General features: G+C 40.6%; 1 protein-coding gene and 1 long non-coding RNA gene across 2 annotated transcripts; one reads left to right on the forward strand and one right to left on the reverse strand.

The window, feature by feature from the left end:
• Positions 1 to 28,161: 28,161 nt before the first annotated feature.
• On the reverse strand, positions 28,162 to 99,033 carry efnb1 (ephrin-B1). Its single transcript, XM_018746622.2, has 5 exons — positions 97,732 to 99,033; positions 63,439 to 63,716; positions 38,436 to 38,528; positions 32,404 to 32,538; positions 28,162 to 29,444 (listed from the first exon to the last, which is right to left on the reverse strand). Exons 1-5 carry the CDS (start codon positions 97,848 to 97,850, stop codon positions 29,062 to 29,064), a joined length of 1,008 nt encoding a protein of 335 aa, XP_018602138.1. The 5' UTR covers positions 97,851 to 99,033; the 3' UTR covers positions 28,162 to 29,061.
• A 2,692-nt stretch (positions 99,034 to 101,725) lies between these two features.
• LOC108931034 (uncharacterized) lies at positions 101,726 to 119,821 on the forward strand. Its single transcript, XR_001965880.1, has 3 exons — positions 101,726 to 101,805; positions 107,906 to 107,988; positions 119,626 to 119,821. It is a non-coding gene; the product is annotated as an uncharacterized LOC108931034 (long non-coding RNA).
• Positions 119,822 to 144,179: the final 24,358 nt, after the last annotated feature.

The raw sequence follows: 144,179 nt of genomic DNA on the forward strand, positions 1-144,179 counted from the left end.
GGCTGGCGATTAGAGGGATTTGAGTATGGAAGACGTGAGCATCTTTTGGCTGGGGGACTTGGTTCAACATAAAGAGGATGCAATATGTTTTTCTCTTTTCCCCTTGTAAGGGCGGCTTGTGAAATATAACCCTTTGCATGCCTTTCCATTGTCTTCCTCTGCTGTGTCCTTTCCTTGTCTCTGGAAAAAGGGAAGGCTGACAAAAAATGCTTCTAAACCTTTCCATTGAGGAACATCCTAATGCACATCCAGCTGACAGTGTTTCTCCCATTTGGTTGTTAGAAGAGAATTTCTGCGCTTAAGTCAGAGGAGATCTCCTTCGCAGCCGGGACTGAACTTATCGCCATGAGGAGACTACAGTAGGAAGGGGGAAGCTTCCAGAAAAACATACTATACAGTCCCCTTTTTGTTTCACACTCACAAGTGTGTGTGTTTGGTTAAAGGTGGTGCTGTGTCATTTGATGAGTTCAATATGGCTCCCCTGAGATATACCTATAACAATTTATTGCCTTTTGTAATGCACTTTTGTTAGCGATATCAAGTGGTTTGCTTTGTCATGGTGCCAAGTGGTGCATTTTAAAGAAGTCTCTTCATACACCATCATACAGAAACCCTGTGATTTCATCATATCCTCACCTGTCAGCTGTAAATTTTGACTTAAGACTGTTTTTGTTATCTTTTATGATTGATTGTAAATAACTAATGTAGTAAGACTATATCCATGCATTGTCATCTACTACTTGTCTAAGGCAAGGTCATAGTGGTCCTGAGCCTATCCTGGAAACATAAGGTGTGAGGCAGGGTACATCTTAGGTGGAATACTAGCCAGCTGCAGGGAAATCACACACATTCATTCACATACACACACTGAGGGTAGTTTAGTGTCACCAATTCACACAGAGAGAACATGCAAACTCAAGTTGAACTGAGCTGGTCATCCAAGCCCATAGTTCAGGAGCTGTGAGGCATCGGTACTACCTGCTGCATCAATCTGTCATCTTGTATTGAGGTTCATTTGTGAGAACGAGTGCACTTGGATTGCACCATTAGCTGGTGAGAGATGCTGGATACCGGATGCTGCAGTGCTTTGTCTCCAAAGAGTTTCCTTGTGCTTTTGTTGCACTGTGCAGTTGTTGTGTTTTGCCCTTAATTTCCACATCAGTTACTCTGGATAAGACTACCTGCTAAATTAACTTAATTAAATAAGTTTTATCCAGTTGCTCAGTCTGCAGTCTTCGATTTCACAGCAGCCTGAGGTCAATTAGACCGTTGCCAGTAGCTTATTGCCGCCAATGAAAAGTCTGCTGCTCAAGTGCCAGGTAAAGTTATCTAGTTTCTCACGCAGCATAAGGGCTTCACTTCGGCTATGAAAATTCAGCAGGCAAAAAGCATTGAGTGACATTTAAAGTGGACAGCAGGGCACCAGTCCTTGCAGCTGAAACTCAGAGTAGTGTTCCTGCTTTGGGAGTAATGGACAATGTTTAACTTCCAACAACATCCTTTCAGTCTCAGGTGGAATATGAAGCATACTGAGATATTTTCCTCAGACAAAAATGATCTATAGAATGACAGATTCCCCCCATTTCAGTCATTTAACATAATTCTCTTTAAAACCATCACATATCATTCCGTGTTTAACTGATTGCCTATTAAAATATAAATATGTCAATCAATAACAAAATATGCCAAAACAACAAAATGCAGCAGTTGGTAGTACAGTAGTTAAAGCTGCTCTCTCAGGATCCAAAGGTCACAAGTTTGAATCCCACATTCTGCTTTAGTGTCCTTGAGCAAGGATTTTACACTGAATTGCTCCAACACAATTACTCAGCTGTTCAAATGATTCAATAATTGTAAGTTGCTTTGGAGAAAAGAGTCACCTAAATGAATGAATGTAAAGCAACATGTTTTCTTTCTTTTTTTACTTTTACAGATTAGTTTCTACATGCTGCAGTAGTCATTATAAGTGTTCAAGTGTTGTTTTTAGCAGCCTGAAATAATGTCATACTTCTGTGTTGTTTTGGATGTGAATGTTGGTGGGTAGCTGTGGCACATGTTCATTAATTTTACATTCTCCTGACATTTTTATACCATTTCTACTTTCATTCCGTGAAATTCATTAAGTTGGTGCCTTATTTTAAAAATCCATCTGTTATTTCAAACATAAAAGCTGTCCTGAGGACGCTGATGGAGCTGTGGAATTTAAATATATATAATTATTATTTATTCATTTAGCTAATGCTTTTCTCCAATGCAGCTTGGAATACTTTCTTCCACTTATAATTGTTCAGTCATTTATTGAGCTGCATAACTGTTATTGTATCAGTTCATGGTAAACACCATGATCTAGGTTAAGACAGGAGCTCCATCCAGTACACTGCCTAGTTACCTACATACCAACAAAAATGCTTCCTTTCTTGATTTATATACACACACACACAAGCGCACATACATATAAACACACATACATCTACTTATCAGTAGACAGATAGATAGATAGATAGATAGATAGATAGATAGATAGATAGATAGATAGATAGATGTGTGTGTGTGTGTGTGTGTGCTGTTAACCAGTTCAGATGTTATCTGTGGTTTTAAGCACATCTGCACATGTGTGGCCTGCTAAAGCCATCATATATGTGATATGTGATATCACTTAATCTCAGCCACATGTGTTTTTTAATTCCAGCTCATAGTTTGTGTCACGGGCCTGGGAGGCTAGGCTCCATGGCCCAGTTGTGTGTGCCAGAACCGCTCCTTTTAAATGGTACACAAGGGACTGGGAGAGTCATAATTTTATTGCACAGAGATTCATTAAAATGTTGAGGATGGTATTTTACTAATCTGAACCTCTAAACTTGAACGATTCCATGGAACAATAAAATCATTTTAGATTAAAGCTCCTGATTGTATCTGATTTATTCAAGCATATTACCTTCTCAAATATTTTTCATTATTCATTGTCATCCATTTTTGGAATGAAATAGGGAATGCTACCAGTGATTTATTTTTTATATCTATATTATACATGTTTTTGCTTTTCAGATCTTTGTAAGTGTAATAACATAATAACTTTAGCAACTAAATTAACTGTCTCTCATATTTTGTGTGTATGTTAACTATCATAGCAACATGTAAGTACAGTATCATAGCTTCATTCTTCATAAAATGTTTGAATGCACAATGGAAGAAATATGTGCATGGTAGGTTTTTCAGTAATACTTTGTGTAAAACCAGTTTAATTCAGCCAAATATGACATTAAAGACTGAGGTTATTAATGAATCTGTCTATTGTCTATTTTTCTATTTTCATTAATTGCAGCTGTGTGATAATTTTTGGAAGTTTTTTCTTTTTCTTTTTTTTTTAATTAAGCACATGCAGCGGCACACAGCGGAATTTGGAATAGGTCATGTGTCAGGACCTGCTGCTGAGCCAAAGATCACCTGCAGGATTTTAATGGGGTGCTTCACCAGTGGGTCTCATTATACCCCCACTGAGGTGTCGTCTGATTGTTTTCCATCAGCATTTGTGATAAGGTCAGAGTAGAAGTGTCCAAAGCCTGTGCCTCACATGAAGAACAATGAAAGCAGTGTTTTTTTCAGTTTTCCAAGAAATGAAAATCTTTCATTTTCAATGCTTCTTTTAAATATTGCAGTCATATGGAGGCCATGAATGCATTACTTCTACCTGTAGCATCTAAAAACCTCATTTTAACATCAAGGCACCCATCTGTCCATTTATTCATCGGTAACTGCTTATCCAGTGAAAGGTTAGAGCAGTTCAGCATTGATCCAGGGGGTCTACAGCACCTTGGGTAGGATGCCAGTTCATCATAGGGGAATCACACAAACCCATTCACTGATTTATAGAAACATTAATGAGTCATTTAGTTACCAAACACAGAGAGAGCTTACAAACTCCATACAGACTAAGCTGCACACCAATTCTAATTCAAACCCACAGCCCAGAACCATGGAGGTATCAGCATTATCTGAAGCACCACTAAGTCATCATTAAATAAAACCTAAATATAAAAAATTTTTAGCTAACATAAATCTCACTACTGAAACACATGACCAATTTAGGCAAAGGAGTATTAAACTACACTTAAAAAAAGAAAAGGAAAAAATGTTTAAAAAAAAAAAGTATTTTCATTCTTAGAATTGCAGTTTTACACCCGGTTCTTAAACTCAGTAACTATCCTAATGAAATCTGAAAACACAGTGAAAACAAAGTAAATGCAAAGCTTGCATTTACTGTAAAACTCTTTGCTTTTCACTAGTGATCTCAAATGCTTTACAAAATGCGTTATTGTTTGCCCCAGAAAAATTGTGGAACCGTTTTTTGAGTCGATTATCTTTTGCATGCTTGAAAGTAATACTTAAAATGCAGATGTATTTGACTGCTATTAAGTAATTAACAATGAAACAACTTTCCACGCAGATAAATGCCAATGCCTTCCTGGAAAGGTCGAATTAGAAAAATATGCAGATTTAAATGTACTCAAATTTCCAGCTGTTCCTAGCTTAGAAGCACCACATCGGTTAGATTTATATTATCGCTGGGAGGAACTGTTCTTCTGGCTTTTGGCAAGCTACTCCAAGCTGCCATTTTGGAGGTTAATTGGATTAAGCTGTAAGTACATTAAAGTAAACCAAAGAGGTGTCTCACAGGAACTCTAACCGTGGATTTTACAAATCAATACTTATTTAAGGTGCCATAGTAAAAATAAATTATATTAGAATAGGATCTTTTGTAACAGGTGGGTAACGTAATGTTGATTTACTCTACCACGTCAGTTTGGAGGGAATACCAGGATACAAAGCGTTCCTTATATTAAAACAGGAATGAAAATGAACAGATTCAAAACATTTTTGCTGTGTGTTTTCCTGTTCTCAGAAACATTATTCTGTTTATATCTGACAGTAAATACAGAAAGTTTTGTTCGTTTGTTTGTATGTTATTCTTAATAACTTGGTAGTATTTTGTAGGTGTGACATATACTCATATTCCTCTTTATATTTTGAGGATTTTACTGAAGAATTCTCTTTTTTACAGTTGTTTCCAGCATTACCCTATGTTGTTGCGTTTGTCGCCACCACTGTTAGACAGTGTTGTTTTTGCAGTTGTTACAATAAAAATATATATTTTTTTTATTTTTTTAATTATAACCTTTTAAAACAGTAACATTTTACCCAAGATTTTAGTCAAACATGGAATAATGCCATACAATTTGTGCAGAAGGACATATCATAGAAGCAAGTTCTTATTAAGACAAATTCAAAGGTACAACAGACAAAGCCCTCCTGAGACTTGAACTAGAAACCTTTTGGCCATAAGATCAGCTCCTTAACTACTCCTGCCTGCTGCCCATAAAGTAGTGGTCGTTTAAGAGTTCTTTCATTTCAATAGAACTGGGGACAGAAGTTTTTCTCCCTGGTTTGCATAGACTGCTCAACCCTCCTAGTGACCTGCTAACATTAAGACATCCAGAAGTCTTTGAAGGTCCATATGGACTGCACAACATGAAGAGCTGCGAAGGAGGGATATGATAGAACAACATGTCGAGGATTCCCGCTGCTGCCTCACTTTTGCACTGCCTTAGGCTAGCACTCCACAAAATCGCCCTTGACCGTGATGTGCAGCAAGACTGTCCATTCAATTACCTTATACACATACACTTATTCATTGCTTATAAATACAGGCATTTTTGAACTGTAACAACATGTGTTTATTTTAATGGCAATAAAACAAACTGGAGCTCCTACAGAGTTTTTGTTGTTTACGGTTGAGTTGCATACTATGCAGAAATTTTCACATTCCTAAATTATTGTCTGCGGTCCTTCGGCTTTGTCTAAACAGCAGGTGGGTTTTAACATATAAATTTCCATCAAACTGCTGATGAAACATTGAGGATTCTTCTGTTTTGTTCTCATGTATTAGAGCATTTGATGAACATCATATGGTGATATGACAGCATTTATTAACAAAATGCTTTATATTCTTTGCCATTTTCCTGTGTTTATTTTAACAGAAACCATGTGGTCCTCAAGAGAGTTTAGAAAGAACTGTAAAGTTTTCTATAAAAGCTGTTTCCTTTGAGAAGGTCAAGACAGAGCCAAGCTGTTGTGGTATTTTTCAGGGCCAAAACTGATTCTTTGAAAAATGCTGTGCGTGCCAAACACCCTTTGCAATCATATATATATATATATATATATATATATATATACACACACACACATATATATATACACATATATATATATACACACATATATATGTGTGTGTGTGTGTGTGTGTGTGTGTGTGTGTGTGTGTGTGTGTGTGTGTGTGTGTGTGTGTGTGTGTATGTGTGTGTGTGTGTATATAGAGAGAGAGCAGGGGGTGCAGTGGCGCAGTGGCACAGTGGGTTGGACCGGGTGTCCTGCTCTCCAGTGGGTCTGGGGTTCAAGTCCCACTTGGGGTGCCTTGCGATGGACTGGCATCCCGTCCTGGGTGTGTCCCCTCCCCCTCCGGCCTTACACCTTTTGTTGCTGGGTTTTGGCTCCGGCTCCCCGTGACCCCGTATGGGACAAGCGGTTCTGAAAGTGTGTGTGTGTGTGTCTATTTCTCTGTTGTTCAAAATATAAATGTATAAAACTTGACCAGAAAATAGTAATAAGAAAAAGTTTCTTTTTCTTTCAATTTCAATTCTGTCTAGTTAAAATATCAAGTTAAATACTTGGTTCAGATGATCTTAAAAGGTGGATTATTGATTATTACATTTAATAGGACTTTATAGCTCTAAACCAGCAACTGTTAGTTGAAAGCCCCCTTGTTACTGGTTATTAATAATATAATAGGGAAAAACTGAATGAAGGGAAGGAAGTAAACCAACGGCACTTTACTGGCATTGTTGTTGAGTGCCACATTCCAAGGCTCTAGACACCCCCATATACACACACACACACACACACACACACACACACTCACTCTCTCTCTCAGTAACTTGATGGAAGGACTCAGTCGGATAAAAGCTGTTAAGATTATGGGAGAATCCAACCTATTGATTGAACGCTTAGAAGAAAGGCATTACAGTGTTGTGGTTATACTTGTTCCTTATTTTTTTCACCATGTTTGTTTTCCTCGCCTCGGCCTGCCATTTTTGAAAAGCCTTCTGACAGACACTCAGGTTATTTGTCTTGAACTGAGGCTATTTGGCTCCTGTCAGGTGTGGGAAGTCGTAATGAAAACTGACATTGCCCAACTTCTTTCTGCCATAGTCCTCTGTTGGCAATTTTTCTGTCTTCTCACTTTTCTCTACGTGTGTGTGAACATGCTTCGGTAACCTTGCAGGGACATTTTAGAGGAAATAATAAACCCTGAAAAATAGACTTCATGGGGACATCCCTGAGGGGAAATTTCTTTCTTCAAGGCGATTGGTTTTAAAAACTAAAAGTGCATTAGCTTTCAGTTTTGTGGTCTGTTTAAAATTATATACAGCATTGAAAAATCAGTTTGACATCCCTTATGTGATTGCATGTGTGGCTGTGTGTGTGAGTGAGACAGAACGATAGAAGTGGGGAAGAGATCTTGAAGATTTGTCCTTTTACAAACTGAAAAGTGAGGGTGCAGAGAGCAGACATGCCCAAAAAATGCTTTCAAAAGGAGAAGACACTCATGCGATCAGTCGACCAGATTGGATTTTTTTTTTCCTTGGCAAGTTGAAACACTTCATGTTACTGTAGTCAATTACACCCTGGAGCCATAGTGATTTAAGTGTGTCAGATCATCAGATGGGTGGGAGGTGGAGTGGGCCAAAATTAGGGGATGTCCTTGAGGGGGAAATTGGATGCCATGGGGAGTTAAGTTGATGGCTTCATTAGAGACCCTGGAGTCAGAGCTGAGCTCATTTTGCTGTTCTCAGGTGTGTTGATCCTTTGTCCTGTCAGCGGGGCACGAACCAACACCGTTGTATGGACTCTCAAAGGCTTCATCAGTGGAAGCCTTTATGTCAGGGAAGTCCTGCCTGCTGCTTGTGAGACCCATGTCAGCTGGAGAGTCACATCCGTGCGGGTGGGACCTCAATGGCCCTGAGTGTGATGTAAATGCTGTCTGTGTCACTGCTATTTATTTAGTCGCTTTCATCTGAAGTGACTGTTAGACCAGCAGATTTCCACATTCTGCCTTTTGACCAAAGTGCTTACTGTTTACGTGAGAAAATTAAGGTTAAGTATCTTGCTCCTGGGCATTGATCACAATCTGTCAGTCTTTGCAGCCATATTGAATACTTGTGGCTTCTTCTGACTGGGTGGTAGTACTGTGGTGGTAGAACATAATTTTCATTTTTAGCACCAAGGAATGGGTCATAACCTCACAGGAAGTCTGGGCGTACCAGCTGGTGTGCACCTTGGACTTTGCGTTCCTGTTGCCGATCAGTCGCCCTCTCAACTAGAAACATGAAGTCCTTCCAGTCACTGCAGCTGTAGCTGTGCCATATCATAATTTATAATAATTTCATATGATCCACTGTGATAAAAATAAGAAGGCAAAGCAGGTTGCTTACTGGAACACAGTGAACTTGAGATTTTTTTTTTTTAACAAATGTGTAAGATTTTGCGGGGGGGCGCGGTGGTGCAGTGGGTTGGACCGGGTCCTGCTCTCCGGTGGGTCTGGGGTTCGAGTCCCGCTTGGGGTGCCTTGCGGTGGACTGGCGTCCCGTCCTGGGTGTGTCCCCTCCCCCTTCTGACCTTACGCCCTGAGTTGCTGGGTAGCCTCCTGTTCCCTGTGACCCCGTATGGGACAAACAGTTCAGAAAGTGTGTGTGTGTGTGTGTGTGTGTGTGTGTGTGTGTGTGTGTGTGTGTGTGTGTGTGTGTGTGTGTGTGCAAGATTTTTAACAGGTCTCACAAAAAACCTGCATTTTCACTACACATTTTATGCCCCTGCATCCTTACCAAAAAAAATCCATGTTTGCTTATTTATATATTTATTGGTTTTAAAGTTGTTTTCAACTGTTACATAAATCGCTGCCCTGTCATTATTAATTTACTTATTAATGAGAACTTACAACATGATGTTTGTGTATTAAGATACTTAGATAAATTCACCTATTTTCTCAGAAGGGTAATTTTTACTGTAATTCAGGGTAAGTACCTTTATCAAGGGTACACAGCAGGCACAGGGATTCAATCCCACCCTCCTGGGTGATGGCTGTAATCTGTAATCTTCTAGCCGCTAAGATGTAAGACACCCTGGTAAGATAATAAAAAAGGCTAGTAAGAGATAAATTAAATTCAGAACCAGCAGTGTTTGCCTGTATGTTCAGTTTTAAATCACTGTGTCATTTGCATTTTATAGCCCTGGATACCTTTAAAGCAGAGTCAAAGTCAAAACATCACCAAGTCATTGAAACCATCTTAAAGTTAACATTTTGGCAAAGTTTTACTTAGTTTTATCTATTCAAGGACAAATGGTACCCTGCCAGAACTTCTAATGATCTATGGATAAAATATAATGTTAAAAAATAATATCTCTAACCATGATGAGACAATATTTATTTTGGATATGGAAGGGATCCTCACATGTATTTTAATTTGTGCTCCCAGATAAATCAGCTTTAATGACTAACTAATTATACATGCTTTGCTCCAGTGAGGGATTGACTCACAAGACACGATCAGTGAACAAATAGCATTATGCCAGACTCATTGAGTGGGCTACATCGAGGGCCTGGGAATAAAAAGGTCAAAGCTAATTGTCTGAAGATCCATATTAATTTGCCACATTCATATCTATTAACAATACAGACACCATCTTCTTGTAATATTTGTTAAAATAATGAGGGGGAAACTTTTTACGTAAAAATATGCTAATTTACATGACAAAGTAGCAAATATCAGTATGGATGTTGAAAGTTAAGACATTTGTTAAATTTGTTGTTTTCAAGAAAACTACAAACTTTCCATTTGAAGCTTTTAGGCTGAAAAAGATTGTGCACTTTTTAGTTAATTGTAAAAACAGGAAAATCTGTAGCATAATTTGATAAATGTATGTACTGGAAAGGGGGTGCAGTGGCGCAGTAGATTGGACCACAGTCCTGCCCCCCGGTGGGTTTGGGGTTCAAGTCCCGCTTGGGGTGCCTTGCGGTGGACTGGCGTCCCGTCCTGGGTGTGTCCCCTCCCCCTCTGGCCTTACGCCCTGTGTTACTGGGTAGGCTCCGGTTCCCCGCGACCCCATATGGGACAAGCGGTTTTGAAAATGTGTGTGTGTGTGTGTGTGTGTGTGTGTGTGTGTGTGTGTGTGTGTGTGTGTGTGTGTGTGTGTGTGTGTGTGTGCGTGCGTGCGTGCGTGCATGCTGGAAGTAGAGGGTGTGGTGCCGCAGTGGGTTGGACTGGGTCCTGCTCTCCGGTAGGTCTGGGGCTCAAGTCCTGCTTGGGGTGCCTTGCGACAGACTGGCGTACTGTCCTGGGTGTGTCCGTTCCCCCTCCAGCCTTACGCCCTGTGTTGCCAGGTTAGGCTTTGGTTCCCCGCGACCCTGTATGGGACAAGTGGTTCAGATGGTGTGTGTGTGTGTGTGTGTATGTATGTATACTAGAAGTAAAAGAATGAGCTGGAATCAAGAAAACATCTTAAATGCTGTAAACAAAATAAATACATTTTATTGTTGCTGCCATACCTTTTATGATTCAGATATTTCATTGGGTCTTCCTATTAATAAATAAGCTTTGGCAGGTGCTAGAACTGCAGGTAGTCTAGCAGTTAGGGCCATGGCCTTACAGTCTCATAGTCCAGGGTTCTAATCTCACTCCTGTTGTAGTACCCTTGTGTAAAATACTTTCCTTGAACTGTTCCAGTAGAGATTTCCTAACTGGATAAAAAAGAATAGGTAGGTTTACATACAAACCTAAAAAAAAATCATCCTCTAAATTAAAAAAAATACTGCAATGTTGTAAATAAAGACTTAAATCAGAAATAATTTCCAATAAGTGCACTTGTATATTTTCATTGTTCTGTACAATTACATGGAACAGTGTGTGTTGAATCTCCTTAAAAATGCTGAAGACTTGAAGTAAAGCTACCACATTGTAAACATGCACCCTGGATACTTGCTTAGTGCATCAACAGATGAAGGTCAGGTAAGTGTTGTTACATTGGATTAAATGATTTTTTGTCAGGTGTCCACATTTATAAAATGTAAATTCATAATGTTTTAGTAAAATATCTCCCAAGCTGCACTTTATATGAGAATATGCCCTGCATAGCAGTGCAGCCAATACTGTTTAAACTGTATTCTTGATGCACATGGATGAAGACAACATGTAGTAAAAGAGGGTGTCAGGAACAAACAAAATCCATCTGCCAGAAATATATACTCTACTATTCTGAGCTGAAATACAGGTGGAATGATGACAGATTGAGTTCCCGTGATGACTGGTTGCCATGGCGACCCTTTTACCCTAAATCTGTGCCAGTTATAGGGAGAGCAAGAGAAGTACTTATATCAGGTAAGTTGGATGGTCAACTGCTTACTGACCTAAACAATGATTGCTACTGTATTTACTTTTTTTATATTTTATTCTTTTCCTAAAGCTTAAGGGAATTTAACTGCTTAGCCTTTTCCACACCCTTCCAAAAAGAAAATCCAAATAAATGATACCAGTCGTAAAGCGTCTCCTCAGAGTAGATTTCAGTTTAGATAACAATATATTACATTTCTATTTAGATAAGAATATATTAAATTCAGCTGAGGCTTCTCATCCAAAAGACATTGGGCCAAGTGTCACTGTATCCACAATTCCAAAAGCTTTCAGTAAGAGCAATGAAGAACCTTCTCAACTGGGGCATTGTTTTAGAATAAAAGTAAATGTTTCCTGTTTTAGACTTGTAGATTTTCTTTGTTGCTATGAAAACATTTGTGAGAAACAGACAAGGAAGTATCTAGATATCTTTGTCTGTCCTTGGTTTTTGGGTTTTAAGGTATTGCCGTTGGATGTCACCAGCTAGCTCCTTGATCCTTTACTGGGAAGTGCCGAAAGGCAACAGCATCCCCTTCTTCCTGGACATACCGCACGGTCATGCGAGCGGAGAGAACAGTCCGCCTTCTGCCATCGGCTCTCTTTCCCCCACGCTTGTGGCCTGGGATTTGGGTCACACCGATCCGCGCAGCAAGGACTGTAGCTGGAAACAGCAGGAACATTCCAGATTTATAAATGTGCCAGAAACATTTAAGGATCCCGAATCTGTGATCCCTATCTGATCATGTCAACTTTGCACGGGCATGTCCACCCCACCTGACAATTTTAAAAATATATGTAATTTTGTTAATCATGTTGACAAACTAGACTAGATTGATGTGCTTGCCCGGGAGTGAACATCCCAGAAATGAAAATGGAATAAAGTTTTACTTTATCTAAAGCCATTGTTTCTTGGCCTAGAGCAAATGGCACAGCCGGAGTGCTGATTAGTCAGTGGATGATTATTTTACATTATAGCAGTCATTTTGACATATTATATATTTTTTTTTCATTATGCTTATTACTTTGCTACAGGGGCTGTTGTATTATTTATGTCATAATGAAAAAACAGTTTATGTGATTTTTGGTTTTTCTTCATTTTCCAAAAGAAAAAAATGTAATAACAATGAAGAAAGCACAATCAACCAGACCTCATCTCCCGAAAACTGTCTCACCCCCAGACATGCGCAGCAAATATTTGCATGTTACGTAACCTCTTCAAAAAACATTTTTATGGGCTGCAGCATTATTTCTCACCTCATATGCACAGTGATGTGAGAAAATACATTATATACACATACTACACACACACCGGTAAGGTTGGCCAACAGAAACTGCAGGTTAAATAGTGACTCTCGGGGGAGCAGGATTCTCTTGGAAGAGGCCGTTATTTCATCAAACACTGCACGGCCTTTGCTTTTGTTCTTGCGTCAGCGCCTCGATAAACACCCCACAAGGTGGGGGGAATAAGGATGTGACTGCTGCAGGGAGCAGGGTGGCTGAAGATGGGTAATGCTCCATGACAGGCCCCCAGGCCGGATCAGAGTCACAGTAGTCTTACCATGTGCCTGTCTGCGTGGAATACAAACAGGGCCCCGGATAGTGATTGCTGCAAATCCAGTTAAGACTCCTTCTTTGGGAATCAGATTAACAGCATCAGAGGTGGTAGTGGGACCTTTTCAAGGGCTAATCTCGTCAATAGCTTCTAAATGCCCCTACTAATGTAGTAACTTTACTTAAGATCGCTTCTTAAATAAGGGTACATGACTGTAGACAATAAGTATCTATCCACAGAGAAGAAGCATATTTCAAAATATCATTTTGGAAAAAACAGAATACCAGTCAAATGTTTGAGTACACCTCGACAGGTTGGGAAACATCTGTATTAGAAGAACTGGACAGAAGACACACATCCTACTCTATTGGGAACTGCTACAGAAGACCTGGAAAGATTTGTTGGCTCATTTTTGGTCAAACTTGTCATTTTTTGTCTCATTTCCTAGTCTAATGCCTCGTTAATCAAAAAAACTAGCTTTTCCTAGGTGTATGCACACTTTTGACTGGCACTGCATAAAAATGAAAATGGACCAAGAGCTGAGCTGTTAGGTGTTTTTTTTTTGTTTTTTTTTGCAATGTATTTCACTTCGGTATGCAATTTCAGCTTCCTTTTGCACTCATTTATTCTTTTTCCTTCACATTTATGATTATTTTATTACACACCCCCTGGCATTCTTGCCCTACCTGCCCAATGAGAACAATAATCTCAGTCATTGTGCAACATTCATACCCAAGCTCCACAGAGAACATAGTGGTTTCTCCTCCGCCCTACTATAAAGAAATCCGTAGTTATGCACCTGTTAGCTCATGTCAGGCTGAATTGCTTCAATAAGGGTTCATCTGTATAAAGGAATAAATCTGAAAGGCTGGTTGCCTTGGATAAAAATTGTCTGCTTAGCAAATAAATATTGAAGGACGGTGTGGATAAAACTGTCAAGGAAATGTAATGATGTCAACATAAAACGTTGTCAGGCATTCACCTCTGAATGTACAGTACATGAGCATGGGAGAGAGGGTACGTTCCCCAGGCAACTTGTACGCATCAAACTGGGCATTAGCGAGACTCGTCATGTACAGCGTGCCAGGGATCTCCATCAGTTTCCATGATGTTCTCCCCTGATAAGAGCAGCTCCCCGGCAGGCTGATTCCACTGATCTGCGACATCCTCTTCTTGTCTGCTTGCTCTGTTCCTCCATGCATTTCCTTTTGTAACTCTTTGTTTTCTCTTAATCATTTACTCATGCAGATGAACAAATAGCCCTGTGTCGTTTTATATATTTATGTAATGGGTGTTATTTATTTATTTTTTTGCACATATCGTTTAGTGTTGCTGGCACAGCACTGTTTTTTTTTTCTTTTGTGTTTTTTTTCCAAAACCACCAAATTGTGTGTTGTCTAAATAAAGTGTGGCCTTGGGGAACCAGGGACTGCTGGAGATGCACACCATGAAAAGGCAGATTTCAATTTAAATGGCACATTGAAGGGAAAAAAGAAAACATCTGCTGACACAATGGCTTCAGCAGCGTAAAACACAGCAGTAGGTCTTCAGTAAAATATAGTTCAGTCTTTGATGAAGCGTCAGCTTGAAGTTCATGAAATTCAGAAGATCATAAACTGATCATAAAAAGCAATGTTTGATTTTTCTTCTAAGGGATTATTGTAATGGTAGACATGGTGGTGCAGCAGGTTCCACCGCTGCATCATAGTGCCTCGGCTGTTCAAGACATTCATGGATTTCAATTCAGCTCAGTCAGTGTGGAGTTTGTATGTCTGCCCCGTTCCGTTTGGCTCCCTCCGGGTGGTTTGGTTTCCTCCCACAGTCTAAACACACGTTTTTTTTTTTTTTTTATTGATTGGTCAATGTGTGTTTCTACCCTGCAAAAGACTACCCCTCTTCCAGAATACAGAGTATAGAGACTGTTAACAAGAATGAGTGTAAAAATATCATCATAATATATATAATATATTTCTTTAAAATCATTTTAAGAAATAACATCTTTGTAACACTTTAATGCCCTTGGAGCAAAGATGAAAGAGAGTATGTGCTGCTGGCCTTGGAGAATTTCCAGTCACCATATAATAAGGTTCCGAACTCAGATGTGGAAAAATTACAAACTGACCAGTCCTTTTAACATTTACAGAAAACTACAAATATTACTTGCACCTTTTCAGTTAAGAACAGTTCAGAACAATACATATAATTTTAATTACTTAAATAATTTTATCACATTTACAGTAATTGATTTATGCTTTTCTCTAAAGTGACATTTAGTCATAACTTTAGAATTTAGCTGTTACCCTTATCCAAGGTTACTTACACTGTTAGACACAATCCAGTAAACTACTTATAGTCATTCATCCATCTAGACACCACAGCAATGAAACACACATATATACATACGTAGACACTGGGAAATTGAGAGTCACTAGTCCACCTGAAACACATGTCTTGGCACTGTGGGTGGAAACTGACATGAACTCAGGGAGAACATAGAGATGCCACACATACTGAGCAGGGATCAGACCCATGCCTAGTTTCATAGCCTGGGCACTGTGAGACCCCAGCGCTATCCGCTGCACTACTATGGCATCAATGTTATAATCTGTTGTGCGATTTTCCTGCCAAAGGGCTGTTATATGGTTTTTCATCCAACCTTTATTGCTATTCAGGTCAAATTCCTCAAATCAGACTGTCTGGAATCAACTATGATGGTCTTTTTATTCAAAAGCTGACATCTGCATTCTGCGGAGGTTCCCCTGCTGTGATTCATTGCTTTACATTTCTTTTCTAAAAAGATATGGGCAGGATCTTGAGCTGCCTTCTCTTGTACCTCTGAAAAAAACAGCTGGGAGAGATTTTATTCTGGCATCAGAAAAGATACGAGTTCATGCAAGTGTGAAAACGATTGCTATCATACTCTGGCATTTTTACGATGATTCTGATTAAGTCGTTTGATGATTATTTGGATCATTTGATCCTATAATATGTTATTTGGGTTGGGTCAGCTTGGACCACCACTGTTTGTTGGCGAATAAACAAGTGCCATGTACACTTTGACAATATGAAGTCCTAAAAAGGAAAAAAATATTAATAATTATAATAATTATCCTGTTTGTGATTATGATAACCCACTATCTATATTGTAATTATAAGTTCTTAAGAAAAAAAAGTTATAACCAATCATTTTAAAGTGATATAGGGGCAGCAGGTATTGTAGTGGTTACAACTGCCACCTTGGATTTAGAGGTTGTAAGTTCAAAGCCCAACTCTTGCTGTAATACCCTTGAGCAAAGAAATTGTCTAAATTACTTCAGTATTTATTGCCAAGCTGTATAAAGGGGTAAATAATTGTTGACAGCTTAACACTGTATGTCTCTTTGGTGAAAAACATCAGCTAAATGAGTAAATACAAAGTCCCCCCCCAGCTCTTTACCATTCCCATCCAGTGTACTGAATGCTTAAATATACCTCACGCTGTCTTCAGCTTCATTTTTGTAAACTAATATTGTAATAATATTTAAATATTGTCTATGGTTTGCAGCAGGCAGAAGCCGAGCCGAGCCGAGCCGAGCCTAGCCGAGCCTAGCCTAGCCGAGCCGAGCCGAGCCGAGCCCACTTCCTGCCTGACCTAAAAGCCACACCTGGAATGAACTCTTTATTAAGGAATAAGCTACAGGTGTAGCCAATTAGACAAAACAAGGGGCTCTTTTAAAGTTGGAGTCTGGCAAGAGCTAGAGAAGGATCCTGGGGTGAAAGTAGTTGCTGAAAAGCTGTACTCTTGGAGTTGCTCTTTAGAGCATGTAAAGCTTGTGTTACTCAAGTAGCAAATCAGATTTGGTTTTGTCTGAAGAATTCCTAGCCTTTGGCAAATACTTGGTAGCTTGGGGTTTTGATGTGACTGTGAGGACACTTCATAGTTGTTTTATTTAAAAAAATTCTGTAACTAATAACTATGAGAAAGAGAAATAAATCTTCCTACAAATCCACCCACCACTGTTCCCCATCTGGTCACAACCTAAACTCAGAATGGCCTGGTTATTTTAAAAATACAATATAAATGTAAACAGTTTTCAAACTTTACCCATCATGGCACTTTAAGAAAAGAGGTAGCACATTCCTTGTGAGCTCAAGACAGTTTCATTATCAGATATTGTCTATTTTGCTCATTACAAGCATCGTACTTTGGACTTGTAAAGTGGCGCAAGATTCAGCTTGCATTTACAGTTACTCATTTAGCAGACACTTTTCTCTAAAGGTGATTCTTGTAACAAGTAAATGATTCTTGAGTACAGTCAATTTGTCAAAAACCACAGTATAAACCAGAATATATTACACAAGTAGCTGCATATAGGTTTTTATAATTATTAAGCAGATAATATAGTACACATTTATCAAGCACGTAGGAGATCAGAGCAGAAATTAATCCAAAACACATGAGACCTGAGACCCTGATTATTGCAACCTGTGAAGAGCAGGACTTGCCCAACTTACTGTGTCCCCCCTAGTAGCCAAAAATAGCAGATCAGCAGGTATGTAACATTCAGAAATATGTGTGACATAAGCTGTATTCTCAGCAGTGATAATGCATTGTTGAGCCAGAGGAGTGTGCAGAGTGCTGATCCAGTCACACTGCACACACTCCCCATGTAACACCAAGTGTGTGGGTAAGCACCCTTTCTGATGTTCCACAAGGTTTCACACAGTCTGGTGGATTCTATTCAGCACAACTCAGAGCTTGGCAGTGTCCATGGCACTAAGGAGCCTGTTCCGTAAGTAGCAGAGCAGAGCAAAGCAGATCACAGCGAGGAGATGATGCTTTGAATCTGATACCGTGTGGGGCTTGACGTCGTGGAGATGGAGAAGAAGGGCCCCACCAAGATGTTGACATTCCTCTGAGCCTCCATAATAGCAGGGAATCAAAATGTGACCCTTTTGCTAGTTACAGAAGACTTAAAGTAGGGCGCCATCAATTTACACTGCTCAAAGAGCCCAGTCAGGAGTGCAAAACAATGTATTTCAAATTTATGAAGTCTTTCAAGGACGAAATTTTAAGTAGATTTTCGGGATGTTATTAGATCAAAGCCAGCAGCGTTGATGTGAATGCAATACGACAATAAACTGTGGAGCACAGATGCGAGAAAGTGCTGCTCCCTAATTCCCCAAAAAATCGCGATGAATGTGAATTCAAAAGTATATTTTGATTGAAAGAGTAATGAAAGAGAAGCAGTTAATTGTTTAACATTAAGAGAGTAATTAATGGAAAGTGGCTGAAGAAAACAATATGTTTGTAACAAAGCAAAGTCCCAGCATATAAATGATGGAGGAGCATCATCTGGGAGTACAGGTCATGAATTAGTCCTTGTGGCCCAGGCAGCCATGGATGTGGTTTATTTTTCATTCGAGGTGCAGTCTAAACATTTGTGATGCACATGGGAATTTGCTGTGATTCGAGAAGATCAAACACTCTCTCTCTCTTTCTCACACACACGCACACACACACACACACACACACACACACACACACACACACACACAGAGGAGCTGCTCTGTCGTTTTGCGCTCCCAACATTATAATGCAGCACAGTACGTGGGCAACATAAACTCAACCAAGAAAAGTAATTTCACCGTGAATTTAAGCACCAGCTTGACAGCACATTCCAGATAACCGGAATTTGTGAACGGGTTTTAATCTCTGCGGACAGTTTCAGGAAAAGCTACTGTTGGAAATTGCAAGCAGTAATAGATTAGTTACCTCCAGTCATTTGTGAAGTAATTTTTTAAACACAGATTAGATGTGTGTGTTTGTGTGTATGCGGGCATGTGTATGTGTGTGTGAGTATGTCCCTGAGCAACAGTAACCTTATGCCAGAGTAAATGAAATTTGAAAATGACTAAATCACTCAATAATAATACACTAAAGTAATAGCGAAACCTTTCAAAATATGTTTTCAAAATTTAGATTTTTAAAACAGTGTGATGTATGTGTTTGTTTTTATATGAAAAAAAGCTTTTGTGTTTAGCTTCATAGACTACCATACATCTCATGTGTCATCCAGGATTTTTACTTTTAGGCATATTTAATTATTAAGATTTTCTTACAGTGCTTTATCAATAAAGGAACAGCAGATGAACTGCAGTTTATCTACAAATGTCTCCTGGGGCTACAGCAGGGTAAGGTGTTTACAGGTACAGTACAACAAGATCTTTAGCTTCACGTGTTTTCCTAATTTTGCCACGGCTGACAGAATAGCGACAATAAAAAAACAGCCGAGCAGCTGCATCTTAAAAAACTTTACTGCAAATTCAGCTTTGAAGCCGGACTTGCAGGAGCTTGAATTATTACGGATTGGCCATATGTGTTAACAGGGTTCTTCAAATTCCTGCTGGTAAATCACTCCGATTCGTGACTGATTAACGGTGCCTTAGATCTCTGGGAGAAAAAGCGAAAAACAAGTGTTATCTCAGCTACCAGACGCATCTGGGCCCATTGCAGGAGTGGGCCTGCACATCTTTTATGCAGGAGCCAGAAACAGGCGCATTACGAATCATTTCCGACATTAATATTCAGCGTCTTTGTGCCATACCTTCCCCTCCGGAGTGCGACCCGCTTGAAAGTCTGAGCATTCCTTTGCATAAGTCATTCAACATTCCTGTTTTCGACACAAGTGTCACCTCACACATATCCTGGGAGTTCCATGATGGAAAAAGAGTTCTGACTTTGAAAGGTAAAGGAGATTCTTTTAACTGACGGAACTTGGACTCCCCAAAACTAGTGGGGTTAAACAGTTTTTTTTTTTTTTTTTTTTTTTCTTTCGGTTGAGGGACCAGAAAGAAAGTTGGCAAACTTAGCCGGACTGCAATTCTTTTGTCTCTTGAGAGACTCTCAGGGATTTTTTTTTTTTTTTTTGTGCTTCTTCAGAACAGGTGAATCTTTTAGGAACCACAAGGAGTGTTCTCTGTTTTAATATTTATAGCCCACCATTCAGTGTCCCTTGTTATGCGCCTTTAAAATAAAATAAATAAATAAATAAATAGAAATAAAAAAAACAGACATTTGAAACTTTTTGAATCTTTTTCAAGGCCCAGAAAAAACTTTGGTGAAATATGCACTGATTGTTTACAAAACCAGAAACTGATGGAGGGAGAGAGGAACTCGGAGAGCAGCACAACGCTTTTGTTCTCGCCCCATCTCTGCCCCATTAAAGAGAGAAAATGACCTAAATGTGCATCATTAACAGTCTTCAAAGGACCACACTTACTTTGAAAGGCAGCTGCTTAGCCTTGTGAAGTCTGACGTGGCTTTAGGTTCGTTAGGTTAAAGAGAGAAAGAGGAAAAAAAAAAAATCCAAGGACATTTCAACTTTTCCAACTTTTTGAAAATAAAATCTGAATATGAATTCCAATGAAGCCTGTCGCACTACAGAGGCTTTTTGAAGTTAGCTAAATTTCAGTGCAAGGGGATGATAATTTTGATGTTGGATTGTTTCGCTGATTAAATGACCTCCATATATTGGTGATTATGATATCATTCTAATGTTTCTTTAATCTTATAATCTACTTAAAACTTGCTGTCTCTAACCAAAAATTGTGTACTTTTGCTTGTGCTTTCGTCTGGAGGCAGAGGAGTGCATTGTACTTGAGAAAAAAATCTTTTTGGAAAAACATTTTTTGGAAAATGTTTTGTTTATAGTGTAACAAAAACAGAGGAAAAGCTGACCAGTATAGAATTGCCTGTGTTTGTTCCACAATAGCTTGAATTAATTCAATGCCAAAGTAATTTTTTTAAGATTTCTAGTTTGTATGGTGTTTTCAGCCTTTAACCCCTCTGCCAACAGAGGAAAGTGGCCTTCGCTGTTGAGCATTTACTTCGCAATTAACATTTAACTTGGAACATGTTGGCTGACCAACAAATTACTCTTGAAATCAACTATTTTCACAAATGTTGGTGCTCGTTCCACTTAGTTCATGCTTGAACTTGAAGAAATGTGCCTTTTGTCACACTGTGTGGAAGCACACATGTTGAGTTACATTAGCGAAAGAAACACAGAATGAAACACGACAGTTATAAACAGATACACTGCACTGAAACTAGAAAAACACAAGTATTCATTTTGACATTTTTTTTTTTTTTTTAAATCAGACGGCATCGGTCTTATTGGACTGTTGAAGCTGGGTTTGAGGGAAATGGAGAACAATGGATTATACATTAAACAGCCACAGAAAGTTTATCTACTGTTTGCTCATTTTGAAAATATGCTTTGTTCTGTATTCATTCTCCGAGGACCCTTTGAACAAATAGTCACCATAAATCATCCCCAGGTAAATTCCCTGTATCCAGAGTAAATGGATATAGTGTGATTTTTTTTTTTCTCTGCTGGAAGAGGTTTAATGGTTCGTTTATAGGCGCCAGCAACTAACACAATAAAGAATGTGTGACAAATGTGCCCATCATTTCAGTGTTTCCAATAACCTGTGTGGACCCTGGGCAGGAATGCGACTATGCAAACAGGAGAGAAACGCCTTTAGTAGGTTCTGATCTTGCAGGATGACTTCTTCCCCTATGCTGCAATGGCAACCTGTACAAACAAATGATTGCAACACCAACCCAGAATCAAGTTCAACGACCGAATTAGCCAAAATGGAATGTATGCCACTGTGTGTGCGCATGCGTACAGGCACATTCATGCTTTCTGAACTACTGCACATCAACACACAAATCCCCCACCATCCTTCAACACTCAGGCACAAGCCCATCATGAGGCCCCACTTCAGTAATTCATGTCATCCATGGCTAAGGAGATGGACAGGAAGAGATAGAGGTTAATTTCTGCTGTATTTAGGGTCAATTACCTTGCTCTCAGCTTTCATCAGTACTTTTATCGAACTCTGGATCTGGCAGCTCCTGCTACAGGGGAAATTTTCAGGCCTTTTTAACAGTTGTGCTGTGTAGAAGAACAACTGTCTGCCTACATGCCTGAAAATTAACCATCCTTCCATGCTGAAAACCAGGTGTCTTGCTCCCTGGAAACTGTCTCACCTAGCTCATTGGTATGGCTAACCAGAAAGTTAAAATTAAACCATACACAGTGGTGTAGACAATGACTTCAATTTTCCCATTGCATGGCTTACAAGGAATTACATTTTCATGAGGCAGCACATTTGCCTTCTTTCTCTGCAATGTCACTCGTAAAATCATGATCATGTTCAGAAACGATAGAGAAAGGAATAGCAAACAATGTATGAATATATTTCCAAATGAAACAACACCTCCTCACACCCTACCTCCCGCTACCCCACTAGTACAACAGCAATTCATCATGAGTTCTACGTAATAAGGTCTCAGCCGTTCAGAGCGAGGGCATAACCATGCCGCTAAGGGAAGGGAAGATTGTAATGAACCCTGTGGTAGCTTCTCACTCAGGGGGGTTTAATGGTGACTAAGAAAGCTAGATGAGCTTATCTTCCCTCAGGCGCTTGCTTATATTGCATTTTGTTTTTGTTTTTTTTCTTTTTTGTTTCTTTTTTCCATTCTCAGATAGCAGCTGGGAATCAGATTACAGGGGCGCATTCGCAGTCCACACGGCTTCTGGCTGTCTACAGTTATTCACCAAATGTTTTATCAACTAGATTGGTTTCCAGAAACAGACAATCGCCCTTTCTCAACGCAGTCATCAAACTGCAGCATTCAGTCTGCCTGACTTTATTTCAAACCTGGGATCCCGTTGGAATTTAAAGGGAGAAGAGGAAAAGAACAGATGAAGTGAAGCCTAAACGTTGTTTTATTCTGTATACAAGCATGGTTTATGTGATTTGTTAGGAGGTTTGACACTGAGTTTCCATGTTCTGTTTTCACCCTTGCGTCTCAACTGTTATGCCATTTTGTAGCTTGTCAGAACGTACATGAGGTACCAGTGATTCCAGGGGACACCAACTGGGTTTGGTGTTTACGAACACTGTTGTTCTACAAGACGAAATTGAAATCCTCCTAAACGTTGAAACTGGATGACAGAAGTATTAAGGTACTGTCGTGTGAACAGCATTAGCTAAGATTGTTGCATTTCCACAAATGCTTAACACTCAGCAAAATGTTTCCGATCACAGTCTAAAGGAAAATCCTGCATGCAAATATTTGCTAATGAAGAAACCAATTAACCAATCAATTTAATTAATCAATGAAAGCTTAACCCCAAAACATTAAGCTAAACTGACCTTGGATGTGCAGCTTCAAGCTGCAAGCTTATCGATTCTTTGTGATTCTCTCTGGGAATCCTTTTCAGTCTCACGTGGAGTATGTGACATCCCAGTGCATTTCATCTTGGTGGATGTGGGCCTCTGGGTGGTCTGGCTGTTGGAAACCCTCCAACTCTGAACTCTGGGCAACCTCATCCGCCCCAGTCTGGATTGCCAGTTTAAGTCCAGACCCTGTCACAGGCCAAGCCAAACTGCCGGTTCCTGGGAAGAAGTGCAGAGGCTGGGTGGGGTGCTTTTGGCCCAGTACTGTCCTGCTGCTGGACTCCTGCAAGGCCTGAACTGAGCCGGATGCCTGATTGAGCGTTCTTTGTTAGGGTGCTGCTGTCGTCTTTGGACTGAAATTTGTTTTCAGATATCATCTTTTGAAAGGACTCTTTTGTATGTGTGTGGGATGTGATTCCATCAGATCCAGCATTGCTCTGCATTGTTCATCCCAGTGGAACTCACCACAAGAATGATAGTTTACTTCTTACTTTGTTCCGATTAATTCTATTAGTATAGTATATATTTAAACATATACTACACCCCATATTTTTTTGTTCATGTATATAAGGTTTTGTTTATATATTACTATATGTAAAACATTATATATAAGGTTTTTGTAATATAATATAATATAATATAATATAATATAATATAATATAATTGTACTGTAACTTGTTTAAAACCACATAAAAAACCAGTAAATAAATCTGTATGCACTGCCAGCATTTGGAATAAATGGAAGAAAAATTAGTTGAGCATTACATCCCTTCATCCATCATATTCAGTTATTGATTTTCCAGTGTTATACTAATATATCACAGATTAGATTTAGTATTGGTACATTACTAAGAATTTTTAACTTTAAGCATAAGAAATTAAAGGAAATGAAGAAGTAATATTCAACTGTTAATATTAAAGACATATACACAAACATCTTCTGAAGCTGCTTATCCCATATGGGGTCGCGGGGTGCCGGAGCCTAACCTGGCAGCGCAGGGCGCAGGGCTGGAGGGGGGAGACGCCAGTCTGTCGCAAGGCACCCCTAGCGGGACTCGGGCCCCAGGCCCACCGGATAGCAGGACCTGGTCAAACCCACTGCGCCACCACACCCCCCCAATATTAAACACTCAAATATAATTTTTTAAGTGTGACTACTTCAGTGCTTGATTTTATACTACAAGTAGTTTTAAACAGCAAACAAGGGTAACGATTTACAGCTTTCCAGTGCAGAACAAAACATCTTAAATGAACAATGCATATTTAAAAAGAGAACTATTCAACACAAAATTCCATAGGAAAAAAATTTATTTATCAATATGCAATATCAGGTTTTCAAAGTTGGCTCATGGAATAATTATTCCATTATAACTGGTTATGTTGTGTCGGGTAAAAGCTGCAACGTGAAAGGCAAAATATATGAACAGACATTTCATGGAGCAAATACAAAGGTACACAGATTCACTGGGTTTGCATACATGTCTGCTGAACATAATACTTTGTCATTAACAGGAACGTACAGAGTGTTTCTGAGGTCAGGAAGAGCGAGCAACCAGGGATGCAGAGCAAACTGTGTCTGAACTAGATGGAAACAATTTTCGGTAACCATAATTGCACTGATCCTATCATATCGCCTCACCAACTATTCTGTGCAAGTAGGGACAGGGTAATCCGTCCGTCTGTCGATGAAGTTCGCACGCAGCTGTCATTTTCAGTCCAAAAACCTTTTTGAAAGGGTCACCGAAGGTCACATGCATGTAGGATTCAGGGACGGGCTTGCCGAGTCTATGGAAAAAGTAGTAATTATAAAGAGGTCGAAACAATACTAAATGAAATACTATATAGTACATGGAATGGAAAAAATTTGTGTCTCCATAAAGCTAGACCGCTGCTCCCGCTGTGTTACAGGATGACAGCACACAATCCTTTAGCGTCTTGGCAGTAAAAGTAATATATTTTGAAATACATATATATCCAATTATATGTCAAAGAAAAAGCAGACTCCGTTCTCACTGGAGCTCATTTGGTCATGAGTGCAAGGCAACAGGTGAGTTCCACTGGTTGTTCACTTAACCTGATAGGTCACTAATGATAAATGTTACCGGGGGGGGTAAGTGGGTCACAGAAAGCATTTCAACTGAATTTCATATACAGGAAAAAGTGGAGTACATTTGCGGCAAAATTTTTCTCCATCGTGTACCTCAGCAAAGCAAATGATGATGTCGAGGACAAAAGCAAACAATCTCCTAAGCAGTGCACCTTGTTGAATGTTGTTTATGGCAAAACCTGGATTTTTACACCCGTTCTAAGAAATTCTGTGTATCTTTTCTTTTACTAACAAAAAGAGATCAAGAAAATAATTCAAAAGTTTATACAAAATGTCTTTTAGAAAAGACAACTATTTACAAAAAGTTTGTATTAAAAAACCTAATTAGATATTTTTCATAAATGGGGCTCTAATAAATTTAACATTTCAATTTAAGTTTATTTTTTTCACATATTTACATTATTTTAATGTTCTGTGCCAGACTGTAAATATATGTCTTTACAATACTGGCGCTTCAACTAAAATTATAGGAAATATGAGAAATAATTAAAAACATAAGATCAAACCAAAACACACTTTAAAGCGATCCTAAAATGGTATTCTAAAATATTTTAGATGATAACATGTTTATCTGGTGTTTTATTAAACATCAGGCCTCTGTCTTTTAAGTATGAAAAAGCATGTATGAACAAAGAAATGTTAATATATGTTAAGGTTTCAAATAAAAATAAGGAATCTGAAATGTTCTGCAACTGATGCCATGTATTACAAATACATAAATTTTCCACTTTCATTCAAGAAATTTTGTGTATATTTACTGATGAGTTTTCAAAATAACAGGTGAAAGTGGAAAAAAGTTAATATATCTGTAAAATGACATATTTAAAATATATATATATATATATATATATATTCATTATGGATTTTTAACAAACCCCATTTGGGTAAGAGGTGGCACTCACTGAACACATGTCGGTGAAAGAGTAGTGAAGTGTATTTTCCAATGAAACTCCCATGTGCTTTAGACACGACATCTAAAAAAATACATTTTGGAATACATTTTATTCCACAAAATTGAATTGGTGAGAATACAATTCAGTACTTTTGAGTCAATTAATTCACAGTTCCAGTAGAACATTCTGCCCTGCTGTAGTCTTCTGAAGACATACATTCATTCACAGTCAAGTCAGGCAGTTTACTCAAGTGGCAAATACGCTACACTCCCATATTCTTTATTTATTATTTTTTTCTCTCCCGCTAAAGTGTATCCTAACCTCACTGCTACTGTACGGTTTGGCTTTTTATAATTCAACATAAGCAGGCTGTCTTTTTAACGGGACTCAGAGGCTCGCTGTGGTTCCTACGTCGGCAATCCTGTCAGTTTCTTAACAAATGACTAAAATCTTAACCAGTGAGAATCACCTCATTACATGAACCCGAGAAATAGAAAACAGACACCAGAAATGTTTGACGCTGAAGTACATTTGAGGACATTTTCCAAGGCTGCTCAGTGAACTGCTACTGAGAAAATAAGGGTCATTTTTCCCCTAAATCACCAGATGGTCTTGTTAATGATAATCTAAAACAGAACAGGTGTTAACAAAGAAAAGTTCATTAGCGCAATCCTTCCTATAACAGAAAAAAAAGAAGGTATAAATATTTTATTAAAAAAGAATTCCCATATGAAGGATGATAAAATGTGTTTGTAAACAAACCTGAAGTAAAAAAATACTCATGCTTACATGTGCAGCTAGTTTTGTAATTTAAGATACCTTTGCTTATCAAAATACTTAAGAGTGTAAGACAAATGGCAATTTGATCATTGTAATTTACCCCATATCTGCAGCTCTGCCTTGTGATCCTAAAATGTGGTATAAAATAAAATAAATAATTTAAAAATTGTTAATGACTGATATGTTTTTTGGATAGAATTATAATTATGAATGCTAAAGACCTATGCTAGGTAATCCAAACAAAAATTTTAATCTGATCTCAGCTGGGTGTAGCGTTAAAAAAGGTCTGCTGTCTGGGTTAAACAGCAGTAAACGCACAGGTCTGTGCTGGAAATGGCCTGCCGGTAGATTTACCGGAGAGTCATGCAGACTCGTTCAGCTGATAAGTCTACTGGTATCGGCTGAAATGTCCACTGGAGAGAAGGTTCAAACGGAGGGAACCATGTTCCTGCCAGCGGAATCCTTTTGGAAATCGGAGAAGGTACCGAGGAAGGCCTTTTCCAAGGAGCTGAAGATTTAAACTGGAACAGGGCCATAAAACTATTTTCATTATCACTTCTCTTTTTTTCCCATGATGCACCCAACACATGTTTCGCATTTCCTGCGACCTCCTCCCAGCTGTGCACATACTGTAGCGCGCCAGATCTGTGCAGCGGGAGCCAACCATTCGGTCACCGAGCCCCGTGTCGAAGCCGGCTGAGTCAGCCCAACACCCTGGCAGTTGTCCGCACCCCTCAGTCGAGAGCAAAGTGAATCGGGGCGAGAGGAAAACGATGCGTTACCGAATTAACACGTTCCTGTCAACCCTCCCCTCTCCTCCAACAGCACAGATGTGACCACATTAAAAGTTATGAATGAAATCAAATCTTCCTTCCTGATAGCACCTAATATTTTCCATCCGTTTTTATGTGTTCCTTTCCAATACCTTGAAATCCTTTCACCTCAAAAAGAACTTGAGCCAGCCTCAAAAAGAACATTAGCATTAAATCTCCGATAAAAAGCAAGACATAGCTCATGAAAATAATTTTTTTTTGGTGTTTGGGTGTCAGGACCTTTTATCATTTCCGTTTTAATTAACAGCACCCAGCAACTTGGTAAGAACAGTTTGCCTTTTATTAATTCATCTTGAGGAAGCAGTGAGCACACTGCAGACCTGGTAACAAATTCCCTAGACAGACATGTTTATAAAAGCCCAGGAATTGTCCGCAGCAGCACACAGAGCATGTACTGACCAAACGATCTGACCGTCTGTTAAGTGCATTCATTTCTCGATACACATGGGTAATCTCCAGACTTGTTATGAGCAAGGATGCTGCACTACTGGGGGAAACAAAAAAGCACTGCTGACATGGAGAAATTAAATATTTACCATTATATAGATTAACTAAAGATAATAAAACCAAAAAAAGATGCTAAACAAGCAAGCAATCGTGTAGAAGGAGCACAAGGTGAAACGTAGTAAAGGTAAACATTGCGATGCGAAAGAAATGGTATCATCGTGCTGCGCCCCGTTCCCTGAGCAACCTGAAGGCTTCACCTCAGTTATGAAGTCCATTACAGACAGCCCATTTATTGCAGGGTATTATTCTTTCAAAATACCCTGTTTCACACATCTAGTCTCCATATGGGCATCAACGAAGGCTACTTAGTTTCAAAGGCTTAACCATTCCGGAATCCCATCTCTTCCTTTTGGATACATAGAACAGCCAAAAAAAAAAAAAAAAACTTAGATGATATATTTTAGTGAGGAAAAGGAGGAGAATAGGATACGGAGGCACAAACAGCCTGTCTCCGGCCTACAGGGTAAAACAAAAATGTCTTGACTACTGTATCCGTCTAGACCTTCCTTTTCATCTTTAAATTCTTTGCCTATCTCTCCCTTCTTCTCGGGTTGCTGTCTTAAACATCAAACGCATCTGTCCATATCAGAAGGTCTAGGTAGTAAAGGGTAGGCCAGAGTTCTCTAACAGCAAAGTGTCCCATTGCTCATCATCCTCAGACTTTGTAGTAGATGTTGGCAGGGCTCTGCGGGGGCATCTCCTGGACTATGTAGACCGGGTGGCCGTAGTCCCCGCTCACCTTCTCATAGTGCGGGCAGTAGTTGTTCTCTGTAGTCCGTAACGGGATGATGATGTCGCTGGGCTCCGAGCCGGCGTTGCCCGAGCACTTGGGGCTGGCCAGCGTGCTGAGCGAAAGGGCGGCCGTACGCTGCTGCGTGTGCTTCCGAGCCCTTTTCCGGATCTTGATCAGCAAGATGATCAAGACGATGATGATGAGGAGGAAGATGACACAGCCCGCCCCGATGGCAGCGAAAAGAGCAGGTTTGGAGCTGAAGATTCCCTCGGCTGGGTTGGACTTGTTCTCCTGGTTGTATTCATCTGTGTGCGGGATTGGGGCAGCACAGTCAGCACGGGAGGAAAGCATTTCAAACAACCAAGAATTAATCTTCTCAAACATGCAAAAAAGCTTTTCTTCCATAACCGAGAGAAAACCATACAAGCCTTTGGACCAGCAGTCACAGCTCTTGGACACATTAACATAGTTCAAGAAACTTCCTAACGGCAAGGAAGGTCGTGTGTGGCTTTTGCAAGCATGTGGTGAGTGTTTGTCAGATGATACCTAATTTTTCCTTGACATGTATCCTTAGTAGAGATTAAACTGTATATACTCAGCCATATGTTAAACATGCCTGTAAGGAGTGTTCATGTAAGAGAAGCTGTCAGGGAATAGAAAACAGCAGTCGCTTGTTAGACACGCAGACTGTCTGCTTCCATTCCAATTAAAGGGACACGCCCATTCAAGGCGTCTCTTTCAATATGTCTTTAAACTGTAATCGCAGGGACAGCGCTTACTGCCTCATGGTTTACAGCCTAATCAAAAACGCCAAAGCCCCCACTGTCAATGACCGGAATAAAATTCCTAAGTAATCCCAAAAGGGAACTTAATCACAGATACAATTCAGCTGTGTACTTTTTAAAGGGACAAAATGGCAATAGTAACTGAACAGAAAAAAAAAAAAAAAAAATTAACATCTCATTGCAGACAGATGAAGAAGCGTGGACTATTGATCTTGTTGCTATGTGAGAGTATAAATTTGAATTTGTGTTGAAAGCACTGAAGCTTAGCTGTTTTGGTCTTTTTTTTTTTCTGGTTGTCAAAACAAGCCAGATGAAGGGAAGACGGGACAAAAGTGACCACATTATCTTTTTTTTTTTTTTTTTGGTTCTCCAACACCGGAATCAAAGCACCTGCAGGTTAATGAGCTGCAGGACACGATCGAACCATGGCACATTAAGTTCTACCCGTCATTACACCTTTGTGCGCTCCCCGCGTCGTGATACCGTTTGAACAGCACATTCCGGCATCCTGCGCCACCCCGCGATGCTGTTTTTGCTATCTGATACACGCTCAAACTGATGCCTGGGCCTGTTTTTAATTTACAGAGTCTAGTTTTGCTTGCTCGGCCACAGAAACCATGGCTCTTACTCTCTAGCTATGCGCCGGGGTCTGCGTTTCCTCCATTAGAGATATCTCCTTGTTGTCGCACGTCCCGATGACTAATTGAGCCTGCCTGGAAGCGGACCGATCTTGCCACATATTCATGACAGGCAAACTAACAAAAGGCCCTCGCATATGCATTTCACAGTAACCCGCATGTCATGATGGACACACACAAAAAAAATCACTTTTCTCTAGGCTCGTTCAAACGCATGCCTGTGACTAAAATGAACATGTCGGACATGCTGGCAACAATCCCACGCACAAAATGTCCAAAATGAAAAGCGTGAAGGTTTTCGATTCTGGCTCAGCATGGTGGAATTACCTCCTTCTTTCACTCAGAACTGCTGAATCTCTCTCGACATTTCAGAAGGGTCTCAGAACACACCTCTGCCAGACTTGCTTCTCCCCCGATCTTCTGTAAGCTCGATAAAGGTGTACTGTAACCTGTTTAATCGTTTTTGAAAAACCCTATATGCAGCTACTCATGCGATGTTCACTGGTTCATACGATGTAATGTGATAACTTGACTGTATTCTACTGTACTCTAATCACGTGCCTGCATCCAAATCTCTCTGTTGGTGAAACGCACTGTTGTCTAGAGGCGTACGTCGCTTTGAAGAAGTGTCTACTCAATGAATTAATGTAAATGTAAATGAATAGTTTCTTTGCCCAGCTCTCTGAATAGTTATCGACCAGCTACAGCTTCATGTGCATTTGGCTGCTTTTCAGCTGCGGAGCTGTGCGGACAGGCATGGTGAACTGTATGCTTTTATTACATTCTTCTGTGCCCCGGGCAAGTTCTACCTTACAGGTTGCTGCAGCCGTGCCTGATTCCTCTTAAAGCGACAGGACATGAATCGATGGTCAAAACACATTGAGCGTCAAGAAAAAATGACTGCCAAGGCCTTGAATTGAAAGAAAACTGTGCTCAGAGAGTCTTGGCAGAAGCCCAAGGGGGAAGGGAAGGCACTTCTTTACACATCTGATTTTGTTTTGTCTCTCAGCAAAGGGAGAGCTCAGAGGGAAAAATTACTCTCTAAACCTTCATAAAATTCAAAATTTTTCTGCTTAGCCAGACAAAAAAGTCCTGCTCTGCTCTAGCAACTGACACTTGAGCAAAATATACATGAAAAAAAATGTCTGGGACATGGGCGGCAGAAATACCCCTCTTATTGTTAGCCCTTAGTCCTGGCAACTAGTTTCACAGGGGCCGATAATCTAATCCGCGACTCGATCTTCCCGCCGCAGATATGAGTTTTAATTTTTCATTACTGCACTTGAGTAGCATGTCTATCTAGATAACCACTCAGCCTAATTACAAAAATGGGAGCATTACAACTACTTGTACCCAGGAAACGATATGAAGTTTTTAAAAGAAAAAAGAGAAAAATGAAGCCAAAAAAAAATTTTACATGATTATGTACTTCGTGTGCATATCACAATCAAATCAAAGAATTCTGAAATTACACTGATGTGATTGATGGATCTGGATGATGAAACCTAGATGAAAACTTGCCTCCGAAGCACTCTGCAACTGTTCCAAATCAGATAAAGGAAGCTGTTCCAGAGATACTGAGTTCTTCAACAAAATGTTGCTTTTCTTTAGTACAGAACAGATTAAGTTAATGCAGCTACATTTAATGTTTCAGTATGAGCATGATTGACCATGTATTATGCTCATTGTTGCTTATTCTTTGCATTGTCCGCATGATTTGCTTCTGTACACCAATGCATTTGGCATAGTATTAAACCTTTATATACACAGAGAGTCTGCGAGACATGGACGGACAGACAGACAGACAGACAGAGTGACCCTGAAAACCGAGCCCAACTCACCTTTGTGGTCTTGCTCAGACGCCGAGTCCCTGTCCTTCTTCCTGGTGGGACTTGTGGTGGAGAACTTGGCCGCATTCTCCTGCTCTTTGCTGGGCTTGTCTGTAATTACTGGGCCCGGGATGACCGTGTTGGGGTCTGCAATGAGGACAGCGATGGTTATTAGTGCCAGCATGTTCGGTGTCTGTATGAACTCTTTCACATTCTATACGGAACTTTTCTTCCAGTACAGCACAGTGAAATGTTCTATTTGACCATCCATTAACAAGACAGCCATTTACAGTCTAAAAAAGTAGATATTTTTCACTTCAGTAGATATAATTAAAGCAACAGCACTGGTAAACATAAACTGAAAATATGAGCAGAATCCCTTTATCAAACAGTGCAATTTATCATTATAACTGCAAATTGTTAAATATTAGTATTGCTATGCTTCATTTCTTGAATGCTCAATACAAGCTCATGGCAAATTTATTATCTGCATAAAAGACATTAATAAATGAGAATGTGAGGAATAATTACACCGACAAGCAATTACTGTAGATACTTTGTTTCCCTTTTACATCTCCGGAAAAGCCTTAAAACCTGATAGGAATAAGTTTTTTTTTTTAAATAAAATATATAATAGAAAGCTTGTATATTTCTTCAAATATGTACTTCCATATCTGTTTCAACAGCAATTATGGCATTTAACAGCACCAAAAATAATTTTCCATTCAGCTTTTTTAATAAAATTATGATATGCTACGGTGAATTTGGCTGTATCGTAGATTAATTTTCAGTTTCAGGAACCTCTGTTACAATGATTGCCAGAACTCAAAAAGCAGTCTGCTGGAGGCACAAAATGTTATAGAGTCCAGATGTTTCCATTTAGATACTCGGGCTGTTAATATACACATATCTGAGTGTAGAAATCATTTACAGAGAAAATGCTTTTATTTGTGATATTTTTTCCAAAAACAAAAATAAGCACCTGAAATTTATTTATAAATTGTTTTCATAAGGTTTACTTTAATATTTTATTAAAATTTTCTTAATGCACTTACAGTGAATAACTATAAAAAGCCTTTTTTCCTTTAGTCTCTCTCCAGGAAAGTACTTTCAACACTTGACGATAACAATCATTCATGAAGAAATAATGTTCCAGCTTATATTTTTTCAATAAGCCAAATATATTATTATTATTATTATTATTATTATTATTATTATTATGTTTCCTGATTTTTTTTTGTCAAAAATAAGACGTTTCTGACTGATATTATTGATATTACCCTGATACTTAGGGTTAAAGGGCCACAGAAAGCTATTTTAGAATTAATCTTACCTTTTCGTAATAGATTCAGAAGGGTAGGATTAAAAGTGGCCTGTTGTAAACACTGAGCTCAAAAGTTGAAGAAATGCACCTCTGAGTTGCGGCCAGTTTTGAATTGCAAATGTCTTCCTCAGAGCTGGAGTGTGGCGAAGGAAACTGTCCACAGGGTGAGCAGGGTACCCGTGTGTCAGTTCCGCCGTTTCCACAGAAAAAAATATCACGTTTCACAATGAGCGAGACTGATCTGCCCGGGAGTCCGCAGTTTGGATGTGTGAAAATGTGCAAATATGGTCCCATTCCAGCTTCACCCCATACTTTCCTATCAGGACTGCTGTTGTGCTAAAACATGTCACACAAACACTTAGATACTCATCCAAAAATATTTTTTTTTAAATTAACAAAAATTAAAAATGAGTTCTTTAAACCCAACAATTGTGTTAAAATGAAAGAAACCTGATTTTTAACACTATGAAGAAAAGGGTCGCGGTAACACAGTTCCTCTACTGAGTTTTGAGAAAACAATATGTGCAAAAAGAAAAAAAAAACAGCTATCGTAAAAACCGAAACTGAGATTTATCCTGGGACCCAAGAGTTGCTTTCCGACAAAGCTGCCCCCTCCCTCGAGGCCAAAACGTGCTTCATTTCATACATCACCCCCACAGCACCACAAACAACAAGTGTGTGCATTCTGTGTTGTTTAATTTATAACTTGTTGTTGATTTTTATTATGTGCTCTTCATAGCTGTTACTCGGCACAGTGAATAACTAACTTACTAAAAAAAGCCGTCTGGATGTTTACAGGCAGGAAGTGTCCCGCCCTGTAGGTGCCTGCAGGAAACTCAACGCTAGTTAACCGTGCCAAGGCTCCATTTTATATCACTCCGAGGCCACAGCTTTTGATGACAGATCCAATAACATGTACACTTAAAAAATAAAAACAGAAACTAGTTCAGTGTGTAAGTATGTATCCGCAGCAAACGCTAAAGCAGTTAAAACTGTAATCAATTGATGACCCTCTGCTTTTTTCCCCAGAATAAATATAAAGTGTGAATAAATAACATTCTTGTTTTGCTGCGGTATTTATGCTGCCCAGTTCCATCCACAAAAAAGAAGGAAATCAAAGACAAACAGTAAATTATTTGCTCAGTGTGATGATATGATACACTACTGCAAAACATAAAATCATGTAGTAAAAAAATTTTTAAATAAAAAACAGCACGCCAAACTATTTGAAAAAGACTGAAGGCCATCCGGAGATGATTGTTTTCGAGAACTGCAAAACTGTCAAGATGCCAATAAAACATGAAAACTCCTGTTGTACTTTGTAAGCAACTCACTATTAGATGATAATCTGCAAGTCATAAAATTTACTGTATCTTTAAGTAAGAAGCTTGGTGTGCAAACCCATCATTGTAAGGTGTCAATTAAACAGCAATTAATCATCATTAAGAATAATTAAGAATAGCAGGCCAATGTTGGCTATATCACAGTTTTTGGCAGTTCAGGCATTTTTGTCATCTGTAACAGCCCTGGATCCCTACCTTTGTCCTAGAAACTGCTATTATTTCATGATAAAACACTTAGGAACCTATACATCTCTACGGACATGCTACTGCATCAACGTTTTAATCAATAATACAGCACGAGCATTCTTCTTCACAAATTCATTTCAAGCTAGGATGTACCATCTGATTTGATCCAGATTTTCACAATGCTCTAAAGAAGTCTTGAACAGCATGTAGATGGCATCATCCATTTAAAAAAAATGCAAATGTGTTGGTTATTTGTCATGCGACATACAACCAGAACAATCAAAAACAAGTTCACAAATTACAGCAGAGTTTACAAAACTACTGAAGGGGATTTAAAATGTTAGACCGGCAACTTTCACAGTGATTTACCCATTTATACAGCTGGGTAATCTTTACTTGAGGAATTTAGAGAAAGTACCTTGATCAAGGGTACTACAGCAGGAGGGGGGATCTTCAGACTGCAAGGTGACGACTCAAAATACTACGCCACCTGCTGCTAATAATTAACAGCTTCATATCCACTGGATCACAGTGTATAAATTTTCTAATGCGCATGAGCTTTTGAAACTTTGACTGCACGTTTTCCTGCGGTCTTGCTCTCATGTATCTGTTGCCTTCATATGGCACCTGGACTGCTTAGCTTTTATGTAAATTTATATTTACATTTATGTATGTGGCAGATGCTCCTTCCCAAAGTGACGTACAACTCAAAGTAAGCAAAAGTACATTCCATAACTTTTGAAAGAAATACATCCGTCCAGATCAATGAGAGTTTTTAAGATCTGAGTTCTGCTTATCAGCTGCCCAAAACCAAGATTGACTGTTGAAAATATTTTTTTACATATATCTTCAGGGGACAAACGTCAGACTCTCAGTGAATTGACCCATTTTATATTCTTTCTCTGTTGCCCTCCTCAAAAGCAAACATACAGCAGGATATGCTTTAAGCCCAGCGACTGAGCCATCAATACTGCCATACTAAGACGCACATCAACAGTTGCAAGAATGGCTGTGGCTGAAGTGATATGTAATTTTCTCATAATTCACACTTAGCTTTTTTCCCCCAGCATGGGTTGAATATTGCTGAGAGGAACAATTTTTTGCCACTTTGGACAAAGATGAATAGTTCAGCAAATGTGCAAATATTACAAAATACACTTACCGTTTATCTCCTACAAGACCATTGCAACTATTATATCTGAGGCTTCAGAGCCAAAATATTTCTGACTATGATAATAGCTGTGGCGGCGCTGGTGCAGCAGGTAGTACTTACGTTTCACAGCTCCTCGCCTGTGGTTTTGGACATGGGTTCAAATCCAGCTCTTCTGCTACTTAATACTTATTGCTGCTACACTAAAAAACGGTTTACAGTTTACATCCCACGTCCTGTGTATCTAGTGTATATTTATTGTACTCCACACATCTCACACTTTTCTGTGTTGCACCATGGTTCCAGAGAAGCGACATTTCGTTCCATTGTATACAAGCTATATAGAGGAATGACAATAAAAACCCACTTGACTTGACTTGAAGTTTGCATATTCTCCTTGCGTTCATGCGGGTTTCCTCCCACAGTCCAAAACCCATGTTCTAAATGAATCGGTGACTTCTACCTTTCCCTTTGTGTGTATGTGTGAGGGAATGCCCTGTTGAGGGACTGGCATCTCATCCAGGGTGTAGCCTGACTTGTACCTTATGCTTCCCAGATAGGCTGTGGACCTTAAATTATACAAGTGGTTATTAAAAAGTAATAAAAGAAAAATAAAGGTGACTGTCTAAAGTGAGATGGGGAAAAATATAATCCACCAGCCCACTGTGCTTTTTTCGTTTATTGTCCATTTGTCCAGTTATCCATAAAGACATGGCAAGCAAGGGCGGAAGGAGGGACCTCGCGCTGACCCTGAAACACTAATTTTTTTCCAAGCTTGGCCTTCGGGGATCGACTACTGTGCAAAGGGCAGACGAAGGACACTGAGTGACAGTACCTACCAACGAGTGTGTCCTTTTCCACGGGCCCACACGCAGAGTAGAGACACGTTTTCACGCTCACCGACAAGTGACACATTTTTGCCAGTACTCCCTCCCCACTCTATCTATGCGCACTATGCAAACCACTGTGACCTTTCCTTGTTTCCAATTTTGCATAATTACTAGGGTTGGTGGAATGTAAGGTGCTGCAGATGGATTCACTACACAAATCATAGCGAAGCTGCAATATAAGAAGTTTCCATCAAACGCCGGGCTGAACACTTATTGCCAGGTCTTGACAGACTCCTTGCTGAGTTCTGATATACCGACTTTGTATTTATGAAAGCATAGCAGTGTTCATAAAAATCATCATACCATGCATCGCTCTGGAATATATCTCCATATCTCGCAGTGTGCCAAAAAGTGTGGTCTTTCACTATTGTGAAACAACAGCGTTGACTCCAGGTAAAGAAAGAATTTTTGGGTAATTACATAAATGAGACAAAATAAACACAAAACCCTTATTTTAGTGTTTGCAGAAACATTATAGTTGTGGAAGCAAATTTATTACCAGTCTGCAGACTCAAAACATAAGAGAAACAGTCCTGCTGTGCCCTGGAGCAATAGATGACTTGTCACATGGGGCTCTGCTGGCCGTCGCTACAAAACTCCTCAAAAAAATCTGCACTTACTGTTAAACTTTGCCTGCAAATTTACTAGACCCACAGCTGGAGCACTCTTTTCCACGTTTCAAACCTTTCAAGCAACTAATATGTCCTCCTGGATAGATAGAGCGTTGGCCTGCAGCTGTGGGACACCACTGCATGGTTTTTTACAGATCTTTTAATATCAAATAAAAAACTCAGTAAAAAAACACGCACATAAAAATCGAGACTTCTAGGTCTCCAAGAGTATACGTGTCATGTTGTTTTCAAAACAAACTGGAGATATATCAGTGCGTTTCCAGTAGTTGTCCAAACCTACCCTTGCGCAATTTGCGTGGTGCTTATGGAGGTGCTGCGGACCACTTATTCACATACACTAATGAAACAGCAATTCATTTCAACGTCCCGCATAACACCCACTAAATGAACCGCACAGCAGGTCGCACCCCATTTGCAAATAACCGTTATATCGAACATGCAGCCCTAACTAAATATGGCTGTCAACAGCTATACTGACCATTACATCTCAGCAATTGCCGAGAGGGAAGGGTGGCTTACCTTGTCCGACTTTCATGATGATCTTCATGGAGCGGGTGCTGCAAACCCCCCCTTCGCGATTCTCCAGCCCTTCTAGAGTCCCGTTGGATGTGGCTGGAGGGAATAATAAGACCACTGTTAGTGGCATGCTCCAAAAAACGTAATCGCTGCCATGGATCAGCCAGGCTGCAGGTAAAAGTATGCATTCTGCTCGGCACCCCACCGCAGGCAAAGAGACAGAAGAAATGTATTGACGGATAGTTTGGAGCAGAGCAGAGATCCTGAAATAACATGGCCCGTTTGAATACATGCTTCACCGCGTATAATTCAGTGTGGGTTTTGCCGACGACTCGGAGGAAGCATTAATTTAATAAGTGAAATGTGCCTTCTGCATGCTTACAGGTGGATTTCATAAAGTCGGGCTGCCCCGCTAAGAGGCAGTGAAACAAAAAGGCCCTATACATTATACTTCAATGTGTTTATATCTACACATGTATACGTAGGGGAGAAGGGGGTGGATGGGAGTCAGGGGAGGGCCTGTCTCCTCTAACTGAGATATTGCTTTTGATTGTAATCTTACCCCATGGGAATGTGCCGGCTTTCAGGACACTGTTGAAATCGGCCTTTTGGGGAGGGAGGTGTACAAGCTGCACAATTTGTCATTTCATGTGCAGTAATCACAGTTTTTTTTTTTTTTTTTTTATTCTTTTGCTCTCTGTCTCTCTCTCTCTCTTTCTCTCCTCCTTACACTTCTACTGGGGTTTTTTGTTCTTTCTCCACACTATAGTAACGTACCCAGCATTTGGCCAGGCAAGCGATGCCAGCAGCAATTATAGTGAGCTGCAAATGCCAGGGGCTTAGCTTTCCCTTTCTACATGCCCTGTAATTAGCGACTGGGTGGCACGATGGGCTAAAACCCTTATCTCGGTGGGCTTTCCTTCAAATCAGACCCCACTGAGGAGGCAGCGGGGGCCTGCTTCTGAGCTCTAAGCCCTGCCTTGGTTAAAGAGGAGAGAAAAAAATGTGAGGCGAAGACAATGAGGCGCAAACGGTTCTCTTATCCAGCAGGAGGGAAAAACAGCAAAGAGTGAATGCACGTTGAGCTCTCCATGACGTGTTCATACCCGAGTTGTGTGTGCTTATGGGGGTGCTTTCTGGGACGGTCTAGTACGGTCCTTTTCACTATAACTTTGTGGGGTATTGTCGCTGCCCTCAGTCCCTCGATTTTCTCAAACACCCCCGCCACCCCAGCACCCAAGCCCTACCATTTCAGGGCTGACTGCCTTATTAACTTGTCCCGATTCCACCCTCATTAAGCATTGTAAATGAGCACTTATTTAAGAAAGTGTTCGGCTAATAAGATCCTGCTCCATGAGAATCAAAGACCCTTCCGAGCAGCTGTGGCACAATGGCAGGCGACGATGAGAACAAGTCTTCTCCGGGGCAGTCGCATCACACCAGACAAGTGGCGACGATCACCACCTCCATGGCGCACAGAATGGGAGGCTTGTTAACCTCATGTTTCTCCTCTCCCCTTTTTTTCCCCCTTTTTTCATTCTGACCAACTCCCAGCATTCCACACTCTGGGTTTTTTTTATGCTCTGTGAGGATTATACAAAACAGGGCCTTTGAAGATCAAGTGCTTTCTCCATGCGTTCGCTCATAGAAAGAGGAAGAATAGAGTGCATTTGGGTCTTTGCGACTAGACAAACTAGAGAGGTTATGGCAGACTGTCATTAAAAACATGAGAAATTGTGGATTATTTTCTCTCAGAAGAAAAAGAGCTGAACCTTCTTTATTTATCATTATGTTTTTGGATGATGCTGGACTGTTGACTGAAAGAATTATTTCCTGGAACAAAAACTTGTGTTATATATAATAGCGACCGCATGCACGTACGACCTTATTAAAAATATTATTCATTTTGATTCTCCGGCACCTTTGATGTCTGGAAACAAAAATTTGTATTTCGTCTGAAAATGAATACTGCCATCAGCCCTTACGTTCCTCACTTGTGATCCAAGGACTCTGGAACAAGATGATGACAAGCGGTTTTAAAGCCACCTCCAGCCTCTCCTGCACCAGAAACCTACTTAAATGTTATCTGATGGGAAGGAGGGCTACATGTGGGCTGATTATATGGGTGGCTCAGTTGCAGAAAGCACATCTGTGGGGGCATTTTTGAAGTGTTTCGGAAACAGGAAGCCAGGCAAGGGAGAACCTCCTGTGTATTCAATAGAGAATATGACACAAGGGGGCCAAGAGAAAGGCAAAAAATGATGGTATTCGAAGGACATCATCTGCACATCCCCTTTATCTTTTACTCCAGGGTGTGCAGCAACAGCACACCAACAGAGCAATAGTCCCTGCTGAGAAAACTTAAGTCCTTAACAGGCGAATACCGAGCTCAACCGTGCGCAGGCCCACAGGCCACAATGTGCAGCCTCCAGAGGGAGGGAAAATTACTGATGACTCATGATGGGGGCGATGAATCTGTGAGGAACAATCACCCGGGTGACCTGCTTTTTTTTCCTTTCCTCAGACAGGAGTAAATACAGACCACGATTTGGCTAGTGACCTGGCCAACTCAACCGCATCTCAGACAGGATGTTCCTAAAGGGTAGCTCCCTTCCTCTCCTTTTAGCTGTACTCCCTACCCCAGCCAGTGGAGGCACTACTGAGCTAACATTATGGGTAAAATATAGCAGTGAGGATTTGTGGGGACAGAGCAGAAGTTAAATCAGAGATAGCATCCACGAGCCTCTTCAGATCACTTATTTAGTACAATCCCATTTTGGCATTCCCCAAAACCAGATCTTTGGTCATCCTCGAACACAACCACGTACGCCTCTCCGTGTAAACTCTCCCATTTCGTCAGCCCTAATGGGAACGCAGAGGACCTGGGTGTCCATCTCCTCCCATTCTTATCGGTTTAAGGCACAGGAGAAAAAAAAAATGGGGAACAAATAAGCACAATCAATAGCCAACAGCAATTACCCAGAGAACAAATTGTGTTTTAGTTCCCCGAATGGATCTTTAACGGTCTATTAGCAGACAGGCGGGTGTTGAGCAGGAGTGGGTGTGCGGCCCGAGTGATGTCACCACGGTTAAGATGCATGGTTCTGGGAAAGGTGCCAGAATGTGAGTTGCCATGCACAAAGCAGAGGTGGGGGGGGTGCATAGTGCTATTGAGCGGCGAGACGATTCGAGGCGGCTCCGCTGAAACAAGCTGTGGTTGCACTCTTACGGCAGAATCATAGATGAAATACAGACGGAGGACATAGTTCAATAAAACGATCGCAGTATAATTTCAAGCGGGTTAGGTTCATTCAGGGCGGCGAGGCAGAGCACCTACATGCTGGTTCTACCTGGGCTTAGGTGCCCAGCTCCAGCTGTACAAAAAGCACCTTCTGAACTGGTTTGCTTCTTGGACACAGGATATGAAACAGGTCGCAGGGAGAAGGTGGACGGCATCCCATCTGTCCACACCCACAGTGAGCCCCGGCCCAGCATTGGAGATCCCGTTTCAAAAAGCAACAGGAGGGGGGTGCAACCTGGGAGATAGCCATGTGGCCTGCCTCTCAACACTGGGCCCCTTTGTGAACGTCTCCTAGGGTCTGGATAAGGGCCGTCACCGACATACCTAAGCGCGTGGATGGCGCTGCTGAGGACAGGGGTCCACAGGTCTCACACGGGCCATTATTTCCGGCAGCACCCCTGAGGGTCAAGCCCGGACCCCCTACTACCCCAAACACGTGAAGGAGCGCGCAAACAGGGTCTCGCCGCAGACTAGCAGATGTGGGAACACTCTTTTCCAATTAGGCTGCACAACGCCATCTGCGCCATTCATGTGCGAAGCTGAAAAAAGGGTGTTAAACACAGTATCAAGGCTGCATTGTTGTCACTATCCTGTAAAAATGACCACGTTAAAAACATATTTCAGCGACTGTGGCAAGGGAGCAACGCGCACAGGAGTCCCCTTGATGTAAAATCAGTGGCAGCCGCTCCGTTCTCAGAAAGCACTAATCCGTTTTACGGGCACCAGAGAAAATATACACTTTTACTTTGTTTCTTTATGGTTGATATAACTCTGAAAACACATGTAAGATATGAAATATGGTTTTAGTGCCTTTAACCTGTGTATGTTTCCATAGGAACTGGAAAAAGATTTTTTGGGTGCATTTCGACCTTGTTACAAAACCTCGAAAATGGATTATGGTTTTCAGTCCCCGCTGCCCTCCCCTCCCATCCCCTGGCTGTTCGTTTCAGCTTCTACTGTGGTTCTCTTTTCCCCAGTCCAAAAGCACAGTGACTCGGGGGATCGGTCCTGTGCGTGTGCCATTTTACCAGTCCAGCATGAACGACAGAAACAAAATTTCCGGCGGGAAAAAAAAAGAGCATACTCCTTGACAGGCACTGAACTCGTTTCAGTCACACGCCCCACAAGACGCCAGCCAGAATGGCACTTCTGAGCGAAGCTGACGAGCGTGGGCCGACAAGAAGGTGAGGGGGAAGAGTTTTCTGGACGCCTTTGTGCATTTCCCAGGGTGCCCTGTTCACACGGCGGCCCCTCGGATTGTGCGAGCTTCAGACGCTCAGTCGACAGCTTGCTGAGCCTCAGCCCACCAAACAGGAACACAGATGACACCTCTGAGGAAAGCAGCAAGCAGACTGTAAAACCAAGGGCCCAGTGTTCCTAGAGACCCAACTGGGACATTTACACACTGACAACACATTTGCTTCATGTTATATTATTTATCTAACATTTTTGTCCAAGGCAACTTAGTGTAATAAGCCTCTTAGCCATTCATACAGGTAGGCCATTTTTAGTGTAAAAATGAGAAATACAGCATACGCACCTTTATCAAGAGTACTACACCAGGAGATTGAGTTCAAACCCAGGTCTTTTAACCGCTAGGTGACAGCTCTAACTACACCACCAGCTGCCCCATACCCAACAAAGAGGAATGTAGACATTGCAGAATTATAGAAGGGCAACATTTGTTTGCTTGACATTTTAAAGTAAGGAGTTTGCATCACAGAAGACCCATCAACCTCATGGTTATGAGTCCAGGAGACTGCTGCTGCACAATGTGTTTTACAGTATATAAAAGATAAAATAAAGATTATATGCCTATAAGGATATGTAGAGATTTGTGGCAAGGTTAAACTATGGGGCTCCAACCTAATGCAGAAATGCAAGGGTAAATTACCATGATAAAAGGCAGGGTTGCGAGGCTAGCAATTAAGGAAAACATCATTAAAGACACCAGATTTTTTTTTTTTCTTTTTAAAGGATTAGAGGACCGTTGTTTCCCATTCTTCCATGGGGGGGTCAAGATGGTATTTGCATGTAATTAATAAATGCACAGCTAGCATAACAGACGACGGGAGGATTTTTCTTTCTCATTACATTTCAAAACCAAATATGCTGCACTTCTCCATTTCTACCTCTTAGTCACTTTAATTAAGAGAAATCATGTTCACTCTTGTTCCGTCTCTTTTTTTTTCATGAGGCACATAGTTCCAAACAAACAGGCTCGGTCCTGCCAATGAAAAAGATTCACACTCCAGCAAAGAAAAAATTATCTCGCCTTTCAAAAATAAAATAATTCCATTTGAATAAAAGTCGTGCGAATTCCAACCATTCATTTATTCCACAAAAAGCATCCTAGATAACAATCAAGTCAGAAATTTTCAATTTAGACAATTCTGAACAATAAAATAGTGTTTAATACTGCCAACGATATAATCTCTGGTTTTAAGCAACTTGCCAGCAAGGGAAACATAGCAGCTTCAGAGTTATTAATGTCATTTCAGGGTTCTCTTTCTGTCTGCCTGTTGCACAAACCCCAACAGAAAATATATAACTGGATATTTCTGAGACTGAGAACAAGATACCAGCATTCTTTCAACTTCTGAAAGCAAAGCTAGTCATGAAAACAACTACCTTTTACAGAGATTTCCTTGTATTACTGTCTGACTAGAATGAATGCACTTAAAGGCAGCAAAATTGCATTTAATGATAGTTTTTTCTTTTTGCTTTTAGACCTTAAATGTCACTAATAACTGATTTAAAGATACCTTTTAAAAGAGTAATTGCTATTTGATTCCTAAAACCAGAAGACAGTAGTAATAAATTGCTTCATCCTGTGCATATTTTTAAATGAGGCTAAGGCTAAATAATACTTTTAATTGAACTTCAGTAAAAGTGGATTAAGTGCAGAACTAACTCTTAAGATTAACAACATTCAAAGTGTTATATAATTTATTTTTAATCTTAATTTATGCCTCCAGTGGCAGACTTTTGAGAAGTTAGTTATTGCAGGTTTTAACTTCAGCACTTCACTAAGAAACACACAACACAGCAATGAAAGGTAAATATAATTTAGAAAAGAAAATAAGCTAAAGGTGATAAATGAAATGATTATGCAATTAATGTTTGTATTTTATTTTTCAAATTACATGCTTTTTAGGCACAGAATGCTGCATTTTGAAAATCTCAGTGTCTGTGGAACCCAACTGTAAATCAGAACTATTGATTTCTTATGGACAACCAACAACTGCTATCCAATTACTGGTTGCCTTCATAGGCTGGAATTCCGGTTCCTGGTAAGGAGAACCATACAGGGTTTGCCTTAGTGACTGAACCGGCAATGACCTTTCACTCAGACCTACAAACAAGTCTTGGGCCGAGCGAGTGAAACAAGATCAAGTAAACACAGCAGAAAAAGGCCCTAATTAACGACAGGCTTAAGAGGACAAAATACTTCATTGTACAGCAAGACAAGGCCCAAAAACAAGCGTGTGCCAAGGTCAACAGTATTTCTTTTTCCTTGGAAAAGTCTGTGAGATCCCAAACAAAAGTGGAACTGCTTTTCTTCGATCCTCTCCTTTTACAAACAAGAGGAAAGCAACAGGCTGTCTATTGATCGTTCTGTCACTGTGCCTTGCGCACATTTCGAAAGCAGCTTGGAAACAGCGGTTAGACATTAAAAAGCCATACGGAGCTTGGGTGCCTTATTTGTTAAAAGAATGTATGTTAAAACATGGGTGTGGTGCATGTTCAGAGCTGTCTGGAAGATGAACCTTGTAGTTTCCATGAGGTATCTGTGTGCCGTACGTGCGTCTGTGCGTCCATATCGGCAGCAATACTTCCTCTTTCTGGCAGCACAGTGAGTAGCGCAGGTGTCTTAAAGATCCTTAAAGACATGCAAGTTTCAGATGGACAGGTGACTCTACATTACTCCTATTGTGAGTGTGTGCGTGTGTTTTAAATTGCTCTGTTGTGTCGATAGGTCGAGCATAATTAAGCGTTGTAATTAAATCCGTAATCTTAAATGTAAACCATTGTAAACTGACATTGTAAATAAACAGCTGGTAGAATAGTGGTTGCAGCCTTCTGATCTAAAGGTCACAGGTTCGATCCCTGCCTCCAGCTGTAGTACCCTTGAGTAAGGTACTTTGCCTAAAAATTGCTCTAGCAAAATTCCCCAGCTGTATAAATGGGGTAAATAATTGAAAGCTTGTGATAATTGTTACCTTAACATTGTAAGTCATTTTGGGGAAAAGTATCAGCTAAATAAATAAATGTAAATTCTCTTGAACAGAGGCATCCAGCAAATACGAGTTAATATAATTCCTCTCTGCAGCCTTGTATCGTACCATGTGTGCTGTTTCCCAAGGAGCTCCAGCATGTGTCAACATGCAAGGGAAGAAGAGAACAGAGCAGGTCCAAACAGCTGAGCCATGATGCTTTTCAACAGGTGAGTCTACTGGGTAGAGAACGAGCAAAACACCTGTGGAAAAGCTCTGTGTGTGTGTGTGTGTGTGTGTGTGTGTGTGTGTGTGTGTGTGTGTGTGTGTGTATCAGGGGGCTAGGGGCTATGTGGTGTTGTGAGGAATGCTAAAAATGAATGAATCATTTTAATGGAATGTTAGTCTAGACATGCCGGCACTGAAAAACATTTACGACGGTAGCAAAGATTACAGCGGGTTTACTAATTTACTCAATTTAAGGATTTCCCTTGTCTCAGGTGTAAATGTTGTGCAACAGCTGCTGCCCTGGTCCAGGTGTTTAGAAGGCAAACACACTTTAATTTTAAAATAAATTATCATAAACTATAAATTTCATGGCACATAGAAAACATTAAACGGTAAAAGCAAATCCAGACGTGTTTGTCTTAAAAGCGAATATTTGTTTGTTTAACGGTTAATATTATAGTAGAACGTGTTAAAAGTTCCACGTCATGCGCTCTCGCTGAAAGTTGGCTTTGAACTCATATCTCGGCAATATTAAGGGTGTTCGAAAGGGCCAAAGAACAATATGCTAATCTAATCACGGGACTGAAGCATTTTCGATTGCTGCTGCTTAGTGGTGCTTGCGGAGGGGTTACGCGGAAAATCCTCGGTTTCAGTGAGTGCGGGGGGGTGTTGTCTCAAAGCCCTGAAGGCTGCCTCATAAGATCAGACACAGTTGTCCAGCGCACTGCCAAGCTGGGCCAGGGAGTTTGGAGCAGAGATTTCCAAGCTGCCACGGGATTAGAGAGGGCTTCGGCTTTGCTGGCGATATTAAGGGTGACCTTTAAATCCCAGAGGCCAGCTGCCCCTCGGGAGCCAGGAGCCACAAAGCAACGGGCGGCGCCACTCGGCCCCAAATCGGCCTGTCCTCCTCGCACCAGAAAGTACGCGTGGGCCGTGACGGAAATCTGGGAGGACAGCTTCTAAACGCTCAAGGAGACCTCGACAAATGCTTCGTTCTGAGTAATCTACAGGCACGCAAAAGGGATCATCCGTCTAAAAAGCAATTAAGCAAGCGTTATCCCTCAAACACACAGAGTAAACTCATTGGCAATTTTCTAATGTAGCAAAAGTCTGAGATTATCTCAATTCCCACAGACCATTGGCCTTGGCATCGTGAACTGATGGAAGTGTAAACAAGTCCTCCGTTAACACGGCTGCTATCGCTAGGAGAGTTTGAGCCTCAGTTATTAATTTTCCTTCGGATTTAATACACCAGGTCTACTTGTGGTTCAAATGATGAAAGATATCTTGCAAAACCTCAAATCATAATTCTTTTTTTTTCAAATCCAATTGCATCATTTTTAGGAAATCCAAATACCTTCAGCATGACGATTCTGAAAACCTCATAACATATGAGTACTGGATTTTGATCCATTCCCTGTTTTTTATCTTTGAGTCTGCGTTGAATCAACATGTTCTCCTGCACATTGACTTAGATTCCCTTGGATACATATCCCCCACACCCCAAAGACATGTGGGTGTGTGCATCACAGCCCAGAATCTTGTTGCAGAAAGAGTCCTGCATGGGCTTTAGATTTTGGCAATTAAGTGGCAAATACTCGATGTAGAATATGCTTGACCCAAATAGCATACTGGGAAAAAAATAATTTTTCCTGTAATTGACATTTAAAGACGATGCACTAGCTAACTGTGCAGATCCTGAGAGACAAATACCTTGGACTGACTTCATCCTGAGCCACTCCAGCACGTGTGGAAACAAAGCGCGTGTCGGAGGAGCCCCGAACGTTGACTTTGGCTGACTCCCCTCCACTCTTGACTGGAACAAAAGCAGCTCTTAAGGAGAACGACACGAGAGACACTGCACTTCTCCTGCAGACCTCTTCTGGGATCTTAACGCAGGCCCGGGGTATTTCATTTCTCTTCGAGTAAACTTTGCTGAGAACATGCAAGCATACCAGAGGAAGCAGAGAGATTTTACTGGCAAACGGGACTGTGCGAGGGGGAAAAAAGATAATTATAGTTGCACTAAACACTGCCCCACCATGCTGAACATTCGGTTTCTTCCTGAGAGTCTGCCAGCTGACTTTGGTTCCGAACTATGAGCTCATTTTAAAGTCAACTCATTTAACATCATGAAAAAAGGTGCTGCCTTTCTTTTCGCTCGGTGTAAAAAGTACACTCGGTGCAAGAGATGAATAAGTATTTTCAGCATGGGTTGCATAAATATTGCTACATCAGTTCAAAAAAGACAAAAAACTGAACTTAATATTTGTACATAGCTTGTTTCACGTGTAGGCTATATGTCTTGGTCCTCTACTAAAAATACTATGGTCTAACTTATTAATAAACATATTCCATGATTGCAAAACATACATACTCTATATATTTATTAACAAGGCTGACAAATTTCTCCATGGTGCCTAACAACATTAGCTTTGCATACTGAGCGATTTACAATTATTTATGTATTTATACAGCATGTTAATTTTCACTGGACTAATTCAATGTAAATACTTTGATCAAGGCTACATCAGCAGAAGCCAGGACTTCACCCCAGGTTTTTTGACTGCAATATGGTGGCTCTAGCTGCTACATCACCTACGGCTCCATATAAAATTACCAGAGTAATTTTAAGCAAGTACCGTAGTAATGAGTAACAATGATTGCTGAATAACTTCTGCTTTCCAGTCTGGTTATTCCTTACAGTATATCCAGACTTCAGGTAATAGATCAGATATACATTTTCAACTAATGATTCAAACACAGGGCAAGTGGATCTGTAGTTAAATAGACGACATTCAGGTGTTCACACAAATTAAGCAATCATTCTAACCAGCAACATACTGCTCCTGTTTTCTCTGCTGCCAATATTCCCACATTATGAGTGCAACACTCTGCCACAGAGATCATTTTCAAGAGATGTCTACATTTATTTACTGCCCAGGCAAACCCAGCCCATAAACACAAGTGGCTGGTTCTAAAGCTTAAATATATATTCCAAGTGAATGTATTTTCCTCCCCAGTGGAGACTGCTCTCGATTCGGCCGATGCTGCAATGTTCAGCCTCATCCACAGCTGCGGTGACCAGTTTCCCTCTCATTGCGCCACATGCCGCCGTGTCCTGCATGTCCACAACCACAAGAAAACAGAAAATGGCTGACGATGGAAAGACGAGGGGTTAACAGCATGGGCTTTGGAAGCCGTGGCTCAAATAAATAAAACGTAGAATTTTTTCAGTAGATCTTTTTCCCCCTGCACAATGTGGGGAGATATAAACAGGGGAAGGGAGTGCCGAAATGACCAATTACAGTTCATTGTCAAGGCTCGGTAGAAATCCAATCAACAATGAAATAATTGGAGCAGAAAAGGCAGGGCATAGTGCACAGGAGATGGGCAGCAGGGAAAATAAATTAATAATAATAATTAAAAAAAACCTGATTTTGCTCCCGTTTTGGACTATTAAAATAAACACAGCAGAAAGGCTAAGTATTCGCTGTCAAGTACACTCTATTTAGTGGGTAAATGGCGGCATATTGATTGTCCCGAAATCGAGTGTCACAAAATGTTTTATTATTTATTATCCTAGGGTTTATCTGGGGTGTTGTTTGGCAGCTTTTCCATGTCCCTGTCCTTTCGAGTAAACAAAAACACCGTCAGAAGACTGAAAGATCACACAGAAGCACACGAAAACGCACTTGTGCACGCGGTCGCTCCCACGCAGACTCAAACACACGTATGCACATAAGCTTGTGGCGGCGCGGCCAAACAACGTTTTGCCGCCATGTTGCTTCTGGAAACATCTGCATTCTATTTGGAGAGTGTGTAATCTGATATTTCAATTGGGGCTAAATTGTCTATGATGGCGAGCACATAAAAGTGTCACGTTGAGGCCTGGGCCCAGCGTGAGGCTCATTTCACTAAAAGACTTCATTAATGTCCTCAGACAAATCACAGCCTTGCAGCGCCGGCCTCTCGCCACGCAGCCCCACGTATTATTCACGTAAAACCCGGTGGATATTTAACAGTGAAAACCAGCAGGTTAACTTGCACCTTGTTAAGACGTAACATCCACTCACTACCTGACTGACGACATGGGAACCATAAAAACAAACAAAAAAATATACACTGATGCCAGAGGCAATCATAAGTTGGACGAAATTGCACAGTGAGAAAGAAGCGATGATGATAAGCAGAGATTCCAAACTCCATTGTAAAAAGAAGAAGAGTATGAAAAATAAGATACACACGTGTTCTAACTCATAACTGAAATTATAATTCAATTGTTTATGCGGAGAGAGGAAAAGGAAACCAGTCCTTTATGATGCTAAAGCCATAAACCAATGCATTTGTTTTGTTCAAAATGCAAGTGATTAAAAGTTCAGATGAACAACCTTCAAAATTCTGCGCACGTTCCCTTTGGTCCTGGAGAAAATGTGCACAAAGAGGTTTTTCCCATGTGCGGGAGCACAATGAATGAATGAAGTGCACCCATACGCAGCCTGTGAGTTTTCCCATAAAAACCCCTGTTTGGATCCAAAGCGTGATGAAGTGGCACTCCATATAGAGTTTAATATAGTCGTTTAAACCACCATCAAGCGTTCGGCGTGACAGATAACCCAAGAGGTGAGCTTTGTCAAGAGTCCGGGCAACATGGAAATGTGCAATGAAGCTTACGGCACCTTCACAATTACCTTGCATTATTCTCAACTCAGTGACCCTTTGGTGTTTCAGTAAACAAATTTCAGCCGTCTCCCATGTGTGATCGTTGGCTCCGCGGGGCAATTACATCACATGGGCTACTAAACACTAAAGTCATTTTATTAAAGGAGATGATCCAAGTAAAAGTAAAAAAGGATCGCTGCAAGCTGCAATTACAGCAGCCAGGTAAACTGGAAAGAACATTTATTGAACACAGCTTAAGCATGTGATTATCATACATGAGGCATATATGATCAAAATACAATGGGTAGTGCTGGTGCCTCACAGTTCCCTGGGCTGTGGCTTTGGACGTTGGTTCGGCTTCCTGAGATTGCGTGGGTTTCCATTGGGAGCTCTTTTTTTCTCCCACAGTCCCAGTTACATTTACCAGGTGAACTGGTAAATATAAGTATATGAATAGAAATATAACATATATTACAATACGTGTAAGGGTGTTACAGTCTGCTGCTGTACAAATGATAAATTACTAGAGAGATCCGCTGTCCCTCAGAGCTGCAGAATCCCCAACAGCATTCAAGAAGTGTCTGAAAAGTCGTGTGGTTTATAATAATAATAATAATAATAATAATAATAATAATAATAATAATGTGCTCAGCGCTATTATTCCCATATTTATTCTGCGATGCTGATCCAGACAGCCTATTCTCTGACATGATGCTCTGATCGCTTAACTGATTTGCTGCCTGCTGTAAGTCAACTCTGAGTTTTGTAAAAATGTGGATCTGTGAAATACATGTCAAAAAGAATGTCTCTTCAGATGGACATCTGCAGACTAAATGTTTACTGTAATAATGCCTGCATCCAGAAAAATAAAGGCGATGTTTTCTTACGCTCCCATCATTATGATTCCAATTTATTTTAATTATAAATAATCGAAAGCAACTGCAGACTTAATTTATGCGGCGATTTAAATCCAGATTAAATTATAATTAGAATGGCATGGTCCCCATGTAATGTAGCACACAGTTGGTTGCGTTCAATGAGAAAAAACGTCAGTTTTAAACAAGCGCAGTATAGAAGCAGTGTAATCGTAGATTAGTTCAGAGCTCCTGACCTCCAGAATGAAAGATTTTTAGTTGTCTCCTTTTTTCACGCTGTTTAATTGCAAATTATTATTTTTTATTCATGTAGCTGACACCTTTCCCTGAATCAGTTTACACTGTTAGGGCAGTACACTAAACTAATTACACCGATTTACCCATTTACACAGCTGGGTAATTTTACTGTAGCAAACTAAGGGTAAGTACCTTGATCAAGAGAACAAGCAGCAAAAGCAGGGATTTGAAAGCAGGTCCTTTGAATGAAAGGCAATGGCTCCAACCACCACATCACCTGCTGCTTCATTATGATGAAATGTAATAAATGTGAGAAAAGAAAAAGGTTAGGGGTCTTGGTCTCAGTCCTCATTGCAGTTAAGGTTATGATGACGTGCACCATCAGAGACAGGGACTGAAAACGCTCAGCGGCCTCAGGCTGTTCATTTAGCCGTTTGTGTATCAGTCCTGTGCTAGCCGGGACAAGAAAGCATGCGCCCATCACATTGCATCAGGAAAGCCATCACTCCGTCCCATCATACTCCGCAGGGACTGCCACAGCTGGTCCCCACGGTCCAGGAGGTTACCGCCCAGGGGTTTGCCCCACATGGGCCGTATCATTGCATGGCCATCACTCCGTCAATCATAAAATTCTCAGGAAAGCCCACAATTATATATAGGGCTGAGGTCACTCACTAGCTAGGATTTAACCCTTTCCATACTGCCACTGTCTAGCAGGTCTGACCAGTCCCACCTAACAGAAATATACACCTATGCCAATTTCCGTAACTCTTATTCTCAATATTGACATCAGCAGACTTTCAAAAGGTCTGTGTTTCTCAAGAAAAACGGCAATAAAATTGTGTTTTAGAGCACTTTTAAATAATCCAGCATTCAGTCAAAAAGCATAAAAGTTTCAGATTTTCCATTACACTCATTATAGTGCTGTTTTATTTCATTAAACTTTCTGGGGTAATAATTTCAGCACTTTATTTTGTCAGCAATATTCAAGTCGAGACTGTTCCGACTATCAAAGGTGCCAGACTTAAAACACAGCCTTTTTTTAAACAATGATTTGCTTATTGATTTATTTCTGCTGGAATAAAATCAAATGTTCAGCCCTGGGCTCAGTTGCTCTCCTGCTGGGTTCTCCTCAGCTCCCGCGGGCGGCATAATTTCCTACAACTCCTGAGAAGAGAAGCACTCACTGAAGGGGGGGGGACTGCACTTTTCCTTGTCCCGTCCTTCATCCCAGGAGAGCTACTCCACTGACACGGAACTGCTGCCGAAAATGTTCTGCTGACTTGGCTCTTGCTACTCTGAGCCTCCAAATTCAGGTTACTTAAATAAAAAGACATAAAAGGAGATACTCAGACAAAACTTTAAATACACACACATATACAATATCTACAGTATATATGTTTTCGTGAATTTATTTATATATAAATATAACGCCAGTTTACCCACTGAAGCAGGAGACACTATCACATTAAGTTTACTTTATGAAAACATTTTTTAAATTTACTTCGTACTGTACATTGTGTTCTTATTAATTGTTATTTAGTCTGTTGTAATGTGTTACACAACTTTTGGTTTCTGATGATAGGCATCACATTACGGTGAACTTAGAAACAAATAGGAATAAGGGAATTTCCGTATCTGGTTTTTCGATATTTCAATTTTGTTTCAGTAGGAAGTAATCAGATAAAGACCAGATAACAGTGGATAAATGTGTGTAAATACATAAATGCATACGTAAACAAATAAACAAATAGACAAATAAATATATGTACATTTCCCCAGTTTTATTAAAAATTAAAACGCATGCGTTATCCAGACTATGAGAAGACACAAGGTCCTTGTTTTTTGGAGCACAAAAAATAAATGTGTTTCTTGTAACCAGAACGCCCATTGCTGGAATGCCGCTGGAGTAAACAACCCGCTGACAGGACGGGACGAGTGCAGGCGTAAACACTTCCAGCGTTGCTCCAACATGTGTCGACACATAGAAGCTGTAGGGCCTCTACGGCAAACTCCTGCAACCCTAAAGCGCTGTGTGCAACAGTCCCTTTTGTCGTCCGCTTTGGAGTGTACTAACGGGGAGTGCTGCCCAGGTAACGCCGAACCAAACCTGGTACCACTAATCGAGCTGACTGGATCCCCACTGATTTTGCCTGCTCTACTCTTACATGTGATTTAAGTTATAAAACTTAAAGCTATTTTTATTACAACTTTAGAATTATTGTTACTCATTTGTTATCCATAGAATTGTTATTCAAAAGCAGCTTACAGTCACACCCTAAGCGACTCATGATTAAGTAGTCATTTATAGAAGTGGATCATTTTTACTGTATTAGCTCAGGTAAGTACCTTGGTCATTGGAAGTGAAACAGAAATGGGGATTCAAACCCAGGTCCTTCAATTGCAGCATGATGGCTCTTACCCCTACGCCACTGACTGCCTCATGCAAAGCAATAACATTTTATGGCACTTTATGATTGTGTGTCACACGAGCGCTTACCAAGCATTTCTAGCATAAATATAAATCTAATGAACCACGAATGATGAGAACTATGCCTCTTGTGGGAAGTAATAAACCGATAAAAGATGGGATGTGGTTCAAGTGGGATCAGTCACAACCGAATTGGACACCACCATTAAGACCGAGAACAAAACAGGACAAATACATCAAATTCACCACAAACTGTGGTAAACAGTCCAATCTTGTGAATATCAACTTGCTGCTTGCCTAGTGGTGGGAGTCATCACCTTGTAACGAAGGTGGTGGATGCAAATCCCGCTCCAGCTGCAGCACCCTGGAGCAAAGTACTTACCCTGAAGTGATATGGTGAAAGTGACCAAGCTGTATAAACGGGTAAATGGTTGTAAGTAGTTTAGCATACAGACTAAACATTGAAGAAAGGTGTCAGCCAAGCGTATAAATAATAGATGTAATTTTCCATGCCTGATTATAATAAACTTGCAATCAGTTTTAAAAAGCAGTAGTCAAAACAGTCATGTTGGTGTCAAATCTGTTAATGCATCAGAATGTTTCTTAAAAACAATATAATATAATTTAATATAAGCATAATCTAATACAATTTGATATACTATACATTTTGAATTAATCATTAATTTTATATCATATATATATATATATATATATATATATATATATATATATACCATATATATTTTTTTTTTTTTACTGTGTGTTTTCTAAACTCAATATTTAAATCGACAGAGCTAGCTCTCCACCTTGAACCGAATGTTATTTAAATAGGTACAGTGGCAGAAATTCAATCACTTTGTTGCAATCTGCCAACAACCATGGACCTTTTGCCTCGAGGAACATGTGTCTAGACATCTCAGAGCAATAAAGGCCTATTTTAGAATTTGTATGTTTAGCAGCAGTGCCCACAAATTAGCATTTGTGTTTTGTGTAACCGCTCAATAAGGTTTATCTTATGGGACATGAGCTGAATTGTAATGTGTTCTTTTCTCATTTTTGTGGCTATAGGAAATCACATAAATCATCAGGGAATGCTTCAAGGGGGCTCAGAGTCCTTGATGCTAGATACACGCAATTTTCCATCTGTGCCCTTGATGCAACACAGGGGAAATCGGGCCGCGACAGCGGTTATGAGCACCACTGCCCGACCGCGCCACGCTCGCAACCTGAACGCTGTGTGCAAACGCAGGATCCTCCAGTCAGCAAGTTCTCACTGTTGTTGAGATGCTGCTTTGCTCTGAGGCCTTGATGCTGGACTCCATTTGTTTCGGGCTCGTATTTGCTCGGAAGCCCCCCTCGTCATTGTCACACAGGCAATGTGTTTAAAAACCTGTAAAATCACTGACATACCCTGTCCAGCAGGCAGGAGAGAAAACCAAAGCTGACAAATATTATTTATTCATATTTTTAAGGTAACTTAAACATATGAGGTTTGTACACCATGCTAGCTATAATTATTTACCCATTGATGCATTTGGGTAATTTTTGCTGGAAAAATTTAGGGTAAGTACCTCACTCAATAATACTTTACCAGTAGGTGGAATCTGAACCCTTCAAAGGTTCAGTTCGAGTCCTTCAAATGCTAGGTGATGACTACTACCACCACACTACCAGCTCCCTTGTGAGTACTATATACTCCATCCATGAGGAGTTCACCATTACAAAACCATTGCAAAGCCAGTTAAATTATACACCCTTGCGTGGCCTTTTACCAGTTGTACACTTTGTACTGAAAATGAGCAGTTTTTCTGTCTTCACCAGTACTTTTCTCCCAGGCAACTTAAAATGTTAAGCTATATAAAGTGATTTATGTATTTATACAGCTGAGAATGGTCTTTTCCTGTATCCCTTCAGGGTAGGTATGTTGCTCAAAGGGACAATAACATGAAGTGGGATTCTAACCTATGTCCTCCGATTGCACGGGAATGCACCTAACCACTGCGCCACCTGCAGCCCGTATAGGAAGAAAAACAATAACGCCCAACAATTCAAGGCAACTTTTTACATCTAAAATATAAATCACATACAGATTACATAAAATGCAAAACCTCAGCAGAGTCTGACAAATGAGAAATGAGAAAATATATTTATGGTTTCACTGCAAAGGCAAGCTGGCTATTTAGGCATTAATCTGATTTAACAGCGATGGATTGTGCATCGGCCAACCAAGGAACAGTTTAACAACCACAATTATTCCCACTGTAGGCTGCTATGACTCATGTTTCATTCATTTCTTTGCATATTCTGTTTAATCATGGAACTGTCGGGCAATCTCACGTCACTGGAGCTCTGCTCACGGCCTGCCCAAATTGTCCATAGAAAACTCCAGCTAACAACTTGGCTCTATTTTTATTTTTTTAGGTCTACCCAAGCAAAACAGGCACCCCACTGAAAGGAAAGTCCCGGTCCCCCTGACTTGGGGGTTAGGTGGGGGGGTTTGCTGTCAGAGAAAAACAAAACCCACCACTTCAGGTTCTCATCAGTGGTGTGCCGAAGGCTGAGGTCCCCCAGCAACCTGGTAACTCGAACCCAAAGATTGGTGTAGGATGAAACAGGCTTCTCAAGGTTGTGCTCACCTCAAGGACAGCAGATGCAAGGGGTCTCAGCCCACCCAAGGACTCACACCCCAAGGTGAAACTACATGCAAAATCACCATTGCTCAAGATGACTTCATTTCCTGTGATTAATAGGTTAATTTGGGAATCAGATCATAGAAGCAACATACCATTTTCACATTTGTTATTTCTTAGAAGTGAAACTAGGCAGCAGGTGATATAGTGTTTAAAGCAGCCCTAGCTCTCAAAGGATCCTGGTTCAAATCCCATGTCCTGCTGCAACACCCCTGATAAAGGTACTTACCCTGAATTAACACAATAGAAATTACCCTGCTGCATAAATGGGTCATAAATCAGTGTAAGTAGCTTAATGTTTTAATTCGCTATATTAATCTAAATTGTCGCAACACCATTCCTTCCTTTTTGATTCAGCATTGTAGCCAACAAACTTAAAAAAAAACTTCAAGAAGTATATTTTTAAGAACAGACCAACAGTAATATAATTGAAAACAAATTACAGAATAATCGATAGTACAGAATATCTGTCTCTAAGATTAACTTCACAGAGCAATGAAGGCCACGAGATTTTTGTACAACTTTTGCCCTTCACAGGCTGACACGTGGGTATGGAGATACTGAATCTGTCTGTGTCTTCCATCTAAGTACAAGTAATGGACGTGTCAGTGGAATGCATAAAAGACACGGATGATGTCTAAGACGCGGATGATGTCGTGCTGCGTCGGATACAAGAAGCATCGCCACTGATGACATCCGAAATTTCAACCGGGTTCCGTGGAGATTAGACTCAGCTGTTCGGAAGCCCCCCCCCATCATGCGGCACCTGCTCCCCCCAAGACATGCTGTGTTTGGGGTGAAAAACCGTGGCATCCTCCTTACACGTGTGACCGGCATCTTTACTGCTTCTTTTCCAACTTCCTGATTAATGCAAAACATCACAGGCCTCCAGAAAGGAGTCTTTTCAGTGTGTAGCACAGCGGCCTTATCAATCAGAACCGCAGGAGGGACACCAAGTGAGAAAACATCTCCGCTGCCGCTTGTCGGGACACAAGAGGAGCTGCCGCACAGCTGTTTAGCTCATATTCTGTCTCACATCTGTCTAATGTGTGCTGCCAGTCATGGAACCCATTGAGTCGGGTGTACTAGTTGCTGCTCCAGCTGCGCATTGGACCCCGTTCCTGTCTGCATCATTACACGTTCCCTCTGGTGTGCGATATAGTCTTTTCTTTAAGCACATTGGAAACCTGTCCACAGGGACATAGCTGCGGCACCGTGAGGTGATGATATCATCGCCGAAACACGGCGATCGCAATTTTAATTGCAAGCAGGCCCGGAATTCCGCACCATCGAAGATGCATAAAATTTAGAAGGTATCAAAAAAAATGCACAAATGAAATACTTTGAATGATTACAGGAAGGCCTCATGACTTGTGGTGGGAGCCAACAGTAAAGCAGCAGTATTCTCGGCAATGATGGGATGTTCTCCGTATTCCGCTGTGTTGGCGGGAAATGACATACGATGCAGCAAATCAAATTGGTCACAACAGGGCTACATTTGTGTTCACTGGAGATTATTACGGAGGAAAATTAAGTCCAGAAGCATCAAGGGCACGGTGCAATAAAATGTCCTAACAATGACATTCAGCTGTTTGCCTCAGAATCGTCACTAAACGTTGCCTGCGACTTCAGGAAAACGTGAGATGAGACATTTTAGTTAAATGTGAGCCAGGAACACGTCTCAAAAAGGCATAGCAATTATACAGCACTTAAGGATTTTAAGGGCATTTCTGAGCATTTGAATCGCAGAACAGCTCTGACAGACGGTCTCCTGTTTGTTGACGAGCCCTCCTGTGGAAATCAAATGGAAATGACTTTGGATGGCAACCCACGCGGTTCGAGCTTTGGCCGGTGATTAAAGGCGCCTGCAATGTCTTTTGGCGTAGCGGAGGGCTCCGTGGCCAGGGCCAGGGGAGTGGACAGAAGGCCAGAGCGGCGCTGGGCATCGTTGTGTTCCCGCCAGGCCAGGGCTCAGCATCTGGGCTGCTCGCTGTTTGGGGCCCTGCGGCCCCACTGCCAACCCCCCCCCGCTGGCTGAGCGGCAACATTTCATTCTGCGTGGGGGGCCGTGCTGCTGGAGCCTGTATACACTTCAGTTGAGGAGGCCGAGAGGAAATAACTGTGTCGTGTGTTGATATACCTGTGCGTGCGCGTGTGTGTGTTTGTGTGTGTGTATGTGAACATGTTTTCCTAACCTTGTGGGGACAATTTTGATAAAAAGGTCCCAGTAAGGATAGTAAACATTATAAGATAGACATGTTGGGGATTTTCCCCAAAGATAAAATGCACTTGAAAAAACAGAATAAGCTCATTTCCTTTTTTTTTTTTTTTTTTTATGTTCACACATTTTTGAGATTTGGAGTGAAGCGATGGGAGTTCAGGTGAAGTACCCATCAAAAGAACAAGTGTGTTTCTGCATGTAGCGTGGAGTCCTCCAAGGCCATTCTCCCTAAAATTTATTTTGAAAGCATCAAAAGCCGAAAAAAGAACTAATATCGTGTTTAGTAGCATTTCAGGCTTTGAATTTGCTGAGAATTTCTGTAGATCTAAAAAAAAACGGACAATTGGAAAGCTACGCATTATATAAATTGTGCCAGTGATGAATAAAATAGTTTATGGCCTAAGTTCCCCCTGGATTCCTGACCGCACATGGGCCTACAAAATAAAGAAAAATTCCTGAAAAATACGTTTCAACTTCAACTGTCTCGGAGGAGATTTAATTGCCAGCTTGACTCGCATTTACAAACACGCCCTGCGTTTCTGAAGGACTGCAAAAATACAGAGGAGACGGTCAGCAGCATGAAACGGTACCTCGAGGTAAATCATCTTTCTTTCAGAAACGTATGCATCCGCAGAGCTATTACTGTCAAAAAGAGCTATCAACACGGACAAAAAAGCATTTATTTATAAATATGGCCACGTTTAAGCAAACACACGTGCTCGTCGCTCAAGCACCCGCACATACGTGTCATCGTCACTGCGTGTACTTCCCTGCCGCCTCTGATTAAGAGCCCGGCGGATCATCTGACCTCCTTTTTTAGAGGGGGTTTAACCTCAACCTCTCATTCCCCTTCCTCTCTGCCCTCCTCTGTCATCCTGGCGGCCGCCACTCCACCGCCGCCGCTGCCGCTGCAACCCCCCCGTCTGCCTGCCCGCCCCCACGCCTCCCCCCCCACCATGTGCATCTGGGGCTGAGTGCAAATCGGCTCTGTTCCCGGAGCAATGAGGTGAGCGCGACTCTAGCTGCACGGCTGGAGCGGCAGCTGTCGGCCAGCATCATCCTTATCCGATGCAGGCCTACAGGAAATCGATGTGCAGCTGACGGCTCTGAGTGTTGGACCGGCTTGCTGGTCCTAGGGTGTCTAGATTAACCAGAGCCTTGACATTAAGATTTTTTTTTATTCCGTTCCATTTTCTTTTTTTGAACCTGTTTCAAACACATAAATAAACAAACAAACAAACGAGGGGGAAAAAGAACCAACAACCGGTTTTTAAATAAACCGAAAGAGAACTGGAGGACAGGCTGGGAACACCCACGGAAGGCTGGGAGCGGGGATGGATTTGGGGAGCATAATTGCTTCAATATGCCTCCTCCTACAGTCGGACTGACTTTTGTGGCTCGGCAACGAGATTCCGTGATTCTGTGGCCTCATACCCACAAACCAGTGGCCGGGCTGGAATTCAGATCGGTTGCTCCCTGGTTAAGGTCAGCTGACCTTAGGCTCGGGCCACGCTGGAACAGGTACAGAGTGTTGGGAATATCAAATCAGGGGATCGAAGCAGCATTCCTTTTTTCTTCTAGCTTCCACATTCCACGTTATCACAAATGACGGCCCCTGCACAGGAAACTTGCAGTAAAGGGTTTGACACAGCATAATCTGTCTTTAACTTGATGCCGATACGTAATCAGTGCAGATAATCTATCCCTACATAAATAACACTTGGCTATGCGCCAACGAGCAATCCCATAAAGACAGTTAACAATGGGCTTGGGAACGCTACCATCACCTACTAATTTTTCAACTCACTGGAGTTCATTACATGCATTATCTCTGATCTGATGATGTTTACACAGCTGTACAGAACAGTACCAGTAAGAAGTTTCAGTACCACTTAAAAACATGAGTACACTTGCTGGAAGCTAGCTTTTTTCCACATTTGGTTACAGAAGACATTTGGTTAACAAGTTTGATCGGGAAATAAGCCAGTATGTCTTCCCAACTCTTTTGTAGAAATTTCGAGATATGTAGGATACTGCTGGGTTGCTTTACTTTCACTCTTCTGTCCGGTTTGTCCCATACAAATATTAGTCAGATTACCAAGCGAACTCAAAATTTTGAATGGGACAGTAGAGGCAGGGAACTTTGCTGTTGTATACCAAGATGATATTATGTGGATATATGATTATATTAATTCAGTATGTAATCAACGGCTTTATTATTCTTTTTGACCTTTGTTAACACCAAAATTCCAGCATTAGTTGTGTTAACTTGAAGGTACACTGCATGAACATTGAGGCCAGACACCCTTGCCTGCTGAAAAACCGAACTTTACAGTGAATTTAAAAACCAATGTCATGATGCCGTCTAAGCTGATCTACCTTATCACAGCCAGCCTTATCCGTCCAGTTTTTCAGGCCCAAGTGGTTGGTAACAATAGACACCCAAGAAAAGCTTCATGCACAGATAATTAAACAAGAGTTTACACATTTCTGAATGTTCGGTGGTTCACAGGGGAGCACGGGACCATGTTCATTATTCTGAAAGAACACTCGATATCTGCACTTTTATCCAACAAATAAAGAAAAGTGGATTCATTCCATTATGCTGCATTTGATATGTGCACTTGATGCAGATACTGAGTGCCTGAGCCCTTTCAGTCCTCAGGTCTGAGAGGGTAACGCACACAGGGCAGGACGGATGTGCAAAACTGTGAACCCTGCTTTGATTTTCCAAAACACATGAATTAGAACCTCCATTTGCATCTAAATTGCATTATAAGTACATTGTACTGACATCACAGGCTTGATGTTCTAATTAAGTTCAGAAAAACGCATTAGCAGGTCCGCTTTTTTGAAAGGAAAGATAACATCAAAAAACACACTTCTTCCATGCGCCCCACTATTTAACTAGCCCTGTTACACCAAAAAAGTATATGTGATAAAACTGGCAGCAATCAAACACACACTCCAGCATTGCCTCGAGTCACTGCTAAACATCTGGAAACATGTTCTTGACATGTATTCGACAGGAGCAGCTGCCAGCCTAGGCCTGATGGTGGCCCGCATGAGCAGGAATGTGGTGATTACGAGGTGGAGAAAGGTGGTCCTGCAGGCAGGGGAATGGACTGGTACTGCAGTTCACAGTGGCAGCACCAGCCAAAGGGTCCAGCCTTGAGGACAAATAATTCGCCAAAGGAGATCATTTAATTAGCTGGGCAGCTAGCTAGCTACTTTTTTGTCTGTGAAGTTAAGTGGCTAAGCACAACTGCCTGCTTGTGGCAAAAGTGGTACAGAAAACCTAAATTCTAAACCACGTACAGCACTCAAGTAAAAGTACATATAGCTTTCAAACAGACATACAGTATAGAGTCCCTAATTGCAGATGTGCATGCTCGAGCTTGAAACATGAATATCCTCAATGTAGTAGCATGTAGTCTCACAAGTTCAAGAGACATGGATGTCCGCAATGTAGAAACATATAGAGCCTCTATGTAGAGACACGCAGAGCCTCAAGCTCAGGAGCCATGGATACCATAGATGAAGAAACAGTCACTGCATCCATGTAGATGTACAGTCTTAAAGCTTGGGGAAATGGATAGCCTTAGTGTATAAAATGTAGATTGTCCATTTATAGACATGTATATCATTCATTTAAAGACTTGTATACCCTTGAAATGGAGAGACTTGTATAGCTGCCATGAAGAGGCACCCTTGCATCTTTCAATTAGAATCATCAAGGCATATCAAAGGAAATAATGTGGTAGATAGGAGATTCAGAGTGATGCAGCTACTGTAGCCTTGCTGGAAAGAAAATCATGCTTGCACCAAATATAGCTGCTCTGTTGCTGCGTAGGGAAACCTTTAATCCCAAAGCAAAGTAAATTAAATACTGTTGTGCTGTGATATCCTGTTTTAAGCTTTTGATTCAGGGAACAAACCCTCACTGTATTTGAGAAACCCCACGACTAACAGCATTTTTATTGTACTCCATGGCTATTTGTGAGTACTTAATCTCTGTAAAGCTCACATTCATGTCTAGATAAACAGGCTGCTAGACAGCAGAAGCCTCGTGCACACCCTTCTTGAGGGAGAACCTCCAGGTGCACAAATGACACGTGCTGGAGAAGCATATGAGAGGACTTACACGTAATGTAGTAGTCAACGTTCTTTTTAAACTCCAGGCCCATGTAATTAGGGCTGAATTCTTGGAACTTGATGGTGAACTTGATGTCCTTTTCCGGCTTGTTGCAATTGACCAGCACATTAGGGTCCAACACGGTGCTGCAGGAGTCCACCTGGTGTTTCTTCACCAGGTAAAGTTTGTAGTACTCATACGGTCGCCCAACATCAGCCCTGGGGCAAATGATGTCGAGCTTATCCCCGATTTCAGGGTAAATCACTAGACCCTTCCCTGGCTGGAACCTGAAACACACAAACAGAGGCAAATGGTTAGGGAATCTACAATAAAATTAACAAAATGCACGAAAACCAGTCCTGAAACCCAGTACATTCCAAGGAAGGATGCCCTCAAAACATTTAATATTCCAAGCAACGTGTGATGCAATCTATTTTGATGAGTGCAGCAGGCTGACTCTTCAGAAGTGGATATTTTCGGTTAAGTCCTCCAATCCAACTAGGCGTTATTTTGAGTTCTCTTAGCATAACTTGTCGAGTGTGCATAAATCGCCGCACCCCAAATTGCTTTAAATGTAACTTAAATGCACGTCCTTCCAACTTCTAAGCGTCTGCTTCCAAGATGCAATACCAAAGAGGACTGCCAGCGGTAACCGCTACAGGATGCTGGTGTTTTGGAAGTCAGGCTATGATGGATGAATGAAATTAAGAGCGACAATTTACCCACTACTTATACCAAGGGATTAATACACACTTTTTAAAATAAGAGGCCATGAATTTCCCTTTCGTTAGGAAATCTGCAAGCAGATGTAGGATTGCAAACAACTTGTGTGAAATAAAATGCTTGGCAGGGCAAAAAAAAAAAAGAAAAACTATTACGGATCTATCTCAAATTTTCTTGGAACACATTTCGACTGACTGTGAGAGGTAATTAGCTTATTAAAAAACAAGGACATGGAAATCCAATCCTATCCATTTAAGCTCATCAGTGCAATACCACAAGGAACACACAAAGAAAATTAAATCTTGTCTTAGATGTGAAACAAAAATGACAAAAAAAAAAATTACAAAAAGTTTCTGGCTTTTATTAATCTGCACTCCCACAGAACAAAGCCGCCAAGATACTTGCAAAACCATTAGAGCTTGCATTTCTAGTTCATGTTTTAGCTGATTTAGCTTTTCTGCGGTAGACCTAACAATACGATAGCAATTTGCAAAACACTGTTCTGCATTCAAGACTTTTCTGATTAAATATGCAACTGAGCATACATAAATATATTTCAGTAAACATTCCAACAAGGATGACATTAGTGAAATGTGAAAAAAGGTGCTCCCTTCCCCCTCATTCTGCATTGTCCTTCTCCTAGGAGGACATCAGAACACTCATCATGTTGCAACTTTAATAGCATTTCATTCCATTGCTGTAAACAAAAAAGGAGGGAAAAAATCAGATCACAACTTTATCTTTTCAAACAAACCATACTCCCGGAGATGTTAATAAGAAAAAACAGCCCCTGTAGGAAGACATTTGATTTGCTCCTGATTGCATTTAATCTGCATTTATTAAGAAGAAATGGATGATAAAAATGTCCTGATGGACATATGGCTCCCCTTCGCCTCATCTTTAAAATTCTCTTTTGATGTCCCTCATTCTCTATCTCTGAGCAGCATGCTCTGCTTCATTCCAATTAAGGTTTTTAAATCACTGTTTACCTTTACTGCTTCACAATATTTTTTTAGGTAATTGAACTCTTTGGAGTCTTTCATCAGCTACAGAAAGACTGATGTTGGCTGTTTTGATCTGGTGGAGGCACTGTGGATCTACATTATGGATTTTTGCACAGCCTAAAATGTCAGGCCAGTTCGGCAATGATGACCTGGTTACCTGGGTGATTAGCTCAGAAGTTCTAGTGGAGTTCTCCATTGTTTCTGAGCTCTAAGAATGTACGAGATCAACTTTAATGTAGACATATTCCAGGACGTGGCTTCTGTTGGATGGGCAGCATCTGTGACTCACTGATTGTTTCAACAATACCAGCATCCACATGGGAGGGAGGGAGCTGGAGTTTGCGTCTTTGCCACAAGTGATCTCACAGGACGGCACATAACCACATCTCGGAAAAACAGCCCTACTTTCCGGCCTCAAGATTCTGCTGCCTTTCTCATCAACAGTCACCAAGTACAATAGCAAACTGACTTTAGGCAGCCTCGGAAAGCATCTCTGTTCCTTTAGGAATCACATCTGGTTGATTGTTCTCGCACCCACGTCCTCTGGGTGAGAGCAGGGAGCCTCAGAGACCATGGAGGCACGGAGGAAAGCCCACGTGCTGCATGCCACATTCTGTGGCAGAGCAGTTGTGACCACCGCCCTTCCAGGGAGTTCCACAAGAACAACATTGTTGTTACGCCCTTGCCACCAAAGTCAAAAAGCATGCCTCATTTCTGCCACGATAGCTAACATATGTAACGGTAATCAGAAGTACGCCTTCGGTTTCCTCTTTTGTGTAGAATAGCAAGGGGGTTTAATAATTGGTAATCAGACCGGCACGTTAAGCTGTAAAATCTAATTTACCGCCCACCTTTTTCCATCAGTCTGTGTCTTGGGCAGCAAAAGTCCTGTTTCACAATGGTTCTGATTGCTGATGATTGACTAAAGGGAGAACTGGGTATATCCATGACCCAGAATGCCCAGAGCCTGAAAAAAAGAGGTCACTCACCCATCCAGGTTAAACGCAACAAGGACCGCACTCAAAGCTTAAATGTTTCATCAAGTGTTCACATCTAGGCCTATACAATAAGATGTTCCACCAGTCTCTTGCTTGCTCGATGCACCAAGTTCCCTGCACACCGTGGTGTTAGAGGAAAAAGTCAGGCGATGAAAGCCTGCTGCGTGTGCACCCATGCAGCTTTTGTATGTCCTCCATGCAGCAAGTCAAAAGGGAGGTATAATGCAGGGGCAATAGAAATAAAGTATTTACCGTAAATGAAAACTAGGGCTAGTTGTGGTTGGGCCTCAGTGGTTTTATTTATTAAGTCTGAGACTTTTACAGAAAGTGTATGCATTAGATTTTCATTGAAACCCACAGCGGAAACCAACTGCTACCACTACTGCTAATATCAAAACAAAAAAAATAAAAAATAATAAAAATAAAATAATAAAGAGGATTTTTTCCCTACTTCAGCTTGTCCCCATAAACCTTTATCTACCCAAATGAATCACTTTGATTCATTAGAAACAGTTTTTCATTAGCCTTGCAATTTAATTAAAACGCAGAATTGGAGGGAAAAAAGCACACAGTCTTCGTGGAGCTGAAGGAGAGGGCAGTTGTATGCTGAAGGTCATGTCATCAAACACGATCAAGGCTGTGACCTTCACCAAAATGTTCCCTGGTGCCAGAACTGGCTTGACACAACACCCGCCTGTGCCAAGAACAAAACTCTCACATTCAAAGCAGGCTCAAACGAGACCTGACAGCGTTGGAGCATCACACTGACTTGCTGAGATTAACAGTTCAGGAGGAAGTTTAATGGAATTGAGATTTTATGCATCTGATTTTGTGTTAGACCCTACTGCTGGTGTCAAGAGGAAATGGTGAGGCCCGGTCAGCATAGTGAGCGCACCTATGGGTTCACTGTGGTTTTTCTTTGTCTCGGTGACACAGCCTCCTCTGTCTGCTTTTTCAAAGCCATTTGCTTTGCTAAGCTCTTATCCCCAGGTTCCTCCTAAGTGCTATCAGATGACAGCATTTAGTTTCTTTTTATTGTTTTCCTTACGTGTTCTTAATGGGAAAGAGGAGAGAGGGCAATCGAAACGTACTAATCTCAGTTGGCAAACAACACGGGTCTGTTTTCAGACTCTTTAGTACGTAGAAATTTGTTGTGAAGATAGTTTCACATTGATGTTTAAAAAAGTACGCAAAAAATAAGCATATGACCACAATCATGAAGAAGGATGGAGCAAAGCAGGATGTTTCATTTGGGGACAGCTGGTAGTGTAGTGGTTAGAGCTGCTGCTGTTGGGTGCAGGTTCAGATCCCACCTGCAGCTGAAATACCCTGGAGCAAGGTACTTGCCCTAAATTGCTCCAGTAAAATTATTCACCTGTATACATGGGTAAATAATTGTACTTAGCTCAACACTGTAAGTCACGTTGGAGAAAAGCATCAGCTAAATGAGAAAATGTAAACAGTAGTCTGTGGACAAAAGAACTCAAGCAACCTGCACTCACACGGTAAACACCTTTTGAGCAAATTTAACTGCCAGTTCAAACAAATGTGGCGACTGTTTTGAGTTATGAACCAGCTTCACGTTCCTTGGCTGCCACTCTGCAACGCGGAGCCATCACGCTTTTGCTCACCATCTCCCTCTAGTGCAGATACGGTGGCACTGCAGTTAAAGCGGACTATAAAAAAGACCTTCGGAGGAAGCGAAAATCATATACTCAGAGGAACAAACAAAAGCATTTCTAAAGATAAGACTGATCATTCAGAAATCATTAAAAATTCACTACTACTAAAGTATGCATGAACACACCATTCTGATTATTGGAAGCAAAGAAAACACTTCAAGTTGTGTGGACAGACATGATTTGATTGGAATTCCTCTTATCAAATAGAAACGGCCAGCCCCTCTGCCCACAATTACACCTGTTGCGATTATAATAATAACAGCTTTATCTATGGGAGGCTCAACTATTCAATGGAAGCCTATCGAAAAATCACTAACTCTGCTAAGAGGACCCACATGCATGGCTGTTCAATAGGCTGAATAAACAGAGCACCCCGGAGAACTCAGACTACCTAAAGTGGGGGTGTTAAGAGTCTCACTTCCATAAAGACACAAATGCAGTAGATGAGAGGTCATCCTCACTATTAGCCCGGACGGTGACAACCCTCAGTAACTGTCCCCGGGAAATGTGCTTCAGGAGTGACAGTTTGACACAGCGCTTCATTGCCATGATTTTTAGGAAAAAAATCAGTAGACACAGTAGGGTATTATGTGTGTTTTGGAAAGTAATGAATATTAATAAGTTGGATTAGCATATCCATCAAGCATACTCGACTGTAGCCATCTCATTCATTTTGCCATCTAACAAATCCTTTCATGTCTTTTCAATGGCAATTTCTCCTTCGTGGAAGAATGTGATTATTACAGCTTTATCTACTGGCGTCGGGCTTTTAAATTGGTTTTATTGTCTGTGCATGCAGCATGCACACTTGGGTCGTTGCTCATCAATGGTTCAGGTATATGAAATTTGACCAGTATATTAGGTAAATATACAGATTACAGATTTAAAATAGTTTTTAATTCATAATAGTGTTTGCATATATATTACGGGCAGCAGGTAGTATAGTGGTTAGGGCTGTTGCAGTCAACTCAAGGGGCACAGATTCAAATCACCCCCTCCTGCTGCAAGATCCTTTCCCTAAACTGATGCAGTAAAAATTACCCAGCTGTATAAACAGGTAAATCATTGTGAGTTACTTAATGTTCAAATCTCACACTGAGTTGCTTTAGAGAAGGTGTCAGCTAAAAGAATCAGTAATATTACAGTTTTTTATCTGTAAAATACATACTCTATGTTATGTGTTCATATATAGCATACTGTGGAACCACTGCTATAAAATATTTAACACACAAGTACCTGATAAATAGAAGAATACAAGAACTAAAAAGTGCATATGCACTGCTACATTAAGTGAAGGTGAATGCCAGTGCAACTCAAATCCAACTGACGAAATGTGAGGAAATCTTGCGACAGTCCGCTGCTCAAGAGCCCCATATAATCTCTGAGACAGAAAGCGGCTGTGCACTGACTGATGAAGACATCTAGAGACACATGTCTCCTGCTGTCGACACGGAGCAAAGACCGACTTCACCAGGCTATGCAACCAACTGTCATTCTGACCACAGCAAATTGCCCTTTAAGATTGTAGAAAAAATATTTTTTAAGTATTTTTGACATCGCTGGTTCATCTCCTGGCATAAAAAGGATGAAGTCCTGCTAACCACGTTGGTAAATCATTTATTTAATATATAGAATTGGTTTTGCAGTTAACGTTTTTAAATTTTATTCAGATTCATATATATGTGTCTATATGAATGTGTGTGTTTATTGTGCGTACTGGTCTGTTCATAGTTAATAAAATATGTACATGCAATAATGGCATCTTTGTGAAATTATGAAAGTTTTCTACATACCTTTCAAATTACCGTCAATATTTTTATAGTTGAGCAGTTTTTTGTCAAGTGTGTTTGAATGTTGATTTAGCTCTCATCAAAGTGAATAAGCAAGCACTTAAACTTCTCAGAAGTGAAATTGTGGAATTATTTTTAGGTTATGCAAAGCAACAAAACCAACAAAAAGTGGATAATTACTTTGGCTAACTTGGCAGGAATAGTGATTTTCAAGGCAAGGCATCTGCAAACAAAAGAAAAAAAGAATGGAAAAGTACATTTGTTTTAGTGGAAGGAAAAACCTTCCCTTTACTTCCCAGGATCCCTTTCGTGATGTTAATAGTGTGAGCCTGAAGCTCACAGCCCTTGGGATTTTGTTTTGCATAATAAAGTACTTGGGGCTACACCTTATCTTTGCCATACATGCAACTACATAATCGCACGGGTCTGACTTCAATCCCGGCGACAAGGTGTTTATAGCTCCCGGTCTAAGACTCATATCTATTAATGTAACACCTCTATCTGCAGTAAAACCTTACAAAAATGATAATTATTAAACTCTGAGCTATGCATTTCAGAAATACTGGGAGTTTAAACTTAAGCCATACAAACACACTTGAACACAAACACATTCACCCACGATACACACACGCAGACCGGCTAACACAATTGGTGGGCAATAACATTGTCAAGCGAATGTTTTATTTGACAGTACATTATGAATAAACCAGCTTTTCTGTGTTCGACAGATTTGCATAACAATTTACTTGGAATTAAGACCTTTGACAGGCTTTATCTTTCTTTTAAGCCTGGAAAATGACATGACAAAGCCGAACTCCAGGCACTCTTTTCGATTGCGGTCAGAGACGTTAATGCAGGAGAACCCCTGCCGAAGCTAAAGTTTGTTTGAACATCGGCGTGTCGATCAAATCAAAAAATGCAAATGTTCATATGTTGTCCCCTTGACCAAAGCATTTGATTTAATTACGCAAAACTTTACCAGGTGCTCTGCAGAGCCGTTACAATGTGGGTAAACCAGTCTTTCGGGGTATGCCCGGAGCAATTGTGTGGGGTTAACGGGCCCCATTAATAAACTCAGAGATAAGAAAAACTCGAGGCCTTTTGTGCCCACTACCTCACTCATTAGGGCCTCCAACACACTTTAAGCCTGTTATTTCTCTTGCAAACCCTTTCAGGCCTCAAGGAAGACAAGGCCTCATTCTCCCTCCAATTGGATTTACAAGATTCACCAGTGGAGCATAAACAAGTTGCCATGGAAACAGGGGTTTTGTTGCCATTGCTCTCTCTCTCTCTCACTCTTTCTCCAAACTGCTTTGATTATGACGTGTTTGTCTTTGCAGCTGTTCATAGAGTTATGGGTGCGCCACACACTTTCACACATATTTATGTACAAAAATTGTGCTATATTGTGCTGCCTTCAATATCTCTTGGTTATCACTATGCAGGGCGGTGAAAGATAGGTAGTATGCCTTTTTCTCATAGCTCATTTTTGTAGTCAGGGTGTGTATGGGGGTACTTAAATTTACAAGTATCCATTTAGAAGATGATTTTCTACAAATCAGCATCAATTACCAGTGGTCCTCGACTTAACGTAATATCCAACTCATGATAACCCGGGCTTACAGCAGCCAACCCATTAACCTTATACTACAGTCAAATCCCAACATTTGGTTGTAATGTCTAACGGTACCCACTCCATCTGTTGTACAATAACATCGGCTGGCTGCTCTGCTGCAAAGCACAAATATCTGTTACTGTTTGGGCCTTGGTCAGTGTTTGGTTGTCTAGCAATGTTTGCATTTGGTTTACACAACTTTGTTTAATCACAACTTTGTGATTCCCTTCAAGTTACTTTTGAATTAAAGTGAAAAAGTTAGTGTTCTGGTGTGCTAAAAAGCAAAAGGCCATATATTTAGACATGGGAGTGAAAATAATAGTGAAGCAAGAAAATATAAATATAATACTGCACTGCATTTATATTATTATTCTATATAAGTATTATTTTAACATGAATAATGTGTAAAATTAGTGAAAAAATATACCCAACATTCACACATGCTAATTGTTTATATATCCTTATGGTCATATAGTACAGAGGATATAAGAGGATTTTCAACTTATAACAAAGTCAACCACAGAATGAAAACCTGTTGTAAGTCAAGGGTCACCTGTACTATTAACCAATATTAAGCTGTAACCTTATTCATTTATAATGATTTATAATGTTGGATACACTGCACAAAACTCGATACAATCATTCACCCTTTTATACAGTAGAGCAATGTAACACACACACACACACACACACACACACACACACACACACACACTCCAAGCAATTTAAAGTCACAGATTCACCTGAAACTCACGTCTGTGGACTGCTGAAGGAAGCTCCTGATGGTACACTGGGAGGAGACTGACACAAACGTGATCAGAACACGCAAACTCTACGCAGACTGAGTGGAGATGAAATCTAAGTCCATCTGTGCAGCCCAGGTGCTGGGCGGCACTCGCTGGTCATAATTCCACCGGCTTTGTTTAGTTCCTCTCTTCTACTTTTGACACTTCTAGGTTGTCTATATCACAATTTAGTTCACAGCGTACTTAACTTTACGGTGGTCTCTGTTGTGCTGGGTTCACCGGACTGTCCGTCATGTAAGTTACAATTCACAATGGTAGCTATTTCGAAAACTACCTTTCAGCTAGCGAGCCACGTCTGATCGATGGTCTCCTTCACAACATGCAATAAATCTAAAACTATGTTTTGCTGAGACAGTTGAAGCCGCACGCTGTCATGGTGAAGCTTCTTGAGAGAGCGTAATCCCACTGAGATCGACCTGGGCTCAGGTGTTTATACTGCAATGACTGATATATTGTGACAGTGTACTTTGTTTGCACCAGCAACTAGAAAACTTGATGTTGTTTCCATTTTTCGTTTCCTTAACACTGATAGTAGCCGACTGACTTTACTTTGCTTGGCTTCTTAATGTTTACATGATTAAACGCACGCACTTTAACATTTTTTGAGGCAACTAAAGCTAACAAATATAATTTTTTTGTCCTAAACATTGCTATGTCATTCCTTGATTTTCTTATTAAGAAACATTGGATTTGACCCTCGGTCCTTTGTTTGCAAGGCAGTGAGCCTAACCACTATGCCACTTGCTGCTCCATGTATGTATTCCAGAAGTATGTCACCTCTAGTAGTAATGTACACCTTTGCCAATCACTTCAGATAAAAATATAATTAGTCAAGTGACCTAAAAGTGTCCTTGTCTGTCCCACTGTAGTTAAATGGCTCTCGTCATTCTGAACCAGTTCTGGTAAAATTCACAGAGAATCATGACTCTTACCATAAATCAATGGCGAAAAAAGGGGGGTAATGCTGCACTTCCCTTACAGCCCCTCTTACCCCCACCACAGAATCCAGACTGAACTGAATGCAGCCAATTAAACTGTGCATTTTATTCATGAATCCGGCCATGCAAATGCAGCTCATTCACGTTTTTTTCCCCTTTTCCGAGACCCAACAATGAGTCTCGAGTCCACCTCCCCCCGGCCCCCTAGCTGAATGTAGCTCTCACGATGGGGCGCTCGGCACTCACATCGGACCGGCCCGCCCTCTCCGAGCACATTCCAAGGAAGTATATACTGTAAGCACATGACTTGGCATCCCCCTGTGGGCCCAAAGTGGCCCAAGCTGGAAGAAGGACACAATGGAGTGGCAGGGGCGCGCTGGCCAGCAGCAGTGCCAGCCTCGGCTGCACTGGCCCCTTCAACTGCCTCCATTCATATCTCCCTCAATGGGCCTCACGCTAGCTATGAGGTAAGGCTATCTTGAAAAGGCTGTTTTGTGAACCGAGGACATCCCCTGACAAGTGCACACACTGCCGCTGAATAAAACGAGCCTGTATGGGGTAAATAGTGAAAAATTGATTTCTGCGACCAGAACGCAGCACGGAGGGACCGTTTCTCAGCTGATATTAATAAAGTCCTTCCGACTGACAACCTAATTTATCCGCCGTACGTAAACACACCCACTGGCAAGGCGATGAAAAGTAGGTACTCTGTTCTCCTTTATTTCTGGAAATAATTAGACAGCTCTGAGGACGGGCCAGCTCACCAGGAAAATTTCAGACTATGCCATGTTCTTGGAGCCATTGTGCAAGGAAAATAGGCTAAATACAACCTAAACGCAAGCAAAATTGCCCACCCTTCATATTTCATACTTTGGCCTTATGGTCCCAACTTCACAAGACACTTAAAATGTACTTGCTGTGGGATTGAAAACCGTTTTCTCATTAACATCTAAAGTTAAATGAGGGCTATTGTGCTTGTAAACACAGCTTGGCCGCCATCAGTGGCTAGCACCACCAAACAAGCCCAAGCACAGGACTCTCAGAGTACCTTAAACATGCAGCAAAAGTGCAGTGTTGTTGCATTACTGAACATGAGAATAAAATATCTAAATTAATGACTTGACTGAAGAATTTTACCACAGTCAAAAATAGCTGAAATGAATATCCTACTCCCAAATCATACCTTTGCATGCTACCACTTAAGATCATATAAGTACACATTGTTCTGCCACACTCCTGGGAATAATGGCTTTTGTAATCTTTGCTGAATAAAAGTGATGATCATTCGATCAACTAAAGCAATTTCTTAAATGTAGCTGCACCACAGCAGGTTTATATGTCATAGTAAAGGAGGTGAATACTTATGCTCTTGGTTATTTTGTGTTAACTTGATAAATTCTGAATTGATTTGTAGAAATGTTTTCACTTTGACATTAAAGAGAATTTTTCTGTTGGTCAGTGTCAAAAAATAAAAACTGAGTCCTCTGTGTTTCATTCAAACATTAAAAACATGAAAAAGTCCAAGAGGTGAGTACTTCTATGGGTTTAAGGAGCTTGGATATTTCTAAGAATTCAGCCAGCATAGCCCAAGTGAGCTGAGCCATCCAGATGAGAGTTAGGTGGCGCCTTATTGGTAAGCAGGCCAGCTCTGGGCCAGGTCCATCAGAATGAGGGCCAACCTCGACGGCTTAAACCCATTACATCTGCCCTGCTTTGACTTCTATTCTCGTCCCTAATGCGAGCGCGGAGATTACGAGGGATGCAATAATTGCAACATGGCTCAGACTCTTCAAGATCAAGGACCTGGTTTTAAGTGGCAGCTCTCATGGGTCTGAACGTGAAGCCAAGGGCTGGCTGTATGAAATGTCTAAAGATCCCAATTACCTTCACACGGTCTCAACGTTCTCAAGGAACCCAACACAGGCAACAAAAGGAGAGATGGCAGAATAGATGGTGTCTCGCAGTGTCCAGCCACTCAAGTCACCAGCAGATCCAGGGGAGCGCGTTTTTAAGACTGTGGCACGTTTCTTAGATTCTCTCCCAACATTTACTGATATAATCATCATGTCTGTATTCTTCATCAACCCACAGAGGAATAAAATGCAATATTACACAATTTGAAAAACCACACATTTGGTTAGGCATAAATTCATACATTTCAATACTTAAGGCAAGTTCAAACACTGTATTAAAGAGATGCCAATTTTTACTTCACAAAACAAAGTTTCAGATTTTTTTTCCTCTTTTCATGGAATAAACATGAAATGCAGGAAATAATAAACAAGGTTGAAAATATCAGACAAATTGAAGTAGCTAGAGCAAGAAAGACTGAAAAACATGCTTTAAAATATGTACATACACACTAACATACAGTAAAATGCAAAACTTGTGATGTCTGTGTCACACATGAATCAATGCAGAGAAAACGGCATTGTGCATGACTAATCTGGACCCTCCCTAACTGACAGCCCTCTGTGTATCTCCACCACAATGAGCACATTTGCAGCTGCCTGCACTACATAAGACAAATGACGATTACAGCTGACTTTCCAGAAATTGCTGAAATCCAATTTCCACCAAGAAATCCGAGGAAGAATTGCGAGAGGGACCAAAAAGGGACAGCATACTCAGCAGGGCATTTACCATACAAACTGACATGGTGTGAAGCTGTTTGTTTTAGCCGGCTCCAAGAGTTTTTTGTAGACAAAATGCATGGGATGAGGTGGAGCTGGAAGAACCTGGACCAGGATTTTAAGGCAGGATCTGATACCAAGCTAGGCTGTCCAGTACTGATAGAAAATGCGCCATTATCTGGCACAGAGACAACGAGTCTGACCTAGACGAAAAAGTTAACTCCAAAACACTTTCCTAGTGGGTCTCTAGGAGGGTGGAGGAAGTCCATTAGAGTCAAATCTGCCAGATGCCAATGGACCTTCTGGGAGACCATCTATCCTGGGCTTCCTTCTGCTGAAATATGTTGTGTATATTTTGTATGATATGACATCATGGACAAAGGAAAGAAATTATTAAACATTATTTCAATATACTGTGGATCACCAGCTCTGCTGGTTTCTGGGATTGAGGAAGCACCGGGTGGATTTATGGAGTGTTCTGTGGTATTAAAAGTGCAAAACAAATAGTGCAACAGATATATTGAAAACCACAAAATAGAAGCTTTCTGCAGCAACCACATTTACAAGAACCCTAAATTCACAGTGCCACAATTGCTGTACCTCGTGAGCCCATTAAATATTTTGGTCACACCTGATCCTTACCTCTCAATAATAATGTGTGGCTGATAATCAAGCAGGTGAGTGATGCTGCTACTTGTCACAAATGTATTAGGTTTTTCCATCCATCTTCATGAACCACTTGTTCTGATCAGGGCCACAGGGGTCCAGAGAATATCTGGAATCAGTGGGCACAAGACAAAGGGAGGGTACACCCTGGATGGTATACCAATCCATCAAAGGGTAGCCACACACACTTACTAACCCATTCATACGCCACATGCAATTTACCATCAGCAGTCCACCTGAAATGCATCCGCTGTTTTTTGGACTGTGAGAGGAGGCCCCCATAGACACGGGGAGAACAGACAAACTCCACACAGTGTGAACCAGATTAAAACCCATGCCTGAATAGCTCAGGCGAGGCGGCAGCGCTACTCACTGCTCATTTTAAATGTGTAATGTGTTACTTCAGTGAATTTATACTAAATTAACTATATATTACCATTTCCCAACTATTTAAAACAGTAACCATTCGAAGACCTCAGAGGTCAGCCATGTCCAGCAATCCTGTGCTACTTCTATGTACAAGGTAACGGTTCTAATCACTATTCTTCCTGCTGCCTTGTCGTTCCTTCATTAATGCTAACTGAGTTATTTATTACATTTATTTTAACGTGTATGTGCAGTAGGTGTGCATGGCTGCTGTGCTAGTTGGAAAGCAATTCTTTCAACAGAGTTTAAACATTCCTTTCACATGATGACTCTAAGAAACTCAAACACCAATTTAGTGATTCAGCAGATTTCACCATTTGGTTTGAAACTATTTCACACAGCTAACTGTTGTCCTTTTGCGGCCTGAAAAGGAGTTAGCTACCATCCACAAAAGGCGAGACTTGTTTTCAGAGAGGCCTATCTTCTAAGATGCCCCATTTCTCCGTTTCCCAGTTTCGAGTGCTGCCCATTCATGTGGCCACTGCCTCTATTCATATGCTAATCATGACCATGCTGTCCCCACTAAGTAGGGATAGTGATAGGCTCTGAGTGATTTAACTTAAATTTTTTGTTATCAAACAATACGAGAAAAACATGTTTAACAACGTGAGACCCTTTCCTTCATTAGCTGAAGGAATTATTAATATGACGGCAGGTTCCCTTCCAGCCCAAGGGACCAAATCACGCCTGAATAGTGACCTCAATTTTATGCTTACAGTAGCGAAGCAGTCCCCAATTTCATATTTCTTGCCCTGTTAAAAAAAAAAAAAAAAAAAACAGCAATTTTGCCTAAATTTGGGTTAATACATATAATACCAGGAAAACATTTAGACAATCATGCGTTTCAGGGAATAATCCCCTTATCCAGTGTATAAGCAGCATAAGCAGTTTATACAAAAGCAATATAAATGAAATTTACATTTATTCATTTGGCAGACACTTTTATCCAAAGTGATGTACAACTCAGAGTAAATAAAAGTGTATTATACTCTTGGAAGAGCGATTATTGGTGCATAAAGCCTATGGAATTCAGTTTCTGAACATTTTTAACTCTGGCAAAATACCTTTAAAAAACTCTATAACCTCTGAACATGAAATATTTGTAGTTATATTTAAGAAATAAAGAGTCTATGGGACATTGCTCAGATTAAGAATAAAATTTGACTTGTACCGTTTTTGCCATCAATTAACCTCCTCTGGGCCAGAACAGTGTTCGTAATTACGTGAATGTGATATTAATTAATGAGTGTCACGTATCATATACCACGTAATGTCACCTTTCTTTCTCGCGTTACCGACGTGGCCTTACATACACTGACTGCAGTCACAGCGCATCCTTTCAGTGTTCTCTCTGTGACATCTGGAGAACAAATCCTTTGTTCCAACCCACAGCCGAAGCCTCCAGCTCTGGAACCACATCATCTTCCACCTGGGGTACTGAACCTGGCTTCTGGGTTACACCTTTTTTGCACTTTGTTGTTTACCCTATTTAATTTCCAAACAAATGCTGATACACCTGGAAGCAAATGAATTTATGTCGTTTAAGAAACACTGAAGACTTATATTTGTTTAACTCTTCATCGATATTCAAAAGGTAATATTTTATGGGAAGAACTGTTAGCTAGCCAGAAAATAAAAGAATACTTTGATAAGCAAACAGAAATTGCTGCACAGCAGCAGAGGTTAACAAAATTATAAGATTCCAGGGCCCCAAACACTGAAACACTTTTTTTCTTATTAACGTGTAACAAAGTGAGAGGAATATAATACTCTAATATTTGCCTTGTATCATTTCTGCCAGCTGCTGTTCTTTCTCCTGGCTACAATTATCATTCCTATTGTCAAAAGTTAATAAGCATGACTGATGGTGCTCGTTTCTTGGAACTCCCAGGCTTCAACAAGTTTTGGCCGCTCCCCCATCCGAGTGCCCCTTCAGTCGTCCAACCACCCTTTCCCTCACTCCCAAAGACACCAGACGTAGGGAGGCGGTCTCGGCGGTGCACATGTGTTGGCTGAGTCAACACCAGGCGAGATTGCTTCTGTCACCCTCCCATATTCACTCGCTCGTCCCTCACAGCACGGGGGGAATATAAAGCAGCCGGGGAGACAGTCGGGATTCATTTTTTTATCCGTACCCCATATGCGTCATGGTGCGGACTTGGAGATCTCTCGGTAACAGGAGGGTGCTATGCAGTCTCCAAGTAAAACAGAAAGAAATTCTCATTGTAAGAAGCAGAACAGTCAGGCCCTGAGAAAAAAAAGCAAAATATGAAAAATAACCAATTACAATCTAAAAATTATTTATATTATTACTGGTGATTGTGGTTATTACTATTATTATGAAAAGGTTAACAAAAATTCAGAGTAAATCCCAGTAAGGTGGATTGAGTGGCACACCCTTGACAGAATGCCAGTGCATTCTATATTTATTTTTGTTCATGATTACTGGTGGCATTTTTAAAATATATTTGCATGGATCTCTGATGGAAGCAGGCCTCATATGATTTGTTCCCTTCCAATCAAGAGAACGCACAGCGAAACACTTTTTTTTTCAGTAACTGACATTAACATATCTACACAGTTCAGTGGACCATGGCTATAAGGAAGCAGAGATTTGGGTGTTGAATGTATTACACTTGAATCACATCTTTGGAGGCCCTGTAAACTCAAATTCATAACCCTCAATAAGTCTGCGAAAGGTTTAACCACCAGTAATAAAACCACACGTGTACAGAGCCGTAGGTCCAGATTACATAACATTTTAAAACAAAAGCAAATGATGTTTGAATAAAGTTTCAGATGTTTGTTATTTTGGTTTCATTAACATGCTTTTCGTCTCAAGAAGTTGACAGTGAGCTTCACGTTTCTGATTCCAACTCCAGTGTACATGTGAGGCAGACACAACCAGCGCCAACTCGCCGCTCTACCTGTCACCTTCAGTTCAGACTCCTGCGTCTGGAGAATGTGATTAGCTGGTTCCACACTCGCGCTGCCAAACAATTTGTCTTTCTCATGCCTGGAAGCCTGTAAGCAAGTCCGAGTGGATAATGGCTTGCAAGAAAACACTTGGCCCTCGGGTTACTCCCACAGCAAAAGCAAAGCCTTGTTAGCCAAAGACAAGATAGACCCCCAGAACAGTGTGTTTTATTTATTCCAACTGAACAAACTACAGTACAAGGAAAGGAAGAAGAGCCGCATTTATTTTCTCTCATCCTACCCAGCACAGTTAAATATTTGTCTTTCTTTGCTTTTAGGTGAACGGTCACAAATCATTGTCTTCAGCCCACCCTTGGACAAGGACAGCATTCCTAGTGCGTGTTCCCTCAGATACGTCTACCTAGTACTCGCTCTTCCAGCCAGACTTGCGAAAACAGGCCATAAGTCAATAAAATAAGACAAAGAGTGCAGATCTTTATTTTTTTTTTCCTGCCTAAACCCTAGCAGCTATGTGTGGTAGCCAGCTGGCCCTGTGTCAAGACTCCAAATAGAATGCTTTACTTTACACATTCAGACATTAGCCAAATGCATTAAAATATATGCATTTTTCCTCTGCTCGCAAGGGTGCTTGCCTTCTCATACATACATCTGTCTCATGCCATAACAATAGCATACTCAGTGCTATTCAAGAGATAATCTTACATCTAAAAACTTACGGTACATCACAGGGACCTGTATCAGATGTGAGATAAAACTAATCCCATCACAGCGAAGCGAAATAATGGCATAATATAATAAATAAACTTTTAATGAGCTGCTAAGTGGATATTCAAATTAGAATAAGTGAAACAATTTTACGAAAAACAGAATTCATTCAGTTTGGAGCAGTTCATTTGTGTAATTGATTAGAAATGGCTACTTTTATTCATGCAAGGCTTATTTTGGTTGCCAAGCAACATCTGCTCCAAACTTCATTAAGATGAAGTTTTGTGTATTTGGAATATTCACTTCATGAATATTCAATGGATAAGGCATGCTGGTCATGCTGATGATACTCAAAAAGAACATCTGGTTGAAAAACTAAAAAAAAAACCCATAGACACACACGGCTGCTTCCATGTTGCATTATTCTGTTTTGTTTTTATTCTAGCCATTCAATGGAATGTGTCACTGTTGATGCTCATTAAGTCCAAATCTTGACTCACTGCCTAATAACAAAGTTTGACCAATCTGACCCTATCAGATACAAATCATTATTATTTTTGACATACTAGTGTAACCTTAAGACTCAAAAAGATACCTGGATGTTTTTGTGCATGGGTATTTTATGTGATACAGGGCAATTTAACTACATAAGGCTATGCATTCAAATAGCATTAACAGATCATCTGCAAATGGGAAGGCATATACGAGAGGCGTTTACATCATGCTCTCTATTACTGGGATAGACGCTGGATCACTGCAACCCTGCGATGGACAGGCAGTTATCGAGAATAAATTTCTGAATCACTGTACAGCTGTATATTCTGATTTGTTTGTCTTTCAGTGATTATACACTTCATAATGATTGCCTAAGTGGCATTTTTAAAACTCAAGGTGACTATGAGTCTCCTATATTGGTGGAAAGGTCCTAGATTGTGCTGCCCATGTGGACCAACTGGTTTTTTGGAGGAACCCTGCAGTCACATGTTCCTACTGTACAGTCATAACAGAAATAACCCCACAGCTACCAAGACCGATAAACAGGTGTTACTTAGTTAAGCTATGACTAAGCCCAGGCTGCCTCAGCAGCGGACTTCATAGAATCACTATCACCATTGTTATTGCTTTGATTTGCTTAGTCTTTTCAATATTATCCAAACAATAACAGCAAAACTGGCTTTGAGCCAAATGGCGATTTCTAATCTTCCCGTCGTCCCTTTGCCCATCAAGTTTGAAACAGTAAACGCCTCCAAGTAAACACGGTCCACTGGGACGGTGAGTGACTGATGGGAAAATAATGGCACACAATCATTGTCATGGATACTGTTTAATATCCCAGAAGAAAAAAGTCCAGATGATATTAATGAACAGGCACAGAAGACAGAATTAATTAGTCTGGAGATACGAGCTGATAAGATAGCAACGTGTCCTTCAGTTTTGTCAGATCAGTTAATGGCACTTAAGACACAAGATGATTTTTCCATGAGTTCTTTCCAAAAATATCACAAGCGTTATATGTTGGATTATTAACAAGTTGCTGCAGTTCAGGTTTGAAAACTGATTCTGATGTGGACATTTATACTCACAAAAGACAAAAAAAAAAATCTCTTTGAGAGGCTACAAGATTTTTTTAATGCACGCACAGTTGTGCACTGCAAAGAACACATTTTTCGGTTTACTCAAAGTGCCACTAGGACTAGGAGCTATAAAAGCGATATTAGGTGTCATGGTGGTTTTAGTGTCATTTCATAGTGCAAGGATGCAGGTTCAATCCCTCAGTCATGACACTTACCCAGAACCGCTTCGGTAAAAATTACCAAGCTATATGAAAGGGCAAATAATTCTAAGTAACTTAGTGTAGAGCCACCATACTGTACATCTGTGGACAAAGAAGTCGGCTACACAATGGTAAGTAATTATAAAAGGGCGTTTATAATATAAAGAGTCCACATTAAAAAATAAGCACAGAAAATACTGAAATGTATTTCATCCAAATATCTGACTTGCAAATGTTTCTCCCTCTCCATGAAACAGGAAAATTTGCCATTCTTTTCGTGAGTTCTCTGGCACAGTGACACGTTGCGGAGCAGACGTGCATGAATGTTGAGCCCGAGCCATGAGGCGCTGACTAAATGAAAGGCCATATGATTTGCTCCTTATGAACACCCATTCAGATGAGAAGAAAAGCATGGGAAAAGGGCCGTGGGAGAACAATGAGCACTCAATGACAGCCTGTCACTTCCACAGACAACTTTATCATTCTCCCAGGACCTGACAATAATCCTTTGCAACAATTACTACACCAGTGATTACTATTTACACTGATTCCTCTTTTTTTTATTTATTGCGTCTTTTTTGGCCAGGAGATTTTGGTTATAGTTAATTTTGTTTTTAAACCGTTTTGAGCTTTTAATTTCCTTTACTTTGTTGTCTTGTTGGAAGAGAATGTAAAACCAACAGGCCTCTCCTTTCAATAAGAGCTAATAGGACTCAGCTCCTTCAATCTAAATGCTAATATAATCTCCACCCTCCAAATAAACAAGTTATGTGGACACCATATGCAAAACTCAAAAGACTCCTTGGATATGCTGATCTGTTTAACGGTCAATAATTGTCTGGAAGGGCGACAGCTCGCAAAAGAGACAAAGGTTAAACGAAAGGCTAAATGAGGATGAAACCGGAAGATCCAGCAGTTTAAACTTTCATTCAGCCTTTTACATATGTACCCAAAGCTGACATCGGGGTTTGCTAGGGGCACTATACACAGTCAGGAGAAACCAGGGTGAAATGGCAGAAAAAAAATAGTTCTGGTTGAAAGCATAAATGTTATATTTCCATACCTGTAGAGATTTTTGGGCACCGCATAAAGACCAAACCATGGCCCCTTGCAGCAACTGCATTTAGTAGCCCACACATACACATAGCATTCATATAAGTAATTACGCCTGACTTTCAGCTCCTGTGCCTCAATGACAAAAAAGGTTTTGTGTTTAAATATTTACTAGAAGCAATTGCTGTAAGTTAAATAAAAATGCATTTGCAAGCTTGGACTGGTTTGAAATGGGAAGCAAGATTGCTGGTGAGCGTCTCCTTGGTGTTCATCGTCGTCCAGGTGCTCTGGTCTAATATTATACGGTTGTTATGTACTAGCTTAATATTTACATTCAGATACATTAAGTTGGTCTTCTGTACTCACATATATAAATGTTATATGTACATTTTTTTTCAATGGAGACATTGTAGAAAGTCACTGTAATCAGTATACTGTACTCTTCTTAATCACTAAACACTGTCATCATTCCTGAACTCATTCAGAATTAATTCACTGAACCATTATGATAACTGTCAACAGGCTACATACCAAGACAAAGGCTGCTTTTCATGAAATGCTAAAAACTTTTTTTTAACATTTTCCATTGAGCTCTAGGGCTGACAGAAAGTTACTCGTCTGGTTCTTCTACAGTTTGTCCAGATTCTTGGCTTTTTCTTTCGTCGCACACTGTTAAGCCTCAGCGACAGCAAAGCTGTTTTTCCTCATGACCCACAGCTGCTGAACGTGTTTAGAAAAGCAGAGGACAAGCTGCACGGGAAGCTGGATTATTGCCGATAGCTCCATACATGGTTTTAGACGCGACGCTATGGTCGGAGTCCACGGAAACCGTCACGTCGCACCATGCCACTTTCCTTACAACATGGTCTTCCCAACCACTCGACAGTGTGGTCACCTGCAACTTCTGAATCCAAAAGTGGCAGCATTAATCACTATGCCATCTGCTGCCCTACACCTCACCGAAAGCTGCATCTCGAGAATCTTAACAGTTCCAGCCGACTGGTGGAATCCGAACTGACAGTTTTGTATCAGGTGGTAAAAGGTAGTCAATTCCAATTATTTCTCAGCTCTACTGTTTTCTTCCAACAATGCAGAAAGTGCATCATTTATTCGTCCGCAATGTTGGCAACAGTGTCTGCTTGGAACCACAAGCAGTTTGATACTTGAAGCCGTGCCCTTAGTTGGGGGGAAGGAAAATCAAAGTAGTGTTCAAGTGCACTAGGGAAGTTTGTATTTACCGTTGGGTCTGGAAGTTAAACAAGAAAATACTCTGCTTTCTTGGGGTGGTCTGCCACATCCAGAAAATCCATCACTTTGCACGTTAAATGCTGCGAAGCAAATGTCACATCTGCATGAATTTCACAGTATCCTTGGCATTGACCCACATGTAAACACAGTGAGCTGTCAATACCATAAAACAGCTGAGTGAAGGAAACTTTGTACAACTCATTGCAAACCAGTAACCTAGGCAATACGTATAGATATTTTTTCTCCGTTTAAGCATATATGTTTTGAAACAAGAAACTTTCAATTATGCACAAAGTACACATATTTAATTTTTATTTTATGTATTTCCACAAACATATATAAATGCATAAAATGTTGTGAATTAGGAAAAAATCTGTACTCAGACTTTTGACTTGTACCACAAAGTCATGTACACTGCTGAACAGTAGTTTGTGTTGTGAAGCCTTGGTACTCAGTGGTGTATATATGTAGCCTTTTTTTCCTCAAATTCAGCTGTGCAATGGAAACTGCTGATGTATAGTAATAGACTTCACAAAGTCTCTAGCATCACTAATGGCAACAAATTGCATTAGAGACTTTGGTTTTGTGAGGCACCCGACCCCCACCACACCACCAGCACTGCCGTTGTAAACAAATTACTCAGTTGGACTCCAGTTAGAAATATGGGCATCATTTGCAAAATGGATTTGACGGTTCGAGCCTATTTTATTTCATTTTCTCGGAAATGATGCCCTTTGCAGAATATTTTCAACTTATCTCACTGAAGAGGAAATGAAGGAGAAACAAGGGCACTTATTGACTATGGAGCACCTGTACATCAATAAGGAGATGTGGCAAAACACATGCAAGAAAAGCAGAAAAAAAGGCAGAAAAGAAAAACATTTTCACTAGTCAATTAATTTACTGTTTATTTATTTATCTAACATCTCCAAAGCAACTTACAATGTTACGATGCCTACAATTACTTATCCATTCATGTAGCTTGGTCATTTTTACTGGAGTAATCTTACGATAAGTACCTCAGGCATATTAGAGCAGTAGGTGAGACTCGAACCTGCAACCTTCAGATCCAAAGGCATCAATACACTAGATGGTTTAGAAGGCCTATGCTTATTGAATTTAAAAGGCACTTCATGTAGTCCAATTTAAGTTTTATCTCTGTGTACTGATGTTCACACGAAATATATGTGACAGGAGAGTCGTCCTCCATCGAAACCCAGAAAGACGTCACTGTGGTCCACAAACAAGCCCAGTCAGCTGAGACTTTAACAAAACAGCCTTTTGTATGGGACGGCTCGTGTTAGTGGAAAACTCTTTTTAGCCTGCCGACTCTACAGATGCTGACCAAATGTGACGGTGCTGCGGACATAACTGTCTGAGGAGCGCACAGTTAACCCCACGTTTAACCAGCATTCATTTGCGCAACTCGTAATCCAAAAAACAGCAACGAGGCTAAATGAATATGCAGTAATCACTTCCATGAACTCAAGCTTGCTTGATTTTTTTTTCCCCATGTACGACCAGCATGAAAATGTTAGTCGTGGTCATACAGACCGCCGTCTTTCGTAAGTCTGTGCATTTCGCTTGGGATATAAACACCTCCATTAAAGTGTGGTTATTGAAGGAGTAGTTTAAAATACCTCTTTTCAGCTATCCAGCACAGCAGGTTCAGGGACCGAGGGCAAAATCTGCGTCTCTGCCTCGGGTTAAGGCAGAGATCAGGAGCACAAACTGCTCACAGAGGAATCAAATTACAGGCCGTATAACAGCAGCCAACATGTATGACAGATGAATCAGACAGTAATGAGCATAAGCTGAAAAAACTTCTATTACAAAGATGAATAGTCTATACTTTCTAAGACCCTAATGAGGCCACTAATCTAATGAGCAAATGGGCAAAATGCTGGAGAACTTGTGCATCCGTGTGTATTGTGTACTTACATACAGATATGATTATTTAAATTATTTAACCACCAAAAACATTACATTATTGACCGTGTTTCTTACACTGAGTATAAACAGCATTTACAGAGAGGCTCGTTTACTGGCTGTTCATGTTACAAAGTAAAGTCATGAATTTTCAAAGATAAAAACATTTACCAAGTTTTATGTTTAATGCATTTTCTTCTTCATGTCTCTATTTCCTTAAAGTTGACCTTTTAGAAAGCGATCTTTACTTACATTACCTGCCTACAGATGTCAGTAACGTGCACCCATACTGAGAAGAAACGTGAGACTGGTTCATTCAGCCCACTTCCACTGTGTTTATAACTCATGTCTGGCGTAACTAGGGCTAGTAATCAATAACAAGATGACGAGCATTACAAGTTTACTAAATGAATTAGTCAAGTCAGCTTTGTTTGTGGCGACAGAGCATTCTCACTTTGTCATTCTAAAGTTTTCAATTTACAGTTTTATTTTTCAACGTAAAGTTAAAATTATTCAAAGCTTCACAGTCTTTTTCTTTATTATAGCTGTGTATACAAAACCTAACCCGTAAATAAACTGATGTATGTCTATATTATTTAGCTTTTACTGATTGTGACTTACGTGGGTCAGGGGTTCAAGTCTTGCTTGGGTTGCTTGGGGTGCTTGGGGTGCTTGGGGTGGACTGGCATCCCATCCGGGGTGTGTCCCGTCCCGCTCCAGCATTGCGCCCTGTGTTGCCGGGTTAGGCTGCGGTTTGCCGCGACCCCGCTTGGGACAAGCGGTTGCAGACATTGTGTGTCTGTGATTGGGACTTACTGGTTAATGTGATGTTGGGACTTTTAAATAAATCAAGTTAGAAACACACTTCCCGTTCTTATTGTGTTTGCAAGGAGAGGTGTCAGAGTAATGTGTATTTTAGCAAGGAACACTCTTCGTGTGTGGGGAGTTTACAATGTGGTAAGCCCAGGTTTGTTTCCACCCTAGCTGTAGCTCAAGTTAATAATAAAGAGGTCATGGTGTTCTCAAGATGACAGACCCCACTGATTCGAAGTTGCACATTATGTGCGGTGCAGAGGGCTTTACTGTGTTTGGCAGGTGTTCCAAGACGAGAGTGACAAGAAAGCAGCAGGAACCCAGCTGAGCGCAAACAAGGTCAGAAGGATTGTCTGACTCGAACACGCAGCCATACTAGTCCCCGTAGGTTCTGCTCTCCACGAGTCACTTCATAATTCCCTCTTACATCAGCAGAGCTGAATCTGACCTCATAACGAAACCATAAACTATTTATGTTTTTGCAGCATTAAACAGCATATATTATTTATGTGGCCACAGGTACCAGCCAAATTATTGCTGATTACCGAGCCAATAAACACTCTTTACAGGCATGTGGCTTTCAGACAGCTGCTGTAAGGGCTTAACCATAGCAAATGTACAGTATTTATATACATTTATATAAGATTTTACTGTGGAAAGTAGTTTACATTTTACAGTGCAGAATTAGTGCTCCTCGTGAGACCAGGCTGATTGCTTTGTTGTACTAATATAAAAGTTACAGTCAACATAATAAAGATAATTAGTTTCCATGCATGATGTTCCATATTGACATTGTTGACTGTTTTACGGATTCGTATTTCACTCTTGAAGAAATCCCATATATCTCGGTGCATGTAGTCGTCTAATTTCTTTATAATGCCGTTAAAAAGTCGGAAGAGCGATGGTAATGTGTGTGAGGCAGATATCCGTCTCCAGCCGGGTATGATCGTTACAAGTCAAGCACCTTTTCTAGACAAGGTTTACTGCGACACCTCTCCGCCCGACCGCCGGGAGGCCATTCTTCAGACTTCCTTGAAGGATACTGTTTCTTCGGGGCTGTCGGGTTTAATGACGAAAAAGTTCAGCGGGATGAAACTCAAGATGGCCCCTGCAGGAACGTGAGCTCGCACCTTTTCCTGAAACCCCATCCTGGTGGCTTACCACCCCTAAAAGAAGCATGTTTGTTGCCAAGACCGATCCTCGAGAAGCGGCGTTCTATTGTCTGTGACGGGATCTCAAACGATCCTGTCAAAGAAAAGAATTGCCCAGAGACAAAATAAGTATAGAATCCAGTGCACATCTGACTCCATCAATCACGCAGACAATCAAAATAATTCAATTATCGGACACTAAATCCTTTACTCCTTTGTCCGCGTCTATGTGCCTGCAGATAAATGGACTATGATGAAACAACGTCACCTATTTCCCATGACTGTTTTTTTCCCTGTAGGGGAGATCCACACCAACTACTTTTTATGGAGCACAGGGCAGTAATTCATCGCATTCTATTATGCTAGGGAAAAACGTAATGACAGATTTAAAAAAAATCAGTTTTTGAATTTTTACCTAATCTATGTGAAATTACTTGTTGAATCAAGAATTTCCAGACGGTGGAGGGCAGAACTATGTGTATGATTCAAGTTTGTACATAGTTTGAAAGTAAGAGAAAATGTATATCACATTAAAAATTCTTTTGTCAAACAGCAGTTCTTCATTATTTCCATATTATTCAGAAAATATTGTAACAAAAATCTGATACTGATTTGTGATATATAAAACTGATCTCACCACAGCTGAGTTGGAGCAACCTAATACATGAATATATTTAAATATGTTTAAATGCACATAAATGTCAATCAAAAAGAATCCAGAATAATGTAACTTTTTAAAATTTGTCATTATTGTGGATATTTTTTTTGAAATACACTTTATTTGTGAGTGTCTATTTTTTTATGACGTTTGCTTAAGTGCTTTAAGGCATTGAGGGAGTCCGCTGGGAAGGAAGAAAACGGGGAGCTTCTAGGTGTGAGACTAGCGGCTTTGGGGACCTGTAAAGGGAGAAATAAAGCAGTCGGCTCAGTGGCGGTGTCCTGCCACTGCGCTCACTGGGCAAAGCCTGCTGGGTAAAGCTTGCCAGGCCTAGCAGGGTGACTTTTAATCCGGTCCTTCTCCACTCCACGACCCCCCCACCCCAAAACACTGGGGCACCTTTCACGGCGGACACTGTCATAGCAACAAGCGACAGACAGCCACAGAGCCCCGGGGAGAAGGGGTTAAAGGCGGAGAGAGGAAACCCCCAGCTTATGGGCACGCGGGAGCGGCAGCTTTTGTGATGTCAGACCTGCTTACTGGGCTAGCTGGTGGGGGTGTGGGATTGGTGGTGGGAGGCCGCCTGCAAGGCACGGCAGGACGGAGGACAGAAAGAAAGCCTGGGCCATAAATCAAACCCCATTCCCACCTGACGTGTACACTTCAAAGAGGACAAATCCCTCCACCCCCCCGAAAAAAGATGAATGGGCAAATTTCCCCATCCCGCTAACAGGTAATAATTCCCAGGGACCCAGACGCTGCGGCCCATGCACTCAAGACGCTTCGGCTTCCTCTCGTATTTATGGACTAATGGATTAGGCCTGTTTCATATTTAATAACAAGGGCTGTGCGAGCAGGAGTCCATCTGGTATGACGGCACACTTTGCAGAGATGGTGCCTGAAGTGTGTGTGAAGACGAGTGTGAGGGGTGTCCGTTTTTAATTTTTTTTTAATAAGATCAGTCATCTGTGCCGCCGTTGCCCTATCGCAAGTGTGAAGAGGGTTGACGTGCTTGTCTTAACGGGGCTCCTGCTCCACACACACCTTGCCATTTCACACCTGCCCTTCAGGACGCATTATGGTCTGCGCCGCTCAAACTATCATCGAACCCACAGGAGCAGGAGTCACCCGTAGACCAGAACTACTTAATGTGACTGGTACTAGTCCCGCGGGCCTCAGGGTTCGGGTGGAGATGGGCTCTGAATGGGACCGCAGCTGGGTCTATTTTAGTCCTTCAGCAATTTCGCCCTCAACCAAAACGCATTACAAGGACCTGGGTCTTCGTTCGACATGAGATCCAACAGACTTTTTTTCTTTTTTTTTTCCTTTAATGTAAAACAGCATGCTTGCCACAAAGCAAAACAAATTATGCTAGCGAAAAAGTGCACAGTAAAATGAAACAGGAGTGGACCGCTCCCTTGACAGTGAGCAGATCATGAGTTTGTCACCATTCTGTAGTATAAAATGTAAAACGAATATTACCCTACTGGTGCCATGTTATCACACGAGAGGCAGGAATATTTGAAGTATTCCACGAGTTTGGCACACCGGTCTGTATCCGAATTTGTGTCAAAAAATATCTTACACGATAGGTCACTAGGTACAGTGCTTAATTTCCCAAGCGTTCAGATGTCCTTAAAAGGGAATAACCTCTATAAGCACTTGGTTTTAAACTACACACACTACTTTGAAAACACGTGAAAAAGTGGGTTCTGACACAACACTCATTGCACTGTTTGTCTGATGAGAAACATGTTTTCCAAGTTCCCAATAAAAAAAGACATAAAGAGGCGCACTGCATATTCCCAGTAGAAAAGGATGTATAATAAATGAAGAGATTTGTCTTAATTCTCCTGATATTGTCAGTGCCTCAAGGTAAGACTAATTAGACTTTTTAGACGGTAAATCCTCCAGACAACAATTACTAAAATTCTGTATACCATCAGCTTTGTGGTTTATGCGCTGTTAGCTTAATGTCTTTATTGAGACAAATAATTAGTTTAGCATTTCAGTTTAGGCTACACGGCAAAAAAAAATAATAATAATAATCTGGTAACAAAGCCTAAATTTCAAAATTTGAACAGAACTCACAAGCCTGGTTTAAAAATCTATTTTGGAGAACTGTAAAACAAAAAAATGTCTAAAACACATTGTAAAAAAATTCAACATGCTTATTTGTATCTCAACGCATGCAGGCAAGGAAACTGTAGATGATAAATTACTACTGTTTTTAGGACTTGCTGGAAAAATATCTCCCACTAAAGCCAACAAAGACCAGTGGAAAACTATAGTTTTTAAACAACTTTTCTGGCACATGTTGGACTGGAAAGTTGAATCGCTCCATAATAACTTTGTTTATTTAAAACCTTTATTAACTAAGGATAAGAATTTACATTTATTCATTCAGCTCTTCTCCAGAAGAGCCATACAGTGTTAAGCTACCTACAATTATTCATCAATTTCTACAGCTGGGTAATATAGTTTTCTTTTATTTATTTATTCATTCATTCTACTGCAGTAATTTAAAGTAATTACCTTGATCAAGGGCATTACAGCAGGAGGTGGGTTTCGAACCCCCAACGTGAGCAGCACTAACCCCTACGCTACCTGCTGCCCCCTTCCCTTCCATCTTAATGAGCAGGTTTGACAACAAACAGATGAACAGCAAAACGAACTGCGACGCACAAATGCCAGTGAACTGCGCAGTGAGAATGCCTGTCAAATCAATTTTGAAAGTTAAATCACCTCTGAGGAAATTCAAACCCAACTCATGCAGAGTTCATTTAACTGTGATTTCGCTGCTGATCAGTCCTTTACAGGAGTAAAACAGTACAACGGTGCCTTTGCTTGTCAATTGCTTGCCATTGCTATTTTCACTGGATATATTCGTACATTTAGTCAATTAACAAAATATGGAATGCAGTGTAAAAAGGTTAGAGTAGAATAACACACAGGGAACCAGCACACCTACTGCGCTCAGGTCACACACGTGCACAGACAGATGCCCAGCCAGATGCATCTATTGGAAGGCTGTTTTTACTCCTAAAAATACCATCTGCATTTGTGTGTCAGTCCAGCCGGGCTGCCGACTTGCAGTATTGAAATTAACCCAGCTGTCTGAAAGCAGCCCAGACACAGACGGGCTTTGAAGAGCACCAGTTGCTTTCCGCAAGTGTAATATCAGCGCGCCTGACCTCACAATGGCACCGTGCGCCTTTTACACTTCCCTTCTTGGCGAGCTAAGCCATCCTACGGCGGTTCTAAGCCCCCGCGTATTGTGATCGGGTCGGCAGTGCTGTGAAACGTGATCAGAACCTGTGCGAAGGCTTCAGGGAGGGAAAGGAACACAAAAAAAAAGCCTTTTCTATGACACCTCTTGAGAGAGTCCCTTTCTTGTGTAAACTAAGACTAAAACCCAGAGCGCTGGGAAGGGTTTATTAAAGGGCTGGAAGTTTTGCCACTGCCTATTTAAACTGTGACAAAGTTAATCCCGGGCCTGTCATTTCCGACCGCAGGGACATTGATCAGGACGCCACGGGCGAGCCTCAGTCCTCAGAAGGACTGTAATGTACTAAACAGGCTGCCCAGCAGTCCCTTCCTTTATTATACATAAGGCTGTTTCTGTACAACCGCCTACCTTCATCTAGCTGTGAATCATGAAAATCGTCAAACCAAAAATCCATTCAAGCATTAGGTAATTTTAATTTTTTCTTTTTAAACACTGGAGTACCCTAAGTTTATTCCTCGTCTTAACTGAAATAGCTTACACTTTTCTCCAAACTGACTCAACAATTTATCTGGTTATATAGCTGAGTAATTTTTACTGCATCAACTGAGAGTAAGTACCTTGCTCAAGGATACGACAACAGGAGGTGGGACTCGAACTTGAGTTTTTCAGTTGTAGAGTTATGGCTCTAACCACTACAGAACTTTTCGAAGAGTTCAGTTGTTGCTCCTATGTACCAGAGGCCAACGTGACGGTAAATCAAAAAAAAAAGGGAAACGTTTTCATATTTTCTTTGTCGAGGGGAGATAAACAGCATGAGGGTGTTGCTATGACAGCTAATGGGAGTAAAATGTATACCGTTTAGTATAAGGCTGAACTTGAGCAGTCATTTTTTTGCAAACTACAAATTGCCAGTATGCTGCCATTTGCCATCTGCCAAGTTTGAAGACCATTAATCAATGTCATCTGACCAGAAAACACAAGTTTGGCAAAGTGACATTATAAAAGAAACGACAAACAGAGGTTGCGAGGTCTGTCCCCTATCATTGCCTGCTTCTTAATGATATGTTTAATTGTTCTAAAATTGTGTATGCTCTTCAATAGAATGACCATCAAAATACAGCTCATCTGGAAAAAAAAAAAAAAGAAGAAATGGGGATGTTTAAGCATTTGAGCAGAATTTATCATCCATATAAATTATATGCTGTACACACACATAAATTGAAGCTTATTTTAATTATAATCAATCAGATCCCATTTCTACATACTAAGATATGAACAAATTAAATGTTAAGAAGACATCAAGTTATGGAAACCATTCAGAATCTTGTTAATTTTTTATACGGCTGTGATCCCCATTGACGTTTGCAAGAAAACTAATGTCCTGAGATGGCTTTTACAATGGTAACAAAGTTTAGGGTTTTTATAGTACTCACTAACTAATGTAAAGATGATGGAGGAAACAAAATAGTAGGCACTACATAAAATCCTACAAATAATAAAAAAGAGGGGAATGTGTCTTTGCAGCGGTATAGAATTAAGTGTGACAAACAAACAGAAACGGATCCAGTCGAGCTGTAACAAGACAAAAAAGAGTAGAAAAGGGTGAAACTGCAGCGTATGGCACTGTAAATAGCGAACATCTGCTCAGTATTCCCTGAATGATGTTTCACAATGTAACTTGGAGCTCCGTCTTGGGCACGACTTCATCGTTATTGTTCTCCGGGTGGAGAAGATGGCAGCATAAATTTATTAGTTTAGGCCGTACGAGTCTCCAAAGTAGAAACCGGATCCAGTGCTGCAGATCTACATCGCAGACGACACACTTTTGTCATGTTTCCAGCGCTAAGACTTGTCAGGACCGAGCGAGAAGTTAGTTCTGGAGACCATAAATTATTATTTTTTTTGTAATTTCATCAAATAAATACTCTGGACAAGCAAGCCTGAATACATTTTAAAAAACTGTCATAGAATTGCACCAAAAAGCAACACAATACCACTAAATTCTTCAGATTCTCAAGATCTGTAATGTACAATTAACTAAAGAACACAGGAATTGCAGTAGAAGTGCTAAAAACCAGAGTTCTGTGATGAGCTCTCCACAATGAAAAACATATTTCATGCTTATATGAAGCCTTATTCTGCCAGGGATATTTTGTATTTAACACTCCGCCACTTAAATCGCTTGTGCTGTTGAGACTTGCAAAACATCAACTTTTTCATCTAACAGGACATCACTTGTGCCGCCATGGCAGTCTGCTCTCGAGGTCATAAAACACTTTGACATTCTTACATTATATGCACGTTAAATACCACAGAGAGTAACCGCAAATCGCAGGGAGCTAAATTTAGGCATTAAGAGTTTGAGAACATAAAGTCCACCAAAGCATAATCCCACAAGTTGTACACAATAAATAGCATCACGTAACGGCGCTCAGGCCACGGCTGCTACACCGTCACAATTATGTATGTTAAATGGACCTTACAATTCAGCCCGCTGCACTCTTGGTTCATCACAGGTTTTTCAGCGGCTGATTTGTGTGAAATATTTATGCTGCATTCAAATTTATGCCTTCCAAAAAAAGGGGAGGGGAAAAAAACAGCCATAAAGGGAAGGACCTTTGGGCATTTCAACTTTGAACCTCTACGGCAGGGGCATTGGCCTAATGAGAAAATTGCAGACTAAATGCGCCACCGTAAGTTAAATAATAAAAAAGGTTAATTTTATGGCCAGCGGGTAGAAGTGCTCTTTAATGTGGAGCCAAATAAGACAATAAATTTCCACAGTGAACCTGGAGGGAAAGTGTCTCAAAAAAAATAAAACTTTTGTAAACTTCTCTCAAGAGTGATTTACAGGCCCAGAGCGCAAGGAGCAGTGCTATTTCCATCTGTCCATTTGAGAGCAGGGTGTCCATAAAGCTCCTGGACCATCACCTCAAGCTATAAAACCATTACGCCCCAACAGCAACCCAAACGATGTTTACTTAGCCTCCGCGACAAGAACAACCTCTCCCATTTCTGCAGCGTCTTCTGATGACACTCTTAGGAGGGCCTTACCCTCAGCTGCAAGTCACCTTTTTCTCCTGTCTCTCCCTTATGTCCCAAGTACAGCAATTCACAACATATTCATAACTGCAGTGAAAATAAAACCCGTTTTATTAAAGTACAGTAAAGCATTTGAGGGTGTTTTTCTTACACTTTAGAATGAACATCTCCTATCTGGTTCCCAGATCTTACATGTAGCTGTTGAGTAATGTGTGCTCGCAAAAAAATCAGATAAACCATGCTTTGATAGTCATATGTCTATATCTAAAGCTCTTCATCTTTTGAGAAATGTATTGTGTTCACCCTGAGTACAGCGAGAAGTGTTTGCAAAGCAAATGTAACGTGCATCATAGATTCAGGAGTTCTATGAACTTTACTCCATATTTAACATTTACATCTAAATTACTGCGCTAAACTTAAACTCATTGTCCTTTATTTTTTTACCACCTCAGCTAATGAGCCAGTGTGTGTCAGGGTCACTGGTGTGGTCATCCTCTCGAAGATGTACAATCAGACATCAAGTGCCGCTGTGAGGGCCCTCGAGGGCCCCTGACGCAGCAGGGCCTTCTGGGTGTCGGGCACGGGCAAGTACAGCAACAACACTCGGTGGGATAAGCAAACAAACGCCAACTTGCTTGAGGAAACAAGGGCCAGCCTCCGCAGAACAAGGGAGCTCTTATTTTAGCACCTGCCTGTATGCGACTCACAGCCGCACTCAGTCAGACTTCAAACTTAGGGAAATGATCTTAACGTATGTGGAGAAAAAAAAAAAAAACACACAAAAGCTTTCAAATGCCACTGCCACTCCTTACTTTGCGCAATGAGTCACTTCTAATATTCAGCTTCTTGTGTTTTTTTTTTGTAAACTATGACTGAAAGAACTAAGTCTTCAGGATATGTGCAAAATTGCATAATGTATCTGAAATTATGTAATAAAACACACCATATTAGAAAATAATAGATTTTTTCCCCATTACAGTTAGATTTTAAGCATTCGACTTCTTTACCTCAGTTTAATAGTTAACGCATCACCATCACACCAGGGTTGGTATATTATTTCGAAATCTTAACGCTGCAGACATTAAATTTAGCTTATAAACAGTTTCAGCATTAAAATGTAACTTATTAATTACATCTGAAAACATAATGTAATATCAATGTGAATGTGTTTACAGCGGTGTTTTGTCTGTATTTTCATTTTGAGTCATACATGTTGTTTAATAGGAAAGAAAGAGTGTTTGTGCATTTGTATACTTTTAAAAATAATGTCCTTGTTTTAACTTCCAAACAAGGGAAACCCTTTTTTCTAGTTTTCCCAGCTTCAGTAAACTGGCCTGTATTTGTGCCTCCCAAATATAACTGTTGTGTACATACAATTTATAATTCAAATTACAGACACTTGCAAATGCAAAAGTTTATAAAGGTCTATATTTTAAAACTTAGTAATGATTAAAATTCCACTAAGCTCACAATCACAACAGCAGTAAATTAATAACCTACAGAAAAATTTCTTGATCTCACAGCTAAATTATCACACCATAACATTTAAAGACAAGCATTATTATTATTATTATTATTATTATTATTATTATTATTAACGTTATTATTATTATTATTATTATTATTATTATTATTATTATTTAAAAGAGAAGTTTATAAATGCCCAATGTTAAGTTAGGTATTTTTTCTTCCAAGTAAAACCCGAGCTGAAGTCATCCCATAACAGTGTAATAAAAGCATTTTATAAACAGTGACTCTTAAATTGTGTAAAACAGGAAGGTGAAACTGACTTGATGCAACAAACTTTTATTTAGATTCAGATATTGAACTAAATATCCTGCATAACGCACATCGCCTAGTAAAAGTCACCATACGTACTGGTATAAGTGAAAGAACTAAGACTGAAATAACTATATATATATATAGTTATTTATATATAGTTATACACATATATATATATGTGTGTGTGTGTGGTGTATGGTGTGTCAGCGTGGCCTCTACAGTGTTTTGTTCTCAGAATGAAACCCTTGTTGTTCTGATGCTATACACACATTGCGCTTATTTGCAATTTCAGTTATTAAGTAGTGACGCACAGAGGTAAAAAGAAATGAATGAAAAAAAATGAAAACCTGGCTGATGTGCCATCGCCAGGTGCTCCTTCTCCGTGCGTATAACGCCTGCATTCACAGTGCGCATTAGTGTGTTTTTTAAGAACAAACACGCACGAACACACGTGTGCGACGGACGCGCATGCAACACCTGAGCGCAACCCCCTCCCCCCCAAGGGAGAGTTCCCACCGTAACGTCTCCGCGAGCAATAAGCGCGAGTGAAAGGCAGCGCCGAGCGAGCGCAGCGAATTGCTGATCGCGGGGTCGCCTTAGCGCTACTCGTGACAGACATGTCAACGGCGCATCGATCGTGGACACTGCGTGACTGCGCGTGAACAGGAATGAAGGGGAAGCGTCACTAAAAGCGACTCACTTGGCGTTCTGCGAGTTCCATATGACCGATTCCAGGGACTTAGCAGCCGGCAGCGCCGACCTGCAGCTGAGCGTGAGAATCCAGAGGTAGTACCTCCACCAGCAGCCCGACCCCGCCATGGTCGCCCTGGTGAGGGAAGACACCGATCGGCGAGGAGGAGGAGATCTGTCTCGGGATTCCGCAGTATCTCAGGGCGCCCGAGTATCCTCCGATTCCGGAATGTCTCAGGGTGGCGGCCGGATGACAGACAGTGTGTAAATCCCGATCCTTTTCCGACCCAAAAATCAGCGGCGCCCAGCGCAGACTGTCACGCGGTGCGCCAGCGAGCGAGCTCGCGCGCGGGCACGCATGCGGTAGAAACCCCCCGCACACCGCTCCTCCACGCAGAATCCCGCACACGTCTCTGTCCCCCCGTGCGCGTTTGTATCTCCCGTTTCACACAGGTGTGAGGTCGGGGAGGGGGGGAGGGGGGGGCGCTCCGGTCCGTCAGTCGGTATTTCAGAGCGAGCTCTCAGAACGCACCGCTGCGTTAAAAAAGGATCCGTCGCGCAACAACGTGTGGCATTAATTAATGTGACTGGAAAAGTGGCATAAGTTCGCGCGCGGTTCTGACCCGGGCGAGGGAGTCCACATCCAGGACCCAGCAGATCGCGCTCAGTCCGTGCTCGTCGGGGCTGTTGATGGATTTTATTTAGTCACAGCCGATCAAACGTCAAAGTCTCTTTTTTTGGGTGGCCAAGCTGCTCCGCTGACCCACTTTATGGAGAACGGTGTTCCTCTTTAAAAAATGTCCAGCACACATCCAACCCTCCCTCCGCCGAGAAGGGGTTGAAGAAGATGATGATGATGGATGATGGTGATGATGATGATGGTGAAGTTATGAAGAGAAGAAAGTCCGCTCGCTTCTCGCGTGTCCACAGAGCTCCATGAAGCTGCGGATCCACGGGCCGCCCGCACTCGGGACGCTATAGCTATGGACCCCCCAGCGCGCTAAGACACTGATCAAATTTTCTCAAGCATCGCCCCCTCTTCTTGATCCCTCCAGCGCTCCACTCGTGTGCCAAGCAAGTCCACGCTTAAGTGAGCTGCTAAATCCAACAGACTGGAGAGAACAAATGATTCGCTGAAATATATAATATATATAATTTTTTATTTATTGGTGTTCCAAGGGTTATTTCTTAAGCGAAACGCCGACTCGTCCTCGTCGCCCTTTTTCGCCAACAACGTCGCGTTTTTAAAAAGCTGCGCGACGCGGCGTGCGGCTGAAACCTCCGAAAGCTGCGTTGCCGAAGTCGCGCGACCGCCGCTTGGGCTGTGCTGGAAGTGCGAGGCGCGGGGCGCGAGCTGACGCGCGCGCGGGCGGAGCGACGGCCCAGAAGCGCCGACCAATGGCTCGTCCTCGCGCGCTGTTTGCGTCTTTTTTTTTTTCCTCTCTCTCTCCCGTCCTGGGAACGAGGAACGGTGGACTGGGTTTGGCGGGGGGAGGGGGGGTATGACAGTAACGTTACAGCAACGTTACATTACTGTTACAGTATCATGACAGCGACGGTACGTTATAAAGCTACCTTTATTTCCCACAACTTTTATCCCAAGAATTAACAGTTAAAGACGCCACGTTCTATGGCAAAATACTGCCCAGCCACTTCTTGACATTGTCTTTCTGCAGCGAACCATTTTTGTTTTAAAAATGGAAAAAATAGTTTGAACTTCTTGAACTGTGAAGACACGTTCCAAGATTTCGCCATTACAACAGGCTCTGTTTTAAGACATAATTAGGGAGATCTTTCGTGTGTTTTACTTTTTTATACGACGTTTCCTAAAAATCCATCAACTTTGCCAGTCGTGTTCTTAAAAGTAGTCAATGTCGCCCTCTATCGGACCGACTGGGAACCCGGACGCGATAAACCCGGCTTTACCTCAAACGTGTGCTTTCTTATTTTTTTTTTTTATTTTGTATTTTACGTCTGTATTGTTATCTCTACTTTTAAAATAAAACATCTCCTGACATAATTTAGTCATTTTTTTTAAATCCTTAGTGAGTTTTATTGTTATTGGTCGATGAATTCATACGGAAAGATTTCTAAAGTGCAACACATAAGCTAAGGGCATCGTCTCCTTTCGTAACAAAGAAAATACATTAACAGTAAAAATTTGTCCTCGACAAAGTATAATAAAAAACACAAAGAAAATATTCATCAACCCCGTTTTCCTCACGAAAAGCTTTTGTTAATAGAACGCGCGCTCAAACCGACAGACTCACTCACAGAAAATCGCCTCAAAAACCAGACGCGACGGACGTTTCATCTTTCCTGGTTCGGGGACGATTAACTGTATCATTTTAAAAGAAAATTTCATGAAAATGTACGCCAAACTAACTTCTTGTCCTTCTTCGGTTTTGAGGCAAAGTCGTGCATGTGGTACAGTTTTGTACGTGTGTCCGCCTCTCTGTCTGTCTGTCCAACTCATGAGTTTTCCATTAAATTCCACACACAAAAGAAAAAAAGAAAATGTGTTGACAAGTGGAGTAGATGTTCCCAGAAACACCAAAAAGCCCTAATCGGCTTCTTTGGATCCTCAAATGTTCTGTTTACAATAATTCAACACAAGGGGATTGTGACTGGCAGCACCATCTCATATCTTATAGCACTGAACTTCAAAGCATCGGTGTCGTATTTACTGAGCTGACACTTTGTCCAAGGTGACTTTGTTCGGTTTCATATACTAACCGTCTTACAATCACTAACCCATTTATACGTCTGGGCCATTTCTACCGCATCAGTTCAGGGTACCTTGCTCAAAGGTCCGAAAACAGGAGGTTGGATTTAAACCCAGATAATCTGAGTGCAAGTGGCTCTAACCACTACATCCCCTGCTGCCCTTTACTTACCAGTCAGGCAATCGGCTGAATGCTGATATAACCATTTAACTGGAACGCTTTTTTTGTACTATTAATGATAAGTACGTTAATTAAGGATACATAAGCAGGAGGCAGATTAGAAGCAGGAACCTTCTGGTTGGAAGGCAATGACCCAATAACCCAACACTATGTGAAAAGTGACTTTGGGTGGCACAGCAGGTAGCACTGGAGTCTCAGCGAGTTATTAGATGCTGGTTCGAGCGCTTTCTTTTCTGTGTAGAGCTCACATGTTCTCTGTTCTTGCGGATTTCCTCCCACAGTTCGAAGATTTGTTTCAGGTGAGCTTGTGACTCTAATGCAGTTAGTGTGCTCAGCTCTACAGATGGGTGAATGATTGTAGCAAGTTTACCGTGGTGTATGTGACACTGTAAGCAGACATGGAAAAAGGTGTCTGCTGAATACCACATAGTACGTTGCTTTGGGGAAGAGCGCCTGCTAGATGAATAGATGTGACTAAAAGTCCAGCTGAGATGCATGAAAAGCACTGCTGTGTTCTGCTGTATTGATGTTGAAGATCTGATTAAACTTTTTGAACATGGGGTTTAAAGTCATGCTGGGTTCAGGTGTGTCAACCATCTTCCAGTGCAAGTAGGTCCATTCCCTAACTCCAGGAATGCATGAGCCTTGGAGAAGAGCAGTCAACACTGATATTCGGTGGTTTGTTTTAGGCAAAATATTAACTCATTTTTAACCAAACCGAGTCATTAATTGACAGGGTGATGAACTCTGTCAAGACTGTGTCTGATGGAGCACAAGTGGGCCCACACACAGGATACAAGATCAGATATACTGCTATTCAGTGTAAGATGCCACCCCCCCCCCCCCCCCCCCCCCCACACACACACACACACACACACACACACACAGGTCTCATCAGCTTGGCTGAGTGTGTGTCTCTGCTTCTTCCTGCCTCTCTCGGGGTCCTGGCAGGCTGCTGATGGGGATACCCGATGCTGTTGGGGAGGGTGTGGGGGAGGGACAGAGGAAAGCTGACACTATCAGATTAGTTAAACAGCTGTGCCGGTTGCTGTCGACACAGCAGGCCTCTGAGGGACCAAGTCCACTGAGGACTGGAAGTCTGACAAACCAGCCGTTCCCTCCTGAGTGCAGGCCGGAGACACGAACCCAAAGATAAGACATAGTCAAGAAAAATTTTGGTAATGTGTTGTTGTTGTTGTTATTTTTCTTGTTCTTCTTTTTCTTCTTCTTCTTCTTCTTCTTCTTCTTCTTCTTCTTATTATTATTATTATTATTATTGTTGTTGTTGTTGTTGTTCTTTTGCTGTTTAGTAAATGCTTGTATTTAAAGTAATTTACAATCTTTGAGCCCTTTATTCAACTCAGTATAATTACAATTAGTCTTCCCCCACCTTATAAAGGTATCGCGTTCCTGAAAAACCCTTTGTAAGGTCAGTGTCATAAACTGAAGACAAAATCGCTGTTAGATTCAAGGGCAAAACTTTTCACTCTTTCCTGATCCCCATGAGCGACAAATTTATGCTGAAATATAACAAAATCTAAGTTAAAGTCACATACACTTGCTGAAACCGCTTGTCCCAATTGGGGTCGCGGCAAACCGGAGCCTAACCTGGCAACACAGGACATAAGGCTAGAGGGGGAGGGGGCACACCCAGGATGGGATGCCAGTCCGTCGCAAGACACCCCAAGCAGGACTCGAACCTTAGACCCACCAGAGAACAGGACCCAGTCCAACCCACTGCACCACCGCACCCCCCTGTAGGATGTGTAGTGTAGTGTAATTAATTGTACGACAACTTTGGTGGACGAGAGGTGGCATAGTGGTTAATGCCTGCCATCTGCTGACCCTCAGAGGCTGTAGGTTGGATTCCTACCTCCTCCTTTAATATCTAATTTAATAGCAAGGTACCTAACCGGAATTGCTCCAGTAAAATTACCCAGTTGTATAAATAGTTAAATCACTGTAAACAGCTTAATACTGACAGCTCCTTTGAAGAAAACTGTCAGCTAAATGAATGAATGTGAAGGTGCCAGATAAATATTATGTAATAATCACTCAAAGTCTGTTTGAAGAAAAGCTCTGCTAAGTGAATAAATATAAATGTCATGCGCTGCTCATCTGTTGGGAAGTGCACAGAATCCTAATTCAATCCGTGTAAACTCAAAGAAATGCCTCGTAAGCTGAAGTAGGCGTATTTAATGAAACTCCTCATAAAGTTGAATACTCATAACTTCAATGGGTGCATCTTCCAGTATGTCTTTACATTTATTCATTTCACCAACACATCTGTCCAAAGTGATATACAACTCAGAGTAAGCAAACTGAGAAAGTTTTATATATGCAGTGATGCAAAGCGAGGGAAGTTTGTCCAGCTGCACTATTTTTGCTGGTGCATATTGCCCAGGCAGCTGCCTGTGGAAGTGATGGAAAAGACAAAGGTGATCAAGACAGATGGTGTGATGCACACTGATGGAGCTATTAGCAAATAAATTGATAAGTAGGTCCAAAAGAAGCATGCTTCAATCCCTTCTTCATTGTTGAGAGGGATTGAGCAGTTCTGTGGGAAAGAGGAAACTCATTCTACTACACTGCAGCCAAGACAGATAATCTATAGAAATGCATGGGAACGAGATATTTTAATACAGAAATTCAGGGCAATTATCTTGTTCACAGGTATTACAGCAGCACTGGGCCTTATAAGTGGGCCTTAAACCTACAACTTTTTAGCTACAAGTCCATGTAGAAGAAAGAAGTGTTCAAGCAAGCTTGATGCACTCTTTCAATATTATGTATAACTTTTACGAGTAGCATTGCTAGTATTTTTGGTAGCCCAGTCCCTAATAAGTTGTTACCCCAGTGTTAAGTCCATGTCCTTAACTGTTATGCTACCAGCTGCTAGATGAGTAGTCAAGACTTTTACTACAGGACAGTTGAATAAACACAGCTAAATTTGCACTCTACTCGGCTAAAATAGTTCTATCTAAGCAGCTATGGGCTATCAATAACTTGTGGTGTAATGATAATTAAGGTTACTTGCACAGTATGATCCCACCAGGATCAACGGCCTTGAGCTCAACAGATTCTGCTGCAAGACGATAGCTGCTGTACGCAGTGTGCCATGTGTAGAGCAGCTCCAATCTCCCAACACAAAATTAATGGGTACTTTGTATGTTTCTAAAAGCTGCTGGTATACAAATAAGTGATGCCCCCCACTAGATACTACAATGTCCAGGAAGAATGTGTGTACACAAGTATAAAGTATACAAAGTAGGTATTTAAGGTTTATTTTAAGTAGAGTACCCAAAATTAATAGCGACTGAAGAAAGAGAGATGAAGGCAGTCCAGACGTGTAGGCAGATTGCAGCAAGAAGAAAAGAACAAAGAGAACAGCTGTATTGAGACGTCTGAAGATCTTTGTGTTCCTGCAGCTTTTGAGAGTCAGCGTTGCGCAGCTGCCACGTTAGTGCGCAGTAACTTCATTTTGTGTTGATGCAAAGAGTGTTTAGTCTAGGGAAGATGCAGCTGAGTGCCACTGATGTTATATCCCATGATTTTCCTTTTTTTTTTTTTTTTGAGAAGGCAGGGAGGTTTGATTCTATTAATTTTTTTCCCCCTTCATTTGTTCGCAGCGCAGCTGTTCTGGGTCATGCCATCCGGAGAGGGCACCGTAAACTTGTTATATAGTAGCTCATTAAACTGTACCCCTCCCCTTTCCAAATTAGCTTACTTGCTTTGGTCACGCGATCATCTCTCAGAAGTCCAGGTGAACTTGTGCATCACCTTGAGGTATGTTCATATGATGCACGTCTGCGTGTGAAGGGATATATGTATGCATGCAGATGTGTGTATACATATACACTTTTTCCATCAATCATTCAGTTAACAAGTTTTAACAGGAAATCAGCTGACATGTCTTACATTTATCAAAATCAGAAGTGCATTTCACAACAAGCAAAGAGCTTTAGATTCAGGTAGATTATTATCAAAGTGCAGTGCCGCTATTTTCACCAGTGCACATTATGTGAGTGTCTGCCTTTAGAAGTCACTCAGATAGGGGATACAAGGATGACCATAACAGATTGTGTTATGCAAATGTTGGGGAGCTGTTTGAGGATCCTGAGAGAAATGGGTCTGTAAGAGATGTGTTTTGAGACCATTCTTGAATTCTGAAAAGGATTTAGCAGTTCTGAGGAAGGGAGGGTGTTCATCCCACATCAGAGCTTAAACTAAGAACCCATGGATGTTCAGTTTTGGACCTCTTCACAGCTCTTCTGCTGCACATCACAGAGGTTCAGGGCATTCGTTGGTTGCTTTTCTTTGCCTTGTCTCTATCATTCATCCCATAAAAGCATTGGCTCGGTTACCCAAGTGCAGTCGTACTTTTGACTCGTACAATATGTAATCATAAGTAACAGTGACAGTCAGTTACAATCAATAACTGAATTGAGAAAAGCACAGGGCACTCAGCATAGACTCAAACACTATAATAGTCATATTTTATTTACTACTGCAAGCAAAGCATTTCACTTTGAACTGTACTTTTTACATGGTCTTCTGCCAGTAACCCAGGGCTCTGTCGAAAGCTATCACTGCACACAAATATTACAGTGACAACAGCAGCAGCAGATAAGGTTATTATCATTACTTCCTGCCTTCAGCTGCTCTGATTGTGAATGTATTGTATGCTGGGAAAGGCCTGGTCCTTCACAATATAACAAGGGCAAGGCCTGCCTGAGATGTTTGTAAGGAAGCCCAATAAGACAAACATCATACGTGACTAATGATTCAGGGCAACACTTCCCCCTTTAGGTCTTCCTGCTTAAGAAAAAATGACATCATTTAAAGACATGATAGATTAAATGTTCCAGTGTATTTGTACAAAATGTGTTTCTTCACATTCAGCTTTCAGTTTACTGTGTTTCCAGCAGCAGCTATTCCATTTCAATTACCAGAACAGATATCAAAATATTACCACCACTGAAAAGTGTCAGTGTACTGCAGTCATATATACGTATATAACTGCTGTACAGTGAGACTTTTCGGGGCATGGTGGAGCAGCGGGTTTGCCCAGGTCTTATTCTCCAGTGGGTCTGGGGTTTGAGTCCTGCTTGGGGTGCCTTGCAACAGACTGGCATCCCATCCTGCGTGTGTCCCCTCCCCCTTCAGCCTTGCGCCCTGTGTTGCTGGGTTAGGCTCCAGCTTGCTGTGCCCCCGCTTGGGACAAGTGGTTTCAAACAATGTATGTATATATATATATATCTGTCAAGGAACAGGATAACATATGGGGCAAACATTTTCAGTAATGCCATCAACACATTCCAACAGGAATCAATATCCACACACTCAAATTGATCGGTCAGCACAGAAATGTGTAGAATATTTTGTTGTGCTATGAAAGTTTTTAAGCAGTTATGCTGAAAAAAGATAACCAAGAGATTATTGAGAAAGTGGCACACTGCTTTGTTAATTTCTAAACCCTCACGGACCATAATTAGTTTCTGTCATGCAAGGTTTATAAATATTCTTATAAGTGTGTCATTTATCACTTTTATGTAACAGCAATAGGGCATTTCAATCACTGCTGTAACAATAAAAAGAGGATTAATGCTTTAAGGCCATTTAAAGTCTTATGTGAACTAATAAGACTCGGGCTGTCGGAAAGTATTTGACATGAAATACTGAACTTTCTTCATTTACTGCATGAAAGCAACCTGATTTAATTTCCCAATCATTTCCAAAATAAAATGAAAATGCATAATATTGCACAATACATCAGTCCTCAATTATGATACACTGACAGAATTTGTATTAGTAGGGCATTAAATTAAAACAACATATTATAATACAAAGTCAAAGTAGGAGAAACCTTCAAATCAGAAAAGAGCACATTGCGTCAAATTTAAATCACATTTTCAATTGATTTTAATTCACAAGTTAAACTATGAGCTGTTGAAGCTGCCTTGTTGAAGTCACCATGCACAGAAATTCAGATTTGTTGTGTTTAACCAAGACTTTTCCACAACCTAATAACCTGTTGTATGGTTTGTTATTACAGTAAGCATGTATATTAAGCCTTATTGTAAATTCCCTTGGGGATTTTATTTTGGCTCTTTCAGTTTCTGAATATAAGGGCTATCTTCCCAATGGTTTCCTTCCTTTTTCTCTATAATAAGCCCTATAATAGCTTTTTGGAACCTTAAACCTGTCAATCCTTCTCCCCTTGTAGCTGCCCTTGAAACAGAGAGGCTTCCTTCTGCACTGAGTCACCATTAGACGATGCATTCATAAGTTACAGTGTGAAAATGTGGTCAGTCCTCTATGGGAGGAGAGAAGATTCCTGTAGGCTTTTTGAACTATGGGATTCCGGGGCACTGAAATCCATATTGCAAATCAGAGCATGATGACAAAAGACAGACGTCATGGTTCTCACCAGCTGCCATCACACAAAGAAGTTCTGTGCTCAACCTGGAATTCCTGTTACGCTAATATCAGTGAGGATGCTGAGGGCAATCCCTGCACCATATTCTCTGCAGTAAATCTTCTCAAACCTCTTGGCAAGGCCATCTTCTCTTTGTATATTTTGACACATTAAATATTAACACTAAATTAATATTGCTGTCTAATTCACACCCTTGACCTTCTTTATGTCTTCAAAAACTGTTTTACATGCAGTTCTTCGAATTATTGTAATGGTAACTCAAGAATCGGAAAGGTAATTTAGATGGAGGGCACTACTCATCTGTTAAAGCTCTTTTTGTGGTTGTGGAAAAATCCCAAATATGTTAAAACTGCCTTCCCTGCTCCTGAGCCATTTTTCAGTACACTCGTAAATCATATGCAGGGACCAGGAGTTGACCTGCTGGACCAGGAGGTCCAAATATTTTAAATATTGCCCTTACCAAACCATGGTATTTTTAAGTAAGTGCCATCTTCAATAAGCATGTGTCATTTTATTTTGTCTTTTTTTTTTTTTTTAATTCCAATATTTTGTCAGAACATCTTAAAGTAATTGTTCATGACTGACAGTTCAGATTAGATATACTAATGGCTTGATATTGTACATTAGGGCAGCATTTCATGCCATCATAACATTTTGGTTTCTGTTATCTTAATGGAAGACAAAGCACTTAACTCTTAGTAATAACATCCCATTTTGGGTTTTCTTAACTGGACTTTGAGAAAAGAACAGGGCAATCACTTTTCTTAACTGGACAATAAAACAGAACAAAAGAAATCCATGTGGCATTTTTTCAGTTCCTTCTTTTTTTTTTTTTACAGTGTGTCTTTGGCCATATTCATCAAAGCATCAAAGGTTATTCAAAAAAAAAAAACTACTTGGATGAAGCAGAACCTTTTCTAAGGTATGTCTGAAATAGATGAGCACATTTCTCTGTCTGTTGAGGATGACACATTTACTGGCTCTCCTGCAACCAAAAAAGGCACTGGAAACATCAAGATGGTGTCATTTTTCCAAATGTGAAACATTGCTCATATCAGGCCTTTATTGTCTACCATAGATACAGAGAAGCCGATACACAATTTCATCACATCCTGCCTTATCTCTCACAGAGTAGTTCTAGTGGGAGTTTTAGCCATTTAGACTTCTCGCACCATTTGCAGAAAGTGCAAAATGCATATTTTCCCTTTGTACAAGGATTCAAACTATTCCTGTTCCCCATAACCTCACAGCAACCTACCCGCCTCCACCTCCATCAAATGCAGGATTGATTTTGAATTTCTTCTCTTTGCCTGTAAGGTTCTCCACAGAACTTTCCTTAACTACATCAATCAGCTCCATCACGGCTCTCGCCCTGCAGCCGTCTGGCTCCTGCTGTCTTGTTGTGCCATTCACCGTTATGCATAAAGCAGGTGACACAACCATTTCAATCACAGTCCTTCGCCCCCGAGAGCCTCCTTCCTCTCCTCCTATGTACTCTGTACTCTCTTGCAATATCAGGACTGTTGAAGTGTGTACCCTAGTAGTGAGGGCCATTTTCCTTTCAAACTGAACATCCTAGGTTTGAATCCTACCTCCTGCTGGAGTTCTCTTGCACAAGCTTCTTATCCTGATTTATTCCTGTCAAAATTACCCTATTTTGTAAATGAGTAAATCATTATAAGCTGCTTAGTGTACAAAACGTAATACTGTAAACTCCCCTTGGACAAAAGCATTAAGTAAGCAATAACTGTTGTCATGTGTCAAAATAGTGCTTTTGAGAGTATACAGTAGCGATCACATAATCATCTTACATGAAGTACTGTAGTCAACAAAAGATGAACTTAACAGACATTGTTTAAAAAATGGCAAGAAAACATTGAAAATAAGAGCAGAGCTGGACATGTTCAAGCCTTTGAGCTTCACAATAGATGAGGCCAATGCTGAACCATCTCAAGGTGTCATGTGAAGAAGTGGGTCTTCACAAGGAGCCAGAGGATCAGCAACCAGAGAGCAGATGTGAATTTGAGAGGAAGGTCATTCCACAATCCAGGAACAAGGACAAAGAGTGGGTTCAGGAAATTAGTGTGCCTTGAGGGCAGAAGCACGGAGATCAGCAGCCAGAGGGAAAACTGAGGTTTCTGATAAACAATGCGGAGAGATGAGACAGAGAAGAGCCATCCAGAGACCTGTAGGTCAGATGATAGCCTTGAATTGTATCCTAGCAGCAAAAGGGTGCCGGTGGAGACACAAGAGCATGGGTAGCAAGGACATCATACATCAGACAAGCAACAGCATTTTGGATGAGCTGGAGAGGACATAGAGCACATGTAGGTGACCAGGAATAATAAAAACGATGACCTGGTGACACGGCGGCATATCAAGTTGCACTGCTGTCTTACACCGACTAGGTGGTGGGAAGGGGATGTGGGGTTGATCCCTGCTCAGTCTTTGTGGAATTTGCACGTTCTCCCTGTGTCTGCATGGGTTTCCTCCCACAGTCCAAAGATATGCTGTTCAGGCAGACTGGTGGCTCTAAGCACCCCACACACACACACACACACACACACACCAGTGTGACTGGCAGACAGAGAGTGTGTTCCACTGGTGTATGGATGAGTGCCCTGTTGTAAGTAATGTATCTAGCAGTGTAAGTCACCTTAGTGAGTAAGGTGCAAGCTGATGACACTACATAGCGTTCGTTGGAAGTTGCTTTGGAGAAAAGCATCTGCTAAATGAAGTAATGTAATAATAGCTATATTTACTCTATAGCACCTTTCTTTCAAATTTTGCATCTCAAAGTGCTTTACAAAAGGAAGATATGAACCAAGCGCCCAGTGATTCTGGGATAGGTTCAGGACCACCAAAACCCTGACGAGGACAAGCAGTTATTGAAAACAGAAACACGGATAGATATCAAAAGTTTAAGCATCCTTATTGAAATTTCAAATTTTGTTAAGTGAAGACTGAAATTGAGAAAAATCATGCCAGACCTTTTTATATTTTTAGTGAGATCTTGAAACAAACAATATTTAAGTGAAAAATAAAAGGGTGACTTTAAGCGGAAACAGTTTCAAATGAAAAACCTTTAGTGACTTAGCTGAATAAGTGTGCACACTTTTTAACTAATACTTTGTAGAATTACTGTTTGCTTTGTGAATCTATGAACAGTGTGTTCTAAAGCAGGCAGTCACTGTAGTCCAACCTAGGGAACAAGAGGTTCAACAGAGAGTTGAGCAGCAGAGTTAATGAGGAAGAGGAGAATTTTGCTGATGTTTTTGTCACTCTACATGTTGTCTTCAAATGAGCGAAATTATACTACAGACGATTAACACTCTTGCGGCATATCGTTATAATTCTTGTTTTCAGAAAGTGTTTTTGATTATAGTTACTACTTTGAGACACTAAACTGCAGACATTGCTCCAATTGTCTCATGTCTTATTCTCTGTCTTTTCAACACTTGGAGCATGAGAAAAGAATGTTGCAAGCGATATGTTTACATAAGTTGTCTTTCTTTATAATGTATTGGTCCAGTTCTAAAAAAATAATTAGCTTAGCCTGGCTATGTTATCTATAAACCTTAGAACTTGACATTCTAAATTAGCCACTAAAATAGCATTATGTAAATATTACTTACAAAAATATTTATGTAAGAGGAGGCTGGAGGCTTTGATTTCTTTATTATTTCTCAGTTATTTTCAACAATGGTTGTTTATTCCATAAGTATTTGCCCTTTTCCAAGGTGTCCTTCAGCACTGCTGTCTAATGGCCAAAATAAATCCAGAAGGCTCCAGATGCTATAAGACATGTCTCTGATATGATTAATAACAAGCTGCTTATGGCCAGTTTGACATAACTTGCTTTTAGAGTTTCTAGGCCCTGATGATAATTTCATTCTTGTGTCCATTTTGATCACTTCACTTAGACTGGTTTATTTATTTAGTTTTGTTTGTTTTCAGCAATATGTTCTGTTGCCTCTACAATACAACTGGTATGATATGGTGTTTATATTTGCTGAACATTAAAACAAATAATTTCTTCTGGGGTATGTCTTTTGAGCAACAGTCTGAAAGTGTTTGAGGTATTTTGTTTTTGTCTGTTTAATTGTAAAAAAATAGCAGTTATGCTAATTGAGACCAAATGGGTAAAAACAGACTATATGCACTACAGCAGCAGTTTATTTTATACTTGGATTGGTCTGTCTACAGTTGTGTCCGTATTACTGACAGCACTTGAATACACATGAAATAACAAGTGGCTGGATGGTGGAGAGGAGTATAAGAGGTAAATCACACCGTGGACTCATACTGTAATTGCATCCCAAATGTAGCATAAACCCTTTTGCAGCACAGCAAGATTATGATTGATGGTCATATGTCTGGGGACATGCAGCTCTGGGTCCCCTTACTGGAGGCAATATTGTGTTTTGTGCTCTGTATTTGTTTACAAGCTCATTTGTTCAGGGCCATCTCATAGCACAGAAAGTCGTTTAAAAAAAAAAAAAAAGGATTCTTATCTGAAACACCAAGCATGAACTTCCTGAAATTTAGGCCGCATTGGGTATTCACTGGATACATAATTAAATGAGAACTGCTTTGTGCAAAGTGCTAATTATGGTTTTGATTTGGTCATTTTGAAAAATAAAATGAGTTATTGTGCATTCTGAAGAATATTTTATGTCTTTTTCAATATATTTTGTCTTCTGTAATACTCTCCAAAGGGAAATAGAAAGACCGTTCATTTGTTCCAATCCTCTGTTGAATTCTTTTATGATAAGGATAGTTGCAAAGTAAATAAACTGTAGCACAAAAATATTAAGATTTTAACACAGTGGAGATTGATATATCTGGAAAATTTCAGTAATAAGATCATTCACAGCATTTATATTTGAAATATTTTCTCTGAAGCAACAAGTAAACAGTTCTATCTATTGTCAGTTATTGTCATAAGATCATAAAATTTCCATAGAACTATGATTTTCACATATAGCATACAGGTCTCTGGATACTGCATTACTCATTTCACATTAAAAATTAGAGAAAAAGAAAATAAATGCCTTGGTATGTGTGGTCATGCAGGGATTTTAGAAAGTATATGTGAGGATATATTGATTTGTTTCAGGAAGTGACTGATGTGCTGTATCTGAGATTATGTGGAAAAAACAATACATGAATTTCATATATGTGGCGGTTCGCTTGTGAGAAAAATAATGGAGCAGTGGTTGGGAATGAGATGAAGGCACTAAAACAAACCGGTTTATAATAGCATGTGGCTCCAGAAAGGGGCCTGTATAATTGTGGGGTAGAAAATATGCCATACATTATTTAAAAACTGTAAGCAATTTGCTTGTTGTCCAATAAGTGCAGCATCAAAAGACAATATTGTCTGCCTCTTCTACTGAGCTCTGAAGGAAGAAAAGAGACAGAGCAATGCATGACAGAAGCATTATAAAATCAATGACAGGATATAGGATTCTACAGAATTAGCTGAAGCATTACTGTAATTATCATGTTTGTTATGTGCCTTTATAGATAAATGACTTTGTATTACAAGTTTTATCTGACAAGCAGTGACACAGGAAAAAGGGAAGGACAAATATTTAATATTTATTCAAGAAAGAAAGCATTGAATTGGACTTTTGTTTTTCACAATGTGTCAGGCATTATAGAAAGTCATGTGTAAATTTACCAGATATAAGTAATGTCACACACACACACACACACACACCTTCAGAGCCGCTTGTCCCATACGGGGTCACGGGGAACCGGAGCCTAACCCGGCAACACAGGGCGTAAGGCTGGAGGGGGAGGGGACACACCCAGGACGGGACGCCAGTCCGCCACAAGGCACCCCTAGCGGGACTCGAACCCCAGACCCACCCGAGAGCAGGACTGCGGTCCAACCCACTGCGCCACCGCACCCCCTACTATAAGTAATGTTAAAGCACAAATTTTGTCATTTCAAAAATGTTACTCAGAAAAAACATTTTTTTACTTTCATTTTCTAATATTTTTTAATAATCTTGTTTTACTTTTATCTCAGAATATGAAGAAACAACTATTGAATTTTTGAATGTATTTTAGGTCTCAGTTTAGTTTGACTATTGTTATAAATATGTATACAGTCACATTAACACTATAAAATAATCTGAAGGCCTTCGAGCTGTTGACCTTCGAAGAAGCACAGAAGTGCTAAAGCACTTTTGACGGTTTGCTGTTAAAAGCACTCTAAATTTTTTTTTTTTTTTAAAAAAAAGACTGCTTTAATTTTAAGGGGAAGATTCCAGTAACATGCAAAAAAATGTAATTCGCATGGGAAATTATGCAAAGATATGCAACTTCAAAAAGTTGATGATTGCTGCGCAAAAATCAGTCACGGGTTTGTTAAAAACTTGAGGTGATTTTTTGATTCCTGAAACTATTAGTGACACAATTTGTTCCCTCTACCTCACTCTTGCCCTCACTTTAATTCCCTAGATATCCCCGGATCTGGATAAAAGGCATAGCTTCCTGCTCTCGCTCAGTGCACTTGAAGCGGAGAGATATAAAATGTCAGTGCCTGTCTGGAAGCAACGCTCAGAGCATCTGCTATCACTGTCTGTAATGTCAGTGTCTGGCCTGTTAATGTGCTTCAGAGTTGTATTGCAGCCTTACACTTGTGTTATCAGAGCGAACGTCACCCCAAACGACGCCCCACCACCCCTTGAACCCCATGGTGTGCTTCACACATTTTACAGGCATTTATGGAAAAGTAAAGTGAATTCCATCTTAGTTTAATTCCCCTACCCCAGCACGAGGATCATGTATGTTGCAGTGAACTCGCTGTAAAATATTAAGTATATGTACTTAGGTTACAGGGGGTGCGGTGGTGCAGTGGGTTGGACCACAGTCCTGCTTTCCGGTGGGTCTGGGGTTCGAGCCCTGCTTGGGGTGCCTTGCGACGGACTGGCGTCCCGTCCTGGGTGTGTGCCCTCCCCCCTCCGGCCTTACGCCCTGTGTTACCGGGTAGGCTCCGGTTCCCCGCGACCCCGTATGGGACAAGCGGTTCTGAAACTGTGTGTGTGTACTTAGGTTACTGTTTCACTTGTGTTCATTTACACTAAATTTAATTATTCACTGGACACTTTTAGAGAAAACAACTGACTAATTAAAGCAGCCTTACAAACAGTGCATCCCGGGACAGGATCTGTGCCACGATGACCCCAAAGTGGACGAGCGGTTTCTGAAAGGGGGTGGATGGATGAAAGTATATTTAGCCCTCCTACACACTTAAGTTAGAAAAGGTACAACATATTTAGCAGATTAAGATGTTTTTGTAATACCCTGTGAATCCACTCTCTCGCAGTTGTTGTAATGTTTATTTTAAACTCTACGATATCTTTATCACATTAGACTCATTACAGAAACTTTGGTCAATACGACCTTTTTACCAAAATGTAGATAATTCTGATTCAAAAGCAGATGAACATGTGAGTCAGTATGAGGTCATAACTCCATGCAGAGTCATAGTTTAAAAATAAAAGTAAGAGGAAGCCCTTTAGTATTTATCTTCACTCTCCAGACCCTAAAATCACAACCACACCCTCCGTCTCTGGTAATTGTTACGACCTTCCCCCGTCGCGCATGTGATTAGCTGTCTGATGTTGGCGAGTTTGGGTTCTGTCCAGTACAAGGAAGTCATCCAACAATTGAGGCCTTAAATAGCCGCTTGTGGAAAAGCAAAGCAGGAAACAGGAAGACACCTTGAGTGGCAAAGTTCAAAGGTACAGCTGGAGTAGCTGTATTTCTCCATTGCGTTACCTGTGTTTCTTATTCCTCACCTCTAGTCTTTTAACATGGTACCTCCTAGCTATTCGGATACGCTTATGGCACAGCAAAATCACCTGTAATCGCGAAGGAAAAGCAAATTCATATTATGTCTTGTTTCATCTACCGGTAATTCAGAGCCACCTCACTGTGTCCAGTGGGAGAAAGATAAGCCTTCAGAAATATTTGCATGTTTATTCATGTAGCTGCCAAACGCATACATTCCATGCTGCAAAAATCACCAATTGTAAACTTCTGTAAACTATGCAGTGTAGTCACTATGTTTCCTTACATTAGGTAAGATGTGGTACATGAAGATGGAACATTCACAGGATCATTTGTGTGGACTTAATTTATTTAGAGCTAAATAGCTGAATGATGCCACGGACAGAGTGAGACGCTTATTTACATTCTATATATACTGTATATACGTTGAAGAACTAAACTGGTTGTAGTACTGGTCTGTAGACAAAAGGCCTTCACTTTGACTTTGACTCTCCAACCACTTTGCAGTGCATATGGCGGTACATTTATCTCAACCCTTATAACATATACACGTCTGAAATTGTAAAATGTAATGCTAATATCTTATTCTGTGAATTATATATTTGTAACTAAATAGTCTAACTAATATGCAGAAATCACAAAACTTTTTTACTCTTCCTAACTTCCTCCTGACTATTCGTGAGAAAAAAAACTGATATAGAGCACCTAACAATGGAGAAAACCAAAATATTTTTTTCTTTTAAAACTAAATAAAACCCTCTCCTCGCCTTGCCTTTGTAGGACATCTCCCTTGGTTGTGAGGACTGGCAACTATGAGAGGGAGTTAGACACGGGCATTCATGGTAATGGCTGGATTTTACACCTCCACCTCTAAAGCCCATTAGAGCACAGCAGGCGTGGCTTGGCTGAGAGCGGCTTTGTGGGAAAGGCATGCATATGAATCCCAGAGGCTGAAAAGAGCCAGCGCAACACCCTCACTCATTCCTCCTCAGCATGGAGTCGGCCCTTTCCAAAATTGTTTGACTTCCTATTCTTTCCCCTGGATGCCATGGAGTGCAGTGCATCCCTGTGGTGTCATCTGCCGAGTCACGTCACCATCGTTTAGGGCGCATGTTTCACTCTCAAAGGGGCAGGACCGTGCGCAGCTTCACATCCCAGTGTAAGAAATGCGATCACAAATCCTAATGGGCCAATTCATCTCTGTCATGCCAAAAAGACAGAGGCTAAACTTCCTAAAAAGCGGGATCAGTTCTGCAGCAGCATCAATCTTGTCACCCAAGTGGAGGTGGGAGACACTAAGCTTCCCCTTGCCCCGTCACGGAACCAGTTTTCAGTGGCCCGAGGTCGCCGTCGTTGCCCAAGTCCCACACGGCTTAACTGTGCACGGCAGGAGCACATCTGAACCAAATCGCTTGTCTCGGCACCAAAAGGGATTCTTGAGCAACTGTAAACAAGGCATGAAATTGTAGCGCTGTACACTGATCCATGATTTTCATGGCGAATTCTAATGATGGTGTCATAGGAGTGATGGGAGTCTTCCTAACCCAAAGGATGGGATGAATATATAATCAGTGTGAGCTCTGGGCCAGGGCTGCTATGTCACATAATGGACTCCCTTTTCTGGGTGGTGCGGTGTTCAAAAGCACGTTTTGATTAAGTCATTTGTAACCACGCGTGATGATTTACTGTTGCAGGATCTAAGTGTGTCTAATCAATACTTTCACATCTCTTGTGACACGATGCTTGCAAATGGAATCGTCTAAAGTAGAGCATTTAAAAATGCTCAACATTTCAGGCCAGATGGTGTATCTGTCACCAAGATGGGGGGAAAAAAAACTGCAATAAATGACTTCATCATAGACAGCATTTCCAATCACAGCCCTCAGAACCACAAAGATGAAAAAGCTGCTCATTGTTGAGAACCACATTTGATAAGCTCAGCAGAAAAGCGTACACAAAGTTTATAGAGATATTTTTAATGAAAACAAGAGCGCGCCATGCGACCGCCATTACGAGCTTAGAAAAAGCAATGATGGGAATGTTGCATTTGAAAATGTTTCAACAGACACAAGGTCGCTTTTATTATCCAAATACTTCATGCTCTGCTTCAGTGGCAACTACCTTCCCATTATAGGAGAATAGCGTGCTTGTTTTACACAGGATTATATTAAGTCCTTTAAATAGATACTTTTTGTGCAGCTTCCAGAAATAAGGAGATGGATTTGCTTGTGAAAAGAAATAGCATAAATATTATTCTGGCTGGCTGGTACTGAAGACTGATACCCCAGGAAGCTATTCCAGAGAGGGTTTATCAAATGATCTTCTGTAAGACTGATTTTAATATTTATCAACAGACAGTTAGCTGCATATTCTTTGTATATATGATTATATTTGAATAATAAAATGATAAGGTAAGGCAAAGATGGGACAGCACATGCAAGCTTACAGAAATCATCATCGGTAAGAAAGTGTCATTAGCATCTCTATATGGGGTGAAAACCATGACTTATATGCAGTTCTGAAGCCATAAAGTAGATAATAATGCCATCATCAGTGGACCAACTATACAAAATGGCAGTGGGAGATGCACAAAGATGGCTATAAATGTTACTTCAACAGAAGCATAGCAATAGCAAAATGAAAACGTGAAATAGGAGAACTGAACACAAAATCTGTTTGAGAGATCAGAACAAAATCACAGAAAATCTACTGCAAACAGAAAAACTGCAATAATAATTGAAATAATAATAATAATATACAAATGGCACACGGGTTTGTCCAGTGCATCGCTGCTTGGCAGCTCTGGGGTTCGAGTCCTGCTTGGTACCTGGTGATGGACTGGTGTCCTGTCCAGGGTGCACTCCTCCACCCCTTCAGCCTTGTGCCCAGTGTTGCCTGGAAGGCTCTGTAACGCCACTTGGGACAAGCAGTTATTGACAATGGATGGACGGATAATATACAAACAACATTTTGGAAAAGACTTGAAATGGAGGCAGAAAAGACAAAAGTCTTGCTTGGGATTAAACCACTAAATAAAGGAAGGCCAGGATTCCAAAAAATACTACAGGGACATGTCATCATTAAGACCATTTGAGGGTAAGAATGTTTAAAATGTGAACGCACCATGGCTTTCTCTGTAGCAGACAAATGCACCTGACTGCATCCCTTCTCCAAAGTATTACAATGATGCCATACGAGACTGTGATTGCAGAAACTCCTCCTACACACTATCGTTCCCCTTCCCACCTGCATCTCTATCCTAGGCATGACTAATGGCTCACTTCCCTCCCCCACCGGACTTCTTCTTATTGTAATCCACTGTAACCCCCCCCAGATGTACACCCTGCTGTTTTCATTGACGAAAGCAATATAAAAGACAGTGTGCTCTACCTTCATTCACATATTACTTTGTGTTTTTCGTCCCATTCTGTCATTTGAAAGTTTGCGTTGCACATTTTTTGTTTGCGTTATTCAGGATTCATCTTACTGGGGATGACCTGATTATTTTTTTCATTGAAAACAAAAGGCAGAGCCCATTCCAAAATGGTCCATGGTTGGCCGAATCTGAGGAATACATGCATTTTATGGCGATTTAAGCCATCGTTGATTTGCATTAAAATGCTTAATGAAGTAACCATTGAGTGACCACATACAAAACACATCAGGGAGTCTGAAAAAGACAGTGAAGCAAAGTTTTTGTCCTAAGTTTGTTCGCAGTGTCATTAAAAGGTGATTTCTCATCCGGTCTGTAGGAAGGAAGTTAGCTGGGAATACCATAGCGATGAAGGAAAAAGAGAGCATATTTATATTAGTCAGTGCTTTTTTGTGTGTGTACTTTTCCACTTATTTACTTAGATGATATCTGCTTATACTGCATAGTTACAACACTAGATTTGTGTTGCATATTTAGCAAGCTTATTGCACAAGACACTCAATCGACTTTCCTGCTAAAAATCCTAAATTTATTTGTTTCTTTAATAATATTGAAATATATAGTTTGTATTTTCATAACTCCATTAACAGTAGATGTGCCTGTTTATGAGTGACAATGTGGACATAACTGAATGCGCATTACATGTACATTGCATTTATGTTTATTCACATAGTTCATGTGATTCATCCTCAGATTTCTGACTCACCAGCCAGGGGTACATTGAAGCGGACAAGAGACTCAGCTAAAAAACATTAAATCCTCCCAGCAGACTCCATAGAAACCCAGTTCTCATTATTTTCAATGGTATCAAATGATGACAAATACACCTTTGCACATGTGACACTGAAAAGGCAAACAGTTTTAAAAACTGTGTCTTTCAAATGAGAGAAGCACTGGAATAAATCCTCTTTACAAACAACGACAGCATTAACAAAGGGCCCACATAGCCTGGAAAAAGTTGGCTGTTGCCCTCAAAATGATTCTTCCAATTTGGGTTTGTGTGAGTCGTGCGAGTACCTTTCAGTGCTGCCTGTTGTTTCGTTTCACCGGGCGCCTATATCTGTTTTTAGCAGTTGTTGTTTTATCTTCAGACAGCTGAGGCAGCCCCGTGGACTGTTTCTCAGTCTGTTTGAGTTCTATACTAAGCCCGCATGCTAATTAGGGAGGAATCCAGATTTGTCTCTGTTATTTTGAATGACAAAAACAGCCTGACTGCAGAGAAGAATACAGCAAGCGGAGGGCTGGTAACATTAACCTGTTTGTTTGACCCCATGCTGCTGTGGTGACCGCCGGCTTCATTTGATTCATTGTAAACAGGAAAATCCGCCAACCTCCGCAGTGCTTTTGGAATCACTCAAGGCCGAAAGACTCTCCCTCCGAGCAACAGTTGAGCGAAAGCTCCTCGGCTAAAGGAGCCACCGCTGAAAAAGTCCCACCGGGCGACGAGCTCCAGGCTGAAAGCACTGCCGCAACTTCTGCCAGCAGAAACGCTCCACTTCCAAACTCGACAACACTCCCCGTACACTACGCTCTTGCACATTTACCGGGAGAGAACAGGTGCGAATTCTCCAAAGAGCCATTCTGTTTATCCTGCAAGCAAATTTGTTTGTATTCGTGCCTTGGTGCTGGCAGTGAGCAAGAGTTAAACGTAAGAGCTTCCCAAGCAGAAAAATAAATCCAGCAAATATTTGAATTCGACGTTCTGAATTTGTATTGCTACAGAGGTTTGACTTGTTCCTAAGTTTAAAAAAAAAAAAAAAAAATCCATTAATTAATCAAATAACATCAGTGCAAATTGGCAACAGTGGAAAGGGAATTAAGGACAATTGTTGTTTGAAAGCCATTGCCTGCAACTTTGGCCTTTGCTATATGTAACAGTGGTATTGTACCATGTTGTAGAAAATTTCCTTTACCTTATTCCTAGATTTTAGTGGATTTTATTCCCTTAGGCATCAGCAAAGAAAGCAGGTGTCCCTCAGATATATTTTAACCCAAGAAATGCTCGTTGCATTCCTTCCAAACTGATTTGCTTCCATGATTTATATCCAGCATCTTCTCCACAGCTGTTAAATGGCCGACACAAAAGCAAGACTAAGACTCCATTGGTAACTTGACACTGTGAGCTTTTCAAACCTTTACCTCAACTGTCCAAACATTGTTAGTTGAGATACAAGGCAGCAAAAGAAAGCAATCGCAGTGCCTTCCAACCCAGCCTTCACACCATTCCCCGCAAAAAGTTGAAACATACGTCACTCAGCACTCAGTCACGAAACATTTGATTTAGCATGTCACTCAGCAAGGGATTTCAGACATTTAAAAAATATATATTAATCGTCATTTCTTGTTTTCATTGCAGAAGTGTTTATATCATCCCAATCTTCAGACCAAAGCAATAAAAAAACAACATTGTCAAATATGAAGTTTAAAGTTCCTTCCTTGCAAAGCTTCTCTATGTCTGATCTCAAAAAAGATTCCAAAAACACCATTGTATATGTATTTGGGTATTTAGATAACCCCAGAACAGGGCCCAGACGAGTCCTTTCAGGGACAATGTTTATCAACTGATTTCCAAACCAGTGGACTGAGCGAATTAAGCTGGACGAACTTGTAGCCAAAAATCTGAGCCGGAGACCAAACAGGCAGCGCTGTTCAATGGCTCACTGCTCTGTTTACTGAGTGGCATTATCTGGTGTCGGTGGCATGCTATAGGAATTAGCTCTTTGTTTATTTACACTTTTCAAGGGGCAATGTCCATAAAAGGAATTCCTATCAAGAGGCATGCTGTGTGCCCTCTTAAAAACATATGTTTTGGGACACTTGTGATTTTTAAAAATTTATGTAATTGATATTGTGTTCTTGAACAATCAGAGCTATTGCTTGATTTAATTTTTTTTATATGCACACTCATTTATGTCTATGTTGAGCATATTGAACTGTTAATTCATCAAATCAGCAGCAATTTTTTTCTAATTGAAAATTGTGGTCCTTTGTTTAAATGTACAGTATTGAATGCCAGATACTCAGGGATATGTTAACTTATTTGATATTTTGATTATGCTTACAATAAGTCCCCAATGCAATTAGAGAAAACAAAATCACAGTTTACATTGTAATAAGACTACATTGTACCAATATACCATGGTTGCTTGACAGAGACTGATCACATCTATGTTAATCACAGTTCACATAATATTGTTTTCCCTCTCAGCCTGATTCAATAAAAGGCAAATCCATAGCATCATACCATTGTAGGTGGTAAAAGAGATACATATAACTTGGTTACTGAAGGATATTTATTGTTTTGATTATGTTCCTTATAATGTTTGCTTGCTTCTCTAATAATGAAAATATCTTCCTGTCTCATGAGCAAAGAGCTTTAAGGACATTGTGTATTTCTGAAGTTTTTACACATAACTGGATGTTTTCACAAGCCTCATCGGGGTATTAAAACCAGGAGGAAAAGCTGTATGAGAGATATCTTTCTTTGTGACTCAGAACATAAATTTCATGGAGACAGCTCAGCCAATAGGCATACTCAAGCAGTGCATGCAGCCACAGTCCTTAGAGAACATGAGAATCTCTTTTTGGTGGGAAAAAAGGAGGATTTCTGTTCAGACATCCGAGAAAATGTTCTCTGACCAGGTGGCCTGAAGTGTCTTGGTCATTCATAATTTATGTGGTCAGTCCAGGCTATAGAGATGATGATTTAATATGTTGCTCTGGTGTGGCTCCGTTGGCCGACAGATGCCAGATTCTATGGTCTGCTTCTCCGTCCCCTCCCCTTCCACGGGCTATCAAAAGAATGGGGAGTACCAGAGTGGACGTTAATCACTTCAAGAGGAATGCACTGACATGAGTGGGTGGGGTTGCCGTTGTCTGAGCTTGTAATATTTCTGAAAAAACACGACAATCTCATGTCACTGATAAAGACGTGTCAAGGCTTTTATCTTTGACGGGATGTGGCAACAAAAAATCTGGGTAAAACAACCACTTTAAATCAAAGTCAAAATTGTAAAAACAACATAAAGTGAACAAATGTTCAGCTCTCTTGTCCAATGCAGATTAAATTAAATACACCAAACTCAAGTGAAGTAAACCCTCTGTCTAAAGTGGTTATGAATATGAATACCGTCTGCGTTGCTACTTTCATTTTGAGATTTTGAGCATTTTTACATTAACATGGGTAATGTTACTGTCATTTAAGCTTTTGTACTTCCATTTTATGTGTCTTGTTTTAATTTAAATGGTGGTATTGCAATTTTCGATGTCTACGTTTAATTTAAAGAGCGGTACTCCAATTTAACATGCCTTGCTTTCATTTAGTGTAGAGGTTTTTTGGTTGGAATGGAGGTTCTTTAATTAAATAAATATGTTCCCTTCTGTCCATCATATGCTCCATCCTTTTATAAACAGTCTTAGAGTTCAGTCTTTGTGTGTCTACCGGAGAAGGTAATCTGAGTGGTCTGTTTTGCAACATACTGCAGCATGTGCTGAGAATGTTTGTAAAAAAGGCACATTTACTAAGAGAAGATGACTGCAGTCTATGCACAGTGACAGACCATGATTAAATGTGCATAAAGGCACTATATGTCAGAAAATTTAAAATTTTGAAAGAAATCTTACTGTGAAAATGTATGTCTCATGAGAAAAATCTGACTGCTCAAATATTACTGGAATGGAAAATGGTCCAGATACTGTGCTTGTGCGTTAAAGTTTAGTTGACTGTCTAACTCATATGCTTTGATGTTATGTGTTCTACTAATTGTTCAAATTCCGCTTATTCATAAATTTAGTTCAGTTTGACCAGTGAGACACAATTCTTGTGTTGAATGGACATGTGATAATGGGTGCTGAGAAGGGTGATATCCATGATTTTGTAAAAGGAATACGTGGTGGTGCAGTGGGTTGGACCATGGTCCTGCTCTCTGGTGGGTCTGCGGTTCAAGTCCCACTTGGGGTGCCTTGCAACGGACTGGCGTCCCGTCCTGGGTGTGTCCCCTCTCCCTCTGGCCTTATGCCCTGTGTTACCGGGTAGGCTCTGGTTCCCTGTGACCCCGTATTGGACAAGCGGTTCTGAAAGTGTGTGTGTGTGTATGTATAAAAGGAATATTGTATCAAAATTCAACCAGCTGAAAAGGAGCACATATCTAGGGAATTAATAAAATAGCAACCATGTCAATCACACAAAACAATTTAAGTAGCATGTTTGGATTGCTATCACTGGATAAGGTATATAAATGAATAATAGGTAAATTAGTATAGTTGAAAAAAAATGCTCTCAAAGAGGTCCATAAGTGATATTTATAAATGCAGTATTTTATAGCTATTGGACAATAAAAAGCAAAATGGAAGTGCAAAGTCGGCAGTTAATTTTCACCAAGCTATGTCAGTTAACTTTGACGATATTAGCAATACATTGCAGCTTCTTATTACATTTATATTTATTATTGATCAATCTGTGTACCTAATCTTTATTCTTCATCAAAATATCCAGCAAATTTATATGAACTGGCTAACCCTCTACAACATGAAGGTCCATGTCTAGAGCTGTGTTACATCATTTGTTTGCTTTGCAACTGAATGCAACAGTTCCATAGTTTCATATCAAATCACTTGAGTTATAAGAGCAAGTTTGATTGCAGTTGAGTATATTTACTATCAGACAGCTTATAGCATGAATGTTACCTTGATGCAGTTTGATTCACAGATTTTCCTGAAAGTCTGTCAGAAATCAAACTGGGCAATGCAACACTGCAGGAAGCAGAAGAGAAAAACTGTGGGCTATAGATTTTGAATGGATTGATGGGGTTTGACAGTTGCAGATAAATTAACAGAGAACAGCTCCATGGCTGTGATCCAGGGAAGAAGCAGCAGGGCCTGAGTTGTAGGGAGAATGACAGTGTAATTACCAGCCGGTTATCATTTCTTCCAACAGTCAACTCCATGTCAGCCAACGTGCAACAACATATGGCCAACGACAACATAATCGATGTCCAGCCTTGTCCACTTTGACCCCTGTCACTACACACTCCAGTCAGTTTTTAGCAAAAGGACTGGCTGCCACTTTTAAAAACTTAGGGCTGTTGGGATGCTGTGTTTTTGGTGTAGTGTATCAATTATAATTCCAGCTTTACATTTATGTACTGTCACTTATACCCTTTATATCAGTGCTTCTCATACCCAGTTTCTTCTCTCAATCCTTCCCTTCAAACTCAATTCAATTGCTTAATTAGCCCAATAATTAATTTAAAAAGATTTTTTACATTAACAATGCTTTGAATTTTCCATCTGTTCCACCTTGTGTTCTATATTTTTGGGAAAACTCACTTACTCACTTTTAGTAACTACATGCCCTTCTTGTGGAGAGTTGCAGAGGTCTATCCCAGAACAACTTCTTGCTAGGCTGGGAGATGAACACTTAGGCAGGACAGCAGTCCATCACAGGTTTGGGAAAACCAACGGTCAGAAATACTGATTTGCAAATATTAACTTTACTACCTAAACCCAGGGACTACATTGGAAGATGGTTGATGTACCATGATGATTGACCATGAGCCAACCTGGAACTGAGTTTGGTTCCTGTGGTTTGATTGGAAGGATTACATTAGCACCTTTAAAAACCCCTTGGTTTTGCCATTTAATTATAATAATCATGCTTCATCCCTCACAGTGACGGTAGTATACATAAAAATCAGGATATATGCAGGGAGGACAAGAGAACTGAGTTCAGAATGGGGAACGAGAACGGGGGTTTAGAATTTATGGCCTTCCTGACAGAAAAAGGTCAACCCAAGCTAGGGACTGTGGGCGTGCGCCCCAGCAAGCTAAGACTTTCGTCACATAAAAATCTTGTCTACTGGTCTTTTGGGGGAGCAAACCACATATTTTAAGGACTAGATTTATTCAGGTTTAAGCACTAATTCAACCTCCTGCTGATTTACATCTCAGATTCTCGTTGAAGACTTCAGTGTGTGTAACGAAATCTATATGAAAATTAAAGCATTTTTAGTTTGACCCAGCTATGGCTAAAATAACACATATCATCAGGTGCAGTATTACCATTTCCTAGGGATCATTCAATTTGGCAATGAGGGAACAGTACTAATAGGTTTCACATTCAGGGCTCTAGTTTCATGATGGTAAAACTTGTCGTTTATTGGCAGAGGTGCTAAATATTAGTGGCATGTCAAATTCAAATATGGTAGTTTTATTAGCCAGATACAGCACTACTGGAAGTAAGTGCCAAAAAATGTTGGCATGTGCAAATTAATTAATTTTTGGTGAGATGTTTATAAGGCCTTGGCCAGTAAGGGTGGCTGGGTTGTTGCCCATTAAAAGTTTATGGCCTCTGTCACCATGTCCAGTTGCCAAAATTTCTAATGATAACATGGTTGTATTACAGCTGTCCTGCCAAGAATTCTTCACAAACAGGCAAACTGGTGTCTTCATTTGCAAAGTGTAGCCACAGTACAGAGGTATTTTAGGGGAGATTTTTTCAATATTTTCCACATATTGTTTTGTCATGGGGGGCGCGGTGGTGCAGTGGGTTGGACCGGGTCCTGCTCTCCAGTGGGTCTGGGGTTTGAGTCCCGCTTGGGGTGCCTTGCAACGGACTGGCGTCCCGTCCTGGGTGTGTCCCCTCCCCCTCCGGCCTTACGCCCTGTGTTGCCGGGTAGGCTCCGGTTCCCCGTGACCCCGTATGGGACAAGCGGTTCTGAAAATGTGTGTGTGTGTGTGTGTGTGTGTGTGTGTGTTTTGTCATTGCAACTTGTTGCTCTGAAACTGTTTATCCATTTCTGAAGAGAACTGACATGTCTCCTGTTCAACAATTTCATAATAGAGTAGCAATAATGAAGCAGCCATTTCCCATGAGGAAACAAGCAACTTCATTAGAAAAAAATATTCATGTTAAAACTTGTATCACTGGGTTGTGTAGTGTCAGTAGTTGGAACTGTTGCCTTGCAATCCAAGTACCTAGGTTTAACTCTCTCCTGCTATAACACCCATGAGCAAGGTACTTACTACAAATTTCTTTGGCAAAATTACCCAGCTGTATAAATTCATAAATAATAATAATAACAATAATAATAATAATAATAATAATAATAATAATAATAATGAATAAAAAAGTGGCTTATCGTACAAGAAGCATAATCTAAGTTGTTTTAGACAAAGGTGTCAGCTAAATATGGTTAATAATATTAACATTCATTGTCTTTACTGATGTTTTTTTGGACACAAAACTGGAGTTTACTCAATTCTTGTATTTCAAGTTATGAACACAAATATTAGACCAACTCATACATCTTTTTCTTTTCCACCATCAGTGTAGCTGTCCAAAAAATCCTCTTGTTGTACAATCAACAGCAGGTTTTCGACCAGGTGTTTCAGGACTTTGACAGTTTCTGATGAAGCTTTCTCTTCGCTAGTGGTATGTCCATGATACACTCCTTCACAGGCAGTAGGACTTTATAAACTTACCCACAAGGGATACTTCACTGAGCTTAGAAGTCACATGCCGCTTTTGATTTTAACGTTTATTCCGCACCATTTTTGACTGTGAAACTGGAGTCTGTAGCATTGGTCTTGTAATAGCAATTGCTCTGTGCCTTTTGGAGCTGTCTTGATCCACAGGATCAGTTTTCCAGATGACCCAAGACAAGGGTTCCCATGGCAGCCGTTGGACTATGTAATCCCGGCGGACCTATCAATTCAGGCCTTGACCTGCAGGGCAAGCCGTTTCCGAACACGTTTCGTGTGTGACATTGCCGTCTTTTTCTGCGGAGGATCCCGTTCAAACAGACCTCTGCGTGCTCGGGCACATTTTTCCATTTGACTTCTCACTTACACACATGGTGCATCTGCTTCCAATCATAACCTTTAGTAATAAGTGGGAAAACAAATAAATAAATGGTTTCTCATGTGCAGAAGCCTCGGGTTTCTGATTTGGTTGGACATTTGGCTTCCATCCATATACAGTGTATAAGAATACAAGGACACTGAATAAACAAGTTGGGTTTGTAAGTGTTTTATTTTTGGTTGTTCTAAATTCTTCTCCTGTTGCCTCTGAACTCACTCTCTAGTCACACTCTTGCAGGGCATTTTGGAAGGAATTCAATCACTGCAGAAAAAAGTGCAGCTCCTCACCTGGCCTGGAGGGCTGAACTTAGGGCCTGCGCTGATTAAAAAAAGTCAGAAGTGAAGAGATAATAACATTAAGCCCTAAAGGCCATTCCCACTAAGCCAACTTTGTGACCCGCTGGTGATGAAACAAAATGAAGTCGCCACTCAGCATGATGACGCCGTCACGAGGTGTTAGGAGAAACCCTTCTTCCTCCTTCATCCTTCATTACCAGGCACAACCTCACACCCCACCTTACACTCACCTTTACAGGAATGAGAGAACAGGGAACTTGTTAAATAAAAAAAGAGAAAAAGATTGCTTCTAGCAATTTCAAGCAGCATTGGGGGCAATTTCAGATTTGTGAAGTTCGTCTTACATTTTTTGTACTAATTTGTTCCCTATGGGGCATTTTGTTCCCTATATTGTCAAATGTAGATAAACAACAGTAAACTAGGAGTACGAAACACCAAATGCTGACAGAGTACCACACATCAAAAGCTATTCTAGCTGTCCTTCTATGAATTTTGTGTCACTAATAACTAGGGAAAAGCATACATATAGTGCATATATTACATGAAGACTTTTATACAAAATGTATATCTTAACTTTGCAGTTAGTTAGTTAGGAATCTCATTTTATATATTATATATATATATATATATATATATATATATTCATGTATTAAAAAATAAGTAGATATGTGCATATATTCATATGTATGTCTGAATGGATTTTTTACTATTAACAGGACATTTTTTTTTCTGCATTCCTGCCAAAGAATTGCATAATAGTGTCACTTTGCTCACCATTGTTTTTGACTGTATTTCTATCACATGGAAGAAATGTCTAGCTTTCTGGCACCTATTTGCAACTGGGTTTCATTTTATTGCAAGTCAGTAATCATAGTGACTGATGCAACCAATCGCTCCGCATTCTTTATTTCCCATATTTCCTTAGGAGACTAATCATTTGCAGAGCCAAGCCTCAGACATGCTTCTTCCTGTAGCCCATGATGTGTTTTATGGCCTCACCATATTATCCTGCTGTCTTTAGAGCCCCTTGCTTTATTAAACCCCCATTTGCTAGGCTCAGGCCATAAAAAAGAAACTTGCTCAATGAATGTATTCTGCTTTATAACACTGTTTGAGTGCTTTTTTCTCCATTTATCATCACATCAACCAGATTAGGATTGTACTTAAAGTATGATAAAATGAAGAATCCTACAGGAAGAATGTGTCCCCCCCGATTCAATCCTTAATACAACTGGCATTTGATTCAGATGCAGTTCAACTACCTGAAAACACACAGACAAAACCAACAATTGCAATATATTATTATTATTATTATTATTATTATTATTATTATTATATGTGGAATGCATTGAGTGCACTTTATGAAAGGACAGCATTTTAAATAAAACAGCATGTCTTATGTAGATGAAGAAATGGTTTCTGGTCTTTTTTCAAACATCAGTGTAATGACATGAATAGAGAAGACATGAAGAGGCTGTGATTTCTTGTTTGTTGTAGAGGACATGTTCAGTTGTCAAGATCCCACAGAAGCATGGAGGAGGCCCTCCTCCTTAGCTGATGGTGTGCTGAGCAAAGAGATTCCTGCCTCCTAAAGCAACCCTGGGATTTACCGAAAAGCGAGTAATTGTGGAAAAAAATCACAAAAAATCCAGTAAATCCGAGTCAACGGGATCATCATGCATGTGCTTTTTTGGACCATATGAGAAGATATCAATGTGTTGTAGTGAACCCTACCATCTTGGTGTCCATATTTAAATGTTAAATTATGCATCCTCCCATACCAGTCCACTGGTATGCAATCCAGTGTGATTTTCAGTCAGAATCAGGCTATCTCGCTTCCAACTTTGATGTTAATCAGACCCCCTGAAGATTTAAGTGTGGGGAGCTTTCACAAGCAATGGGTTGTGAAGAGGCAGCAAGCTCACATTAATTGAAATTAGCTCCAATTAACTGTGCGGTGCGTGGGAACGGGTGGGAGTGGGGGAGGGCCAGAGCACGAATCGCACGATAATGGTAAATCAAGGCAGAGGCTAAAGGATTCATTTGAACTGATTCAGTCGGGCATAAAGTCTGTGATCCACGGGGAGTCTTTAATGCGCCCTATGAATAATTTTACTCCATGTTATTCGAAAGCCACAAATATGCACAATTAACGGTTCATTCAGCGTTTTTTCCACTGGCTTGGGTTTGTGCATAAACATATGATGCTGTGTAGTTACTTGTGCTCAGTACAGGACAAAATATACAAATGCTAAATTTTCTCATATGTCCACACATTATAGATATGTATAGAAAGATGATTCTGAAGGGTAGCTTTGACTTCTATTGCTATGATATTCACAGCAGCGTTTTGGAAACGTATCTCTACCTCATGCACTTAGTACTTCTGATATGACTTTAGGACCAGTACAGGTTGGATGGCAGCAAACGTATCTATTACCAGAGTAAGATCTGAGGAAGTACCGCAGTATTTCAAAGCAAAGAGTAGACCCAGCAGAGAGAACTAAGTAAGTCCGTCTGCACGCAAATCGGGTGCTGGCCAGGCGGATTTCTGTCTATTTTAATGGAATTACAAGCCTCTGTTAGCCAAGTCCATTCTTCGGGGCCACACAACTTGTCTGTCAAACATTTGGTCAAACACTGCTCTCACGTAAGGGGTGGGGTGGGTGAGGGGGACGATTGTGCGAGCCGTGGGCTCCATCTCCTCGGACGCTGGTGAAAGGCAGCCCGAGAAGAGGGGATTAGAGCCAAACAAAAGTGCCGGCCTTAATCCAGTTTAATTAAAGCCGCATTGGTCCCGAGTGTGATTGACGGGACCCGCACAAGCCGGGCCTTTCTCGGCAGGCACGTCGCTTCGCGCGTGAATGCTAATGAAGGTAACACTCGAGATCGGGGCCGCGGCCCCCTGAGCGGAACACAATGATGTCCTCGGGGGAACAGCAGGGCATCTTTAGGTTTTTTTTTTCAGAGGGAATGGCTGCAGCCAGCAGCTGGAAGGAGAGAAGCACCAGGCAGGGGCTTCAGAGAGGGGTTTTTGGGGCACTAGGATGCTCCATCCCACTATGTCTCCATGGAGCTCCAATATGAACATACAGTGCAGAACAGACAGAAAATACAATGCAGAAGCATCATTGGTGGCATTCTTTATCGCTTTCTTATATTTCCAAATCTGTGCTTTAGCCTCTCAAAGTTTTCAATGTACTATGAGCTATTGCCCTGTCCAGTTTTTAAACACTTGTATTGTCAAAGAAATGACTGAACAATTTTATAAAAAAAGTAATTTTGTAATAGAAAGTTATAATAAATAAATAAATAAATAAATGTGCTTTCAAACTGCATAAGTAAATGAATACAGTTGAGAGCTAAAGAAAGATAATAATAAACAATCAAGGTCTCTCCCTCTGCCTTTCCTGAGGAAAAATCAAGAGCGATAACAAAATGATGATTGCTGAAATGCAGAAAGCTTTGATCAAAGCAGCAGGCCATTGCAAACAAGCAGCTAAATAATGACAAACAGTCCATATTTCCTTCCCCTCCCTTCCTTTCCTATTCGTTTCCTTCAGTCATCTTCTTAAAGAAATTAAATCAAGGAAATTTGAAGAGGGCAGAACAAACAACACATCCAGTAGATTCTCAGGCTGTCTTTTGTGAATCCAAATGTAATTACAAAAATATTAAAATTCAGGGGTTTCAACTCACATACAAGTAAATGCCCTCAGTCTTTTGTAAAACTGCATAACCATATAAATAACATTTATGAATATTAATATGAAAGCAAAAGAGAAACAAGAGAAAATGCAGCTCTTCCCAAAACTCATTACAAATTGCACAAAGTGTTTTGGAAACATTAATGTTCGCGATTAAGCTGTTATGATTATTCATGAAAGCCCATTGTTTCGTACGCCTGCAACTTCAGTGTGATAGAATTCTTGACAAAATTCAATTATAGTTTCGCAGACAGGCCGCTCTGCATTTTCGTAATATACTAAATATTTCGAGAGCTGAGCTGAGTTTCACTTTCTGCCGATGCGGAATTTGGGGATGGGGGAGGGGGTGCTAGTTTGATTAGGAGACAAGAACCCTTTCATGGGAAAAGCGCTTCTCGAGAAGGTCCATTAGAGACAGAACGACGACTCCCTCAGGCCAAAGCCCCCCGTGTCCCACTCCCACCCCATCGCTCACCCCACTGGTTACTGGCACAGGGATGGTGGGGGGAGGGGGCTATGACAGGATGGAAGTTGTGACTCAGGGCAGGAGGCCCACGCTCCTGCATTCACCGGTGTCTAGTAAACAGAGAGGGCAAGCGCAGGTGATCCTCCGAGTGTCCGGAGCCCCCGACAAATGCACCATGATGACTTCTACAGACGACGGCCTGGGTTTCTAATCAAGCCCACCATCTCGCAGCGACTGCCGCTTTTCCCTCCTCCATTTGTTTTTCCAGCACTTGATAACTGAATTAAATAACCTTCTAAGACCCACAGAATTTTTATGCAATTGAAAGTTAAGTGCCTGAAATTATCAAGGTTAATAAAGGAACGATCTGCTCTCGTCCTTAACCTGTCGCAAATGAAAAGGATACAAATGAATCGCAATTTCAGAGTTTCAAAAATATTATGACGTTGAGAATGTGGTGAAAATAAGGGCACATTTGTTTCAATTAGTCTTTGGAGGTTAAATTCCAGTACAGAAAGTCGGCATGGCAGGCATGAGGAAATCCAGCTTTTTACAAACTTACATTGTCAAATTATCTCATTTTCTTTTTAAATAAATATGTTTAATGTATTTAGTCTATTCAGACTAGACACTGGAAATGAGAAATGACCGAGTCACTGATGATTCACTGTCACCAGCCTGGGTCAACATGGAGTTATAAGTGTCCAGCCAACACCTTTTCCTCAGTGATTTTCAATGTTAGGTGTTAGATTAAGCCGCTTGTAATTATTTACCCATTTATACAGCAGGGTAACTTTTAATGTGTCCAATATTTTGCTCATGGATACTCGAACATGAAGAGGGATTTAAAACAGATACCGTCCCATTCCAAGGTGATGACTTTAACTGTTACACCATCTGTTGAGTTAATGAACAGACCATCACGGAGGTTTTATCATCACATGTTTCAAATAAATAAATAATTATATTTAGCATACTAAATATCCCACCACAACATTTAGCCCAGGAGTTCTAGTATTACATGTAGGAACGCTGCTTGAATTAATACTTTGTTGTGAGATCCTATTATTAAACTACAGAGGCCAAGCAAACATCTGAGTGTCGGTGAACAAATCAAACAAACATGCATACAAATCACTAGAAAAACCAAACATCTGGATGTTACTGAGCTTACGAATATCTATGAATATCATTGAAATTTGTCTCAGTAACACAGAACAAACCGAACAAACAAGCATGGATATCACAGCAACCAGCGAAAATAAACATCTTTGAATATCACTGAAGAATTCAAACAAACATGTCTCAGTAGCACTGAAAAAACCAAACAAACATGCACCAACATCACTAAGCAATCCAAATAAACATCTGGATATTACTCAATAAACCAAACAAATATCTCTGAATATCATTGAAAAACCAGGCAGACATCTCTGGATGTCACAAAAGGAATCAAATATCTCTCAGCTTCACCAAAAAAAAAAACATTTTCATTGAGAAGTACTAAACATTATTCATTTCTTTCCTAGTCTCTTGCAGTACACTGCTGGAAAGCCCAAGTTACTGTAGTTTGCAGACAGATCCAGGTTTTACATGTTTTCACCTTGACTTCTCCGAGTTTTAATAAGCTTAAAATAGGATATATAAATATATTTCCTGTGCTTGGTCATTTTTAATATGGCAAAGAATGAAACATTGAGAAATTTTTAAACTATTATTTTATTATTGTTGCTATTGTTTTTTTACTAGTATACCATCTTATTCGTCTATTCTTTCTTCTTGGCCCAATAATGTTGCCTGTTTTGTGAAAAGCACAGATGTCCAGTGATGCTGTGAAGGGAATTTTCGTATGTTCACTCGATCCGTGTTTCCCGCCCGTAGTGTGTGTCCGATTTACACAGCGAGGAATCCAGTGGAACACAGCTGAAACCATCTTTGCTTGGAGCACGTCTATTTATCTTGGAACTCTAATCTTCAGTAATCTCTGCAAGTCAAAGCAGTTAGGGAAAAAAGCCTCCTAACAGGAAAAGAATCCCACAAAGTCACCAGCGTGTTTATCTGGTTTCCTGTGCTCTGTGCGAGTGCACGCGTGTGGATGCTGTTGCGCCTTTTATAGACAAAACAAAATCATTACCTGCATAGAAAAGTTAAAAATGTTATGACCCCCCTCTCTTACTGAAGTGCTGGACCAACAGCAACCACAGGCGTCTATAACAGAGTGAGAAGCAGTTGTAAAAGCTAACAGAAAACCAGCTATAGGGCAAAAAATGTGATTTTTTTTTTTTATTCCCTCATAACTAGTTATTGAAATGCATTTCCTTATCCGCAATGGAGCATTAGCTGATTTAGTACCAAAGGCTCAAAAGCTCTTTTGATTGATTTTTTTTTTTTTTTTCCATTGTTCCCCCACAGCTAACAGTGAAAAAGGAATCTTAAAGGTTTTTGAACTATCACTGGAAACTGAGATGGGCTCATTTCAGTATGGGAGATTGCTATGAGGTGCTATATGCTGGACTTTTTCCCTGGCATTTCATTGAGACAGAATGAATAAACTTCTTGATTCTCTAGCAGATGTGTAATTTTTAATGAGGACTTTGAAAAACTCCATGAATTGCCAGAGCTGCACGAAAAAGCAGAATGCACATTACTTAACAAAAGCTTTGGCTCTGCCAAAAAATGAAACATATCAGAAAATGAATGCAGATTTGATGCTCCATGCAGTCAGTATGTAATTAGTTAAGTGCCGTTTCCGTAACTGATATGTGTTCATACCAGACAAGCGTGACTCTAATGCTGATGTGTGCTGATCACCTACATTTGCCTACAAATGAGCAAATTAGTGGGCATTTTCCAAAAGCTGTATTTTCAATGAGAAGCAATTATGAGATACAGAAAAATTAGAGCAACACATAAAACAAAAAGATGTGGAAACAAAACAGTTAATTTTGCTTTAGGTAAAAGTGCGTACATCCATGTTGTACAGTTTACATGAAAATGTCCGGTAATGTATATATATATATATAGATTTATGTTTAAACACACACATCATCTGAACTGCTTGTCCCACACAGGGTCGCGGGAACCGGAGCCTACCCGGCAACACAGGGCGTAAGGCCGGAGGGGGAGGGGACACACCCAGGACGGGACGCCAGTCCGTCGCAAAGCACCCCAAGCGGGACTGTATATATATATATATATATATATATATATATATATAAATCTGAAGTTTTGAATGATGATGTGCACTTATTTCATTGTATTCAGCATGGACATATTTAAAATTAAGTTAAAATATCTGTTCTTAGAACAATTTAACCTTACAAAAATTACATTGAGAGAAAATATGTTTTAGTTGTATTGCATTGTTACATTATACCTGCATTTGTATTGTGTTATATTGTAGTAGATTGTTTTATTTACTAGTTTAAATTTGGTTCAGTTGTTACAGCGTTTGTAACAGATAATAATATCAGTGGCAGCAAAAATGTAAACATTGTCAACACGTTTATGCATCAGTTGGCATAAGTGACCTTTGCCCACAACTCTCTTGTAAAAAAAAGCTATGCTCCCAAGAGGGTAATTTGCCCCACTTTTTTGACTCCCAGAATGTCGTGCTTCGTTATTCAGATGAGAAGTCCAGGATTTGAGACACACTGCCATGGAACCAGGATGGATGTTGCCCAGAAGATGAGCTGGTGACTGTAAAACGGATGCCCCCCACCATCAGCAGACACACCGTGAGCCCCCGCTGTGACAGGGGCCACAGGCTGTGACGAGACGAGCAGTCCATTTTCCCAACAGCTGTTGCAGCAAGGGTCACTGCCATGACGGTAAGATCTTGTCTCCCGTTAGGCTTTGAACACAATGTTGCTATTCTTAAGAGCATAATAAAAGCAGCACATGGTTTAAACAGATGCTCACAGTGCCTGGACTGAGCTACACTGCTATTGCACAGCAGACAGTTACATTCGGTTATTTGCTGGTCACTTTTTATCATTAACCTGTATTTAGCTGACATTTTTCTCCAAGTCAAAAATGTTAAGATGGTTTATTTCTTCAAATGTCTTCATTTATACAGCAGAATATTGTTCATGTATTGATTTAGAGAAAGAACCTTTATCAAGGGAACTACAGCAGGAAAGGGATTTGTCTAGGGAGTCTTCAGACCAGGAGGTTTCCGTTTTTCATTTCAAAACTGTAGATTACATTTGATTGTAAAATCACATCAATTTTAATCTCAACAATTAAACCAAATTATCTTCAAACGACAAAAGATCCTTCCATATAAAACATCTAGAACAAAGTTTACATGAAGTCCCTTACATTTCTTCCACAAAACTCACATTAACACCAGTAAACTCATCTGAAAACAATCATTCCAAGTAGAATGCACCACTCATACTGCAAATTACAAATTATGCCATACAACATGCACAAAACCAAGAAACACAATAAGGAGCACACACACACACACATTTTCAGAACCGCTTGTCCCTTACGGGGTCACGGGGAACCGGAGCCTACCCGGCAACACAGGGCGTAAGGCCAGAGGGGGAAGGGGACACACCCAGGACAGGACGCCAGTCTGCCGCAAGGCACCCCAAGCGGGACTTGAACCCCAGACCCACCGAAGAGCAGGACTGCGGTCCAACCCACTGCGCCACCGCACCCCCCAACAATAAGGAGCAACACAGTTAAAAAAAAAAAAAAAAAAAGTAGTACTAGCATTTTGCACATATGCTTTTCTATGTTTAGGTTCGTTCACTTAGCTGATTCTCCAAAGCTACTTAAAATCTTAAGCTACCTATAGCTATTGATGCATTCATACAGCTGAGCTACTGGAGCCACTTTGGGTAAATACCTTGCTCAAGGTTACCACAGCAGTAGGGAAGATTCAAACCGGTAGACATTGAACCCAAGGGCAACAGCTCTAACCACTACACCATCTGCTGCCCTACCCTGACTTAAATGTACGTTTACGGTTACAATAAAGAGTTAGATTTAGGCCTGCACAGTATTTTGAATCGGTTTGTTATAGTGCATTTATATTTATCTCTAGTGACCATAGAAGTTTGTTGCTGCCACTAGAAATAAGCAGAAACTGAGCTGGCAGTAAACAGCTACCATTTGGAAAGGACACTTTGAAGAGTCCTGTGCTATGTGGGGTACAAGCTTTGCTCAAGACTCTGCAGGAATGCAGGAACTGTTTTTTGAAAGGTCAGCTAGGTCAACATCTCTGCTGGACGTGCAGAGACAAACAAGGACAGGGAGCCTGCAACACTGGGGGCAAAATCAAAGGGAAGCTTCAGAAATGTCTGACGGGCTCCAAGGATTTGTTCTGGGTTTAAAAGTAATAAAAAAGTACCTTGACAGATGCAGAAGAGACTCTTGCAATATTTTGTGTTTAGAGTTTCCACACTCTTTGGACTTTTTTGAGATCTTTGGTTGACCCTAATATTCATCAAGTCCATCAGAACAGCATTTCTACCAATCCATGAGTAAAATGATATTTGATATAGCATATTTTTAAAAATATGTTGTCACAAAATGTTTTACGGTACATTTTCCTGAGGGAAACTAAAATAGAAAAAATCCAAATTGCCAGTATAGGGAATACTTGATACATGAAACATTTAATAGCAAGTCAGTTTTTATAGAGCAGTTGGTATGAATAATCATGACTGTTTGAAAGCCTGGGGTAATGTTTAAAAGCCTAGGCACACAGTTCCTCAGAAATCTTGGGTGCTTGGTTTGAATCTGGATCAGTCTGTGTGGAGGTTACATGTTCTCCCAGTCTTCATGTGGGTTTCCTCTAGTGCTCTGGTTTCCGCCCACAATTCAAAGACATGGTGGACTAGTGAATCTAAATTGCATAGTGAGTGGATGAGCGTATGTGATTGTCCTATGATGAACTGGTGTCCCACCCAGGATGTACAATGCATCATGCTCTGTGTTTCCTCTGTGATCTTACACTGGACAAGCAGTTACTGATAATGGCTGTACAAATGCACTGCAAGTCTATATTGTCCTCCAATCAGCAAATAGTTATGCCTGCAATATTGATGATGGCGTCATAATTTTGTAAATTTTACCTACAATAGAATATACTCTGAATCATGCCCCATGCTTTCCAGGATAGGATCTGGACCACTGTGCCTCTGCACTGGATAAGAGGTGACTGAAAATGGATGGATGGATGGATGGATACTGAAAACAGAACAAATCATTCATTAGTGGTTTACTTTTTTTGGCTCAACACTTTCATCACAAGCACAGTAAAATGTAAAACTGTCTGTACATTTTACATAAGGTTCTATAAATGTTTGTCTGTGTCACGAGTTTTTAGACAGGTTACATTTAATCCAAGGGGAAGTTGTACTGCTACAGTATTGCAGCCCGAAAAGTCCAAGTTTAATGGACTTCATAAATAAAAGTGACACTTCAAACGATGGAGAAAAATGATTTCTGAAATGATTTCCGAAAGTGTTTCCCAAAAAAGGTAACTGAAGGGGGGAAAAAAAATGAAAAAAAGATTATTGCTGAGAATAGCACATGGGCCCCTCTGAGTGTCAGACATATTTTCTGACTGGAATCATTAAGGGGAGAAATTCCTGCACGTGGCACCTCCTGCAGAACTGCACCAGTATTAACGTGCGACCGTTTTCACCCTAAAGGAGCGGTTCTCCATCCTGGTGCCTGCGGTCCACGGTGTGTGTCGGTTTTTCACTCCACTGGAGCACTGAAGCACTTAATTGAGCTGATTATTACCTCGGCTGAACCCATTTGGCCTTCTCTCTCAGTACCAAGGCTGTTAGCGGCTGAAAGACAGCTGGAAAATCTGCACACGACAGCCCACCAAGGCCAGCGGAGGTTGAGATCCACTGAGCTGATATCCGGTGCAAGGAGTTTCTCCCTTTTATTGCAAACTTGTCCTCAACAAGCATCTTTTCCTCTAAGTACTATGCTGTGCAGACATGAAGATATGCATCTACTGTTTGACAGTAGGAGGTGTGGTGGTTAGAGCTGCTGCCTTTCGAATTCAATAAGCAAGGTTTAAACCCCACATCCTGCTGTAGTATCCTTGAGCAATCTAAAAGTGTATTTTTGATAATAACTAAAGAATACTGTTGCTGGGGTGGGGAGATGCTAAGACACACAATGTGGAATGTGAATTAGAATTTTTAAATTTTAAATGCTAAATGTGGAATGTGAATTGTCCTGGCAAAAACTGCTTAGCTGTATAAATGGTTAAGTAACTGTAAGTAGCTCAAGCTCCGTTGGAGAAACACATCAGCTGAATGAGCAGGCAACAGCAGGGTCAAGCTGCCTTAGATATATATTATATACCTAAAAAATGCACATATATGTAATTTTATATTATCTTCTGCAGATAAAAAAAATGCTATTTTTAAACACACTTATTTCAAAACAAAAAGAAATTGCTCAGTTGTTTAATGCTGGTTACATTTCCGTTTACATTTCCATTTATTCATTTAGCAGACGCTTTTGTCCAAAGTGACGTACATCTCAGCAAAAGTACAATTTATGCATTACATTGAGAGAGGGAGACATAGCTGCAGACATGAAAGTCTCAAGTAAACCTAGTTTGTTACCTACCACTTGCTGCACTGAGATTCCTCGTTGAAGTAGGTGCATAAGACACAGGATAGACAAATCCTGATACCCTCCCACCAATTTTTTTTTTTTTAATTAAATATTATAAGATTCACAAATGAGCAGTACAATACCAGAGTACACACACACACACGGCCCAACCCACTGCACCACCGCGCCCCCCCCTCACAATACCAGAGTAATGGCTGAATAAAGGTTGTATCTGAGGATGCTTCTGGAGTTACGATGCGTGAACAGTTACACCATAGATGATCTGAAGAGATCTTGGGCGAAGTGAATCTGGAAGAAGTGGGTTTTCAGACCCTTCTTTTGTTCTGGTTAATTCTGTATGGATAATAATCATAATAATAATAATAATAATAATAATCAAAGATTCAAAGAAAGTCCAGGTATTATATACTTTTTTATGCCCTTTCTTCCTGTATCAACATTGTATAGTGAAATCATTGAAAAAGCAGAGGTCATCTCAGTTATCATTTCCAGCTGCCTGTAAGGGTCTATAACTTCCAAAGAACCACTGGGAATTTTTTCACTCTTGACATCATCCATTCTTCCAGTCATGTTGGTAGAGCACTTCTTTCAGGCCTTTGTTTTACAGAACCTCAATGACCTGTCACGGCCAGAGACCACCTGCCAGCGCACACACTCATATTTCCCAAAATGACATTGAGAACAGAGCCTCGGCGGTGCTGCGGAGCGACTCGTCCCGCCGTGCCTCCTCCAATTCGTCTCTGTCAGGACGATAAAGTCGGACTTCCCTTTCCCCGGTCCGTGTCCTGTGTGGAAGCTGTTCCATGTCAGTCCTGTCTCTCACTCCCCGTGGTGTGGTCCCACCTAATGAAAGCTGGCCTCTTGTTTAGTGAGTCCAGGCTGTCAGCTGTTTTTACACTCACATTGAGGCTCATGGCTGATCCACCTTCAGCATGATCGGAAGACAGCTAGTTTTCATTAAATTTCTCCTTTGATGTATATTATTTTCCAGGAGCTCTTTCGTTCTGCTTCCTCCATGGATACGGATAATATTTTTCTTGCGCTGACAGTTTTTTTTAAATTTTTTTATTTATCTCTTTTTTGTCAGTAAATCAACCTGCTTGTAAACATGTGCATACAAAAAATAGATATAATTTCTACTTCCAGACGTTTGCTGAAAAAATTACTTGGACGCTGACTGGGACTTGGAGATTCCTTCGAATATAGAAGTAGACTGATTTTAATTTCCAAATACCAAGTTCATATTATTATATTATCATATGCTGCATATGGTAGTATAATACCATTATATTAATTTTCGGAAACTCGCAACAGCAGTTGAGATGTAAGCCAAACTAATCGAAAATTATTGCACCTGTTAAAAGAAGCTTCAGAAGGTTTTATCAAAAGTATTCTTATTTATTAGGATTATTCACGGTCTTCAGATAATATGCAACCTGGAAATCTTATCTTCTGTTACAGTTTGAATTCCAGGTATGGAGCAGAATAAATTCCTCAATGTAATCTTTTTTCAGTCACCACCTTTCCAAATTCAAGGGCACGATGACAGGTTTAATAGCATTCCAGAGCTTGCAGACTTTGCCAAAACACTTTTGGCACAGCCCGTTGTCTTAATCTGCTTTTGAATGCGAGCACAGTTTTGAGAGATCCAACCAAGCAAAAAAAGGGGGATGATTAAAAGCACTGCAGATTTGATCCCGGCCTACATCAGCTTCTATTAATTTAAAGACGAAATCCACATCTATTATATGCATTAATAACCTCTTTGTTAAGCTGTCAGAAGAGGACCTTATACTAAGTGCACATTTTCATGTAGATGCTGGGGTCAGCAGGGGAAATGATGCAGATATATTAGTGTAATGTTATTGTAGAAGGTTACTGTAGGTTTAAAAACTTTCACAGAGACCATGCAAAAAAAAAATTATTGAAAAAAGTACGATGCAACTTTGTTTACTCTGAGTTGTGCGGTGCTTTGGAGAAAAGCATTTGCTGAATGCATAAATGTAGATTATATGGAAATGAATGCTAAGTATTATTAAATATATATAAATATATAATTATTATTAATTAAAAATTTATTATTTACATAACTGCACTTGTATGATCTAGAGGCTGTGTGTTTTAGCTTTATGAAATGTGTATATTGTGCCAGCACTTACATATTTTTTGTATTTTAAATCCAGTGGCGAAATTCAGTTTTTTAATTTTGTAGTATATACAACTCAAGGTGAAGAATGTTATAATAATGTTTGTGTGTGTGTGTGTGTGTGTGTGGAAGTGCCATTGAGTCAACCCGACTCATAGTTGTTGTTTGCCAATAATAATATGTAACTGTTCTAATACAGTTAAGTGAAGGTTTTATGCTTGTTGTTGCTCTGTGTATCGCTCTGGATGACAGCTCCTGCAGAATAAATGCTTTAGTTTAAAACTTCTGCCCTTCTTCAGGTCATTTTTCCTAAAGATCTAATTCACGTATATAAAAATACTGTGTGAGACGGCGAAATGCAAAATAAAACCTTTGCTCTTTGGCTGCTGCTAATTTCATTCCGAGACAAAGAGGGAAAGAAAAACAAAGAGGCGAATTATTCGACACCGGGTCAGTGTCGTCGCCTCTGGCTGCGGTCGGCCTTCAGATCCTTCGCTCCTTGGCTGAGATTCCACAGAGGAAGCCTTGAGACGCCATGCCTGCAGGGCCCCCCCATTCCACTTGAACCCCCCCCCCTTTCCAACAAAGCCTTTTTAGCATCAGCCACATTAATAACCCCAACAACCAGCAGCGAGAAGCCTTTTGACATTCAGGAACACATGAACGACGAAACATCTGGGATTTATCAACAGACCCACTTTGCACCCTCTTCTTTAGGTCTAGGGTGGGTCTGTAAGGGGAGGGTAAAATTTTCATATATCGTCAAACACATCCCATCCTCGCTCTCCCGCTACGCCATGGTGATTTATCGATCGCTTAGTGCCGGGGTCCATGAGCAGCTCATCGGTTTGAAAAAGAAAAAAAACAGGGAGGATAAAGAATAGGCACTTGACATCGGCCTCTGTGCATTACTCAGCTTGGTTAATTGTATCCGCCTTCTGCCACCCAGGATTCTCTCCATCTGGTCATGCAACTCTTTATTCCATGCGACTCCTTCCTTCTCGTAACTTTTTTACGCTGCTGGTCTTCTGGTGTGCCCGTCTTTCCTTGTTCCATTTCCTTGCACTCACATGCATATTGCAACAACTGTAAATTCTGACGATCACCCCACCAGCCTGGTAGGGAAAATCAAATCTTTTTGAACTTTTCTGCTTCCTTTCTCTAATCCTAATTTTATTTAAATACTAAAAAATCATTAAGCCTGGAAGGCCATGAAAGAAAAGGCAGGATGTGGGCTCTGAAGCGATCCTACAACTGAATTTCCACAGGAACCTTTGAGTCAAAATTCAAACAGCATGTCTTGAGACAAGCTGGACAAAGCTGGCCCTGAAAACAGCAACCGTGTAAAACCAGTGCAGGGTGTAGTCGCCATTCACTGTTACGTGGAATCAAGAACAATTGAAACCGTGGTTACTGGTTAGGATAACGTCATGTTTCATAATGCATAAAAAGAGGGATAATTACCTGAATTCAGCTTCGAAGCCAAGTCCGCTTCCTAGTCAAAATAATAAAACAAAGAAACAATTAAATGAGTAATATACCAAATAAACCAAACAATTACACTCTGACAGTAAAATCTTGTTCGGTTGACTCAAGCTTGATCCCTGAACCACTCCCTAAGTGGAACAGTCATCTATAGACCGTACTTACTCATTCTTTTAGCTTGCGCCTTTATCTGAGGTGACTTATAATGTTGGACTTACAGACCAAGGTACCCACAGTTATTTACCTGTTTATACAGCTGAGCCGTTTTTACTGGAGCAATTCAGGGTAAGTACCTTTCTCAAGGGTACTCCATCAGGTGTGGGAGTTTGAACACTAGACCTAGTTACTGTAACTCATGTACAATGTACCTGAAGGCTAGTTGTTCCAAATATAAACCTCAGCTGACAGATACACAGTTTAACATCTGCTTACTTACTGCAAACACCCTGAATGGGATGACAAATCTCTGGGATGGACGGCGGCCCAGATACAGCAGTGTAACTCCCACTTGTGTGTCACTTGATGCCCAGGTACAGATGTCATCACAATCGTACTGGCATCCAGCTCATGCACGGAAAGACCCCCCAAGGAGCACGACCTGCGAATACGGTCTTCCAAAACGCAGGCAGACACCTTTAGCTCTGGTGAGTCTGGGCTATGTCAGTCCATGACTGTGAGTTGTGTGTGTGTTGTGTCTATGAACGTGACTCAGCTCCAAAGTCGGCCAGGTTTTCCCAAAATGTAGCAAGCAGCTGGGAGCTGCCCGACAGCGTCCAGTGAAAAATCTGCTTCTCGACATGTTCAATCCGGCGAGCATTACAATTACTATCACATGCAATAACAAAATCCTTACTGATTTTTAAATTGCTGAATCTTAAGGTTCTTTAATTATACTAAAGCAGATTCGGCCTTGAAGTCATGTTTCATGAAAGACATATTCCACCAAATAGCTAACATCAGCAATATGCCAAAATGTTCTGATTGTCTGTTAGAAGCAGCCAAAGCAAATTTAAAGTTTTTAAATTTGAAGGGACTATTTGCAACAATACAGCGTCACATAAGCTATATTTTTTTTGCCTGAACTTACATAACGACTGACTTGAGTAGATTGAGAATTTTTTTTTCTTTTATGTCCAAGAAGGCACTCAATAAAAATAATCTTTTTCAGGGTTTGGAAGGCAGGCAAATTTTTCAGGTACTCATGGTTGTAGGTTACCTTCTTTTGAGATTAAGTGGCAGCGTAAATGGTGGAAGATTAATGCAGAGCAGAGGCGGGTCTAATGGC

This window comes from Scleropages formosus, chromosome 14 (genome assembly GCF_900964775.1).
Source record: "Scleropages formosus chromosome 14, fSclFor1.1, whole genome shotgun sequence".
Taxonomy (NCBI): domain Eukaryota; kingdom Metazoa; phylum Chordata; class Actinopteri; order Osteoglossiformes; family Osteoglossidae; genus Scleropages; species Scleropages formosus.

What these genes read in the sequence shown, in the direction of transcription:
- efnb1 (XM_018746622.2), bottom strand. Translation starts at nt 97,850, where the DNA reads ATGGCGGGGTCGGGCTGCTGGTGGAGGTACTACCTCTGGATTCTCACG. An exon ending in TGGAACTCGCAGAACGCCAA is followed by an intron (nt 63,717 to 97,731) that starts GTGAGTCGCTTT and finishes TGTGTGTTTCAG; the next exon opens with GTTCCAGCCAGGGAAGGGTC. An exon ending in CGTTGACTACTACATTACGT is followed by an intron (nt 38,529 to 63,438) that starts GTAAGTCCTCTC and finishes TATTCCCTCCAG; the next exon opens with CCACATCCAACGGGACTCTA.